Here is a 144,179-nt window from a genome sequence, read left to right on the forward strand (position 1 = left end):
ATCTACAAACTTACCAAAGCCCTCAGTGCTGATCTTGCTACTCAGCCTCAACATTTAGAGGCCCCACCAGCCACTGGCATGTTGTGAACATCTCTTCAAAGGGGCTGGAGCTTGCCCAGATAGGGATGGCCAACCAAGAAGAGTCAAAATCAGGGTCCCAGATGCCCAAAATTAAGATAGAGGAGGATACCTCTTTTCATCCGAAGTAGAGAGTCCAATCATTTGAGCCTCAAGAAGGAGAGAGCCATATGCCATGCCAGATGAGCAAGCATCAACCACCAAGTCCAAAGGAAGTAGGCAAGACCAGGAGTGAGAGATGAAACACAGGGTCAGGAGCCAGCCAAGACAAGAGAGGAAGAAGAATGGTCAGTCAGTATTAGGCATACATGGCTGTTGAATACATATTTGGTGAAGGGAGGATGGGCATGGTGAACAGAGAGATAGATGAATGGAGGGCAAGACTTGGGCAAGTGTCCCACATACACTGAAGGTATTGCCAACTCACTTTTCTTGTTGTCTGCTCCTTGGTAAAAGGGCACACTGTGCTGCCTTAAAGATGCACAGTCTGGACTGGCTTTCTTCCCAGAACTTAGTTAAACTTTCCAGTCTTCCGGAACAGGATAATTTGAGTATCACATCCATTTGAGAACTATTAAATAAATCCAGCTGAAATCATCAAATAGAGCTACTTCAGGTGGGCATGGAGAAAACTGGCATATGACATTTATGACACATCTATTTTCTTCCCAGGTACATAACTACATCACTTTGGGGACTTATAATATGCTTTAGTTAAACAATACAACCACCTAATCCAGTGGGTATTGTTATCCTCACCTAACAGATGACACGGAGGCTGAAGCTCAAGAGGAGATTCACATCTAACCCAAAGTCCCATAACTACAATGAGAAGGAATTTGGTTTGCTTGGAAAGGTAAAAAGCAGGCCCACTCACTGAAGGCATAAAAACAAGACTGAGTTATTTTCGATCTCTTGTCTTGGCAGAGGCAAGGGCAGCTTTCGGGAAGACCCAGGGCTTCCATTCCATCGTGCCAAGCCAACATTGCCCAAGGATGGGCCAACGTCCAGGACAGTCAGAACTGCCAGTATTCTGACTCACTGTCTGGCACTGGACACAGGAAGCTGGACTCAAGTGAGAATCTGGACTTGCATAGGAGGATGCCACAGACCATCTGACACACAGCACACTTCCCCAAAGAACATCTCTCAGGCCATTCTGAGAGAGGTCATCCTCAGAATGCATCCACTAAAGCATGTGTATTTTTAGTTATGCATTCATTCATTCAGCAACATATCACTGGGTGCTTACTAGGTTCAGGACTGGTGAGGCACTAGGGATACATGTAAGAATTTGACCTAGTTCCTGGCCCTGAGGGCACATCATTTTAGTGATGACATATAAATAAATGCCCATGGTGGAAGATGGGTATTCCAGTTGATCTATTTATACTGTGGTGTGAAGTTAGAGCACAGCTAGTCTCTCTGGAACAGTCAGGGCAAGGGTCCAGGGAGTTCATTCACTCATTGCCTCATGCATGAATCAACTGACTCATTTACTAATTTATTGATTCATTCACTTATTCACTCATTCATTCACAGAGCAGTTAATTTATTCCTTGATTGCATACTCATTCACTGACTCATTTACTCCCTAATTCATTATTTTATTCATTAACTATAATATATTCATTCATCCATCTAGTTGCCTATTCACTCAATAAATTATTGTTTCATTCATCAACCTATTTGTTTACTCAGTTAATGTATTCAACTTTTTCCTTATTCATTCACTCATTTCTTGAATTGACTCATTCTCACTGATTGATTCATACACTGACTCACTGATTCATTTATTTCTTCATCCCTAATTAACATTTCTTTGTCTATTAATTCATAGTCCCATTCAGGAATTTGCTGACTCATTCACTCATTCCTTCCTATAAGCACTCATCTTTCATTTATTGACTCATTGAACGAGTAGTCATTTATTCACTGTTTTTCATTTCTCTTTCACTTTTCACATTTCACTTAGGATAGACTCATCCAGTCACTGAACAATTATTCACTAATAATTGATTTAGTCACTCATTAACTCAATGCCAATCCATTCATTTATTTCTATACTTCTTTATATTTTCATCACTTCATTTATTCATTTCTTTATAGGCTAAAAGAGTCATTCATTCACTAACTCAGTGATTCAATCATTCATTCTTTTATTCATCGTTTATTCCTCTGCTGTATGTGCAAGGCTCAAGTGAACAAGAGGGGTGTGACCCACACACACACACACCTTTCAGTGAGCCTACAGTCTAGTGACTCCATCACTGGCTCAGGAGGCATCTCTTCCTTAGAGCACATGAAACTTAAGATTGAGCTGAGGACACAACTTCTATGATTCTACAAAGCCCGTCTACTTGCCCTATGGTGTTGAATTGTTGTGTTTATAAGTAAGTCTCCATCTAATTCCAGAGTTACTTGACGACCGGAACTAGACTGAATTCACATGTGAATGCTAATAAGGATTAAGGTCAGTATTTGTTGAATTAAAATTATTATATTAATATTATTAATATCTTCATATTGGTTATTTTAGCATTCTTCTAGATATCAAGTGACAGAAAATAAAAATACAAGGTATAGGGGCTCCTATCACCACCTCCAAATAAATTAATTAACTAGAATTTGTGACTTAGAAAAAAATTCTTGTAGCATGCAAAACTGTTCAAAATATTTCAGTAGTACATGCAGAGGATCCTACATACTATATATTATTAAAGAAAGCTATAAAAGATTAAGGGTTTTTTTAATAGTTTAAGGTTTTGTTTAAAAGATGTCAGTGGGCTGAACTATAATAATTATAATACTTGTTTCAGAGCACATTTTAATCAGTGGCCTATGTTTTCCTTCTCCTAATTTACTTTTTCATAGACTGATTTACTATGTAATAATAATAATAATGATAATCAACTCCATGAACTGATCAAAATAAAAGAATGAAAACATTGACAATTTTAACATCTGTTTCTGACCTCATTATATATAGTATCTTTTCCAATAAATGGATTTCAGAGAAACAGAATTAGCTTGATCATAATTTTTACTGCATGAGATTTAACCATTTGAATATTTTTGGTCATTTTATAATAAATTTATTTATGCATGACTATTTTCTTATTTATCAAGACAGTTACTCATTTTCAAAAATGAAGTAGACAACAAAGAATCTACTGCCAAACAAGAGGGGAAAAGTTAACTGTTACTTAAATCCTTCTATGGACTCTTTAAACAGAGTCGTAAAATAGTTGACCCAAATTAAACAAATCCTTGTTTGATGGCATAATCTCATGATTTCTCATGAGTGGACATTATAATTATACTAGCATATTTACTTTTTACATGTTTACCTATTTATTATTTTTAATAAATAATAATTAATAAAATAAAATCCTAGTGAATTAAAATCAATCCAAGAATAAGATATTTGATTAACACCATTATAGAATCTGTAATCGCAGCGATAGCAATCTAAACCTTTCTTTTGATGGATCTCATTTTTTCAAGATGAATTAAACATGACACTTGTCAAGACACATTTTTATCATTGGTCCAGGCATGCATTTTGATTTTATGATTGCATAAATTCGTTTATTCTCTTTAGAATAATAGTCATCATCTGTAACAAAAAGCCTGAATTAAGAATACGGTCTTAATCTATTACTTACCCTCAAATACACTCTCCATGTCCACGTGGATGACAGTTAAGATCATTTTAAATAATGATTATAACAGCCAAGGTACATCCATTCTGTGGAAATAAAAAGCACATACAAAAGAGAGTAAAATGTCTTCATCATTGGGTCATACTTTGCATGCATTCCTTTAGTTAACCACTTACTTATTTAATTTAACATTTTTTTAACTTTCTTGTCTTAATAAATCAAGCATCTAGGAACTCACAGCAAACTAAGAGCAAAACATCAACTTTTAAATGCCACCATTTAGCTGCTTCTTACACAAAGTGGTAGCAGCTTCTTTTTTTCCTTAATGGACCAATGTATTTCAAACTAAATTCATTATATCCCTTGCTTTATACCAGACCCCCCCAAAACTGATCCATGTTTTAACCTCTTTTTCTTTACTTATGAAGATATTTGCTTATTGGTCCATTTATTTATCTACTAATAGTATAAAATCAATATCCATGAAGCCTCTCAAGCTATAAAACTAGATTCTTCAACGTTCCTGAGATCGTTCCCACAAAGGTTATATACTAGTTCTTGTTTGTGCAATGGACCTCAGTGTTTCAAAAAAATGATTGATCATAATTTTTATTCAGATGCTTTCCATTCACATCACTGGCCCAGATGTGGTTCTTATCCATTTAATAAAAAAAATTTTAGATATTACAATGAACAGCCACAAATCCTTCACCCTATTTACCAACTAGTATATTGACTCCGTATATAAGTAACAGCTAGAACTTTATCAAGAGAAGAATGTTTAAATTATCAATCCATCAAACATACAATGGGACATTTAACTTTTGAAAATGAATATAAAAGCTAAGTTTTATTCTTATACTTCATTTGTGTTAAATTGGATTAATCTTGGTTCATAACACATTCTCATTATCATAGGCCTATTCATGGCTTTTTAAAAGTTAATTATCTTTTTCAGTGACACCATGGAAACTGTGAGCTAACAACCCAAACCAAGACCTTTATTACTTATATTGCATATCATTCTCCTTACTCAGAAGAATAGGTAAAGATCTGCATAACTGGGGAATAATTTAATTAGCTAGAGCACATCCATCCTGTGAAATGTAAAGAACTTAACAAATTAAGTTTTAAATTAATGAACATGAAGCAACCATCACAGAAATTAATCATAAACAATGATTTATGCCACATTTTTATCTCCGGCTTATGAATGAACTGCCATTTTATTGATTAATGTCTTCAGTTATCCATTTTAATAATATTATGAGCACCTTTAAATAAACCACCCAAAATTGAGAAGAACTATGAGAGTTACAGATGTCTAACTCCATGCCCCTTACCCACAGAGCAAGGAACACAGAGCTCCTTTTGAAAAGGAACTTCTGTCTTGTGCTAAATTGAATTCATCATAAACCTTGATTTACAATACAATCTTATCATTGGTCCTTATATGGTCTTCATTGATTAATATTCCATCCTTTCCATCATACCCTAAAGAGACCACCCCAACAATAACAAGAACTTGGATCATTACTCACATTGAACCATCATTATAGAGTGATTATCATCTTAATTGTGTCCAGTCAATGGAGCTGAAAACAGATGGAGGAAAAAAAAAAAAAGGAAAACTGAATACGGATTCTTGCATATCTTAAAGGTGGAGGGAGTATGTGAAATTCTCTCTAATAATCCATCTTTTCCCCTAGATTTACTTAGCTATTTATAAGTAGGTATTGATTAATTTATGAGATTACTTATTTCTGTTTTGCTTAGTAAACAAATTTGAACTTATCATTGTCCCTGAGCAAAAGCATTTGATTTTATTATTCGTTGTCTATGCTACCTTTACCTAAAAGCATCCCTGATTGATTTAATTTTTAATGAACCTCAATGTTTCAGGATATTAAAAATAATATAATATAATCAGTGGTACTGATCCTTGGTGTGCACCACATTCTCATCAGTGGTCTTGTTAAATTTTGGGTATAGACGTAGCCATGTATCCATTTTTTTAAATAATAAAATGAATACCTATAAACAACATAGCAGGGACATTAACTTTGTACATTGCTTATATAGGTCTATAGCCTTCTTCCTCAAGGACTTACCAGTCAAAGCCTTCATCAACGAGGATTCATTCTAGAGACTAGAAAGAAAATGTTACAAAGAATTAAATATCCTGGATTAGAATTTAGCTCTAATACCCTAATGAATACAAGGTGAGCAGGTTTAGACCAATTTTAAACTTTGGGTTGTGTCCTTCTTACAACTGGCAAAAAGATAGCCCCTTGTTTGTTGAATTAATTCAATTCTTAATTTTTCATTGAAATAGATACCTTTGAATCCACCACCTGAATCAAGAATAAGAGCTGTCTATAAGACACATCAGTTTCAATGCTCCATCCATAAATATAACCCAAGTTTTTGGCCTCACATGTGCAGAATTAGATTTATCCAAATGCTTGTTTCAAAGCAATCTCATACCAATGAACAATGCTTGATCCTACTTTATTTATTCATTCACTCATAAATTTGGTCAACTATTTCTTTTGGGTAAAGAATGAGAACAATGTGTAAATTCTCAGAAATCTTGAACATAAGTGCAATCATGCATCTCTGTACATCCCCCTTACCCAAAACCCTATAAGAGCCAACATTTTTGTCTTAAAGAATAACATAATCTCAGGAACCAGCTAAATCATAACCACTATTTCAAGACATGCTCATTACTGCCAGTGTTTTGTCTTTATTAGGTAATTGATTATTATTAGTTTATTCATGTATTCATTATGAAGATATAATCAGTATCCTTGTACACACACCCAAGACTGTGACATGGATAACAGTATCACATGCACAGTTGCTCAGTAGCAAAGTGATAACAGACGATGTAACTTTGTAATGAAATTTAGTGAGCACAATAGCTTATTATAGAGAAAACTTTTATCACTGTTCCTTTTTTAAATAGCGCTGAGGCTTTTATTTAATTACACAAATGACTTTCCTATTTAGCAATAAAACAGCCAGTAACCAAAGATAACATAGAACATAAACATTGACAATTCATACATCTGTCTACACGTGCCTCAGTATCAGAGATTAAAAAAACAAAACATGATTCCCAACTGCTCAAAAATAAATTAGTACTAGGATTTATTTCATTACATATGTCATAGCTGGTCCAGGCATGGCCATATTTTTATTCATTTACTAGTAATGCTTGAGCATTAGTTCACTTATAATGATAATAATTATTATCCATGAACCACAAAATTGTAAGAACAGAATAATTAACTATTTTAAACTACTGTCTATAGGATCATTTCCAATGGAGCAATAGACTAATTTCTTTTCTATTATAGCTTAAACTTTCTTACCCATTTATTTATTATCCTCAACCATCCATCACTAGACCACAATCATGCACCTTTGTCTTTATTTACACTTTGTCAATTCATTTATTCATTAATTCATTACACATAATAAACAAATATGCATTAATTAGGAAAAAAACAGAACAAGAACTATGATCCCCTTATTTTCTATCTGTAGAAATATATGTTTTCTTGAAATGACCTCATTGTTTTCAACACAGATTATGCAACATAATGTTTTTATCAATCCCATGTACGTTATGGGATCATGGTAGACTTCTTTAATTATGTTTCCTACTTCTTAATAATACATTGACTACTCTTAAATGGCCCAAACCAAAACAAGAACATTGACTATTACTCACATTAGTCTCTGTGCTCATGAGACAACCTAGAGCTAGAGGCCACCGCAGAACACTTAAATCAGCACAGGAGTATCTGTTCTGAGGAGTACATGGAAGAGCAGAAAATAAATTTGATACTTTCTATCCATTAGTCTTTGTATTTCATCTTTAATTTACTCATCATTTGGTATTTATTAACTTATGATAGTATTTGCTTATTTTTCTCTTAAGAAAACAAACTTACAATACACCCAGAGCAATAAAACTGATTATTAGTTGTTGCCAGGGTACATGACTTTTACCTAAAGTTAAAACCATTGGTCTATTTATTATCCATGACTTATTATATTAATACCATTTCTTTCCTTGCTGCAGATATTAACAATTACAATATGCCCCACTCTCTTCTTTAATCATTTAAATATTTCTTTATTTATATTTATATAGTTTATATAATATAAACTTCCATTTATATTAACATAATCATAATCAGTGAACCATAGAATCAGAAACACACAATCCTTGATACCGCTAACATCTATCTATAGTATTTCCCTATATAAAGTTAATCCCATATAGTAGACTAGATTTCTCTTAAATTGGACTTCAGAGTTCCAGATACTTAATAGTCGTCATCATCCATTACTCATATACCACCAGCTGTCATCAGTAGCTCAGACTTGGCCCTCATCTTCTTAATTTGTGTCTATACATTTTTATTGATTAACTGATCATTTCACTAACAATAATAAAATAATTACCTAAGAATCACAAAAACTTAAGAGTAATCTCTAACATTTGTCAATATAATTATTAGCTTGAATAGCTCTAATACCTGTTTATATAATCATTACAGCAATACAAGTCTTTAATTAATAAATCTAATATTATATATAGACATTATTCAACATAATACTTTATATTAATCCAATTTTTACAATCAGACCAAAATATACTTTCAATGATTATATATAACATTTTTTAATAGTACCATGAATAGCTGACTAGTATTTCATGGTATACATGTGCCACAATTTGTTGATCCATTCATGGGTTGATGAGTATGTAGATTGCTTCCATGACTTGGCAATTATGAATTGAGTTGCAATAAACTTTCTGGTGCAAATGTCTTTGTGGGAAAATGATTTTTGTTCTTCTGGGTATCTACTAGATACCTAGTAATGGGACTTTCCAACTTTCACATTTACCTGGATGAAGGTGAAATACATTCTTCTTAGTAAAGTATTGCAAGAATGGAAAAATAAATATGCAATGTACTTCATACTAATATTAAATCAATATTTAAACAATTACATGTTCATAAGAACAATAAAACACAAATATAGTCTAATACAGGTATACAGGGAAGTGGGAAAGGGGGCGGGAGAGGACAATTAGCAATAAAAAAAAAGAAAAACGAATCTTTGATGATTCCCAGGTTGATCCCTCAAATGATTATATTAAATGCCATGATTTTAAAAAATAATAATATCACGAATAGTTTAATAAAAAAACTACTGAAACCAAGAAAAATAACTTTGACTATTACTCACAAGGTCTCCATAAGTCATATAACACGCTGATGCAGCCACAGATCTTCTGACCATACAAAAAAAGAAGGTAAAATCAGCTAGTAAGTGTTCATTCTAAGGAGTACAGAGTACAAGAAATGTTTCAAAAAGATTAAGACATTAATTGCATTGGTCATTGCATTCTGTCTTTCATGTAGTCAGTGACATCGGTAATTTTTGATGACATTTATTTTATTCTCTCTTACATAAAAAAGCAATATCAATTATGCCACTGATACACAGCATGAACATTGATTATTACTTATCACCATCTATTTCATCCAAAGAAACAACCTTGTACCACTTATTGCCCACTTATATCAGTGTTTTCGATGTATATTATAGATTTTCTTTCCTCACAAAATATTTTTAATATATACAAATAAACAAAATTGATGATGTTCTTCATACATGCCTGCCATCATTTATAACACTTCATATTCATTCCATACTTATCCCCGAGCTACCCACAACCTTCATAATTATATTTCACACTTTTTGTTAGTGCAGTGTAAAATTACAAACAAACCACCCAAGATAGGACAAGAACTTTGACTATTACTCACTTGGTCTTCAGGCTTCTAACACAGAGATGGAACCATATAGCTTGTAAACAAGGAAAACTATCACAACAAAAGGAGCCCTTCTTGACATTGATCCTTACTTTTCAATTTTCATTTAGTTATTTGTCTATACATTCACTAATTTGGAGCATATTTATTTCATTTCCCATTAAGAAAATGAACAATTTTTAACTGGCCACTGATACAGAACTTGAATATGGTCAACAATTTATACTGCCTATATCATCACTAGTCAGAAGTAATAGGTATGCCAGATTTTCTTTGGACTTTACCAGTCTCAATATATACTAATAGTATTTCTTGCCCAACCACATATTTTTATAATTGGACAATTATAAAGAATGAATTTTTTACTAATCTTTGTGTATTTATTGATTCTTTTATTGATACAACTATAAATATAAAATTAAAATGCATAAACACGAAGACTAAAAATACTTCCTTCTATATTCCTGGCATATAGAATCATTTGAAATAGAAGGAACAGACCACTTATTTTTTTTGAAGGACCAGATACATATTCATTGTCTATGACTCATATGCACCAGTAGTCATCATCAATCCAGGATTGGCCCTCTTTTTTTCCATTTCTACTTTGTCCAATTAAATCATTAATTTGCTAATAATCATTTTAAATACTGTGATTCACAAAACTATACAAAGAGACTTGATATTCCTAATCTATATTTAGACTCATTCTAACACTGAGGTATGTTTCATTAATCACCCTTAGTTTCTATATATGCATTAGCAATATAACACTTCATATCAGTCCTCTATAACTAGACAGAGCTGACCATCTTCGATTACATTATATACTTATTTATATGTATTTATTCCTCCTAAGTAAACCACCCAAAGAAAAACAAGAAATTTGAATATTACTCACATTGATCTATATGTTTGTTCCTAGAGATGGTCCCAGCAGAGCACATAACCATGGAGGAATCCTCAAATCAGAACACATCGTCCATTCTAAGGCATATAGTCCAGAGATGAGAACAAAAGAGAGACATGCTCACTATTCATCTTTCCATTTTACCCATCATTGGTCACTTACTTACACAATCAGTATTTGGGGTATACTTATATAATTTTCTCTTAAAAAATGAACAATTTTGAACTTGTAACTGATGAAGAATTTTAACATAATCTGTAATTCTTCTGTTTATAACATTAGCCAAAGAGGTGACAGACACCATTTATGTCTCTTTGGATGTCATTGTTTTTATAAATATATATGTGTGTGTGTGTGTGTGTGCGTGTGTGTGTGTTTCTTGTCTCAGCACATATTTTTATAATTGGACAATGATTAACATTATTCATATATATATAAATTGGTTCTCATATTACCAACCATAAAAATCGAATAAAAGCATGTAAACACAAACACCAAATACAAACCTATTCTATATTCCTTATATCAAACTTAGAAAACAGCTAGATTTATTTTCTGATGGACCTCAGAGTTCCAGACACATATTTAATCATATAAGACTCATACGCCACCAGCAGTCATCATCTATCCAGGATTGATCTTTTTGTCCCATAGGTTTCTACCTTGTCTGTTGACAGATTCATTAATTCACTATGAATAACTTTTACCCCCTATGATTCAAAAACACCAAAGAAAGACTTTTTATTCCTAATCTGTATATGGAATCATTTTAACATTGATATATCTATGTAATTAATTATACTTATTTTGTTACATAAGTATAATGGATAACATTGAGTCCTCTTAAAAAAAAAAACCACCTGAAATAAGTCAAGTATTACTCACATTCGTTGGTGTGCACCTAACCATGATGCAAACACTGCACATGACCATGGGAGAATCTTTAAACCAGCAAATTCGTCCATTCTCAGGAGTACAGACAGGGCAGAGAAGATGATAACAAAATGAGATGTTTTCTAATAATCCTTGCTTTTCACTATCATTAAATGAGTGATTTATATAATCATTCTTTGAAGTTTCTTTTTTCATTTTTTTAAAGAAAGTGAACAGTTTTGAATTAGTTGCTGATATAGAACTTAAATATTTTCTATGATTTATACTATCTATACCATCATGATCCAAAGTCACAGACACATACCATTTCTTTCTCTATGTACTTCACTGTTTCAATACATATTAATAGTGTTTCTTGCCTTATCACATACTTTTATATATGGACAATGCTTAATCTTATTCATCTTTATTTACACATATTATGTATTTGTTTACCAAGTCTGTCACTAATGCAATTATAAAATAAAATTAAAAAATGTAAAAAAACACAAAGACCAAAAACAAATTCATTATACATTCCTGACATCTCCCTCTAGGATCATTTAAAACAGAGGGAATTGACGTTTGTAATGGACCTCAGAATCCCAGATGTATTCATCGTATAACTAATATGCCACATGGAGTCATCATCGATCCAGAATTTGCCTATTTTTCTCCATACATTTTACTTTCTCTATTGATTGATCCATTAATTCACTAATAATTTAAAAACCTTTGGTTTTCAAAAACCCAAGAACAGCCTTGGGTATTCAATACAATACTTCAAATCATTCCTATATCTATAACTAAGATACACTTGACCATCTTTTATTATATTATAGACCTTTTTAATAATACATTGAATCCTCTTAAACAAACCACCCAAACTAAGACAAGAATGCTGACTACTTACATTGTTCTGCATGCTCCTTCTGAAGCATTGTGCAAATAAAGCATGTGAACTTGGCAGAATCTTTAAGTCATCACAAATACGTCCATTCTGACAAGTACAGAGCATAGAATATGATAACAAAATTAAGATGGTATCATCATTGATCCTCCCTTTTTACCTATCATCAGTTAGATTAAGTAAGCATTATTGGAAGCATACTTATTTCATTTTTATCTTTAAGAAAATGAACAATTTTGAACTTGCCACTGAACTAAAACATGAACAATGTTAATAATCTAAACTATCTATTCATATTAGCCAAAAAAGTTAAGTATGTATGATTTTCTTTGGCCTTCACTTTTTAAATAGGTATTAATAATATTTCTTGCATCACCACATATTTTTATAATTGCACAATGCTTAGCTTTGTCTTTATTCATAACTTTTTATTGATTCTCTCATTGATAAAATTATAAAATGAAATAAGTATGCACATGAACAAAAAGCCAAAACCAAACATAGTCTATATTCTTTTCATCTCCTTATAGAATTGTTTGAAATAGAGGGAATTGACTTTTATCAAGGACCTCAGAGTTCCAGACACGTATTCACCGTGTATAACTCATACTCCACCAGTGGTCATCACCGATCCAAGATTGACCCTCTATTTCTCCATTCCTTTCTACATTGTCAGTAGATTAATTCATTAATTCACATCTAATAATTGTAAATCTTACATTTCACAAACTCCAAGAACAGACTTGATATTTCTAATTTGGATGATCATTCTAATATTAACATATCTGTTTTAATAACTGTTCTCGGGTTTTCATATGTGCATTATCAGTAAGTACTTCATATCACTGCCATAAGTATCAATGGGATACAGTTGGCTATCTCTGAACATATTACATTATGTACTTTTTTATAATGCATTGAGTCCTCTTAAACAAACCCACCTGCACAAAGTCAAGAACATTGACTATTACTCACATTTGTCTGCATACTTCTTCCTATGCATGGTTCAAACAGAGCACCTAGTCATAGAGAAGTCATCCGTTCTGAGGAGTATAGAGCAGAGAAGATGATAAAATTTACACATTTTAAATATTGATCCTGGATTTTCACCTATTATTAGCTAGTCATTATGCAATCATTATTGCAATCAGTATATTTAATTCATTTTCTCTAACGAAAAATAGAAATTTCAAATTTGCCACTGACCCAAAAATTGAACATTATTAGCCAAAGATGTCACAGGCATGAAATATTTATCTCTCTGTGGACTTCACTGTTTCAAAATGTATTAAGAGTATTCCTTGCATTTCAGAATGCATACATTTCAAAAATATATTTATTTTTATAATTGGACAATGTCTAACATTATTCTGTTTATTTAGTTACATATTTGTTTATTAATTCTCACATTGACCAATTATGAAAATAGAATAGAAATATGTAAATATGAATACCAAAATCAAACACAGTCTATGTTTTTGAATCTATATGTAGAATAATCTCAAACATACACAATGGGCTACATTTTCTTTGTGATGGACCTCAGAGTTTCAGAGGTATTCATCGTCTATAACTCATACACCCCCAGTGGTCATCATCGATCCAAAATTGGCCCTCTTTTCTTTGCTTTCTTTTCTAGCTTCTCTTTTGATTAATTTATTAATGCCATAATAATAATGTTAAGCCCTATAGTTTATAAACTGCGAGAACAGCCATAGCTATTTGTATACAGAATCATTCTAATATTGATATATTTATTTTATTTATTATCCTTAGTTCTTCACATATGCGTTTTCAATAATACCTCACATCACTCCTATGTTTATTCTTGAGTTTGCCATCTTTAATTATAATATGTGCCTTTTTGTAAGACACTGAATCCTCGCAAACAAAACAAAATAGACTATTACTCACGTAGGTCTGCATGCTCCTTCCTAAGCATGGGGAAAATACAATATTGACCTTGGAGGAACCCACAAATCAGCAAAGTACAGCCATTCTAAGGAATATAAAGCAGAGGAGATGATAACAAAAGTGAGATAATATATATCATCAATGATCCTTGCTTTCCACTTATCATTGGTAATCCATATTCAAAGTATATTTCATTTATTTTATCTAAAGAAATGATTTATTTAAAACTTGCAATTGCTCTAGAAATTCAACATTGTCTATACTTAATACTGTCTATGCCATCATTAGCCACAGAAATCACAATCATGTACCATGTTATCTCTCTGTGGACTTTCTTATTTCAATAAATATTTCTTACATCACTACATATTTTTATACTTGGACAATGCTTAAATTTTTTCATCTCTATTTACATACACATTTTCACTGACTTTCACATTGGCCAATGATAAAAATACATAAACACAAAAAATAAAAAAATACATTCTATATTTCTGAAACCTGTCTCTAGAATAATTTGAAACCGATGCAAAGGGCCAGATTACTTCTGTGAGGGACCTCAGACTTCAGACGTATTCATCGTACAAGACTAATACGCCACCAGTAGTCATCATCGATCCAAGACTGACCATCTTATTTTCCATTCAATGGTACTAATACCTCATCTGTTGATTAATTTATGAGTTTACTACCAATAATTTTAAATCCTATAAAGAGCTTCAATACTCCCGCTCTCTAAACAAAAATCATTCTAGCATAGGTATATATGTTGCATTGATTAGCCTCAGATTTTCATATATGCATTATTAATGTAGTACTTCATATTACTGCAATATTTGCAATTGGAATACAGTTCGCCATCTTCAATCAATGTCTTTTTATAAGACATTGAATCCTCTTAGATGAAACACCCAAAGCAAGATAAAGACTTTGTCTATTACTCACATAGTTATACATGCTAAGCATGGTGCGAGCACAGCAAATGACCACCGAGACATCCTTAAGTCAGCACAAGTATGTCCATTCTGGGGAGTATAAAGCAGAGAAGATGATAACAAAATTGAAGCTTTCCTCTTACTGATCCCTTTTTTCCACCTTGCCACAGACCCAGAATTTGAACTATATACCATTTGTCTCTGAACTTCTCTGTTTTTAATATATATTAATAGTATATCCTGCCTCATCAGATATTTTTATAACTGGACAATATTTCAACCACTTTCTCTTCATTTATTTATGTATTTGTTTACAGATTTCCATATTAATCCAATTACAAAAATAAATAAAAGGTTAATATATAATCGCTTAGAAAAAAACAAATACATTCTATGTTTCTAAAATCTTTCTATAACATCATGTGAAACACATAGAATAGGCCAGATTTCTTCTGTGATGGACCTCAGAGTTCCAGACGTATTCATCGTACAAGACTCATACGCCACCAGAAGTCATCAGCGATCCACAATGCATCCTACATTTCTCCATTAGTTTTTACTTCACCTAGTAAATACTTTATTACTTCACTAATGATAATTCTAAAACATTTGGTTCACAAAAGACCAAGAACAGCATTGATATTCCTAATCTGCCTGCAGAATCATTCTAATATTGATGCATTAGTATCTACTTCATTAAATAATCTTCAGTTTTTCACATATTACCAATATAGCACTTTCTATCTCTCATATCTCTCTCTCTGGGATGTGGTTGGCCATCTTTGATTTATATTATACCTTAAGAAAAAAAACACCCAAACTAAAACTAGAACTTGGACTACTACTCACATTAGGCTGCATACTCCCGTATGTGATGCAAATGGGCATATGACCATGAAATCCTCAATCAGCACGTATCATCTATTCTGAAGAGTACAGAGCTGAAAAGTTAATGACATTGAGACATTCTCACTAATGATCTTGGCTTTTGACTTTTCTTTAGGCCATCATTATGTGGACTAATATTCATTTCATTTTCTTAGGATCTTGATCTTATGAATGACTAAGAATTTGATCTATAATTTATATAATATCTCTTTGACTTCACTGATTTTAATATATATTAGTAGTACTTCTTTCCTCACCACATATTTTTATAATTGTAGAATGCTCATCCATTTTATCTTTATTCATTTATGTGTCTAAAGATGCTTGCCTTGCCCAAATTAGAAAAATAAAATGCAAATGCATGAACACCAACACCAAAAACAACTTCATTCTATGTTTCTGACCTTGGTCTATATAGGATCACTTGAAATAGAGGGAAAGGGGCAGTTATCTTCTGTGACAGACCCTAAAGCTCCAGACACATACTCATCATATTTGAAATAAATGGCACAAGTATTCATTATCCATCCAGACTGGTCCTTCTTTTCTCCATTCATTTAGATTGTCTATTAAGTCATTAATTTACTAAAAATAATTTTAAAGCCTAAGATTAAAGAAAACTTTAAGAGCCTTGATTATCCTAATCTGTACATGGACTCATTCTAACATTGATATATCTTTTTCATTATTTATCCTCAATTTCTCAAAAATGAATTATCAATATTATCCCAGGGATAATTTAATTTATTAATTCATCAATAACAAAAATGAATTATCAATATTATCCCAGGGATAATTTAATTTATTAATTCATCAATAACAATATTATCCCAGGGATAATATTGATAATTTTTGAACATTTTTGACTATATATATACTTTCACTTAACAGATTTGACAATATATATATATATATATACTTTTGACAATATATATATACTTTCAATAACATTTTTGACAATATATATATACTTTCAATAACAGATTTAATACTCTTAAATAAACCACCCAAATCAAGATAAGGACTTTGACTACTGCACACATTGGTCTGCATCTGTCTTCTAAAGTATGGTGCAATAAAAAAGCACATTACCCTGGATGAATCCTCAAGCCAGAACAAGTACATCCATTCTGAGGAGAATAAAGCAAAGAAGATAAAAATTTGAGATATTATCACCATTTATCCTTAATTATCATGTTTTTTTAATTAGTCATTTAGACTATCATTAAAGTATATTTCTTTCATCTTATTTTAAGTAAATGAACAATTTTGAAATTGCTACTGACCCAGATCATGAACATTATCTATAATTATACTGCCCATACTATCATTTGCAAAAGATGTGACAGGCATGGACCATTTATTTTTCTTTGGACTTCACTATTTTCAATACATGTAATATGTCTTGCCTCATCACATTTTAATAATTGGACAATGCTTCACTCAAACAAATATATTTATTTATTTTTATATTTGTTTATTGATTCTTACATTATAATGCAGTTATAAAAATGGAATGAAAATACATGAACACAAAAACCAAAACAAATACATTGTACTTCCTGACATTGGTCTACAGGATCTTCCCAAGAGAGAGAATGGGCCGGATTTCTTTTGTGATGGACCTCAGAGTTCCAGACACATATTCATCGTGTAACACTCATATGCCTGCCACCAGTAGTCATCATCGATCCAGGATGGCCCTCTTTTTCTCCATTCACTTATTGTTTATGTTTAATTTATTAATTCATCAATAACAATTTGAAAAACTGTTCCATAAGATCCAAAGAAGAGACTTAAGACTCCTAATCTCTACATAGAATCATTTTAACATTGATATACCTGTTTCATTAACTATCCTCAGTTTTTCATTTGTTCATTATTAAGATAAGCCTTTATATCACTCCCATATTCATTGCTAGAATACAGTACTTGTTCATCATTGAATATATTATACACTTTTGAGTAACACATTGAATAATTTTTAAATAACTGCCCAAACTAAGATAACAATTTTAACTATTACTCACATTGATCTCTATGCTGGTAACAAATAGGTTTAACCATAGAGCACGCACCTGTGGAGGAATACCTCAATCAGCTAGAATGCAAACATTCTGAGAAGAGAGCAGAGCAAGTGAGAAAAAAATTGGAAACCTCATCCTTTAGGATTCTTGCTTGCTATATTGCTTTTACTTACTCATTCAAGTACTTCATGTTTTTTTCATAAAGTGTATAGTCTCTCTCCTAACAAAGGGATAACCTCAAACTTGGAACTGATTCAGAACAATAAAAATGATTCTTACTATCGTGGTCTATATGATCCTAAGTCAGAGGATCTTTGATTCAATTATTTTCTTCATGGACATCAGTTTTCTCTATTTGTATTAACATTTCTTGCCTCTTTCATATGTTCACAGTTTGACAATATCTTTTTAAATAGTTCTTTAATAGTTTTGTCATTGATCCATTAATACTAATAAATCTAAATCCATGAACAAGATTTTTGTGGATTCCAAACATCTGTCTGTAGGATTCTTGCAAACAGAAGGAATAGTCTAACTATGTTGTGTTGCTGCTGTGAGCCCCACATATATTACTCATAGCTTATGACTCATATGCCACCAGTCGGAATCATTGGCTCATGTGAAATCATTGGCTGAGTTTTTCTTCATTCATTTTTACATTTGTAAAAGGCTGGATCATTACTTCACTGAAAGTAATAAAATAAACATGAGTCATAAAAATGCAAGAATAAAATCCTTGAATATCACTACTATCCATCAACACAATAATTTCCTGTATACATTATATCTTTGTCATTAAGCATTGTCAATGTTGTACAATATTGTTTGATCAACATAATTATTTCATATCAGTCTTATTATGGGGCCATAGATACACGTAACTATTTTATTAATAATTTTTAATGCTACCATGAATACCTTCCAACAAATGAATAAAACCAAGATAAGGACATTAGTCTCTTTCTGAACAAAGAAGTAACGTAAGAAACTTGATCATGACAAGGATGCTTAAATCACCTCAATGGCTCTGTTTTGAAGACTATCAAGCACAGGTGATGAGATATTTTGTTAATTGGCCCATAATTTCTATTTTTTATTTACCTATTCATTTGTATTTTCATTAATTTATGGTAATATTTACTTTTCTTCTTATAAAATAAACTTTCAAATTATAACTGACTTACAGCAATAGCTATTAATTAGGAATTATTATCTATATCACCTTTACTGATACATTTGGTCCATTTGGTATCCATACAAAAATGTACATTGGGGCGGCGCCTGTGGCTCAGTGAGTAGGGCGCCGGACCCAAATGCCGAGGGTGGCGGGTTCAAACCCAGCCCCGGCCAAACTGCAACAAAAAATAGCCGGGCATTGTGGTGGGTGCCTGTAGTCCCAGCTGCTTGGGAGGCTGAAGCAAGAGAATCGCGTAAGCCCAAGAGTTAGAGGTTGCTGTGAGCCGTGTGACGCCACAGCACTCTACCCGAGGGTGGTACAGTGAGACTCTGTCTCTACAAAAAAAAAAAAAATGTACATTGATATTTTTCCTTGCTACACACTTTAGTAATGAGAAATGCTTTACATGCTTCAGTTTTACTCAATTATATATTTATTTTGTTATCCTGCCATTGATACTTTTACAATATTATTATTTAATACATTTTTTAAATGTATGAACACAAGATTAGGAATAAGATCCTTATATATTCCTGATATCTGTCTACTATATCCCTTAAACATGGGAATACACTAGATTCTATTTGTGTTGGAGCTCAAAGACTGTACATGTACTATTCATCACACACAACAATAATAATATACACCAGTTGTCATCACTGGTCCAGAACTGAGCTTTTTTCTCTTCTTTCTTATCTATACTAAGTTTTTTTTTCAATTTTGCTTTCAATTGTTTTAGATTGAAGTTTTTTTTAAATTTTATTCATTTATTTATTGCGACAGAATCTCACTTTGTGGCCCTCGGTAGACTGCCATAGCATCATAGCTCACAGCAACCTCCAACTCCTGGGCTCAAGTGATTCTCTTGCCTCAGCCTCCCCAGTCACTGGAACTATCGGAGCCCACACAATGTCTGGCTTTTTTTTTTTTTTTTTAAAGAAACGTGGTCTTACTCTGACTCAGACTGGTCTCAAACTCCTGAGCTCAGGGCAATTCACACAGCTCGGCCTCCCACAGTGCTAGGATTACTGGCATGAGCCACCACACCTGGCCTATACTTCTTTATTGATTAATTCATTAATAAAACATACATAAACCACAAAAAACAAGATTTTCAATATCCCTAATATTCAATTACACTGCCATTTACAAAGAGCCTAAATACCTTTCTTTAATTGAATTTGTACTATTGTATTTATATTATGTATTAATCGACATAATACTTTATAGCTATTTAATATGATTGACACACTTTGAATCACCCAAACCAAGATAACTTTGACTATTGCTCACATTGGTCTCTATGCATCTAACACACAGATGCAAACTAATGAACATGGATTAAATCAGCATAAGCAGGTCCATGCTAAGGAGTGCATAGCATAGTAAATGATTAAAAAAATTGAGGCCTTCTGTCCACTGAGCCATAGATTTCTCTATCCCTTCATATAGTCATTCAGGTTTTTACGTGGGTCATTACAAAAACTTTAAGATATACAACCATCAAGAAATGTAAAATCCAAGTGGACAAAAACGAAGTCCTCCTTGCAATACCAATAAGCAGAGCAAGTTGAAACATGCACAGGTAAATCTTTTATTCTTGGAAGTGAAATAGTGGACCACAACACATTCTATCTCAAAACCTTTATAGTGGGGTGGCGCCTGTGGCTCAAAGGACTAGGGCGCTGGCCCCATATGCCGCAGGTGGCGGGTTCAAACCCAACCGTGGCCAAAAACTGCAAAAAAAAAAAAAAAAAAAAATCAGAACCTTTGTAGTGAACTACATATAACTTTTATGTTAATATTTGTTTATTTTCTCTTAATAAATAAAACGCAAAATATGAAACTTGTCAAAAACTATTATGTATTACATTTTATTATCACCTTAAACTAAGACAAAATAGATTTATTCCACTTATATTAATGAGTTTTCCTTACTGCATACTTGAACAATGACCATGCTTTAGTACTGATGTTTATTCATTATAAATTTATTTATTCTACCATTTATACTTTATAATGTCATTCTTCAGAATCCATGCACACAAAAGAATGAGATCCTTGCATATTCTTGACATTATTTATTGAACAGTTCAAACAGAGGAAATGGACATACTCACACTGGTCAGTGACCAATGACACTGATGTAACCCTAGAGCACATAGCCATGGAAGAGTGCTTCTAAAATCGGCTCAGGTGGGTCCATTCTGAGGAGTACAAAGCAAAACAGATGATAAAAAAATTGAGACATTGCCCTAATGATCCTCACTCTTCATCTAAATAATCATTATTTGAAATATATTTATTTCATATTCTAAGCAAACAGCTATGCATATGCCATGTACAGAATATTACTTATTATATCTGTAAGCATAACAACAAAGAATAAAAAAAAGATTTTTGCATACTTGGGACATCTGTAAATAGTATCCCTTCAAAGGCAGAAATGGACAAGATTCCTTTTGTTTTGTTTTCTTTTCGTTTTATTTATATATATATATATTTTTTTTTTTTTAAATTATTGGGGATTCATTGAGGATACTAGAAACCAGGTTTCACTGAAGATTCCTTTTTGTATTGGACCTCAGAGTTCAAGACACATATTATTTATCACCTTTTACTCATATGCCACCAGTCATCATCGGTCCAGGAATAGTCCACTTTTTCTTCATTCATTTCTATATTGTTAATTCATTCAGTAATTCACTAAGAATAAATTTAAAGTGTTATGATGCAAGAAACCTGAAAAAGAGACTTGATATCCTGAATAAGTATATAGAATCATTCTCAGATCATTCTCTCTCCTTTACTAAATATTCCTAATTTTTCATAAATTAGGAATTAATTTATTCTATTGAATTAGTCAATAGAATACTTCATATTGATCCCCATGTTTGTTTCTAAGCTGCAAATGGCCTTCTAAAATGACACAATTTTTAATACAGCAGCGAATACCCATATACAAACCACTTAAGCCAAGACAAAAATATTCCTCACCATGGTCTCCAGATGGAACCATGCAGCATGTGACCCTGGGAGAATGCTTAAGTCAACTTGAATGAGTCTATTCTGAGGTGTAGAAAGAAGGGTTGGGAATAAAAAAATTTGAGACCAATGAATATTGTTCCCTGCTACATCTATAATTTTAGTGGTCATTTAAGCAATCATAAATTTGTACTATAATGCTTCATTTTCTCTTAAGAAATTAAACCTCAACTTGCCATAGACCCAGAACAGGAACAGTGTCTATAATTTATACTATCTATATCATCATTAGCTAAAAAGGTAATGTGCCATTAATTCCTCATTGGATTTCACATTTATTATTATTTATATTATTATTATTTCACATTTATTATTATTTATATTAATAATATTTCTTGCCCTGCCACATATTTCTACTTTTAGAGAAAGCTTCACCTATTTTATCTGTATTTACTTATATATTGTCCATTGATTCTTTTACTGATCCGATTACAATAATGGAATGAAAGTACATGAAAAGAAAACCCAATTTTCTTTTGGGTTGGACCTCAGACTTCCAAACACATATTATTCATCAAAGAATCATACACTGGCAATGATCATCATTGGTCAAGAAAAGGCCTACTTTTCTTACATTCATTTCTAAATTTTTTTTGATTAATTCAGTAATTATACTTTAAAAGCTCCGTGATTCACAAAAACCCAAGAGATTTGATATCCATAATACGTACTTAGAATCATTCTCCATTAATATACCTCTTTCATTAATTACCTTTAGTATTTCCCATATATATTAAACAATATAATACTTCATATTAACTTCATGTTTGTTACTAGACTATAGTTCACTTTCTTTGATTTTATTTCACACTTTTTAATAATACAGTGACTATCCTTAAACAAACCACCCAGAACAAGATAAGAACTTAAGGTATTACTCACTTTGTTTGCTGGGCTCCTATCATAGAGATGAGAAAAAAAAGCTTGTGATGAAGGAAGAATTCAAAAATCATTTTGAGAGGATTCATTCTGAGAAATATAAAGCACAACAAATGATAAAAAAAAAAGTGAGATTTTCTATGCATAGAATGAAAATGGATAAACAAAGGGTAAAACCAAGATCCTTTTATATTCCTGACATCTGTTTATAAGACCATGTTGATGGAGGATATGGACTATGTACATTTCACATTGGACCTCAGAGTTTCAGACATATATTCATCGTCTGTGACTCATATGCCACGAGTCGTCATCACAGATCCAAGATTGTCACCTACATGTTTATTGATTAATTCATTAAATCACAAAATGCTAATTTTAAAATGCTATCATTTGCAATAGTTCAAAAAGAGCCTCTAAATCTTTGATCTGTATAGAGAATTATTCTTAGATCAATGTTTCATTTTCTTAATTATCCTCCATTTTTCACATATGCATTAATCAACATGTTATATATTCCACATGTACCACTGGGCTATGATTGAATTATTTAATTATATTTCGTACTTTTATTTTTTTTTGTAGAGACAAAGTCTCACTGTACCGCCCTGGGGTAGAGTGCCGTGGCGTCACACGGCTCACAGCAACCTCTAACTCTTGGGCTTACGTGATTCTCTTGCCTCAGCCTCCCCAGCAGCTGGGACTACAGGCACCCACCACAACGCCCAGCTATTTTTTTGTTGCAGTTTGGCCGGGGCTGGGTTTGAACCCGCCACCCTCAGCATATGGGGCCAGCGCCCTGCTCACTGAGCCACAGGCGCCGCCTATTTCATACTTTTTAATAATACAGTGAATGATATTAAGATAAAAGAATACTGAAACCAGGAAAAGAAATGAAATCATTACTTACTTTAATCTCAGTGCTCTTAACATATAGAGATAACCATAGGGTCCATGACAATGGAAGAATGCTTAAATCACCTGAAGTATGTCCACTCTAAGAGTACAAAGCAAAACAGATGATAAAAAAAATTAAAACGTTATTTCTATTATTCTTGCTTGTTACATTTCATTTACTCAACCAATTAGGTATGTATTGCTTGTTCACTGTGAGTAGGTGTATGCAAATATTTTTTATCTTAACAAAAGAAACACATCTACCTTGAGACTAACCTACAATAATAAAGTTGACTCTTACTTTTCAGTAAGAGTCTTACTATATGATTCTTACCCAAAGTGGTAAGATAAATTGTTCAAATCGGTAAATAAATATTTATTTCTTTTTTTTTTTTCTTTTTTTTTTTTTTTTGTAGAGACAGAGTCTCACTTTATGGCCCTTGGTAGAGTGCCATGGCATCGCACAGCTCACAGCAACCTCCAAATCCTGGGCGTAAGCAATTCTCTTGCCTCAGCCTCCCGAGTAACTGGGACTACAGGCACCCGCCACAACGCCCAGCTATTTTTTGGTTGCAGTTCAGCCGGGGCCGGGTTTGAACCCGCCACCCTTGGTATATGGGGCCGGCGCCTTACCGACTGAGCCACAGGCGCCGCCCATAAATATTTATTTCTAAATGGCCATTGGTGGTTTCAATTTTTATTAATATTTCTCACCCACACACATGTTTATAGGTAGTCAAAGGTTGGCCCTCTTCTTTATTTATTAATTTATATTAGTTTAGTGAATCTATCACTGATCTACTGATAATAATAAATCTAAATAAACTGAATCAATGCAAGATAATTGTCTTTATACATTCCTGACATTCATCCATAGAGTCAATTCAAAAAAAGGAAGAGACTAATTAGGTTTTGTGTTGGACCTCAGAGTTTCAGACACATATTATTCATCATCCATGACTCAAATGCCACCACTTGTCATCATTGGTCCATGACTGGGTCTCACTTTCTTCATTTGTTCCTACATTTTCAATTAAATGATTACTTTATTGATATTAATAAAAACAAATAGTTCAAAAAACTCAACAAAGTCCTAAAATATCTATAAGATCTGTCTATAGAATTGTTTTCGGTATAGATTGTATTTCTTTCATTAATTGACCTAAATGTCATATATAATAGAATGAATAATGCAATGTCTCATATCATACTTGTCAATAATCCATGGTTAAGTTTTTAATTTAATATGTTTACATTTTTATTTAAAATGACAGATTAAATTATATGTATTTTTCAGGTACAGCATGATATTTTGAAGTATACATATGGTAGAAAAACTAAATCTAGTTGGTTAACGTTAAGAATTACATCATATAGCTATTCTATGGTAAGAACACTTAAACATTCACTCAGCATTTTCTAAGAATACAATATACTATGATTATATAGTCACCATATTGCACAACACATCTCTTAAGCTTGTTTCTCCCATATTCCTGAGTAATTTAATACTTTTTATAATAATACACAAATGGCCTCAGACAAATGACCCGCACCACGACAAGAAGTTTGACTATAACTTATCTTGATCTCTTTCCTAACACAGAGGCAGCATATCGATCTTGATCACAGCAAAACGTTTAACTGAGCTTGGTGCATTCATTCTGAAGAGTATAAAGCAGAGTAGATGACAAAAACAGCAAGATCTTCTTTTCATTGATCCATATTTTCTACCATTCATTAACATGGTTTTTAATGCTTCCATTAATTAAAGGTAATATTTATATATTTTTCTCTTAATAAAGTAAATTTTAAATATGGAACAGAGAGCAATAATTGACTATTACCTATCTTAGCCTATGTCATACTTAGTTCAAGGCAGAATACATTTCTTTTTTTTTTTTTTTTTGTGATTTTTGGCCGGGGCTGGGTTTGAACCCACCACCTCCGGCATATGGGACCGGCGCCCTACTCCTTGAGCCACAGGCGCCACCCAAGGCAGAATACATTTCACCTATCTAGTATCCATTTACAATCTATATTAATAAATGTCCATTTTCCTTACAAAAATTTTTAGTAATTAAAAATGCATCAGACTCTTCTTGGCTATTAATTCATACATTTGGGTCAGCACCTGTAGCTCAGCTAGGGTGTCAGCCACATACACCGGAGCTGGCGGGTTAGAATCAAGCCCGGGCCTGCCAAACAACAATGACAAGTACAACCAAAAATTGCCTGGGCATTGTGGCAAGCGCCTGTAGTCCCAGCTACTTGAGAGGCTGAGGCAAGAGAATTGCTTAAGCCCAAGGGTTTGAGGTTGCTGTGAGCTGTGACACCATAGCACTCTACCCAGAGTGACAGCTTAAGACTCTGTCAAAAAAAAAAAAAAAAAAAAAAATCATACATTTGTTCATTCATCCTACCTTAGATTCTTTTAAAATAATACTTTCCTAAATTCATGAACACAAAAATCAAGAACAAGACCCTTTGTGTAGCTTAACATCTGTCCAAAAGATCCCTTCAAAGAGGAGAAATGGAATAAATCCTGTTTTTGGTGAACCTCAGAGTTCCAGACACATGGTATTCACTGTGCATGACTCATATGCTACCAGGTGTCACCGGTGGTCAGGACCTTCTCCACTTCATACTAATATAAATTTGTTTATAAATTTATTCATAATAATGAAATACACATATATCACAAAATACTAGAATAATTTCCATGAAGATCCCTAACATCTATCTGTAGATTCATTTCCAAAGAGACTCATTAAATCTCCTCATTACTTTCCTTGATAGTCCACACATGGACTAAGCACTATAATGCTTCCATCAATTTGATATTAAAATTAGCTTCTTGGAGGTTCAGCGCCCATAGTTCAGTGAGTAAGTAGGGTGCTGGCCACATTCACTGAGGCTGGTGGGTTCAAGTGCAGCGTGGGCCTGCTACACAACAATGACAACTACAACTAAACAAAAAAAAATAGGGCAGCGCCTGTGGCTCAAAGGAGTAGGGTACCAGCCCCATATGCTGGAGGTGGTGGGTTCAAACCCAGCCCCAGCCAAAAAGCACAAAAAAAAAAAAAAAAAAATTATCCAGGCCTTGTGGCCCAGCTACTTGGGAAACTGAGGCAAGAAAATAGCTTTAGCCCAAGAGTTTGAGGTTGCTGTGAGCTGTGATGCTACAGCACTCTACCAAGGGAAACCTAGTGAGACTCTGTCTCAAAAAAAAAAAAATTAGCTTCCTTGAGATTCTTTGATTATATTTAATACTTTTTACTGATTTACTAAATACCTTTTACAAAAAAAAGTTAAATACCAGAACCACTAACTCACATTGATCTTCACATTCTAACCCAGAGATGCAGCTAATGGGCTGGAAAGCATGAAGAGTGCTCGAACCACCTCGGAACTATCCATTCTGAGGAGTACAGAGCAGAATAGATGATTAAAGAACTGAGACATTCTTTCATCTAGCCTTGCTTATTATCATCTTTCACTTAGTCATTCATTTAAGGCAGGCGTCCTCAAACTGCAGACCGCAGGCCACATGAAGCAGTGTGAATTGTATTGTTCCCATTTTGTTTTTTACTTCAAAATAAGATATGTGCAGTGTGCATAGGAATTTGTTCATAGTTTTTTTTTTTTAAACTATAGTCCAGCCCTCCAACGGTCTGAGGGACAGTGAATTGGCCCTCTGTTTAAAAAGTTTGAGGACGCCTGATTTAAGGCAATCATTATTTGGAGTATATTTATTTTCTCCTCTCTTAAAATAAACTACTTTGAATTTGCCACAGACCCAAAATTAAAACAATGTCTATAATTTATACTGACTATCATCCTTAGCCAAAAAGAACTTTTTTGGATTTCAGTGTTTTCAACATACATAATAGACTTTCTTGCCTTGACACAAACTTTTATAATCAGACAAGGCTTCACATATTTTTTTGATTTATTTATATTTCTTTATTGATTCTTTCATTGATCCAATAATAATAATAGAATAAAAATGAATAAATAGAAGGACTGTATTCCTTTTATGATGGACATCAGAATTCCAAATATGTATTTATTGTATTTCACTCATAACATCACACAACCAGTAGTCATCACTGATCCAGGATTGGTCCTCCTTTTCTCCATTCATTTCTACATTGTCTATTGTTTTAATCACTAATTCACTAATAATAATTTAAAACCCTAGGATTCACAGAGCCCAACAAAAATAGGTTTGACATTCCTAATCTGCACATAGAATCATCTTTCATCAAAGTATCTTCTTCATTAATTATTTTGTTTTTACACATAAATTGGTCAATGTAATACTTGGTATAAATCCCTCTTTGTCATTGGTAACAGTGGACCTTATGTGATTATATTTCACAATTTTTAAAAATGCACCAAAACAAGCCACCTAAACCAAAACAAGAATGTTGGACTATTATTCACATTGGTCCCACACAGAGCTGCGACCACAGGGCTGGTGGCCATGGAAGAATTATTAAGTCACCTTGAAATCATTCATGCTAAGGAGTACAAAGCACAGAAAATAATTTTGAAAATTAGACACTCCTCTATTGATCTTTTCTTACTCAAGACTTTTTTGTGTTGGACCTCAGAGTTCCGGACACTTATTATTCATCATCCCCAACTCATACGCCGGCAGTTATCATCATTGGTCCAGGAAAGGCCCCTTTCTCTTCATTCATTTCTACATTGTTTATTAATTCATTAATTCACTGATAATATTTTTTAAAGCCTGTGCATGCAAAATTATGCTTAAGTTAGTATAAAACTTTTATTAGTCATCCTGTTTTTCATCTATGCATCTTAATTAATGAGTGGAACCATTCATATTAATCCCAAAGTACAATGGTAACATTTGGCCTTATGTGATGATATTTCAGTTTTTAGTAATATAGTGAATACCCTTAAACAAAGCACCCAAACAACTATTACTCACATTGATCTCCAGCTTCTTATTACAGATGCAACCATAGTGTTCACAATCAGGGCAGATTGTCTAATCAGCTCAGGCGGGTCTATTGTGAGGAAAACAGGACAGGGAAGATAAATAAACAACAACAAATCTGAGACAATGTCTCCATGTATCCTTACTTTTCACCTTTTAGTCAGTCATTTAAGCAATCATTAATTTCAAGTATTTATCAAAATTGGCACATACCCCAGAACAGGAACACTATCTAAAATTTACACTGTCTATATCATCCTTAGCCAAGGAAGTACCTTGGCTGAAATTTAATTCAAATTGGGCTTCGGTGATTTCATAATAAAACTTTCTTGGATAACTACATATTTTTAATGAATACTATTTAATTAATTTATTTACTTCTTTATTGATTCCTCCATTGATCCAGTTACAATAGAGTGAAAATGTGTGATTGCAAAGTTCAAGATGAAGAATCTTGGGCCGGCCATGGTGGTTCATACCTGTAATCCTAGCACTCTGGGAGCCCAAAGCAGATGGATTGCTTGTGCTCAGGAGATTGAGATCACCCTGAGAAAGAGCAAGACCCCATCTCTACCAAAAATAGACAAAATAGCCAGGCATTGTGGCCAGCACCTGTATGTAATACCCACAAGAGGCTGAGGCAAGAGGATTGCATGGGCCCACTAGTTTGAGGTTGTTGGGAGCTATGATGCCATGCATGGCACTCCACCCAGAGTGACAGAGTGAGACTCTGTCTCAAAAAAAAAAGAATCTTATATATTCATAACCTGTGTCTAGGGGATAGCTTATACCAAGAAAATGGACTACATGTCTTTCATGTTGGGCATCAAAGTCCAGAATTGCTTCGCTCAGTGTATATGGCTCATATGGCAACAGCCATCATGAATCCATGTTTTGCCCTCTTAATATTCGTCTCTCTCTACATTTGTTATGAATAAATCATTAATTCATGTATAAGAATAAAATAACATGGGCGGTGCCTGTAGCTCAGTGAGTAGGGCACCGGCCCCATATACTGAGGGTGGCAGGTTCAAACCCAACCCTGGCCAAACTGCAACAAAAAAAAAGCCTGGCATTGTGGTGGGTGCCTGCAGTCCCAGCTACTCAGGAGGCTGAGGCAAGAGAATCGCCTAAGCTCAGGAATTGGAGGTTGCTGTGAGCTGTGTGATGCCGCAGTACTACCGAGGGTGATAAAGTGAGACTCTGTCTCTACAAAAAAACAAACAAAAGAAAAAAACCTGCGACACAATGCCTAACATCTCCAATATCTGTCCACATTAGAGTATTCCTCCTCATTTGACTCCACATTAGACTATTCCTGTATTCATTAATCAACCCCTATGTGTCACATTAACAATTAATATACATAATGTTCTACATCATATTTATCATTGGGCCATGGTTAACTTTTGACTAATTTGAATTTTTTAACCATATTGTGAATACCTTAAATAAATTACCCAAAAGAAGACAAGAAATGTGGCTATTACTAACTTTGTTCTCTTTCCAAACACAACAGCAATACAAGTCTCCATCATAGCAGAATGCTTAAATCCACTTGGTGCATCCATTCTAAAGAGTACAAAGCAGAAAGATAATAAAAACATTGAGACATCCTCTCACTGACCCATATATCATATGATTAATCTGCATTGTCATTTTGGCTTTTATTAACTTATGGTAATATTTATAGTCTACTAAATAAAATAGACTTCAACTTTGAAACTGAGAGTAATAACTATTATCTATCACAGTCTATATTATTCTAGTTCAAGACATGATACATTTCTATCCAGATTATATATTCCAATTTATATTAAAATCCATCTTCCTTAAAACATATTTTATTAAAAAACAGTATCTATCTTTATTCATTTATATATTCATTTATTTTCCTTGCCCTTCATTCTTTCATAGTATAGTTTTTAAATTTATGAGCACAATGATCAATAACAAGACCCTTGTATATTCTGACATCTGACCATGGGACCCCTTAAAAGGGGTAATGGACTAAGACCTTGTTTTTCTTGGACCTCAGACTTCCAGACACAGTATTCACAGTGTATGACTCATACTCCACCTATCATCATCATTGGTCCAAGATAGGTAGGTCTACTTTCTATCTTAACCATCTGCATTTATTCCTAATTTCTATCTATAGAGACCAAATTTCTTTCATTAAATGAGTTAAGTATTATATATGCATTATTTGAAGTAATGCTTCATATCAACCTGATATTTAACATTGACAGGTATCCCTTTTTAAATTACATTCACTAATACTTAATAAAACAGTATCTATCTGTTTTAAAAAATACTCAATGTTAATTAATACAAGAACATTGACACCTACCCACATGGCTTGTCATAGTCCTAGAGTTTGTGACCATAGAGGAATGCTTGAATCAACTCCAGTGCATCCATTCTGAAGATTACAGAGCAAAGCAAAGACTTTAAAAGGTTGTAATATCATTACTATTGTTTCTTGAATATCTCCTTTTATTTATTTAGTTATATATAATTAGTAACTTGGTTAATGTTTATTTTCTCCTATGTAAACTAACAATATTAATCTTGCTATTGAACTATAATATGAATATTCATATTTACCTAAGTATGTCAACAGCATACTTAGCCAAAGAGATAACAATTATTTATATACACTATTTCCCTGTGGACTTCAGAGTTTTCCATATTTATCAATATTATTTCTTGCCTCACCACCTATTTTTACAATTAGACAATGCTTCAAAGAGTCATTTTTATTTGTATGTTTGTCTATTGATTCTTTTATTGATGCAATTAAAAGAATAAAATAAAACTGCATGAAAAGAAAGACCAGATTTCTTTTGTGTTGAACCTCAGAGTTCCAGACACATATTATTCATCATCCAAGACTCATATGCCTGCAATTCTCATCATTGGTCCAGGAAAGGCCCACTTTCTCTTCATGCAATGCTACTTTATTTTTTTAATCCACTAATACTCATAAAAAGCCTATAATTCACACAATTCAATTATAGCATTAGTAACTGCTTATAGGTATATATATATATAAAATCATTTTCACATTACTCATATATATCTTTAAATAATTAGTATCCATTTTTCACATATTTATTAATCCAAGAGATGCTTTATGTAATACTCCCACACTTGTTACTGAACTGCATTTGGCCCTATTTGACTATATTTTATATTTTGTTAATAATACAGTAAATACCCTTAAACAAACCACACTACAACTTTGACTATTACATTAGTCCGTTCAGTAACAATGATAAACAAGTCTTGATGAAAGCAAAATTCTTAAATTAGATCGATGCATCCATTCTGAAAAGTACAAAACATAGAAAAGATTAAAAACACTGAATATGATCCACATATTCCACCATTCATTGGCATTATCCTGTTGGCTTTTATTAAATTATGATAACTTTCTCTTAAGAAAATAGACCACTTCAAAGTTAAAACTGATTGAGAGCAATAACTATTAACTATCAGAGCCTATGTCACCCTGAGTCTAAGACATAAGCACATTCACTCATATATTATCCATTCTAATTTATATTAATGTTCCTTAAAACACATTTGAAAGTATTAAAAAATGATTTACCCTATTGATCTCTATTTATTTATACATTTTTTATCCTGTCCCTAATTTATAACAATATTTTTTAAATTCATGAACACAAAGATTGACATCTGTCCATAGGATCCCTTTGAAAAGGAGGAATGAGCTAGATCGCATTTTTGTTAGACCTCAAAGTTCCAGACATACAGTACATAACTCATATTCCACTGGTTGTCATCATTAGTTCAGGATAGGCCCACTTTCTCTATTACCATCTGCATTTATTAATTTACTAACAATAAGATTTTTGAATATCCTTAACATCCATCTATATAATAATTTCTACAATGACTCAAATTTCTTTCATTAACTGAGCTCTGTATTTCATACATGAGTTAATCAATCTAATGTTTCATATTAATCAATGGACATGTTTCATCTTCTTTGATTAAATTTAATACTTTTTAATACAGAAAATAATTTCTAGAAAAAGTTAAAACAAGAACTATGACTACTACTTACACCACTCATTATGCTCCTAACATGTAGATGCAACCATAGTTTGTGACCATAGAAGAGTGAGTAAATCACCTTGAATGCATCCATTCTGAGGATTACAGAACACAGCAGATCATTAAAAAAAAAAAGAAAAAAAGACATTCTTTCTTGATCTTTGCTTATTATTTTTTTCTTTAGTCAATCCTTTGAAAAGTCATTATTTGGAAGTCACATTTTATTTTCATTAAGAAAACAAACAACTTAGAATTTTCCTTGACCCAGATGTTCACTATTTTCTTTTAATCACACTGTATCATCCTTAGTCAAGGAATTTACAATGATGTAATATTTACTTCTCTTGGGGCTTAAACATGATCAATATGTAGTAATACATCTTATCTCACCACTTTGCCCCATTAATAAAATGTACATATATGTAGATAAATTATTTCATAGATCCAATTATAATAATGGAATGAAGTGAATGGATGCAAAAAACAAAACCAAACACATAATATCATTTGAAACAGAGGGAATGGGCCATATTCCATTTGTGCCGGACCTCAGAGTTCCAGATACGTATTCATCATATAAAACTCATACACCACCGGTAGTCATCATTGATCCGATATTAATCATCCCTTTTTTCATTCCTTTCTACATTTTTATTGATTAAATCATTTATTTATTATTAATAATTTTAAGCCCTATGAATCACAAAATCCCCAAGAATAAACTTGATATAGCTAGTCTATATCTAAAATTACTACATTAATATATGTTTCACTAATTATCCTCAGTTTATTAAGAAGCATTATAAATATAATCTTCACATCACTCCCAAATCTATGATTGGGATAACATTACCCTTCTTTGACTATACTTCACACTTCTTAATAATACACTGTGTATTCCTAAACAAACCACCCAAACCAAAATAAGGACTTTGACTGTTACATTGGTCTGCATCTTCCTTCTTAGGCATGGTATAAACAGCACGTGACCAATGAAGAATCCTCAAATCAGAACAAGTACAACCATTCTGAGGAGCAAACAACAGAGAAGACGATAACAAATTTGAGACACTATTACCACTAATCCTTGCTTTTCACCTTTCATTTAACTCATCATTCAGGCTATCATTATTTAAAGTATTTTTATTTCATTTTCCCTTAAGAAAATGAATAATTTCAAACTTGCCACTGACCCAAAACATGAAGATTATCTATAATTACACTTTCTTAATCATCATTAACCAAAGAGGTGATGGACATGTATCTCTTATTTCTCTTCGAACTTCATGTTTTCAACATACATTAATAGTGTTTCTTCCCTTGCCACATTTTTATAATGCTTAAATTTACTCATGTTTATTGGTTTACATATTTGTTTAATAATTCTCACACTGCCCAACTATGAAAACAAAGGGAAAATACGTAATCTCAAAGTCCAAAAACAAATAAATATTGTATTTCTGACACTTACATATCACCTATATATAGGATCATTTCAAACACAGAGAACCAGCTTGATTTGTTTTGTGACGGACCTCAGAGTTCTAGATACATATTCATCATGACTCACAAGCCACCACCAGTCATTATCAATCCAGGATTGATCATCTTTTTCTACCATTCATTTCCACCTTATCTATTAACTGATTAACTCACTAATAAGCTATGATTTAAAAAAAAAACAAAATAACCTTGATATTCACTATCATTCTAACATCAAGACAACTATTTTATTATTATCCTCAGTTTTCATATCATATGATAATTCATATAATTTCCAAATCTACCATTGGGATAATGGTGGCTACCTGAGGAGTATAGAACAGTGAAAATGACAACAAAATTGTATTAAAGATATTTATAATACATGAAATACTCTTCAACAAACCACCCAAATGAAGAAAAGGTCTTTGACTACTATTCACATTAGTCTGCATGCTCCTTTCGAAGCAGTGTAGGGGACCTAACCATGGAGGGAATCCTTAAAACAGCACAAATACGTCCATTCTGAGGAGTATAGAGCAGTGAAAATGATAACAAACTTGAGCTGTTCTTAGTATTGATGCTTGCTTTTCACTAATCATTAGTCATGTAGCCTATCATTATTGGTATTTATTTCACTTTCTTTTGAGAATATGAACCATTTTAAACACTGATCCAGAAATTAAAAATTATCTATAATTTAAACCATCTATATCACTATTATCCAAAGAAGTAACAGGTATATGCCATTTATTTCTCTTTGGACTTCACTGTGTTCAATGTATATTAATTGTATTTTGTACCTCACTACATATTTTTATAATTGGACTATGCTCCACCCATTATATCTTTATTCATTTATATATTTGTTTATTGATTTTTGCATTGGTCCAATTACAAAAAAAGAATAAAAATATATAACCACAAAGAAAAATAAATACATTCTACACTTCTGAAATCTGTCCATAACATCACTTAAAACAGAAACAATAGGCCAGCTGTCTTCTGTGAGGGACCTCAGACTTCAGACGTATTCATTGTATGTGACTCATACGCCACCAGTAGTCATCATCGATCCAAAGTTGGTATTCTTTTCTTCATTCATTTCTACATTGTTGATTAATCTGTTAATTCACTACTAAATTTCAAACCCTATTATTCAAAAAAAAAAAAAAACGCTAACCACAGCCTTAAAATTTCCATTTTGTATATAGAATAATCTCACATCAATGTATCTCCTTTTATTATCTTCAGTTTTTCATACAACTATTAATTCATAGAGTGCTTTATATAAATTCTGTATTTTTCACTTGGCTTTAATTATAATTCATTATTTTCAATAATATAGTGAACACCCTTAAGCAAACCACCCAAACTAAAATAAGAACGTTGATCATTACTCACAGTGGTCTCCATGCTCCTATTGCATAGAGGAAAACCATAGACTGGAGTAGGTGACCATGACAGATCTCTGAATAGCAGGAAGCCTCCACCTTAAGGAGTACAGAGCAGAACAGGGTAGAAAAGACTGACACATTCTCTTCATTGACCATTGCTTTCCACTTTCCATTTACTAAATCATTTAAATATTTAACAATTGGTGCTATTACTTGTCTCCTATCCTTTAAAATAAAGGACAACATAATACTCACCAGTGATTCTATTTATCACTGTCTATCTGATTGTTTTCCAAAGGGTAACATTCTTAATCCATTTGTTTACTTATGAACATTTGCACTTCCAGTTTTTTTTTTTTTTTTTGGTTTTTTTTTTTTTTTTGGCCGAGCCTGGGTTTGAACCCGCCACCTCTGGCATATGGGACCGGCACCCTACTCCTTAAGCCACAGGTGCCGCCCAGCACTTCCAGATTTTTATAATTAGGCAATGCTATACTCTCTTCATCTTTTTTATGCAATTATAGAAATTTTATCATGGATTTTTTTGTAATACAATCAAAATGCATGAACCACAAGTTTCAGAACATGATCTTTGTGTATATCTAAACGTTCTATAGGATTACTTTAAACAAAGACAATACACTAGATCTCTTTCTATGTAGTACCTCAAAGTTTCAGAAATGCATTCTTTATCTATCCATGATTTAATATGCAGCTAATTGTCATTATTAGGTTAATATTTGCCATCTTTTTCTACATTCATTTCACATTTATTAACTTTTGTTGTCCAATTGAATAAAAATAATACAATAAATTTACATAAATCACAAAAGCCATAGGACAAAATGCTTAAGTATCCATGATAACTGTAAATAGACTAATTCCCTTCAGCACCTATATCTTTCATTAATTAGTTTCAGTGTAGTATATATTCGCTAATAAACATATATTTCCTATCAATCCCATAGTGAGATATCCATGACTCCTTTCAATATAATCCATACCTTTTTTTAAATAATACAATGAATATTCTTAAATAAGTCATTCACATCAAGACAAGTGCTTAGACTGTTATTTACACTGCTTACGATGCTCATAGCTCACAAAGTTCATGGCCACAACAGAATTCTTAAATCAGCCAGATTCATTCATTCTAAGTAGTACAAGCAATGCAAATAATAAAATATTGAGACATCATTTCCACTAACAAACACCATTACCATTTTATTTTCTCAGTCATTTAAACATTTATCATTTTGTGGTATAAATTTTTTCCGTCTTAAGTAAACAACCACTTGAACTCACCACTGACTCAAAGCAAGAACCTATTACCTATCACTACACCTTTTTCCCACTTATCCTTACCAAAAAATGTAATCCCTTTGATCCACATATTCCTTAATAAACCCCAGTAGCTTTACATTATATTAACAGTAATTCTTGCCTCATCACATAATTTCATGATTGGATATGCTTCAACTTTTTCACTTTTATACATTAATGTATTTGTTCATTCTTTCATTTATTGACTAATAATAAAATCAGAATTCATGACACACATAAGACTGAGAAGATGATCCTTGAAAATTTATCTGTAGGCTCATTCCCACAAGTGTAAACACATCCCTGTTTGTAATGGATCTCAGTAAGTCACAGGTCTTTTGATCATAAAAAGCAATTCAGAATGCATTTCATTCACATCGCTGGTCCTTCCTTGGCCTTTATTCATACAATTCACATAATTTGCATATTCCTTCTATATATAACATGAATCCACCACTGTAACTAAAATGCTGGTAAATACTTAACAGTGCCTATGTGCCCCTTCATCACAATAAAAGCAATTTACATCTTTACCACTTAAGGAATTATTAGAGAAAACCCTACAATGGAATTTTAAAGAGCTATAACGATCAGTGACAAAGACTCGATATTTTTTAAAAATTATAATGAGTAACACTCGATCTAATTAATCATAATCTGTGGTTCCTCATCATTACTAAAGACTTGTCCTTGTTTGGTTGCATTCAGATGTGTAGTTATTCATTTCAAATACATACAGTGAAAACTCATGAAAACCCACTAGAAGAACAAAAAGAATGACTATTTTCATTGGTCTCTAGGAACCTAAACAGAGGTAATCAAGAGTACTTGGTCTTTTCAGAATGCTTAAATCACCTAAAGTGTAACCATTTTGTGTAATATAACAATTATGATAAAAGAATGAGACATTTTCTCCATTAAACTATGCTGTTCCCTTTTTATTTAGTTAAGACATTTATTTAAGTATTCAGTAATTAATGTATTTATTACATTATTTTTCTTTAAAAACCAAAAATTCAACACTGACCAAGAACAAGGGCATTAATTATTACATATATACGACTATATCAGTGATTAGGAACTATTAGAAATTAATTGATTGGAAATTCAGACTCTCAGACCCCACCCCAAGCAAACTGAATCAGAAATGCTGAGAGCACAGCTGCAATCCGTATTACAAACAGCCTTCCTTGTAATTCCAAGTCTTATGTTTGAGAACCACTGCTCTATATCACCCTAAACTAAAGAGGTAACACCCTTGACCTATTGGTTTCTTAATATATTTCAGTGTTTCAGATTATATGATCAAAAATTTGTTTGGCCAGACACAGTGGTTCTTGTCTGTAATCCTAGCCCCCTGGGAGGCCAAGACAGGCAGGATTACTTGAGCTCCAGAGACCTGCCTGAGTAAAAGCAGAACCCTGTCTCTACAAAAAAAAAAAAAAAGAAAAGAAAAAGAAAAATTGAATGGGCATTCAGGAATCTAAGGCCAGAGGATCACTTAAACCACAGCACTCCACCAATGGAGAATGAGTGAGACTCTGTCTCAAAATAATAATAATAATTTAAATAAATAAATTATTCTATCTGATAGCTTTTGTTCTTAATATTAGCTTCGCTCTCTTCATCTTTATTTATGTGTGTGTATTTTACTAATTCTTTCATTTATGCCCTCAGAAAAACCCAGTAACCATGATCCACCAAAATTCCATTTCTGGATCCTTGAAAATTACTGAAATCTACCGAAAAATAACACAATAAGTCCCTAAGACCCACAAAAACTACCTAATTGGATTCCTTGAAAATTACTGAAATCTAATCTTATTTAACAAATTTATCTATAACCATCCCATTATATTTATTAACTCACTGATAATAAGATTAATATGCATGAACAACCCACCAACGACAAGTTTTTTAATACTCCTAATATCTCTGTCAATGGGCTTATTTCCAAGAGAGATAATAGATTCTCTTTGTAATGAACTATAAAAATGGTGTGAAAATATAATTACACACCTTATTCCAGATTTGACTTTATTCATATTGTTGGCCCATGCTTGATCTTTTTTTATTTAAATTATACATTCTATTAACATGTAAAAATGAACTAGAAGAATGTACTACTCAACTCTATGATACTGGCAATTCTTTATTTCACATGTTCCTTCCTCAGGAAGCTAACACATTAGACTAGCAATACAGGAAAGTTTATGTAAACTATGAGAAACGCTAAAACAGAGTATTAAACAACTATAAAGTGACTAAAATGGCATTAATCTGTCTTTGTCCACAAAGTAACAAAGTAATCTGTCTTTGTCCACAACATTGTCCACAATTGTAACATTAAATATAATACTTTAATTCATAACTGATACACACTTTTTGTCTCCTTTCACTTTATTTAGGTATAGAACCACTTAACCACCTTGTAGAGTACTGTAAACATCAATGAACAAACCATCCAACCTAAATCTAGTATGTTCTCTATGTCTTACATGCTCCACATGCTCCTTATCCACTGGCTAATAGTCAATACTGCTGTCACTACAGGATAATTAAAAGCCAGCCTTGGGCGTCAACTCCATGGAAGAACAAAGTAGATGTTAAAGAGTACAAAGCAAAAATGATTCAGATTTTATTCAAATAAATATGAAAGGATTAGGATTAGATTAATCTTGAACCTTGGTTCATGACACTTCCTATTCTTAGGCTAACTCTCCTATTGTCCTATCATTCATTAAATTATTTCAATTATTAACTTATATAAAATAGTGAACATTCTTGAAGCCATCACCTGCATTAAGAAAAACAATTGGTTATTAATCACACAAATGGCCTGAGTCCCTTCACCAATACATGTCTCAGTATTCTCTACAAGTAAACATCACCTTACAGAATTGGATTCATCTCACTCCTAGTTCCATGGCACCATTATGAGTAGTCAGTTTTTGACCCTAATTTATTGACTTATCCATTTTAGTATGAATATATGAATTAATAATTTATAAACAAATGAATTAATTTCTCTGTCCATCTATTCTTTTTCAATAAACTGGACAAAGTTTACATTCTTAGTAATCTAGAACAGAAATTTATTCTGTTAATATGCCTATGTGATCTTAATAAAACTATTAAAATCCAAGAATTTATTTCTAAACAGAAGCATAGTTACTCCATGAGTGGTTCTATTTTGCTTCATGTATTCATACATTTGTTTAGTTATTTATGCACTAATTTACTAATGAAAAATCATCAATAGCCATGAAATACAGTGGATGTTCCTAATATATGTATACAGGCTCAATTCCAACACAGAGAATAAATTTTTCATGCCGGATCTCACAGCTCCAGAGAAGAGTTTTCATCATCTCTAACTCATACATCACCAGTTTTCATCATCTATTCAGATTTAACACTCTTTTTGTTCATTCTTGACTTCATTTGTTGATTGGCTGATATAGCAATCCACTAACAAGAATAAGTAAATATCAAAGTATCACAAAAACCCAAAAATAAGATTCTTTAAGTGCGGCGCCTATGGCTCAAGGAGCAGGGCGCTGGCCCCGTATACCAGAGGTGGCAGGTTTAAACCCAGCCCCAGCCAAAAAAAAAAGAATAAGATTCTTTAATATCTCTAACATCTGTCTATAAAACTATTTCCCACAAAACTAGGTATCTTTGATTGATTTACCTCCATGTTTCATATATGGATTAATCAATCAACACAACACAGTATATCAATCTTACTCTTAAGAATGGGCCATGTATGGGATCACACCTAATGGGCCCATTGTTGAGGGTATATAACATGCCCCTTGGGTGAGGGGTTTTTCTACAAATAGAACTTTACCCTGGAAGTGAGAATAATGTATTCTAAAAATTGTACACTCATATTAATTTGAATAAAGGTATAAAAAAAAAGAATGGGCTATATAGCCTTACCAATTATATTCCAAGCTTTTTAATTATACGGTGATAATTTCTAAAAAAAAAAAAAAAAAAAAAAAATAGTTAAACCAAGACAAGTACATTGCGTATTATATCAGTCTCCCATGTACCTACTTATAGAGGCAACCTTCAAGCTTGTGACTATGAAAGAATCCTCAAATTCACACTAGTGAACATTCTAAGAAGTACAAAGCAGAACAGCTGATTTTAAAACCTGAGACTTCCTCTCCACTTATCTTCGCTTTCTTTATTCCATTCATCCAATTATTAAATATTTATTAATTTTTCCTAAAGTGTATAATTTTTCTTAACAAAGCAAACCTTGAATTGACTGATCAAAAGCAATAAAACTGACTCTTACTTATCAGTGTCTATATGATTATTAATCAAAGAGGGTCACCTTTAGGTCTATTTATTTCTTTATGGGAATCAATGTTTTCATTTTATGTTACTAATAGGTCTATAAGATAATCATGGTCAAAGAATGAATATTTATTCATTTCAACCATCTTTCATGTATCAAAAATAAACAACTAGATCGTTATATATTCTTAACATCAATTCACGTACAAATAATCCCAGGAAATAAACTAGATATCATTTTCTGAAAATCTCACGTTTCAGACACTAGTATTTATCTATAATCAGTGGCTCACACACCTCTAATAGTTACCATTGGTCTGGATTTAGGTGTCATTTTCTTCATACTAATCTACATTTGTTTACTGATTCTCAATTCATCATTAATGATGAAATAATTATCTGTGAGTCACAAAATGTCAAGGAAAAGAAAGAACTTTAAGTATCTATAACATCTATCTATAGAATCACTTATGTCATTGAATAAATCTCTTTTATTAATCATTCTCATAGTTACAAAAACTGATTAATCAACATATGCTTCATGTCAAATCCATGTTTACCACTGAGCTATGGCTGGGTTTTATTAGTATATTTAACACTTTAAAAAATATTCAGTGAGGGCGGCGCCTGTGGCTCAGTCAGTAAGGCGCCGGCCCCATATACCGAGGGTGGCGGGTTCGAACCCAGCCCTGGCCAAACTGCAACTAAAAAATAGCCGGGCATTGTGGCGCGCCTGTAGTCCCAGCTACTCGAGGCTGAGGCAAGAGAATCGCTTAAGCCCAGGAGTTGGAGGTTGCTGTGAGCTGTGTGAGGCCACAGCACTCTACCGAGGGCCATAAAGTGAGACTCTATCTCTACAAAAAATATATATATATATTCAGTGAATATCCAAGACAAACCACCAAAACAAAGACAAAAAAAACACTATGTACAACTGGCATTGGACTCCATGCACCTGCACTAGGGGCAACTGTGGAGGTCATGAATACTTTGATCAGTTCAGGTGTGTTCCATCTGAAAGTACAAAGCAGGGCAGAGGAACCCAAAATTCAGACATTCTCCCTATTGGTCCTTGTATTTTCAAGTATAAATACAAAGGCCAACAGACATGTTACACTTAAACTTGATTAAGAAAACAAACATCAAACTGTGTGTTGATTTGGGCCAACACATGTTACACTTGAACTTAATTAAGAGAAACAAACATCAAACTATCCACTAGCCTTTAACAAAAATATGGCAATTATTTAATGTGTATTGTCTGTATGATTCTTAGTCAGAAAAACCAAAATAACCATTTGGTTTTTTAATGGGTTTCAGTGTTTTAAATAATATATGTATGTGTATTCTCTTGCTGCTACTTTACCATAATTCCTATCTGTACATTGATTTTTATTGATTAATTTATTACATAAGAATCAAAATCCATGAACAAAAAATAAAAAGCCAGAACAAGATTCTTATATTATCTCAAATCATCCCTCCAAAAGAGGCAATAACCTAAATTCTTTTCTTACCAGACCACAGAGTGTCAGAAACATATTCAAAATATATGACCTTACACCACCAGTGATCCTCATTGATCCAAATTTGGCTCACCTTTTCTTCATTACTGTCTTTACAACATCATTGATTAATATATCAATATACTACTACTAATAAAATATATATCAAGAGTTATGAAAACTAGGTAACAAAAACAGTCTTGATATTTCCAACATTTGCCTCTAGAATAATTGCCCATGGCAATAATCTTTAATTAATTGACCTCAATATTACACATATATTAATTATACTTTTATGATTTGGTAGTCACTAATTTTATTTTACACTTTTTTTTTTTTTTTTTGGTAGAGACAGAGTTTCACTTTATGGCCCTCGGTAGAGTGCCGTGGCCTCACACAGCTCACAGCAACCTCCAACTCCTGGGCTTAAGCGATTCTCTTGCCTCAGCCTCCTGAGTAGCTGGGACTACAGGCGCCCGCCACAACACCCAGCTATTTTTTGGTTGCAGTTTGGCCGGGGCTGGGTTTGAACCCGTCACCCTCGGTATATGGGTCCAGCGCCTTACTGACTGAGCCACAGGCGCCGCCCTATTTTACACTTTTTTAATAATATAGTAAATATCTTTAAGCAGAAAATCCAACTGAGACAAGGATCTGAACTGTTACTCACATTGGTCCTCAAACTTCTAACGTATAGAGTGAACTGTAGACTTCATGTCCAGAGAATAATGCAAAAATCAGCTTGGACATGTCCATCCTGAGGAGTGCAGAGAACAAAATAAAAACACAAAACACAAAAGTTATCTTTGTGTGTTTCAACAACCTGTCAAAAGGATCATTTCTGACAAAGACAATAACTGAGAGATTCTTTTCTTCTTGGACCTCAGAGCTCCAGACACGTATTCATCATCCATGACTCATACGCCACCAGTCGTCATCACTGATCCACAAATGAGTGTCTTTTTCATCCGTCATTTCTACAATTGTATTGTAGAAATGTACAATAGATATTGTACATTACTGAATAATGTACAATAGATCGTATTTATTGATAATTATAAAATACACAATTAGAAAACCCAAAAATAAGATGTTTGAGTATAAGTAATATAATTTATAGAATCATTTCCCACAGAAACAATATCTTTTTGATTAATTGCCTTTACTGTTGCACATTATCATTGGGCCATAGTTATATCTTTATGATATTAATAATACTGGAAATATCTTTGAACAAATGATGGAAATCAAGATAAGAAATTGACTTTTACTCACATTGGATTAACACAGAGGCAACATAATACTGATGCCAGTATATCCATTCTGAAGAATAAAAATCAGAAAAGATGATAAAAATATTGACAAATTCTGTGGATCCATACTTTCCACCATTCAGTGACATAGTCACTTAAGTATTTATTAATTCATAATGATATTAATGATTTATTCTCTTAATATAACAAATGACAAACTTGCAACCGACATGCAGCTTAACATTGTCCCTATGTAATCCTTGGTCAAAGATGTAATATACTGTATCCAATAATTATCTCTCCATTTCCATTTTCATTAATATTCTTTTTCCTTACTATACATTTCAACAACGTATAATAAGACAGATATCTCACACTCTTCTTAATTCATCTTTCTACATGTTTATTCTGCCACTATACTTAATAACAATATTTTTAAAATTCATGAACAGAAAAGAACAATATCCTTGTATTTCCTTGACATTTGCCTTTAGGAACTTTTCAAACAAAGGGTATAAGACTAGATTCTGATGGACCTCAGAGTTCCAAATGTATTCATTGTATTTCACTCATATGTAGTCACTGATCTGGTATTGGCCCTCTTTTTCTCCATCAACTTCTATACTGTTTTTCTAATAATTTGTTAATTCATTTAAGCAAATGTCTATGAATCACAAAAACTCGAGAACAAGATGTTTATATATCCTAATATATAAGTATATATGCATTTGCTTCATTAATAATCTTCATTGGTACAAATAGCTATTAATAGACATAATTTTTTATGTCAAGTCCATATTTATCCTTGGGACATGGCTGGCTTTGTTTGATAATATTCACATATAGAGTGAATCTCTTAAACAAAAAAGCCAAACAGAGGAAGACTTTGACTATTACTCATATTGATCAGCACACACTTACACACAGGAACAAACATGAAGCTTCAGAACACAGCCAAGTTTTCAGTCAGTTCAGGTGTGTCCATTCTGCTAAGTACAAAGAAGAGGACATGATGGCAAAGGTTGACTTATTTTCTCTTGATGCATTCATTCGAACTTTCTATTAGTTATTTAGTAATACATTAATTTGTGGTGATACATAGTAATGTTCTCTTTAAGAATGAACAATATTACCTTTACTCTGAGCCAGAATATGAACTTTAACTATCCAATCTATATCACCCTTAGTCAACAAAGGCGTTTAAACCATTTATTTTAATTGAATTAAGTATTTTCAATAAATTTTGATTAAGATTGGATACAATTCACACTCCTCAACTCTTCTCTTTTATATGTGTACCATGATTCTTGCATTGATGAATTTATAATAAAAATTCAAAATCCACAAAATTCCAAGAAGTGATTCTTTTGTATTTCCCAATCTATCTATAGGAACACTTCAGAAACAGTAGACTATATATTTCCTTCTCTTTTGGACTTCAGAGGTCCAGACACCATGACTCCTATGCCACCAGTTGTCATTGTTTTTCAAGGCTTGAGAATGTTCTCATCTACATTTGTTTATACTCTAATTTACTAATATTAATTTTATAGCCCATATAAATAAAATAACCAAAGAATAAGAACATTGACTGTTCCACAAAGTATGTAGAGTCATGGATCAGTCTGATACATCTTTCATGAATTTTCCTCAACTTATCGTAAATGGATTCATAAATTCAATGATTCATCTCAATATCAAATTTGTTATCAGCCATGGCTGGACTTTGGGATGAATTTCACACGTTAATGATATAATGAATACCCTTAAAATTTTCAAGCCAGGCAGGGTGCCCATAGCTCAGTGGTTAGGGCACCAGCCACATACACTGGGGCTGGTGGGTTGGATCCCAGCCTAGGCCTGCTAAGCAACAATAACAACAACAAAAAAAAATAGCCAGGACTTGTGGCAGGTGCCTATAGTTCCAGCTACTTGGGAGGCTAAGGCAAGAGACTTACTGAAGCCCAAGAGTATGAGCTGTGAGCTGTGACACCAGAGTACTCTACTGAGGGTGATATATTGAGACTCTAACTCAAAAAAAAAAAAAAAAAAAAAAAGTTTTAAGCCAACTGTTATTACAAATGAATTTATAAAGTAAAAAGGTTACAGGAAAGAAAGAAAAAAACCTTCTTAAATAAACACATGAACTTTATTACTCACATTGGTGTCTGTGCTCCTAACAAACAGAAACCACAGATCTCATGACCATAAATGCTTGAATCAGCTCAGTTGTGTCTGCTCTGCAGAATATAAAGCAGAGGAAATAATTTTCTTTAAAAATTTCTTCAAAAAAAAAGTATCTATCTACTGATCCTTCCTTACTGTATCTTTCTTATTTAGTCACTTATTAACTTTTTTATAAGGCAGGTTTTTTTTTCTTTTTGAGACAATCTCATTATGTCTCCCTCGGTAGAGTGCTGTAGCATCACAGCTCACAGCAACCTCCAACTCTTGGGCTTAGTGATTCTCTTGCCTCAGCCTCCCAAGTAGCTGGGACCACAGGCCTGCCACAACACCAAGCTATTTTTGTTGTTGTTGTTGTTGGTGGTGGTGGTGGTGGTGGTGCAGTTGTCATTGTTGGTTTTTTAGCTGTACTGGGCCGGGTTCGAACCCACCAGCATTGGTGGGTATAACCTCAAACTTCAGACTATAATAAAATTGACTCTAATTTATTAAGAGTCCATATAAATCATAGCCAAAGAGCTGATTGATACCCACAAAACATTTTTCTCAAGGGGCATTAGCATTTAAAATTTTTAGCAAAAATTTCTTGGATGATCACATATATTCAAAATTGAACAATGACTCACTCTCTTCTTTATGTATACTTATTTCATTGTCCTATCAATGATCCATTAATGATAAATCTAAATCTATAAATCCCAATCATGACCTTCATACATTTCTGATGTTTATCTATAAGATCACTTACTTTCAAAAGAAGGAATTGACTAATATTTGTGTTGGACCTCAGAGTTTCAGACACATATTATTCATTGTACACGCCTCAAATGCTACCAGTGGTCATCATAGGTCCACGTTTTGGTGTCTTTCTATTCATTTGTTTCTACAGTTGTTTGAATACATTATTAATTTATAAATAATATGTAAATAAACATATGATTCACAAAGCCCAAGAATAAGATCTTTGAAAATACTTAACATTAGTCGATGTTACATATAATAACACAGCCTCTCTCATTAATTGACCTCGATGTTGCAAGTTAGCAATTAATCAGCACATATTTCATATCATGTTTGTAACTAGGTCATAGGTTTTCATACATTTAACGCACTTTAATAATGCCATAAATATCCTCCAACAAATGGCCCAAAGCAAAACAAGAATTTTGACTATCATACTCACATTGGTTTCATTTCTACAAAGAGGCAACTTAATCTTGATCAAAGCAGAATGTTAAATTGCTCCGTTTATCCATTCTGAAGAGTGTAAAGCAGAGAAGATAATAAAAATACTAAGACGTTCTCTCTGTTGACCCATGCCTTCCTCACTCATTTACGTAGTCACTTAGGTATTTATTATTATAATTAATGGTGGTATTTATTAATGCTCTCTTAAATTTCAAACTGATTCGGAGCAATAACTCTTACTTATCATTGTCCTGTCAAAATCACCTTTAGTTAAAGATAGAATACACTAACTTACCTATCATTGATGTTAACTTATGTAACTATTATTTTTTCTTACTATACATTTTAAAATTATATCATACTTCCCCTCTCATCTTTATTCATTTATAGAAATGTTTATGGGTTCTCCTCAATGAATCCCCAACAATAAAAAAAAAAAAGAAATGTTTATGGGTTCTGCCATTGCTACCTGAATTAAAATATTTCTTAAAATTCATGAAAACAAAGACAAGAACAGGTCATTATATTCGCCTGACATCTTTCTATAAGATCATCCACAGGGGGTAGACTAGATTGCTTTCACTTTGGACCTCAGAGTTCCAGACACATATTATTCATCATCCAAGACTCAAACGCCGGCAGTTTTCATCATCAGTGGTCCAGACAAGGCCCCCTTTCTCTTCTTTCATTTCCTCATTGTTCATTGATTAATTCATTAATAATATTGGTTCAGGATTGAGACTACTTTTTTCATTATCATCTACTAATCAATGTATTAATTCACTAAAAAATAACAAAATATATGTGAATCAAAAACTCAAGGACAAGATCTTTAAGTATCCATAACATCTATATATAGAAGCATTTTCTACATTGAATGTACTTCTTTCTTTAATCACACTCATTGCTACAAATATTGATTAATCAACATAATGTTGGACATCAATTATATACTTATCAGTAAGCCATGGTTAACCTTTTATCAATATAGTAAATAAACTTTTTAAATATTACACTAAATACCCTAAATAAACCACCCAAACTAAGTCAAGAACTTTGATTATTACTCACCACAGACTTAATGCACCTAACAAGGAGGTAATCATGGAGATCATGAACATAACACACAAGTTCGTGTGTGTCCAGTCTAAAAAGTAAAAAGCGGAGTGGAGAGTAAGGTTAAGATGTTATTAGCATTGTTCTGCACATTCCACAATTCATTTAGTCAATCAGCTAAGTATAAATTTATTTAACTTGGAGAAATACTTAATAACTTTTAAAAAAATGAAAAATACTAAAATTACCATTAATGCTAAATATGAATTTTGACTATTTATGTTGTCTATATTAGTCTTAGTCAAAGTTAGATACTTGATCCATTTTATTAAAGCAATTCAGTATTTCTGATACATTTTAATAATTTGCATTGTCTCATTATATATGTTAAGAGTGGGCATGTTCCCAGCTACTTGGGAGGCTGAGGCAAGAGAATCGCCTAAGCCCAGGAGTTAGAGGTTGCTGTGAGCTGTGTGAGGCCACAGCACTCTACCGAGGGCCATAAAGTGAGACTCTGTCTCCACAAAAAAAAAAAAAGAGTGGGCATGTTTCACACTCCTTAATTTTACATGCTTATATTTCTACAATGATTAATACATTGTAATAGAATCCAATGTCATACAAAATTTGAGAAAATAATCCTTTTTTATAGGTAGTATTTACAGGATATGTATTAAATTTTAAATGGAAGCAATAGATTATATTTCATTTTGTTCTAGATTTCAGAGTTAATGACACACAGTATTCAGCATGTATAATTTATATAACACTATTTGTCATTATTTTCCCTGTGTTAGGTCTATTTTACTTATTTTCATCTATTTTTGTTAATGGGTTAATTCATAATTCTCTAGTAAAAATAAAATAAATATCTAAAAATCAGAAAATCTCAAAAAAGACTCTTAAATACTCTTAGTATTTTCCTATAAAATCATTTGCCTCAGTGACTATATCACTTTCTTTTTTCTTTTGGATTAATATAAGGATACATACAATTAGGTTAGATTGCTTACTTTTCTTTTGTTGCAAAAATCAATTGATCAACATGTTTCATGTCCACTCTATGATTGGGCAGTGATTTGACTTCTTTGATTATATTTAACATTTTCAATATCACAATGAATATACTAAACAAAACACTAAAACCACAACAAGAGTATTGACCATTATCCATATTGATTAATCCATGTTCTAATACACAGAAACAATCAGAAGCATGCTATTACTATAAGCTTCAATCAGCTTAGGTCTACCCACTATGAGACGTAGAATGCAAAGCAGATAATAACAAGGTTGGTCTCTGCATTCAACTTTTCATTTACTAAGTAATTATAAATATATTATTTTGAATTATTTGTAAATTTTTACCTAAGATAATGAAAAATATCAAACTTGCTACTGACCAGGAATAAAAACTTTGACTATACCATCTACAATAGTCTTAGTCAAAGAGATAAGACACTTAGACCATCTATACTTCATAAAGAACTTCAGTAGTTTCACAAATATTAATAATTGGTATGCCTCCCACATATGTTGAGTGAAAAATACTTCACCATCTTCATTTTTTATTTCTATTTGCACTTTAATTCTTTCATTAATCCACAAATTATAATAAAATCAAAATTCATAAACTCAGATCATGAAAATGATGCTTTTATATTCACAAAATCTGTCAGTGGGACGGATTTATCTGTCCAATAAAATATTCTTTAAATTTTTTTATTTTTAGTTGACAAATAATTATATATGCATGAGTTACAATGTGATGTTTTAATATATATTTATATTATGAATGATTAAATCAAGCAACTACACATTACTTTACATTATGGAATGATTAAATCAAGCAACATACACATCACTTCACATCCTTATCATTTTTATTTTTGTGATGAGAACCTTTAAAACTCTACTATTTTAGCAATTTTGAAATTTTCAATACACTAACTGTAGTATCAATGCTATTCAAGAGATCTCTGATACTGATTCCTCCTATCTAACTTAAACTTTGTACCCTTTGAACATCTCCCCATTCCCCACATCTCCTAGTAACCTCTGTTCTACCATCTACTTCTGTAATTTCAGACTTTTATAATCCACATATAATAGAGATCATGCAATATTTGCCTTTCTGAGTCTCACTATAATTTAATACATGTATTATTCATCAACTATGACTCACACGTCACCTGCTGTCATCATTAGTCCAGGTTTCAAGTCTTCTTCGTTCTTATTTACAATTATTCATGGATTAATTCACTACTACACTACTAATTTTAAATCCATATGATTGAAAAAATAACCAAAATAAGAGCCATAAATGACCACATCTGTCTTTTGATTTTTTTCCACAATGGTATATCTCTTTCATAAATCATATTCAATATTTAATACAAATTGATAAATTTAATGATTCAAATGCCTACAGAAATATCTACTGGGTACATTATAATTTGCTTTATTGAGTACACTTTCTTCATTAATCATCCTGATTGTTAGAAAATGATTAATCAACATAAGATTTCATGTCAATTCTATATCTCTATTGGACTATGGTTGGTCTTTTTTTCTTATATTCAATATTTCTTTTAATATTGCAGTGAATACTCTTAAGATGAGAACGCTATTACTCACACTGGTGTCCATTGTCCTACACAGAGAGCCAACCATAGAGAACATTGACAAAGCATTAAATTAGCTTGGGTTGTGTCCATTCTAAGGAGTGGAAACCACGGCAAATGGTAAGATGATTTAGATATTTTCTCTATTGATCTTTGCATCTACAATTCATTATTCAATCATTTAGCTATCTAGAATTTGACTTCATGTATATTTCACCTGCTCTTAACAACAAACAACATCAAATTCCCATTAATCTAGAATAAGAATATTGGCCATTATTGATATTATCAATATTACTATTAAGAAATAACACCTTTGAACCATTCACTTCTTTTTTTTTTTTTTTTTTTTTGGTTTTTGGCCAGGGCTATGTTTGAACCCGCCACCTCCGGCATATGGGACCGGCGCCCTACTCCTTGAGCCACAGGCACCACCCTTGAACCATTCACTTCTTAACTGATTTAGTATATTCAATATATATTATATTTTTCTAATTCACTCATTTCTTCATAATGGGATGCTTCACCTGTCTCATCTTTACTTATAGTTATGCGTTAATTTTTATTTTAAAATTGTTTTTAATAATAAAAGTTGTACATTTGAGGGGTACAACATGATCTCTTCATTGCACATAGATTCTTCTATTGATCCATTTCTTATAATAGAATCAAAATCCATGTAAATAAAGACCCCAAAATGATCCTTGAAAAACCTTAAAACTATAAGATCATTTTCCTTTACACAAATGTCAATAAGTGCAATTGATTTTTATGTTGGACCTCAGAGTTCCACACATGTGTATTCATTATCTATGACTCAAACCATCAGAAGTCATCACTGATCCAAGCTTGGAGTCTTGTTTTGTTTTTGTTTTATTCTTTTCATCAATCTTTGTTTATTAATCAATTCACCAATTTCCTAATAGTAATAAAATCAACACTTGTGAAGTTCAAATATCTAGAATATGAGTGATCCTTAAACAGTTCTCCACCTGTATATAAAATAATTTGGTACATCAAAATATCCCCTTCAGTAATCACCCTTAAGTTTTTATGTATGGATTAGCCAATATGTTACATATCAATTCCATATTTATCAATAAGTCACAATTGGCTTTCTTTGATTATATGTATTTTGTACTCTTCAAATAAGGAGGGTACTTCCACAAAAACTCACCTTGGCTTCTATACACCAAACACACAGCAGCAACCACCATCTTATAACTGGTAGAACAGTCAGCTCCAGTTTGTCCATTCTGAGGAATACAAAACAGAGCAGTTTATACAAAAAGAAAAAAATTAGGGCCATATTGCCATTGAATCTTGCTTTTACATTTAATCATAAATTAAAAGACTTTATAGTCATTTAGGTATTTTCTAATTTGTATAGCATATACATTTTCCGGACAAAACACAAACTCAACATGGACTGACCCAGAGTAATAAAGTTGACCATTACTTATCAGTGTGTCTAAGACCATTAAATGAGGTAACACCTTGATCTAATTATTTATTCATGGAAATCATTGTTTTCCATATATACACATATATATTACAGGTGAGGGGGATGCCACCATGTTGCTCGTGGTTAAAAGAGCCGCCCTTAGGGGTTTAGACGGCCCCAGTTATGCCCGAGCACATGCTCTGGCGCTACAGCCCGACCCCCGGCGCCATGCGAAGGTGCGGCGAGGAATCAAAGGCAGCGCACTCACTTTACATTAATAATATCTCTTGCGTGACCATATGTATTGATAATTGAACTATGCAGCATCATCAAAATTGTATAATAAATCATACGTATTGATTTATACATTCACTTTTGCTTTCATCATTAATCTATTTATAATAATACTATCAAATTCACAAATCCAAAAGTAAAAGACAAGATCTTTGTGTATTCTAACATCTGACCCACAGAGGCATTTTCTTTTTTTTTTTTTGAAGTAAAATTGTCTCTAATAAATGAATTCATTAAGGTTATAGGATACAAGGTTATATATGAAAGTTAGTCATATTTTTTGATATTAGAAATGAACAATTGAAAATTAAAATATTATTTACGGTAATATCAAAAAACAAGAAATACTTATAGAGTAAATTTGACAACAGTGTGCAAGAACTGCATACTAAAAACTATAAAACATTGCTGAGAGAAATTAGAAAAGACCTTAAATGGGGAAAATGTATCATGTTTATGTAACAAAAGATAATATAGTTAAGATGTCACTTCTCTCCAAATTTATCTATACATTCAACACACTTAAACTGAAATCTCTGGAGGCTTTTCTGTAGATATTGACAGATTGATTTTATTTTATTGTTTTTTATTTTATTTTATTTTTTTTTGGTTGCAGTTGCCATTTTTTTTCTTTTTTTATTGTTAAATCATAGCTGTGTACATTATGTACAGAGGCATTTTCCACACAAGTAGACTAAATTCTTTATTGTGTTTGACCTCAAAGTCTCAGACACATATTATTCACCTGTAATGACTCACACACCAGTGGTTCATTATCATTGGTCCAGAATTAGTCCTTTTTATTTCACTCCTCTCTATAGTTAATTACTAATTATCAGTAAATATTAAAGTGAATATCTGTGAATCAAAAACACTTATGAACAAGTTCTGAAAAGACTAGGGAACAAGATGCATACATATCCCTTACATCTGTCTATAGATTCATTTATCTAATTTTTTCATTAATCAAACCTCAGTGTTAGGACCACATTTACTAAGCAACATAAAGTTTTGCATCCAATCCATATTTATGACTGGGTTGTAAATAGCTTTCTTTGATTATTTTTAGTACTTTTAAAATTTTTTCAGTGAATATCCTAAAAAAGCTACCAAAATATGATAAGAACAGTGATTATTACTCACATTCTTCTCTTGGTCCCTACCCAGAGGCAACAGTGGAGAATGTGATCACTTCAGTTTGCTCACTCTAGCCTGGGCCAATCCATTCTAAGAAGTACAAAGCAGAGCAGACAACAAAAGTAAAAATACAAATACTATTTCCATTGATCCATGCATGTGACCTTTCATATAGTTAGTAATTTAGGTATTTATTATTTTAGGTTAATATTTACTAATTTTTTTTAGAAACTGAGAACATTAATCTTGCTATTGACACAAATCAAAAATATTGCTCAGTATAGTTACTGTTTTTTTCTCTGAATAGACTTCATTATTTTCAATATATACTAATCCTTTCTGAAATGGACAAATAATTTTCATAATGGACAATGCTTCACTTACTTGTAATTATTTATATTTACCATTTTTTCATTGACGAATTTGTAACAATGAAATCAAAATCAATGAAAACAAGACCAAGACCACGATTCTGTTTTATTCCTAACCTCTGAACAACCATGGCAATGAACTACACTTCTTACTGTTTTGACCTCAGACTTCCAGATACCTATCATTCAAGAATCATATGCCAACAATCATCATCATAGGTCCAACTTTGGCATACTCTCTTCATTCTCATCTGCATTTGTTTATGAATTAATTCACTAATTCCCCAGAAATAATGAAATAAACACCCATGAAAAATGAAAAAAACAAGGGCAAATAACCATGAATATCCCATATCTCTTGGCTAGGCATGGTGGCTCACACCTGTAATCCCAGCACTCTGGGAGGCTGAGGCGGGTGAATTACCTGAGCTCAAGAGTTTGAGACCAACCTGAAAAAGAGCAAGACCCACTCTCTAATATAAGTAGCAAAACCAGCCAGGCATTGTGGCAGGCTCCCGTACTCCCAGCTACTCGGGAAATTGAGGCAAGAGGATTGCTCAAGCCCAAGAGTTTGAGGTTGCTGTGAGCTATGATGCCATAGCACTCTACCCAGGAGACAAGTGAGAATCTGTCTCCAAACAAACAAACAACAACAACAAAAATCCTACATCTCTCTATAGACTAATTTGCCACATCTACCTACAATTCTATCAATTGCCCTCAAGGATTCTTTTATGGATTAGTCTATGTAATATTTCATATGAATTCTAAATATACCACTGTGCCATGGACAGACTTAATTGATTATATTTTACCCTACTTAAATATAGAATAAATACCCTTTATAAGACAGCATATTCAAAAAAAAAAAAAGAGAGAGAGAGAGACTTTAACTGTTACATTTATTTCAAAATGCCAGACACACAGAGGCAAACTTAATCACTTCAAATGCATCCATTCTGAGGAGTACAAAGCCAAAAGGTGATTAGTAAAAGAAGTAATATCCATGAACCATGTCATTCAGTGTTTTTAATATATATATCAATAGATTCTACTGCTTCACAACAGATTTTCATGATGGGACAATGCTTCCCTTATTCATATTTATTTATATTTGTTTATTGATTCTTTGTATAATTTTAATACATCCAATAAAATAAATTATTAACAATGAAATAATAAAATGAAGACCATGAAGACAAAAACTAAGATTATGAACTTTACATACACTTAACATCTAAGTATCATTTCCAATAGAGTCAGTAGGTGAGATTTTCTTTTGTTTTGGACCGCTCAATTTCAAACATATTATTCATCATCTGGGATTTCTTATTGATGGTGACCCGTCATCAATATTGGTCCAAGCTTGGGCCTCATACAATGTTTTGTATAATCACATATTTATCATTCAGTCATGGTTGGCTTTCTTGAAGTATACTAAGGCCATCTTGTTAATATATGTAATATCCTCTGAAAAACATTCAAACAAAAAGAATTATAACTATTACTCAAATTTCTCTGTATGTCAACAACTCAAGTGTGACCATTCTGCAGAGTACAGCAGAGATAAGACTGAGATCTTTTTTCCATTGATCTTTGCATTGCACCTTTCAATTAGTCCGTCATTTAGGTTTTTATTAATAAGGGATAATATAAATTTCATTTTCTCCTAAGAAAAGCAAAATTCAAATTTTCTAATAACTTACAGTAAGAATATTGGTTATTATTTCATTATCCATGTTATCCTTAGCTAAAGATGACATATTTGAACCAGGTATTTCTTTCTTTCTTTTTTTTTTTTTGAGACAGAGTCTTAGTCTGTCACCCTCAGTAGAGTGCTGTGGTGTCACAGCTCACAGCAACCTCCAACTCTTGGACTTAAGCAATTCTGTGGCCTCAGCCTCCCGAGTAGCTGGGACTACAGGTGCCTACCTTACCACCTGGCTATTTTTGTTGCAGTTGTGACTGCTGTTTTAACTGGCTAGGGCCAGGTTCAAATCCGCCACCCTTGGTATATTGGGCTGGCACCCTACTCACTGAGCCACAGGTACCACCCAACCATGTATTTCTTAGTGGACTTATGGTTTCAATATATACTAATGGTTCCTCTTGTCTCTCTTGTATTTTTATACTGAATGATGCTTAAATTATTCATATACAAGGTGTCCATAAAGTTTGTGAAATTTCAGCACATAAACTTTATGGATATCCTGTATTTATTTATAATTGTTTATTGATTCTTTCATTGATCTATTTGCAATAACAGAATCAAAATCCATTAACACAAAAATCAAAAACATGATCCTGTATATTCCTAAATCTGCCTATAAGATTATTTCCAACATAGGCAGGAGACTAGATCTCTTTTACATGGAACCTCAAAGTTGCAAACATAACAATATTTATTACCTATGATCATATGTCACCAGTTGTCATCATTAACATTGAAGATTGGTCATCTTCTTCTCATTGATTTCTACATTTGTTTATTGATTAATTCATCATTTCACTAATAAGAATAACTACATGTCACAAAAACATAAAGAACAAGATATAGCTATCTACAGAATCATTTGCCATATTGATTATGTCTCTTTAATTATTTTTAATTTTACAAATATTGATTAATCAACATACATTTCAAGGCAATGTCATATTTATCAATGGGCCACGGTTGACCACCTTGGATTATATGTAAAGTTTTTAATAATACAGTGAGCTCACACCCAAAGCAAGACAAGAACCTTACCTATAGTCACGTTGGTCTCTATGCTCACAGCACATAGACACAATCATAGAGTTCATCACTACACGGACGAGTGCTTAAATCAATTTGGGAACAGCCATTCTGAGAGTACAAAGCAGAAAAGATCATAAAAAGATTGAAATATTCTGTCCTTTCATCCTTGCATTCTTCTTTTCATTTTCTTAGTCATTTAGGTATTTATTTGTGGATTTCAGTACATCTAATATATATTAATAGTTTTATTGTTCCATCATATATTTTCATAACTGGACAATGCTTCATCCTCTTTACATATATTTGTTCATTGATTCATTGGTCCAATTATAAAAATAAAATGCAAGAACATGAAGCCCAAGAACACAATCCTTGTATTCCTAACATCTATCCGCAGGATCAGAACATATAGACCAGATTGTTTATTGTGTTGGACCTCAGACTTCCAGACCTGTATTCATCGTCCATGACTCATACGCCACCAGTCGTCATCATTAGTCCAAGACTGACTCTACCTTTCTTCATTCATTTCAACATTTATTTATTGAAATAATTCATTAATTGGTTAATAATTCTATAATAATAACTATATACGTAGGAAAAACTCAAGAATAAATTTATTCTTAAGTAATAATTATAAAGCAATGGGCTTATTTTATTATATTTTATACTTTTTAATAAAAATAAGAATACCTTTAAAGAACAAAAGAACAAGAATTTTTACTATTACTCACAGGAATCTTTGTCACAACCCTTAGAGACAGCCATAGGGCTCGAGGTCATGGCACAGTGCTCACAACAGATTGGAGCATACATTCTGAAGAGTATAAAGCAGACCAGATGTTAATAACTGGTAACTTATCTTCATTAGACCTTGTAATACCCTTTCATTTTCACTGTAATTTAGGTATTTCTTAATCTGTCTTAATAAACTTAACTGTACAAGAATACTAATTGACTATTTCTTATATTCAGTGCTTTTAAAACTCATAGACAAACAGACAATATATTCTTTATCCGCACGTTTTTTAAAACTACAGTCTTCTCTATTTCTTGACTAGCCACATATATTCATAGTAGAGCAATACTTTACCCTTTTAACAAAATTTATATATATTTATTTATTTATTGCTTCTGTCAATGATCCACTTACAATAATTAAATAAAAATTTATTAACACATACTTGTTATTAACTTAAGAATTACTTACCTCAGCTTATTCCATACCCATATAAGTAACCACCAAAATGATCATCAGTGGAAAGTGATTTAAATCAGCCCTGATACACATATATAATTCTGTAAATTACAAAGCAGATGTTGAAAACAACGAAGAATTTTTTGCTTTATATGGATACCCTGTGTTAGTGGATTAATTGAAATCTTTGGTAGCTTATGAATTTTAGAACTTGCTTATGATTGGCCTATAGTTAGCTTAAAGATAATTTTTAATACACTAATAAGTACAATAAATTCCATCACCCAGAGCAAGAAAAATAACTGTAACTAAAATGGATAATAGTCTCCATGCCCCCTCTTGATGTAGGAGACAATAATTTAGGTCAACTTTTAAATGGACTATGTTTAAATAGAATTAATCTACCATATTTTACTGTGCATAATATGCATCTACATTTCGGGCCCAAACATTCAAGAAAAAAATCCATTTTAATTTTTTAATTTGAATTTGTATTTGATTCTATTTAGATACTTGTTTATATTATAAAGGAATTCTAGTATTTATTTTTTAACATAAGATGGTACAAGAAAATTGATGTAACAATTACAAAGCACAGGTACAAGAAATTTTATGTACCAGTAAGGAACAAGTAGTGCTACCAATGTATAATGGACATCTTAATTTTTCCCTCAAAAATTTAGACAAAAAAGTGTACAATATTCGGGGCAAAATATACAAATGATTATTTCATAGAACAGTCTCATCAATGGTCTACAGTTTCCCTTGTTTATGATGTATAAGTATGTATACCTTTGTAGGTATATATGTCCTGATGGATTAATTAAATCATCTACCTGCATTTCTTTTTTTCTCTTTTTTTATTAATTTTAAATCATAGCTGTGTACATTAATGTGATTATGGGGCACTATACACTGGTTTTATAAACAGTTTGACACATTTTCATCACACTGGTTAATATAGCCTTCCTGGCATTTTCTTAGTTATTGTGTGAACAGGGTAAAAAGCCAGCAACTAAGAACTAAAATGTAACATTCATCTGTCTAAATATTTAATCCTCAAAGTGGACAGAGCCTGGATTTTATTTCCTATCAGGACAACAATTACATGGAACTGAAACATATGCTTCTTATTGGGCATTACTTTGGCCCTCTTTTGTTTAGTTAGCAGGTTAATCTTTTACTTATTTATTTAATATCTTTTTACTTATATATTATTAATATAAAAAACTACCAATTTACCCTATAATCAAACCAAGCACATAGACTATTACAAAAATCTGTCCACAGGCTCCTCATCCAAAACATAACATGCTTCATTTGTTAATATTTTCATGGGCCTCAGTCCATCAGAAATATTCATGATATTTGCCTATAATAGGTTCTTTGCTTCTTTCTTTTATACATTGTTGTATTGACTCAGTCACTTAAGGAGGAGTTGGGGGATGTAAAGTTTCATAATAAGATGTATATGTTTAATAATCATTGTTTCACACCAACAAAACCCCATCAGTGGTCCCCATTTAATATGTCATTCTTCGTTTATATATTTGCTTACGTTTCAATGATTGTATTAATAGTATAATCAATACTTAAGAATCATAAAAACCCAACAACAAGAAATTAGACTATACTAACACCTCTCCATAAATCATCTCTTAAAGAGGTGAAAACATAATTCCCATTGTGTAATACATTCAGTTTATCAGATTAATAGATTAATAATCATCTCCAATTCATACCAATCCCATACTCTTAATTGGTTATGGCTTCATCATCTTCCATTTACTTTGTCTGTATTTTAGAGATGACAATAAACAACTACAAACCCACCATTTTACTCCACACACAAAATATTGACAGTATTTTACATCTTGGCATGTCACTAAAGTATATCTTTATAAATAGAGGGAGACTTAACACAATTGTGACTAAAATAAAATTGAATGATCAATTTTTACATTAATCAATTAACTAATAATTAACTATAAAAGTGAACAAAATGGTCTTACGTTTTTGAAATTAATTGAATATAGATGTGCTGAATTAATCCACACATAACTTTTCTTCTTTTTATGTTTATGTGTAGCCATTTATTCCTTTGCAATAATAGATTTAACATGCATTAAAAAATCACCAATCCAGAAGCAATTACTTTGCTACTTACAGGTTTCTATATATTTTTTTCAAAAAGATAATAACCAAGATCTTTCTCACTAGAGAATGATTGGATTATTGTGCGTCCATTCTGTAGAGTACAAAGTAAATATAAAAATAGGTAGATTAGATAGACAGATAAGTCTAGATTCACATCTTTTAAATACAGTCCAAGTCAATAATAACTCACTAGGAATAAACCTTTGTGATTACCATATATTTAAACTATGGATGGCATACCTATGGATTAATTTACCATGTATTTAAACTATGGATGGCATACCTATGGCATACCTATGGATTAATTGACTCAGTATTAATTTCGCTACTACAATGCATACAAAACAAGAGAATAAAAACTATGACACAGATATTACACAGATCTGTCTGTTTATATGCCTTCTATCCAAAGAGGGAAGACTTAAATCTACTTTCCAAATGAATCCTGCTAAAAACAATTAGATTAGGGCAGCACCTGTGGCTCAGTCGGTAAGGCGCCAGCCCCATATACCAAGGGTGGCGGGTTCAAACCCGGCCCCGGCCTAACTGCAACCAAAAAATAACCAGGCGTTGTGGCGGGCGCCTGTAGTCCCAGCTAGTCGGGAGGCTGAGGCAAGAGAATCACTTAAGCCCAGGAGCTGGAGGTTGCTGTGAGCTGTGTGAGGCCACAGCACTCTATGGAGGGCCATAAAGTGAGACCCTGTCTCTACAAAAAAAAAAAACAAAAAACAATTAGATTAATTTAAATCTTAGATTCCAGCTCATTCTCAGCAATTGTGTATGTATGTATATAAATACATGGAGGTAAACAGTTATAAATAGTAAATAGTATTCCTTCATATACATAGATGGAGTGTAAAAAGTTACACATGGAGCCATTTCTATATTGCAGTTTTTTCTATACCAACAATACATAAAAGGAAACCCTATCTAAATATAATGTATTCATCATTACAAAAATGTATGAACCTATGTCTCTTTTCTTTACCTGGAGAGAAATTGTGTACAACTAAATTAATTACACTTTTTTCTATAAATATGTTCTTCATTGGTCCAAGCTTTAGCCTTATTTTAAATAGCTGATATATATTAACTTACTCTATTTTTACATTTATATTACCATTATTATCTATGACTCTACAGATATCAGAAAATATTAATGCCTTTCCACATGTTCACCAGACGCAGAGAAAAGAACAGATCATTTTTCTTATGTTTTTAATCAAACTTAGGAACTGAATTTAAACATAGTAAAGATTATTAGATTAATCATATCTGGTCAAGTGACATATTTTCTACATAGATCTATGAGTTAGCCCTCTCACAATTAGTTATTCAACCATAATTAATTTAACTATTTTGTCCTTTTCTTAATTAAAAAGCAAATAACCTAAGCTGGAACAACAACATGGACTATAACATCCATTTATCTAAATGCTCCTTACCCAAAAGGGTCAGCTTTCATCAATTTATTTTACTAGAACTTAATGCTTCAGAAATGTACTAGTAATTACTCTTATTGCATTACATACTTGCATATTTGGATCAAGAATAACTTATTTTATCTTTATTTACTCATACAGTAAATATAGTACTTTCCTTGATTTATTCATGCATTCCTATACAAAAAATATTACAATCCATACTCAAAAGCCCAAGAACAAAATAAGCTTACTTCCCATGATGATGACGAACAGGAATCGTTTTGCAATGGACCTCAGAGTTACAGGGTTTAATCAAAATCTTTGATTCAGACACCCCAGGGTACTCATCATAGATCCAAGATAAGCAAACGTTTTCTTCATTTATACTTTTGTTTATTGACCCATTCATTGACTCACTGGCAGTAATATCTGTGCAGTAATATCTATTCCCAGATCAATACCTGTGAATTCAAGAACAATAACCTTGAATAAAACCAAGATCAGTTTACAGGCTCTTTTTTCATAGACTCTATCTTTTTTTAATGAACCAGCTGTGTTTTTGTAGTGGCCCTCAGTGAAGCATGTATGGCTCAATTACCATTCTTGATTTCTAGTCATCTCATTCCAACTACCTTGCATTTTTCTTTGTACTGCTCCCTCAGTGAGGAGCTAATTGGACTTTGCATATAATGTAAATGTACAATAACTGCATTCTCCAATACAGTCACTCAGTACTAGAAATGTGCAACTAAGAATTGAATTTAAAAATTCATTTCCTGGCTCGGCGCCTGTAGCTCTAGCAGCTAAGGTGCAAGCCACATACACTGGAGCTGGTGGGTTCGAATCCAGCCGAGGCCTGCCGAACAATGACAACTACAACCAAAAAATAGCCGGGCGTTGTGGCAGGCACCTGTAGTCCCAGCTACTTGGGAGGCTGAGGCAAGAGAATCGCTGAAGCCCAAGAGTTTGAGGTTGCTGTGAGCTGTGATGCCACAGCACCCTACCCAGGGAGATAGATTGAGGCTCTTTCTCAAAAAAAATAAATAAATAAAAAATAATAATACAAATTCACTAGCTTAAAAAAATTCATTTTCTATAATTATTTTAAATATGAATAAGTACATGTGGATATGGAACCATATGGGATAGTACAGTATACACTTTATTACTAAATAAATCTTAAATGCAGTGTAAAAAATAAGATGAATTATTAATCATTCTGAAAATGAATGTCTACCATCTTTTTAACAACACTTGTACTTAATTGGATACTCACAATTTTTGTTTCATAACACATTCATATCATTACTCTATATATGGCTTAATATAAATAATTCAAAGAACACTAAAGAAGAATTGACCCAAACTGATAAGACTGTCTACTGTTTTGTAGTAAATAAAGTCGTTAGATTCCTTACCCACAAAGGATAACAGCCAAGTAGAGACTGATTAAAAATCAGCCATGGTGTTCATTCTGTGCAGTCAGATACAAACTTTCAAAAGCATGAAAAATACACATTGAGACTGATTTAAAAAAAAGAAAAAAAAACATTAGTTCTGTGGTATTCAATTAATGACAAAGTTGATTCAAGTACCCCAAAACATCATTTATTATTTTTTGTTTTAACTATTAATTTAAATTATACAATAAACACTTAAATTCATCATGCAAAACAAGAACTATTAATATCACACACATCTGTCTATAGACCCTGTCCACATAGTAAGAACTTAGATAATCTTTTATTTGATAGAATCAACTTTTATATAAATGTATAAATTTAAATTCATGATTCATGGCATTTTTTTAACAATGGTCTAAGCTTGATCCTAAGTATTATATTAATTCAGTCATTCATCATTTCATTTATTCACTTACAGAATGACCCATGGAATATTTGATTACACATTCACATAAACACACACACACAAGTCTATGAAAATCCAGTGCCAGTGCAGAGGGGCGGCGCCTGTGGCTCAGTGAGTAGGGCGCCGGCCCCATATGCCGAGGGTGGCGGGTTCAAACCTAGCCCTGGCGCAAAACTGCAACAAAAAATAGCCGGGCGCTGTGGCAGGCGCCTGTAGTCCCAGCTACTCGGGAGGCTGAGACAAGAGAATCACGTAAGCCCAAGAGTTAAAGGTTGCTGTGAGCCGTGTGACGCCACGGCACTCTACCGAGGGCGGTACAGTGAGACTCTGTCTCTACAAAAAAAAAAAAAAAAAAAAAAAGAAAATCCAGTGCAGAAATGTTTCTGTTTATGTTTAAGCAACTATATTCCCATACCAAAACTAGGAACAGGGAATAACTAGAATAGACAATGACTAATCATTATGTTTACTTCTTCGTGGCCTATCTTTAGCCTTCTATCAAAATATTAACTCTGATAACATATTCTGTTCACATGTAACAACTCATCAACATATGGGAATTTACTAACATTAGATATAAGTCTTAACACTGCTATATTTCCAAGTATCTATTACATTACTCACAGAGATTTAAAAACTAGAATTTTTGTTGTTTTAGATAAAATTCAGTGAATAATACTTCATTAATAACAATTTAATTAATAATGAGATAAAATGTGCTCATTCTTATTTCCTAATTAAATAGCCATTTAATCTATTTTTTATGTAATTTTTCCCTACTTTAAATATAACCAATCAGTAAACAGCCACATACATTAAACATTAATATTGAGCTTTCCATACACCTACCTACATACTTCCAAGAAAGTTAAACAGACTTTATTAATAAGTATCACTGGAATTCAGTGCTATAAAAATGTATAATAATAATCCATGTGTCATTATGTATTCTCATAATGGGTCTATGCCAAGATTTCATTATAATTACCCATTTATAGATTTTTTATTTATGCATTGATTTACTTATAAAAGTTCAGTCTATGTGCATGAACTGTGAACACCCACGATCAAGATACCTGTATATTCTGAAATTCTTCTAAAAGCTCATTTCCAACTTGGTGCCTACAGCACAGTGGTTATGGTGCCAGCCACATGCACTGAGGCTGGCGGGTTTGACCCCAGCCCAGGCCTGCTTAACAACAATGAAAACTGCAACAAGGAAATAGCCAGGCATTGTGGTGGTGCCTCTAGTCCCAGCTACTTGGGAGGCTGAGGCAAGAGAATCGCTTAAGCCCAAGAGTTTGAGGTTGCTGTGAGCTGTGACACCACAGCATTCTACCCAGGGTGAAGTAATGAGACTGTCTCAAAAATAAAATAAAATAAAACATAAAAAACTCATTTCCAGAGAAGGTAAAAGGAAGGCCATTTTATATAATGGACCTCAGAGTTACAGATGGCTTTAATCAAAGTTTTTGATTCAGACACCCTCCAATCTCATCATAGGTCCAGGTTTGCAGTCTTTCTCCATTTACTTACACCTTCATTTTCCCATGAATTATAAGTTTCCAAAAATAATCCTTGAGGACTACAATATATCTGTAGGTGCAAAATCCACAATGCTGGGCTCGGCGCCTGTAGCTCAAGCATCTAAGGCGCCAGCCACAAACACCAGAACTGGCGGGTTCGGATCCAGCCAGAGCCTGCCAAACAATGACAACTACAGCCAAAAAAAAATAGGCGGGTGTTATGGCGGGTGCTTGTAGTCCCAGCTACTTGGGAGGCTGAGGCAAAAGAATCACTTAAGCCCAAGAGTTGGAGGTTTCTGTGAGCTGTGATGTCACAGCACTCTACCCAGAGCGACAGCTTGAGGACCTGTCTCAAAAAAAAAAAAAAAAAAATCTCCACACAACTTGCAGACTAGATCTTAGTGCTATGCATGTGAAATAATCAGTAAACCTTGCTTTATGTCAGTATGATCAACATAAAGTTTCCAAGCTCCATGTTCATTAAATCTATCCAATGTTAAAGATGGTATAATGCACAATCAAAATCCACAAAGGTATCCTACCAATTACAACACAGGCAATATGTTCCACTTTCTAAGAGCTTTTCCTAAATGGTTAACAGCTTAAATGTCAACCAATATGGAAATGCTTAAATCACTTATGGTGCAGAAACATTATGGAATATCAAATAGTTCTGAAAATTAAATTCCTTCCACCTATTTTCAAAATAAATCCTAGTTATGCTAAAAGCGGTAATCTTACCTGTTGGCCTATAACATATTCCTACGACTGATCCTTACATGGTGTTCTTTTATTTCCTTTTTGTATATGTGCCCTTTTCTTCCATTTTTCTAACATCACACATGAAAAATCCATACAAATCAAGAACAGAAGCTCTGGTACTATCATTGCTTCTTACCCAGTGAAGCATTAGCCATATTCTTCATCACAGGGGAGTGACAAATCCAATCTAGTATGCCCATTCTAGAGGAAAAGACAGATTTCAAAAAATAAAAATAAAAAGTGTAAATGTATAATAGATTTTAAATAGAGATTAGCTCTGCATTATTAGATTAATCATAAATAGTAGTATGTGTTACATTTTGTTCGTCAACTCAATAGTGGCATCCTGTTCATGTACTGATTTAATTTTTAATATGAAATATTAATCCTATCAATGGATCAAACTGTACTTTATTCATATATTTACTGATTCTTTCATTTATTCATTTAATAATTCTACAGATAATTTAATTATCTACTCTTTTTCCTAAAGAAAACACAAAACAGTAGCACTACGTGCTACCTAAAACACAATACTATTACCTGCAATTATCCATATTGGCTCTGTCTGCACTGATTGATGTAACTTTTCACAGTGATACAAATGTTCTCTACCAGTGCTGTCCAATACGGCAGACACCGGCCACATGTGGCTTGGCATGTGCCTAGTGTGTCTGAGGAACTGAATTTTTATCTTTATTTAATTTGAATTTACAAGTTCACAGCAAAGTGTGTCTAAAGAGTGGGTCTATATAGCCCTTCCATAAAGAAGAGAATAGGCAGGATTAATCTTGCTCCTTCATACATTACATATACTTCTCACTAGTATATGGTTTGCTGTCTTTTAATAATAAATTGAGAAATGAAATTATTATTTTACTTACACTAAGTGATAGCACCAATATTCATGAACCCTAAGGATACTGGAGGAAAACTCTTAGTGACACTAACATCTGCCTGTTCATTTATCACTAGCAAAATAATCAAAAATAATTTGCATTTTTCTTTTTAAATAAAAATCAGTGAGAACAACAGCATTTGTAATTATTATATTCACATTTCCAACGCTCATGTTTAGATGTTTTCTATAACTATCTAGACATGAGTATATGAATTTTGTTTGTTAAAATAATTATATATTAATGTTTAGCATTATTTGTAACATTAAGTAATTTTGAATATAAATATTTATATAGGCTATTATTAATTATAGTAAATGTTATTATACTAAAGACAGCATTTAGTTATATAATTTTTTTATCTCTTTCTAGAAGTAAGACATGCAAATTCACTGCAAGCCTAGACCATAGTACATCTATTTATATTCTCTCAGAGGGGGAAAAGCCTTAGTCTAATTTATTTGAACTCAAAATTTCAGAAATCTGTTAACAATAAATAACCTTTAATTCATTGATTTATTTCATAATTGAAAAAGGTATAGTAATCCTTGTCTTAATTTATACTTTATTGATTCATTGATTTTCTTCTATTTATATACTCTATACCCATGAAGAAGAAAGGACCAAGAACACATTCTGTGACTGTGTCTAATCTCCTCTACAAGCACATTTCCCATAAATGCAATGGACCTCAGAGTTACAGCAGGGTTTAATCAGAGTAGTTGATTCAGATGCCCCACGCATACTCATCATTGATCCAGACTTGGTATTTTGTGCTTTCATTCAGTTATATTGTTCTTGATTTACTCACTGATTATACTAATAATACAATCACCATCCATTGATTAAAAGGAAAAAAGATCCCTAAAAGATGCAGATATAGCGATGAAATTCACATCTCACAGGACTGGAGGACTGGATCTCTGTATAACAAGCATCAGTGTTGCAGAGATGAATTAATCCATTTCCTTGCACATCATCAATTCCATATTAGCCACTGATCTGTGCTTGGACCTCTTTCATTTAATGCCCATATTTTAAATATGGTGCAATAAAATCATTATCTTATATCATAGTTAAAAAGATTTTCTATTTTCATATGTCATCCCCTCAACAGGTTAACAGTCTGAAACAATTTAAATAAATAAACAAATTTCAATTGCCACCAAAATAAAAGAGCATATTAAAACATGCTAAAATGGATAGATAAGCCTTTCATCTTTTGTCCTAATGAATTCAGTTGTGCTGAAATGGATTAATCATGATTCTTAATTCACAACACATAGCCATCATTGGTCAATACATGACCACCTTTGAACTGTTTAGATATGTAACGATTTATTCTTTTGAAATAATTTAATGAATTTACATGATCCAGTCCCCCAAGCCACAGAATAAAACTTTGATTATCACCTACGTGGATCTCTTCTCTTCTAATTCATAGAAGTACAAGGCAGGATCTTCACCAGAAGATAATAACTCAATTGAGAAGAACATGTTCATTCTGAAGTGTAAAAATCAAAATTTAAAAAGAATTAAATAGTCTACATTTAGCTGTTTTGAATGAACCATACTTGTATTATAATCAATTGCTCACAAACTACGATTTGTGTCCTATTTATTTATTAAGTACACTTTCTTTTGTTTTAAATAATATAATGAACACCGTTGAATCCAGTACCCACATGGTTTTATTTACTGTTTCTTTGCCTAGATATAATTGTATGAAAAGATGACATTAATCATAAGTATGGTTGTATGAAAGTCCATCATTACTCCATGTTCTCTCTCAATTACATAATTATTCAATCAAGCATTGATTTAGGTAAACGTATTTCCTTTTCCTTAATTAAATGGTCTCTATGCAGGGAGAACTGGATGTCTACATGTAAAAGACTGAAACTGGACCCACACCTTTTCTCACTCACAAAAATTGATTCAAGATGGATAAAGGACTTAAACTTAAGGCATGAAACAATAAAAATCCTCCAAGAAAGCATAGGAAAAACACTGGAAGATATTGGGCTGGGGAAAGACTTCATGAAGAAGACTGCCATGGCAATTGCAACAACAACAAAAATAAACAAATGGGACTTCATTAAACTGAAAAGCTTCTGTACAGCTAAGGAGACAATAACCAAAGCAAAGAGACAACCTACACAATGGGAAAGGATATTTGCATATTTTCAATCAGACAAAAGCTTGATAACTAGGATCTATAGAGAACTCAAATTAATCCACATGAAAAAAGCCAACAATCCCTTATATCAATGGGCAAGAGACATGAATAGAACTTTCTCTGAAGACGACAGACGAATCGCTAACAAACACATGAAAAAATGTTCATCATCTCTATATATTAGAGAAATGCAAATCAAAACAACCCTGAGATATCATCTAACCCCAGTAGAATGGCCCACATCACAAAATCTCAAAACTGCAGATGCTGGCGTGGATGTGGAGAGAAGGGAACACTTTTACACTGCTGGTGGGACTGCAAACTAGTACAACCTTTCTGGAAGGAAGTATGGAGAAACCTCAAAGCACTCAACCTAGACCTCCCATTTGATCCTGCAATCCCATTACTGGGTATCTACCCAGAAGGAAAGAAATCCTTTTATCACAAGGACACTTGTACTAGACTGTTTATTGCAGCTCAATTTACAATCGCCAAAATGTGGAAACAGCCTAAATGCCCACCAACCCAGGAATGGATTAACAAGCTGTGGTATATGTATACCATGGAATACTATTCAGCCATTAAAAAAAATGGAGACTACATCCTTCGTATTAACCTGGATGGACGTGGAAGACATTATTCTTAGTAAAGCATCACAAGAATGGAGAAGCATGAATCCTATGTACTCAATTTTGATATGAGGACAATTAATGACAATTATGGTTATGGGGGGGAAACAGAAAGAGGGAAGGAGGGAGGTGGGTGGGGCCTTGGTGTGTGTCACACTTTATGGGGGCAACACATGATTGCAAGAGGGACTTTACCTAACAATTACAATCAGTGTAACCTGGCTTACTGTACCCTCAATGAATCCCCAACAATAAAAAAAATAAAATAAAATAAAAAAAGAAAAAAGAAAAAAATTAAAAAATGGTCTCTATGCAACCTGCCTAAATAAAGATTAAAAAAATTCAGTTTTTTGTACAGATTACCATACGTTCCTTATAAGTGATAAGAACCTTAACTACTAATTTATCAGGACTACGAATCTCAAGATTGTTTTTATAATTGTCCATATTTTATTAAAAAAATAAGTTCATTAGCCGGGCGTTGTGGCGGGCGCCTGTAGTCCCAGCTACTCGGGAGGCTGAGGCAAGAGAATCGCTTAAGCCCAGGAGTTGGAGGTTGCTGTGAGCTGTGTGAGGCCACGGCACTCTACCGAGGGCCATAAAATGAGACTCTGTCTCTACAAAAAAAAAAAAAAAAAAATAAGTTCATGCATATCATTCTTATTCTTCATTCATTGATATAATTATTTATTCATAGGCTAATTTTATTATAATAATGTAATTCATACCTTCAAATCACAAAGGCATATGAACAAGGGTCTTATATTCATTTCCCTCAAAGAATAATAAGGTATCTTTTTTTTTCGAATAATGGACCTCAGAGTTCCAGATAGGCTTAATCAGAATCTTTTGTTCAGAAGCTGCATGATATTCATCACTTTCCATGATAGACATTTTTGTTTCACTTATTGATTAATTTATCAATTCACACATAACATAATCAAAAATCTCAAACACGAGAGCACTGAACTTCATAGTCTTGTCAAAATGGTTAAATGAAAAATAATGAAACCAGCATCTTCTCTCACCTCCAAAACACTCACCATGCAATTCATAGTCTTACAGGCTACCATGAAGGAACTATCAGCTAGTATCTCCACCCAAAGGGAAATCAACCATGGCATAAAATAAAGAATAATAATAAACTCCTCTGAGAGTAAGTTAAATAACTTCTATCTTCTTAAAAAATGCTTCAGTTATGCTAATTTAGATTAAACATAGTTTGTGATTAACAACACATACTTGGAGTATTATACTTACTTCATACATGGAATATTTTATTTATTTCATGTAAATAAACATTTATTACTTTGAAATCCTTCAGCAAGCCATTCAAAACAAGAACATAAAATCAGGTACTTATTACTTACATTAGTCTATATGCCCCTTACTCAGGATAAATTCCTTCACTGAATGGTTAAGTCAGCTATCTTATGTTCACTCTAGGGAGGAAAAAGTAAGTTTAAAATAGATTTAGATATTTTTGAATACATCTCAGTCAAACAGATATTGAGTAATAAAAAAGTTGCTCAAGAATATAATTTTTATTAGCCCTATATTGAACTTTCAGTTTTAAATAATACAGTGTTACTTAACTTATAATACAATAAGTATATATACCACCTAACCCAAGAATAAGATCTATGATTACAAATATCTGCTATATAAACAACTATTAAGTGGACAGTTACATAATAATTATTGGCTTATGCAAACACTTTTCTTAATTTAAAAAGAATTGTCTCTCAACGAAGATACTAATAGCGTCCATGCAAAACAATTTTACTTCAGATTAATAATTACACTTGTTTTGTTGTATTAATATTAATAAAATATTAATAATAATATTAATAAAACATTAATAATACTTATTGTACTCCATTCAAAAAATTCCTCCTTGAATAGGTCTGTTCATCTTCTTTCATATATATACTTCTCTATTAATTTATGCATGCGTGATTCATTTAAAATAATACATTCCATATCTTATAACCACGAAAGTCCAAGAAAAGTTTACTGAATTTTCCTAACTTCTATTACATGGAATATTGGCTGTTTCTCATTCAGTAACAGATCTCAGAGTAAACAGAGGGCTTAATCAAAGGTATTGATTCAGACGCCTCCATCAATACTCATCACTGATCCAGGCTTGACTTTCTATTTCTTCATTCATTTATACCTTCTTGAATTGACTCAGCCATTCATGGTTTCATAAATGATAATTATAGGATCAATACCCTGTAATGACACAAAACTGAGAACAAAAGGCTTTAATAGAACCAAGATCTGTTCATTACTCCCTTTCATGCACAGAAAATAGACTGGGTCACTTTTTTTTTATGAACCTCAGGTTTACACATATGGATTAATCAGCATCCTTCCTACATGTCAATCCCAAGCTTATGATTGGTGTCTATTTGCACCACTTTCACTAGAGTTGTCTATTTATTAATGCTGGTGTAATCAACAACCAAAGCCTCCCACCTTAGCCCACAATTGAGAAAATTGACATATGCTAACTGCCTCAAAAAACTAGCAATTCAGATATTTGTCACTGAAAAAATATATTAAACAACTGTAGCAAAAACATGCAATGAGAATTTAAATTACTCTGACAATATGTGAAATGCCTTCCATCTCTTAACATTCTCCGCTGGATTGGGTTCAAATAAGCATAAATTTTTCTTCATGACCCATTCTAATTATAGGCCATGACTGGCCTTCCCTAACTTTATGTCTTATTCAACCATTTTTTTTATTGAAATAATTTAGTGGGCTACAGTGAATGAACACCATCGAAGCCCAGAAGATCAACATTGATGTTTATGTACATTGTTGATATTTACTTACATCAGTGTTTATGTTCCTTAAGTCCAGAACTACTTACGGGCTTCAAGATTAGAGAATAATAAAATCAGCTATGTGGGTTTTCATTCTATGGAGGAAAAAAAAGCCTGTTTTTAAAAACATGTTCTCCTTTTTCTAAGAAACCAAATGACTACAACTTTGAAAGGCCAAGGTATGTCTTTCAAACAAAATGGAATAGCCTGTAATTTTTCTTAGAATAGCTATAATGGAAAAAAAATTAATCAATGTTCTCATATCACAACATTTCTTCCTAATTGGTCCATGGTCTGCTGGCTTTAAAAAATAGAGACATAAAAGTATGTCTTCTATCTCATATAAGCAGACATCAATGTCTGTGTTCTCACAGGACAGGACAAGAACATTGAAAAATATTTGTCCATAGTCATTGCCCTCAGGAATAACAGACTTTTATTGTTTTAATAAAAATCAGTAAAATTAAAAAATAAGATTGCATTAATGTTCTTATCATTGGTCTCTGCTGGGCTTTCAATTTCATGGCTATTTAACCAACTATTTATGTAAGTAAATATGTTTCATTTTATTAATAAAACAATCAGCAAACCACCACCAAAACAGAACAAAAACCTTGATTTTTATGAACAAATGACCTTACACCCCTAATTAGATTAGTAAGACCCTTGACAAATAATTTACTGAGTCTCGAATAAGTTTTAATATAATCCATGTTTTATTACATTCCTTAATATATAATTTATCATTTTTGTTTTACTCATTGATACTTTTTTATTCATATTTTGATTTTATGATAAAAATACAACTAATTCCCAAGAACAAGAAAAACCAATGACAAGATACTCTGGGCTCATTTTCCAAAAAGGAAATAATTACATGTCTCTCTGTAATGGACCTCAGAGTTACATAAGGGTTTAATCAAAGATCCCATTCAGATACCCCATGGCACTCATCATTGGTCCAAGCGCGTTTTTCTTCCTTTTTATCTTCATTCATTTATTATTCACTGGTCAGTAGTAACAATACAATCGCAAAATTCTAGAAGCAAGATCTCACTTTTAGTGATTCGTTCTCTATTGACTAGATCTCTTTCTATCATGGACCTTAGAGAACATGTATGACTAGTTAACATCCACACTTCATACCACATCCACATTCACCTTTAGTTCTTCTGTGGTTTTCTTTTACTCAGTTTTCCAATGTTTTACAAATGGTTCAATGAAAAGTGAGAAAACCACCATATTCCAACAATGACAATGTCTTCCATATTTTCCCAGGCTGCTACAGAAATAGTTATTGGGGGCCATACCAATATGGAAAAGTTTAATTCATTTGTGGTGGAAAGTAAAGCAAAATGTTAAATAGTTGTGAAAATAAGTGAACTATTATCTGTTTTTTAATCACTTTAATTGTGCCAAATTACAATAAACATATTTTTTGGTTCGTAACACATTCCCATCACTGGTCCATTCTTGGTGATTTTTATTTCTGTTATAGACATTGATTACTTTGACATACCACTAACCACTCATAAACAAAGCATTTCAACCAAAGACATGAATTTAAGATGTTACTTACATTAGTCTATGTATCTTTACTCACAAAGCTAACAGCCAAAATTTTGTTTCTTTGAAAATGAATATCAGCTATTCTATGGCCATTCTGTGGAGAAAAGGCAGACTTAGCCTAGGAGAAAAAGAAACAATAAAAGGCATTTTAACAGGAAACATAGAAGTAAAATTGTTTCTATTTACTGATGAAATAATATTACATTTAGAAAATACAAATATTCTATCCCCAAAATTTAGAACTGATAACAAATGCAGTAAAGTTGCAAGATACAAAATCAACAACAGAGAAAAATCAATAGATTCCATACTAATAAAGATATTACAAAAATAATCACATTTACAATAGCAACAAAAAACAATAAAAACACTTTGATGTAATTTGACCAAGGAAGTTCAAGAACCTGTATAGTGAAACATATAAAACAATATTGCAATAAAACAAGTCGCATGAAAAAAAGAAAAATATAAAACACTGATGAAAGAAATTAAAGAAAACACAAATAAATGGAAAAGTATCTTGTGTTCATAGGTTGAAAGAATTAATATCATTAAAAAGTCTAAACTACACAAATCCAGTGACAGAGTCAATACAATCCCTGTCAAAATTCTAAAGTCATTGTTCACAGTAATAAACAATCCTTAAATTCATATGGAATAACTAAATACACCAATAGCAACTCCCAACAAAAAATCTTGAACAAAAAGAACTTGAGAGCATTACGCTACCTGATTTCAAAACATATTATCAAACATTTATAATCAAAGCAACATGGTATTGCCATAAAAACAGAAGAATTCACTAAAGAAATAGCATTTAAAAAGCACAAAAATAAAACTCACACATTTATCGGCATTTTACCTTTGGACAAAGGTACCAAGAGCATACAATAGGAAAAGGACAGTCTTTGCAACAAATAGTATTAGGAAAACTGGTTATCCACATACATACAGAAGAATGAAACTGGATCCTTATCATACACCATATATAAAAGCCAACTCAAAATGGATTAAAAACTTCAATATACAACCTGATGCTGTAAAACTACTAAAAGAAAATAGAGAGGAAAATCTGTATGACATTGGCCTAAACAATGATTTTTTGGATATAACCCCCAAAACGGAAACAACAAAATATTCTATGCACTGAAAGACAAATACCACAAGATGTCATTTACACATGTAATCTAAGAACATTGAACTCAAACAAGTAGAGAATGAAGTGATGGTTACCAGAGGCTCAGGTGAGGTTAACGGAGGGATTGGGGAGTTATTACATTGGTCAAACAGTACAAAGTTTCAGATATACAGGAAGAATGAGTTTTGAGGTCTAACAGGGTGACTATAGTCAATGATAATGTGTTATATATTTCAAAGCAACCGAGAGTAAATTTCAAATGTCTCACAATGAAAATGATAGGTAAATGAGCTGATACATATTAATTATCCTGACTTAATCAATATACATTGTCTATCCATATATCAAAACATCACATTGTACTCCGTAGATATATACAATTATGATTTGACAATTTTGAATAATATTAACTTTAAGAAACAAATAAGGAAAGATATAAAATCAGTAATTTAAGCTTACATCTTAGGAAACAAAATAAAAAGAACAAATCAAGTCCAAAGTAAGCAGAAGAGAAAAATAAAAAAAATTAGAACAGAAATAAATGAGATTGGAAACAGTAAATCAGTAGGGAAAATTACCCAAAAAAAATTGGTTCTTTGAAAAGCTCAATAAAAATAAAAAAAACTATAGGTAGCTAATAAAGAAAAAAAGAGAGAGGATATAAACTACTAATATCAGAAATGAAAAAAGCAATATCATTATAGATCCCATGGACATTAACTGTGTAACAGAAATCAGACAGACCTTGTGGTTTCATTAGTCAGTCTACATGTTGTACAAATGCCACATTTTTCTATTATTGGTTCTTAAGCCCCCCAATAGTATCATATATTAACCAGAAATTTTAACTCCCTGTAACCCCAAACCTTAGTGAAAACATGGGAAATAGTAAGAGATCTTGACTTGCTTGTCATATGTCAACATTTTATAAATAAAAGCCATATTTACAAGTTTTAAGCCCATGTTTCCCTCCAATATAATTTTTTCTTAACTGGAAGTGACATTTAATGAGTATCTATTATTTCATTTAACAAAATTTTAACATTGCAAATTATATAAAGATTTTATTTCTAAGCATTTCTCTCACATTTCCCTAATTTATTTATCTTAGCAGTTTACTTACATCCCAGTTACTAAGTTATTTTCTGTTAACCATTTTTACAGCCTGTGAATATCAGATATGCAACGCAGACAAAAAAACAATCAAAATATAGTTGTAATGACTACTTTTAAACTTTAAAAAAACCTACCAAGAAAATGAACATAGGCATTTTAGTAAGACTTGCTATTCTAAACAATATATGATCTTTCCTCAACTATTATGAATATAGTTGAAGGTTTAGAACACATCTTGCTTAAATATGTTAACCAATTACACCTTTCCATAATACCAACATTCCAGAATAAAATTTATCAACACTTTAACATTTTCACATCAATTCTTCACAACATAAACCATGAGATGATATCATAAGGTGTTTTCTTTACATGAAGATAAAGATAAGTTATATTTAAAAACAATCTAAATGGTATCAAAACTTTTCTAATTTGAATATAAATTTGCATACATATAATACTTTCAAAGGGTAAGACTTCTTTTGAGATTCTTTTTGGATTCTAATAATTGTTTTGTTTACCTTTAAATAAATTACTATACAATAACGTCTAAGTTTTTGAAAATAATATATAACAAGGGAATACTATGAACAATTCTATATGCACAAAACTGATAACCTAGAAGAAATGGTTATGATTTCTTGAATTTCAAGGTTATGAAAGACATGATCTGCCAAAACTTACACAATAAGAAAAACAATCTAAATTGGCCTACATCTATTTAAAAACATTAAATCAATAATTAATTACCTTTCAAAACAGAAGGAATCTGCAAAGACAGGTTTACTGATAAATTCTCCCAAACATTTAAAAAAGAAATTAAACCAATTCTGCATTCTCTTTCAGAAGATGAAAACAGACTAAATACTTTCTAATTCTTTCTAAAAGGAGAGCATTCCCTAATACCAAAACCAGAAAAGGACATTACAAGAAACAAGAAGAACTATAAACCAATATTTTTCATGAATATATGAAGCAAAAGTCCTCAAATCTTAACAGCAAACCAAATCCAACAATATATAAACAGAAACAGACACCACAATCAAGTAGAATTTGTCCTAGATACACTAGCCTGGTTCAAGATTTGAAAACGAATTAATTTAATTCCATCACATCAGCAACCTAAGGAAGAAAAAAAATCACATGGTCATATCAGTAATTGCAGAAAAAGTTATTTTGACAAAGTACAATATTGATTAATAATATAAAAAAACTTAAGAAGAAATAGAAGTGAACCTCAACTTGATAAAGAATATCTATTAAAAATATGCAGCTAACATTATATTTAATGGTAAGAAACTCAAAAGTTTTTCCATTAAGATCAAAAACACAGCAAGGATAGTCCTTCTCAACTGCTTTTCAACATTATACTGGAAGTTTAAGCAAATGCTATAAAACAAGAAAATGAAATAAAAAGTATACTGATAACAAAAAAAGAAAAAGAAATAAACTGTCTTTGTTTTCAGATAACATGGTTATTTATGTAGAAAATCTGAAAGCATTAATAAAAATTCATTTATAAAAATTTAATAAAAACATTCATGCCACAAATAAGTAATTATATCAAGTTAGCAGAATACAAAAAAGTCAATTGCTTCAGGATTGAGCAAGTGGAATCTGAAATTAAAAACAATATTTATATTAGCATCACCAAAAATGACTGTAGGTATAAATCTAACATATAATAATATACAATAAAATAGAAATAAATAAAATATAACACATATAAATAATATATTAAAAGCATACTATATAATAAATATATATTAAAAATAAATCAAACATAATACAATATAAATTATTAGGTAATACGTTCAGTCTAAGTTAGGTGTAAATATAATAAAATATGTACAAGATCTACATGGGTAAAACTATAAAAATCTGATGAAAGTAATCAAAGAAGACCTAAACAAGTGAAGAGATATTCCATGTTCATAGATAGGAAGATTCAATATTTCCATGATGACAGTTTTTACCAACTTGATCTATAGATTTAATAGCATATTGTTTTGTAATGTCAATAAAATCAGCCTAAAGTTTACAGGGAGAGGCCAGGCCCAGAACAGCCCACACAACACTGAAAGAGAACAAAGCTGGTCTTATCTATATTAACAATATTAAGCACAGTAACTGAAAGTATGATATTGGCAAAAGAATAAATAAATAAATAAATCAGTAGAACAGAATAGAGAGCCCAGAAGTAGACCCACATAAATACATAATCAAGTGATCTATGAGAAAGGAGCAAAGGCAATGCAATGGAGCAAATGGTACTAGAACAACTGAACATTCACATGCAAACAAATGAATACAGACACAGCCTTTACACATTTTACAAAAGTTAACATCTTTTATACATATAATTTATAAATTTTGTAATTACAAGAAGGAACATAGACCTCAGTGTAAAACACAAAGCTATATAACACTCACAGAAGAAACATAGAAAGTTTAGATGTTGGATGCCTTGGATTTGGCAATGGATTTTTTAGCTGCAACGTCAAAAGGATAATCTGTACAGGAAAGAATTAATAAACTGGACATTATTGCAATTAAAAGTTTCTGCTCTGTTAAGAAAGTATGAAAAGCCACAGATTGGGAAAAAATATTTACAAAAGACACATCCAATAAAGTGCTATTATACAAAATATACAAAGTACTCTTAAAACTCAACAATAAGAAAACAACCATACATATTAAAAAATAGGCCAGTGATTTTAACAGACACTTCACCAACAAAGGTACACAGAAAATAATCATAATCATATAGGCTGGGCCCAGTGGCCCACGCCTGCATCCTAGCACTCTGGGAAGCTAACTTGGGTGGATTGCTTGAGTTCAGGAGTTCAAAACCAACCTGAGCAAGGGTGAGACTCTATCTCTACTAAAAATAAAAAAACTAGCTGGGCATAGTAGGGATGCATGCCTTTAATCCAGGCTACTTGGGAGGATTGCTCTAACCCAGGAGAGTTTGAGGTTGCTATAAGCTATGGCACCACGGCACTATAGCTGGAGCAACAGAGAGAAACTCTGTCCCAAAAAAAAAAAAAAAAAAAGGAAATGATTATATAAAAAGATGCTCCATTTATAACTTTGAATTAAAATGTACAAAAGCATATTATATAACCAAAACCTGAGAACCCCCGTAATATTCTGAAATTTTTTTAAATAAATAAGTAAATAATGTTTAAACTACCACAGTGAAAATAAAAGAGGCTCCACATCATGTTATCAGTGAAATGCAAATTTAAACAATGAGATACACACCTATTAGAATGACCAAAATCTGTAACACTGAGAATACCAAACAATAGCAAGGATATGGAGCAAATGGAATTCTCATTCCTTGCTAATGGAAATTGAAAATGATCCAGCCACTTCAATAGTTTTCTCAAAAACTAAACAATTCTTGCCAAACAATCCAGCAATAGTACTCCTTGGTATTTACTGTAAGGAGTTGAAAACTTACATCCACACAAAAACCTGCAAACACATGTTTACAGAAGCTTTACCCAAAATTGCCAAAACTTGGAAGAAACCAAGATGTTCTTCAGTAGGTGAATGGATAAATCAACTATGGCATATCCAGACAATGGAATATTATTTTGCACTGAAAGAAATAGCTATCAACCCATGAAAAAACATGGAAGAAACTTAAATGCATATTACTTGTAACGTAGTAGGATTACAAGAGCAAAACACTCTGGAAAGGCAAAATGACAAAGATATTAAAAAGACCAATGGTTGCCAGGATAAAAGTCACCACAGAGGATTTCTAGACCAGTGAAATATTCTATATGATACTATAATGTGGCTACATGTCATTATACATTTACCCAAATCCATAGAATGTACAATCCAAGGGCAAAGTCCATTGTAAACTACAGACTTCGGGTGATAAGGATATGTCAGTGTAGATTCAACGACTGTAATAAATGTACTACTATTCAGAAGTGAGAGGAATGTTGATAATGGGAGTGGCTATATACACATGGGAACAAGAGATATATGGGAATTCTTTGTAGTTTCTGCTCAATTTTGCTGTGAACCTAAAATTGCATAAAAAAAAAATCTTAAAAAGGAGCAACATTTTTAAAAACAACACCCAGTTACCAATGAACAACATTGATTCATATACATAGTTATGTTCTTATGTTCCTTACTCAAAAGTCTAAGAGCCTTGAACCGTTTATTTTACTGGAACTCTGCACTTTAAATTTTTTTTTTTTTTGGAGACAGAGTCTCAAGCTGTCGCCCTGGGTAGAGCGTCATAGCAACACAGCTCACAGCAACCTCCAACTCTCAGGCTAAAGAGATTCTCTTGCCTCAGCCTCCCAAGTAGCTGGGACTACGGGCGCCTACCACAAAGTCAGGCTATTTTTAAAGACAGGGTCTCACTCTAGCTCAGGCTGGTCTAAAACTCAAGAGTTTAGGCAATCTGCCCACCTTGGCCTCCCAGAGTGCTGGGATTACAGGCATGAGCCACCACACCCAGCCAGTATTTCCAAATTGTATAAATCCTGCTCCTTATTTCATGACATGCTCTCATATTTGATCTGATCATATATCTCTGTCATCATTAATATATTTTATTCTTCTACTTACGTAAGGATTTACTTATACAAAATATAATCTATACTCAGTACTCAGGAGATCAAGAACAAAATCTGACTTTTCCTAACTTCTGATATATGCTTATTACCCACAGAGAAAATATGCCATTTTTCTTTTTCTAATGAACTTCAAAGCTATAGGGTTTAATCAAAATTTTGATTCAAACATCTCAGAATATTCATCATTGGTCTTGGTTTAGAATTCTTAATTCACTCATTTGTATGTTTGTTTATTGATATATTTATACTCATTGATTCCCTAACAATGTTAAAACAACACAAAAAATTTCCCAAATCCCCCAGGTAAGAATCACAAAACTGCTAAGATCAACAAATCTGTTAGAATACTGCTTTTTACAATGAATCTAATATTGAACATATGGGTTATTAAACTCTTTCTCAGCAATCCTATACTTATCACTGTTCCATGCTTACTCTTCATTTAGTTTGTCCATATTTAACTTAATGTAGTCTAATTTATTTATTTATTTATTCTTTTAATTTTAAGAGACAGAGTCTCACTTTGTAGCCTGGCTGAAATGGGGCTACAAAGTGGCACAGTCATAGCTCATTGCAGCTTTTTACTCCTGGGCTCAAGCAATCCTTCTGCCTCTTCCTTCGAGATAGCTAGGACTACAAGTGTGTGCCAACACTTCAAAACTTTTTTTAATTTTTGGTAGAATCATGTCTCTCTATGTTGCCCAGGATACTCTTAAATTCCTAGCTTCAAGCAATCCAAAATTCTGGGAAGAACAATAAACGAACATGAACAAGAACATACTTTCTTATCCCACAACATGAACACTAACAATATCCACTGTTTTTTTACATGTTACCCTTAAAGATTCAGCAAACCAAATCAGGCAAAGAAATTTAAATAAGCTGTGGTACAAAAATAAAAGGGAATAATATTCTGTTCTGAAGATGATTGAAATGACCTTATTTTAATTAATGGTTTTAGTTATGCTGAAATAAAATAGTATCATTTCATCTTTTTTTTTTTTGAGACAGAGTCTCACTTGTCCCCATTGGTACAGTGCCATGGTGTCATAGCTCACAGCAAACTCAGACTCACTTAAGCGATTCTCTTGCCTTAGCCTCCCAAGTAGCTGAGACTACTGTCTTTTTTCTTAAAACATTCCAATCATCCATCAATGCATGGTACTTTCTTTTTTTTTTTTGTAGACAGAGTTTCACTTTGTAGCCCTCGGTAGAGTGCCATTGCATCACAGCTCACAGCAACCTCAAACTCCTGGGCTTAAGCAATTCTCTTGCCTCAGCCTCCCAAAGTATTTTCTAATATAACTTAAATATGTACCCATTTATTTCTCTGAAATAACAAAAAACATGAACAAAACGTCCAAATCAAGAACATAAACATTAACTAAGATCTGTTCCTACACTTTTTAGCCACAGAACAAAAAGCCAGGATTTTCACCATTAGGGAATAATTAGCTCAGGTGTAGCACACACATTATGTGGGGTAAAGGCAGATGGAAGAAAGAAAAGCCCAAATTTAATCTTTCTAGGGACATTTGTAGAACTGTATTAGATTAACCATAAACCTTCATTTATTCCAAATTTTAATCAGTGGCGCACGCATGGCCCAGCATTTTATTAATTGATTTATCTAGCACCCAGCAGAAGAATCTAGAACATTTTTCCTAATAATGGAGCTTGCTTATACAGAATTAGATAACACATCAACCATACAAAATTGCAATACAATTAAATATACATTTTTTCGTGATACGTTTTTTGCCAATAATCCATACTAGACCCTCCTTCATGTATTTATTCATTCAGTTTTATTTATTCATCAGTATGTCTTCATCACGAACCTTTTTTTTCTAGAGAAAATGCAGTATTAGAAAAAAGAGAAAAAAAAAAGAAAATGCCGTATTATCAACACAATAACCATGCAAATTTGTAATACAATTAAATGCAACTGTACATATGAAAGTGATCCAAGATGGGAAGAGCCTGGGTTATGAGGGTTTTTTTAATCTGAATACCAGCAAGGTACAACAGGATAAATAATTTATATTTTACAACACACGCTCCTCATTGGTCTGTGTTTTATCAAAGTAGTTCTGAATTGGGGTCAATGTTGTTCCCACCCAGATGATATTTGCTAATGTGTGGAGAAATGTCTATCATAACCCACAACATACAGGAGAAACCCCAATAACAGAGAACTACAAGCCCAGGATATTAATAAAGCTGAAACTGAAAAATTTTGCTCTATCCTCTTCAGAGCTATAGGGCCTAAGTTGAGAGATAAGAGATGAACATACTCATACATTCACTCATAATATCATCAATATCTCTGAATGTACAAAGTACACTAGAAATTTGAACATTAACAGTGGTATACGTGCTTATTAATGTAAGACATAACCAACTAGATTATATTTCCTTTTTTTAATAAGCAACAAGTACCACCTAAATAATGCAAGACAGCAACATTGATTTCTATGTACTTACCTGTATACATTACTTACACAAAGGAGTCTCAGATGTAATCAATTTGTGTTGGAGCTGGCTGCTTCAGAAATGTCTCAAGAAACATAAATATGTTACACACTCTCATAATTAAGTCACATATGGTTCTCCATGCCTTCATTCATTTATGTATTTGTTTTGTTATTCATACATTAATTCATTTATAGAAATACAATGCAGACTTATGAATGTCAATAGTCTGACTTCTGCTTCTGCTGTAATATTACTTACCTTACAAGCATTAAATACATCTCTTCCTGTAGTAGACCTCAGAGTTATAGGGTTTAATCAGAATCATTGATTCAAATACCCCAGAACACTCATCATTGGTCTAGGCTTGGAACTCTTTTTTTTCCATTCATTCATATCTTTATTGCTTTATTCATTGAGTCATTAGTAATAACAAACTCAGTATACATGAACCAAAAAACACAAGAACAAGACCTTTGAATATTACCAAGATCTATCCATAGGCTTATTTTCCATAGAACTGAGACTATATCTTTTTGCAATTGAAGTCAGCATTACATAGATTACTCAACTTCTTGGCTTCATCTTAATACCATAGTTATATTTTGTTCATGCTCACCTTTCTTGTTTAATTTGTCCATATTATAAAGATATTACATGTGGTAGCCTCCAAGATGGCTCCAAATAATCTATGTCTCCTGGTATGAATGATGTTTTGTGGTCTCTTCCCATATTAAATCTTGACTGCCTGTATTACCAATAAAACACTGTGGAAGTTATGGTGTATAACTTCTGAAACTAGATTATAAAATAGACTGAGAGTTCCACCTTTCTCTGTCTTGGATTGGTTGCTCTGGAGGAAATCAGCTGCCATGTTGTGAGGATACTCAGGCAGTCCTAAGAAATGGTTCATGTGGGAAGGAACTATAGCTACCTACTGACAACCAACACCACTTTCCAGCCATAAGAGTAAGTCATGGAAGCAGATCCTCCAGCGCAGTCAAGCTTTCAGATGTCTGCAACTGCACATGACATCTGGCCTGCAACCTCACAAGAAATGCTAAGCCAAAACCACCCAGTAAACCTCTCCTGGATTCCTACCACATAGAAACTATGAGAGGTAAGAAATGTGTATTATTGTTTTAAGCCATTAAATTTCTGGGTAATCTGTTATACAGCCATAGATAACTAATAGAATATAGTGAACAAACATGACCCACCATCTTAACTAATAATGATGACAATGACAGTATCTTCCCTCTTCCTCTGTGCTACTCCCTGGACCTTTATCAATAAAGAAATGTGTCAGTCAACCATGAAACAAAAAAAAAAAAATACAATATTAAAAACTTTTGAAAATGACTAAAATCCTTCACTGATTTTTAATGGACCTGAGTTGCACTGAATTGGATTAACAGTAAACTTTGATCCAGCTCCATTATTGGTTCCTGCAGAGCAAATAACCTAAAATCAAGGACATGATTTTAATTGTTATGAACAACAATCTCTAACCTCCTTACACAAGGAGGTTAAAAAAAAAAAAACCGACATGTTTATTGTCCTTGAACAATTAAATGAGCTATGGTATATTCATTGTGAAGCAAAATGCACATTTTATAAAGTATGAATCAGTAAAGATTTAATTTATTGTAATGGACTTGAGTCATGAGGGATTAGACTAATCATAAATCTTGTTTCCTATCCTACACTCATTATTGACTCAAAAATAACTGTTCTTTTCATGTATAGATTTATTTAATGCTTAATTTTTAATATAATAAACACTTAAATCCACCACCCAACATAAAAGTCATAAATTTAACTATTACATCTATATACTCCATCTATATACTCCCTAACCACACATCACCCTAATCTCATTCATGTTTTTTTAAGGGACCATATTTATGCATTGCTGAGAATAAGCCGTGAGCAGTATACCAAGATTTACCCTAATTTATGCATTTACTGACTCACTCATATTTTTCTCTTTTATTTTATAAATCAAAGAATAATTTGATAATTTATTCATTTTTTAAAGATAAAGAATAAAACTCACCAGCAATCCAGAACTGAAATACCATTTCACATAACTGCTGACATATGCTTGATCCAAAGTGGGATATGGGATGGGATATGGGATGAGTCTAGATTTCTTTTCTTCATCTGTAAAAATGGGCTAATCATTGTCTTTGTTTGATGACACTTAACAGTCCAATACCAATGGTAGGGTCAGGGACCCATTTGTTCTCCCATATTCCTGAGGCCCCACACACACACTGGTATGCAACTGTCCTCATTGGCCAATGCTCTGCATTCTTTTAAATAATTGAAATGTGAACTCATTCATTCAGTTACATTTAACAGTATATAAAATTAAATAGAAGCTAAGACATTGAACATGAGGTTGGACTAATACTAGTAATATCTGTGTTCTCATTGCCCACAGATATAAACAACTAGGTCATTTTTTGTTTATGAATAATATTCAGTGAATGAAAGTAAATTAATAATACCGAATATAATATTCTCAATATGGTCCATGCTTGGCTTTATTTCAACTAGGCAATTATTTAAATTGTTATTTTTAATGTGAATGATGTGTTTCTTTACTAAATAAAACCAACTACCCACAACAAAAGCCAACATGAACTCTCAATGAATAGGGTCTGACCTTTATGAAGACAGTAAGAGATATTATTTAAGTTATAAAACTCAGTGCTTCAGAATACAATAAAATTAACAATCCCCATTTTATTACAAACTTAACTAATTGACCATTATTCATTCATACATCTTTATTTTTGCATTAGTTTGCTTACAATATAATTAATTCACAGACATGAACAACTTAGAACTAGATCTTTGTTCTATACTTTTTCTATAAGCCCCTCGCCTATGCGAGAAATAACTAAGCTTTTTTACAGAGTTCAATCAAAATTTTGATGCACACATTTCAGAATACTTATCAATGGTCTATACTTGTCCTATTTTTGTTATTTTATTTCTGCATTGTTTATTTCTTTATTCATAGATTCACTAACAATAATATGATTATTTCCTCATGAATGAAAAAGCCTGAGAACAATATACTTGAATGTTAGTAATAATCTACATGTCCATTTCCCATGGAAGTAATAGATAATTGCTTTTTACAATATATATGCATTTTTTCTACATGTAAGTTGATGGACATTTTTGTTTCATATCAGTTCCATGCTTAGTCCTTTTGCATTTAAAAATTGTGCAGGGGGCGGCGCCTGTGGCTCAAGGAGTAGGGCGCCGTCCCATATGCCAGAGGTGGTGGGTTCCAACCTAGCCCTGGCCAAAAAATAAAAAAATAAAAATTGTGCAACAAGTAAACTTACTCCACAACTAGAACACCAGCATCTTTCTACGTGCTTCTCCCTCCAGGAATGAATAGCATCCTATATCTTGATCAGTGGAGAGCTATTAAATGACCACAAAGCAAAAATAAGACAGAATGTGAAGCATCACTGAAAACACATGAAACACTCCACATCTTTTTACTGGATTTTACTAGTGTTGAATCAGATTAATTACAAATCCCCATTCTGGGCACATGCTCATCACTAGTCTATGCTGGAATTGTCTGGTTTTATTTATGAATATATGTATTTACTACTTTTTAAAAATCAGGTAACACTCAAAAATCACCATCCCAACTCAAGAAAATTAAACTTTACCTGTTACTGGGGCGGCGCCTGTGGCTCAGTGAGTAGGGCGCCGGCCCCATATGCCTAGGGTGACGGGTTCAAACCCAGCTCCGGCCAAACTGCAACAAAAAAATAGCCGGGCGTTGTGGCGGGCGCCTGTAGTCCCAGCTGCTCGGGAGGCTGAGGCAGGAGAATCGCTTAAGCCCGGGAGTTGGAGGTTGCTGTGAGCTGTGTGACGCCACGGCACTCTACCGAGGGCCATAAAGTGAGACTCTGTCTCTAAAAAAAAACTTTACCTGTTACTAACATTGATCTCTTTCTCTCCTCACTCACAGAGGTAAAAGCCAAGATCTTTAGCATTAAAGAATGATTAAGTCATCTAGGATGTGTTCATTCAGTAAAGTAAAATACAAACTTTCAAAAGAAAGTTAGATAATTTTTGATGGAAATTCATCTTGAAGTATTAAATTAATCATAAATTTGAGTCAGCTAATAATCTTGTCATTGCTCAAAATGGCACTTCTTACTCACTTATGTAGTTTTTACTTTTAAAAAATATGATGAATACCAACATTAGAATAAAAGATACATCTATCATTAATACATCTCTACCTACTCACTATCCATAAACTTAAGAGCTAGGTGATTGCTTTTAGTGAATCTTACTTATGCAGAATTAGATAAACATAGTCTTGTTTTATGGCATATTCTCACTCGATGACACATAAATTTTTGTGACTGATAAGACTAGTGATTCATTTATTTATTCATGTATATAATTAGCATAGAACAAATTATCTACCCATTTTTTTAAAGAATTGCTCCATGTAAATTTCAATATGTACTTTACCCAAAATGGGAAGAACCTAGAGCTCAATCTTTTTTATCTGAGTAGCATTTGGGTACACCAGGAGTAATAATTATCTTTGGTTCAAAACACAGGTTCCTCATTGGCCTATAATTGATCTTCTTTTAAATAATTTCTTTTTTTTTTTTTTTTTTTGGAGACAGAGTCTCACTCTCTGTCCCCCTGAGTAAAGGGCCATAGCATTATCATAACTTGCAGCAACCTCAAACTCTTGGGCTCAAATGATCCTACTGCCTCCGTTTTTCTGGGGTTTTTTGTTGCTATTTTGTTTGTTTGTTTTAGCAGAGACGGGGGTGGGGGGGGGTGGGGAGGTCTTCCTCTTGCTTAGGCTGGTCCTGAATTCCTGAGCTCAAGCAATCCACCTGCTTCAGCGTCCCAATAGTGCTAGTATTACAGGTGTGAGCCACCATGCAAAGCCTTCTTTTGAATAAAATTGATCTAGTTATAAATGGCCTCCTTCCTTCCCTGATAACATGTCAGTAACAATGAAAGCCAAGACAAAGTACAGGAACAGTCAATATTTCTATTCATGCTCATGGGCCATAGACATAACCCATAAAATCTTTTGATTTTTTTAAAAAATAAAACTCAGTAAATAGAGTTGGATTAATCATAACCTTAATAATAAGATATATTCTCAATATTGGTTCATATTTGGTCCCCTCTTAATAAAAAACAGTAAACCCAGTAACACCCGTTACTGAAATATCTTTATTACATGACCTGTCTCCATGACCTTAACCCAAGTTAAAAGAATCTAGATCTGATTTTCTCCACATGGACGGGAGTATAGTAGAGCAGGATTACTCATTAGCTTTGTTCCTCACACTCCATATTGTCCATAGCTGGCACTTGAGATATTATCATATATGTTCAAAAGCTTAAAACAATATATGTGAGTGCCTAAAAACCTAGACTCTATACTTGATCACCAAAAATACTAACAACTACCCACCCACTCATTAATCACAGAAATGAATGACTGTATTCCTTGTCTCTTTCTTGTTTTTTATAAAATACAGTGAACATAATTAGATTAACCATGATTTGTGTCCTTCATTTAATTTCTTTAAGAGGACTGCCTACCATCCTACTTCACAACTGGAACACTAGAAAACCTTCCTTAACAATTTAAAAGCCTTGATCTTCATCAGTAAAGAAGCATTATTAAGATGTGGTAGAAAAATAGAATGGAATATTAAGTAACTGTGAAAATAAATGCAATGTCCTCCAACTTTGTTTTCAATGAACCTCAGTTGTACTGAAATAGATTAATTTTAATCTGTGGTCCATTACATATTCACAACATTGGTCCGTACATGGCATTCTTTGATTTTATTTTGGTTTTGTTATTCGATTTTAAATTGGCAGACAAAATTGTGTGCATTTATCATGTATAGCATGATATACTGAAGTATACATGTATATAATACTTTGTGGAATGGGACTAAATTGAGCTAATTAACATATAAACTAACTTTCAGTTACCATTTTTGTGGTGAGAAAATGGAATGTCCACACTGTTAGCATTTTTTTGTTCTATTTATATTTGTGGTAACCACTCATTCCTTTGAAATAATTCCATGAATAACATAAATAAGCCCCTTCAAACCACCAACATGAATGTTATTACTTACATGCATCCCTCTCCTCATCCACAGAAGTGACAGCCAAGATCTCCTTCAATGGATAATGAATAAATCATATTTCATATATTGAATTCTGTGGAGCAAAAAGCAGATTTTGGAAAATTTGAAAAGCCGAGATTTAGATTTTTTTAAGGAGTCTTAGGCTTGCTAAATCAAAACTCAGTTTTCATCACATTCCCATTATCACCCCAAGAATGGCCCTAATTTTATTTGACTTTGTTCATTACTAATTTATGTAATATAATGAAAACTGCAGAAACTATGCCCTAGTAAAGGAATAAGAATTCTGCCTATTCCACATTATCAATCAAGCCCCACTCATATAGCTAAGAACCTAGATTATCTTTTTATGCATCTTCCTTGATCAGAATTGGGTAAACTTATCTTCCTGTTTCTTGACACATTCTCACTGATGTTAAATGTTTGAACCTACTATGTGAATTTATAAATTTATTCATTTATTTTTAATTTGTTCCTGGGATACTTTGAATTTTCTTTTTTTTTCAAAGAAAATGCAGAGTAGTCTAAACTATTATAATTTGCCACTGTCTCTCTGGTCTTTATCCAGAGTGGATAGAATTCCAGGGCCCTTTTATTTATAAAATCTGTAGAGTAGAGCAAGATTAATAGTTAACTTTCTAAATTACAAATTCTGCTTATTGGTTTATGTTACTCTCGTTTAAAAATCCCTTCCTTCACTTATAATGACACCATTAATATTTGGGTTCTAAATAACACTAACATCTGCCCAAAAGCTCCCTGGACAAAGGTTCTAAATAACACTAACATCTGCCCAAAAGCTCCCTGGACAAGGGTTCTAAATAACACAAACATGTGCCCAAGGGTTCTCAAAAATACTAACATCTGCCCAAAAACTCAACACTTGTCACCGGCTTGATCTCATTTCAATTAAGTAGTTCTGTAATCAATTATTTGTTACATTTCCCTTTTTTTCTATTCTTAATAAAATTAACAGCTACTAACCCAGAAACAACAATAATAGACTTGAATTATTATGTAATGGAACTTGGCTCCTCAGAAATATTTTAATAATAATTTGTATTCCATGCCATACTCTTGTAACTGGTGAAGATCTAGCCCTCTTTGTCTTCATTCATTGGTACATTTACTTACTCATGCACTGATTCACTAATAATAATTCATACCTCATACCTACAAAAATCAAAAAACAAGATAACCCATATTCCTCATTGCAACTATAAGCTCATGTCCCACTGAGGCAATAAATTAAGTTTGTTTTTATAACAGACCTTGACATAATATGGTTTAATCAAAATCTTTGATTTGGACACCCCAGGGTTTGATTTATTCATTGATTGACTAAATATTACTTACTCAATATTCATGAATCACAACAAAGCGAGAATAAGATGCATGAAAATATGAATATTATCACTAATTTATTTAGGGTAATTTCTCACAGAACTAATACACTAAATCTCTTTCTACAGTGGACCTCACCATTTCGTATGTGGCTCAGTAATAAACATCCTCATTGCAATCCCACATTCATCGTGCCCCATGCTGAGCTTTCATTCTTTAGTCTTTCTTTAATATGTCCAGATTTTAAATATTTAACAAAGAACCTCCTATTTTATATCATTGACACTATTTCCCATTTTTCCTTATGTTTTCTCTCCCAATAGGTTAGAAACCTAAATTTTTAATCAATGGCAGAATGTGTAAATCAACCCATTGGTTAAAAAAATATATATTAACCAACCAAACAAATGAATGAAGCATGCTTTTAAATCATGCTCTTAAATGTTAAATTTTGTTTCATGGCATATTTTCACCAACACTGATTCTTTTTTTTACATTTTATTTTTAATTAACAAACCATTCTTGAACCTCTTTATGTACTTATCTATTTATTTATTATTTAATTTAATTAGTAATGGATTAATTTAATCCAAGTCATTTCTATATTCCTGATTTAATACTCAGGATGTAAAGTCTAGGCTCCCAATTGTTATGTTCACAGAAATATTCATGTTACATTGCTTCACAATTTAAGTACATCTGTGGTCCAACATTTGCTGACTTTTAACTGTGACATAAAATTATTTATTCATTCTCTTACAATTTATAGCTGAGAAACTAAAGAAGTTAATTAAAATCCCTGAATAAAACTAACACCTGTCAATCTGTCCATTACCCACAGAGATAATCAACTAGATTACCTTTGTTATCTTTGTTGTTTAATGAACTCAATGAATAGAACAAAATTAACTATAATTCTTATTACATGTGACACATCCTCAACATTGGTCCTCTTCCATTTGCTTATTTGTGTAAAAATCTTTCCTTTTATAGAAACAGGAGCAAATATCTACCCCTATATATTTGTGTGTGTGCATTTTATTGATTTCACTACTTCGAAAACATATTAATAATCATGCATTGCTCCATGCTTGGCCCTCTTTCTTATGTTCATCTATACATATGTTAATAATAAATCCTTGTACACCTATTCAATTTGTTTAAGATTTGCCATTGATCTCCTTATACAATACAAATATAATCAATATTAACGAGCCACAGTTGATTGGCTGATAATAATAATACAATCAAGTGCTCAATAATCACACTTGGCTAGTAGCTACCATATCGTTTTTAGAACAGATTAGAGAACATTTCTATCACTGCATAATGTTCTATTGAACAGTATTAGAATTTGCTCTTTACCCTTATGTAAGTCTAGAACTTTTTCTAATGAATCTAATTGGATTAATCATAATCTATGATTCAGAAAATATTATCATTCTTGGTTCATGTTGCCTCTCTTTTATTCTAAATAAGTTTAAATGAGCCACCATAAATCGAATTCTTACTTCACAAGTAGAACACTGACATTATTTTTCATCTGTGATCTCCTTTTGTGGTCCTTGCTCAAACACCAAATAGCCTACATCTTTATTTATGAATAGATGTTTAAATAAACTATGTACATATACACAATGAAATACAAAACAGATGTTAAAAGAATAAAACAAACTAGGTTATTTTTTGTGGCAGTCAGGAGCACAGAACTAAATTAACCATAATCAACTACAATCTTTTCATCCTTGGACCGATCTCATCTGAAGTCCATGTTTTGTTTTTTGTTGTTGTGTCATTGTTGTTTATTTTATACATTTATGTAACTATTCATTTATTTTTAGCATAAAATTGACATCCAACATACCACCATGCAAAAGAAAGAGAACTGACGAATACTATATAACCAACACATTTTTTAAATGGATCTTGTATGGAAAGAATTGAAATAATTGTAATTCTAGGATAATGAGTAGTTATTTTTCTCTAATTTGACCTTGAGGTCTCTCACAAAAGAGTGGCTATAAACTCTAGCCATGACCTGATGGGGCTCCAAGGAAGGTGGTTATAAATATTTACAGTGTGTCTTTCAAGTGGTATTTCTTTATCTTGGTGACAGTCTAAGACCTAGGAGGTGTCCCTCTCACAGGAAAATTATTTTTACTGATAATTCCCTGTGGGTCTTGTCTGACCTGTGTCCAGTTTATTTCTACCAACTCTCCAGGAGTGCTCTGACTAGGAAAGAAGTTAGACGCAAGTGTGTCAGACAGGTGAGACACAGAGGAGGCAAGTCAAGAAAACACATGAAATAACAAGAGTAGTGTATTACAGATCCAGCGTGCCTCATAACACCAACAGGAAGGAAAAAGGTTCTGTTATGCTCCAGGGAGTTATCAAAGCATATTTTCTACAGAGATTTCTAATTGTAGTTTAGAGTAAGCCAGTATATCTGTGCAGTCCATGTGAGAAGTGGGGGTCAGTGGAGCAAGTCAAGTAGGTTGTACAGAGCTGTCCCATAGGGAGAAAGGTAGTCACCAGGAGTTAGCAGTTGTATAAGGCAGATGTCTGGATCTATCACATTAAGGAAAGGGTTGGAGAACTGGAAACTGCACCAAGGTGACTAAGGCTGCTTCTTACATGAAAAAGGTAAACTGTAAACTTATGTTAAAAATGTAATACCAAAGTAACATAAAATTAAAAGATTTTACTACAGGTGGATCCCATAGCTCAGTGGGCAGGGTGCTGGCAACATACACCAAAGCTGGTGGGTCCAAACCCAGCCTGGGTCTGCTAAAGAACAATAACAACTGCAACAAAAAAGATAGCCAGGCATTCTGGCAGGCGCCTGTAGTCCCAGCTATTTGGGAGGCTGAGGCAAGAGAATCAGTTGAGCCCAAGAGTTTGAGGTTGCTGTGAGCTGTGACACCATGGCATTCTACCCAGGTCGCTATAATGAGACTCTGTCTCAAAAAAAACAAACAAAAACAAAAAAAACAAGACTTTACTACAGTGAGACATGATCACCTTTGTCTCATATTTGCCCTCTCTTGTTTTACTCATTTATTTGTTCATTCATTCATTTACATGAACACCCTTAAATAACTCTCATACCAAAGATCTATGAACATCAACTATTACTTACATTTTCTTTGTATACTGTATCAACCCAAATAAAAGTCAAAATTATCATAAATATTGTATGATTAAATGAACTATGGTGCGTCCATTTTGTGCAACAGAAAGCAACTATTAGAGAAATAAATAGCCTGGATCATTTTTAATGGCTCTCATTTACATAGCGATGAATAAGCCTTAGTTTATGAAATATTATCTTCATTAGTCCATACTTGGTCCTTTGAAATATTATTTATCACTTTTAAGAAATCATGAAAGAATGCCCTTGATTCTTACCCAACAAATAGAAAACTACCAATACCTTACTTCTCCATGTGACTCTCTCTCACCAAGTTCACATCCCAAATTTCATCAATAGGGAAATGCTAATCCAAACAATAGTATATGAATTTAATGGTAGAATGCTATTAAAATAAATTAAAAAGCACAAATATTTATGTTGTAATTTCTCCCAAATTTGCAAGACTATGTAATCATAAATCTTAGATCATAAGGCATTGTCTCCTTTAGTCTATGTTTGTCTGCCTTTGATTTTTTTTACATATGCAGCCAACTTATATTTAATAAATCCATACTAAATAATAATCCATACATAATAAATTTCATACTAAAAAGTATGAAAAAGAAATATAACATATATAATGTGATATATATCGTATATGTTATTTTTTCTTTGCTCAGTTGCTATACCGAGATCAACCTAGTGTGCTCTTTCTCTCTCTCTCTCTCTCTCTCTCTCTCTCTCTCTCTCTCTCTCTATATATATATATATATATATATATATTTGAGACACAGTTTCACTTTGTCGCCCTCAGTAGAGTGCCATAGCATCAAAGCACACAGCAACCTCAAACTCTTGGGCTCAAGTGATTCTCCTGCTTCAGCCTCCCAAGTAGCTGGGACTACAGGCACCCATAACACCTGCCTATTTTTTTGAGAGGGGGTCTGTCTCTAGCTCAGGCTGGTCTCCAACTTGTGAGCTCAAGTGATCCACCCACCTTGGCCTCCCAGAGTGCTGGGATTACAGGTGTCAGCCACCGTGCCCAGCCATAATATTATTTTTTAATTTGGTGCCAGTTATGCCAGATAGAATTAATCACCCTTGGTTCATGGTAATGCTCATCATTGATTTGTGCTTGGTCATCTTTGACTTTATTTATTTGTCCATTCATGTTTATTCTTTTTTTTTTTTTTTTTTTTTGTAGAGGCAGAGTCTCACTTTACTGCCCTGGGTAGAGTGCCATGGCGTCACACGGCTCACAGCAACCTCCAGCTCTTGGGCTTACGTGATTCTCTTGCCTCAGCCTCCCGAGCAGCTGGGACCACAGGCGCCCGCCACAACGCCCAGCTATTTTTTGGTTGCAGTTTGGCCAGGGCTGGGTTTGAACCCGCCACCCTCGGTATATGGGGCCGGCGCCTTACTCGCTGAGCCACAGGCGCCGCCCATATTTGTCCATTCATGTTTAATAATACAATCAACACCCAACTTCACAACAGCAATACTATTACTCACATTGGTTCACGGTTCATTTCCCACAAAGTTCACAACCAAGATCTTCAACAAGACAGTGTCACTACATTCATTTTGGGGACTTCACTCTGTGGAACACAAGGCAGACAATGAAAAATCCTAGATACTCGTTAATGGCCATCCAGGTGAGAAGCACAGGATTAACCATAATCTTTGGGTCATTACACAGTCTCACCACTGGCCAAAGCATATCTCTCATTGCATATATTTATACATTTATTAATTTTTATTATTACAATAATTTGCATTAATTCACCACTCTAATCACAAACAACAATGACTATTACACAAGCATTTGTTCCTATGCTTCTTATACATAAAGGAACCACCCACACATTCTTCCTACTTCCAAATACACAGAAGTAGAGCAATAATAATCTTTGATTCCAGATATAATCATCATTATTTTCCACTCATTCATTTTAATGTTTTTACTTATTTTTAATATAATAAACACAGATGAACCCAATACTAATCTAGAACAAAAATATTGATTAGTACATTCAAAACACATATATAGAGGTAAAAGTCTTACTTTGTTTTAGATAGTCCACAATTGTACACAAATGTTGTTAATCTGTAATTCATAAAGCATTATTTTCATGGTCCATTCTTGGCTCTCGTTCATTTTGTCATTTTTTTTTTTCACTCATCTAATTCAACTATACAGAGAATACAATTGAAGCCACCATTCAGCCTAGGACCAAAGACTATTCCATACGCCTATTGATATACTTTCAAAACAGAGCCTCAATGGCCTAGAACTTTTTAACAATTTTATACATAATGAAATACAGTGGATTTGGGGGGAAAAAAGACCCAAAAAAGGGGGGAAAAGAAGAAAAATAGAGAGCAAAAAGTTGGTTACCAAGGGTTGAAGTTGGGGATGAAGAAACTGGGTGAAGATATCCTTCAAAGAGAGCAAATTTTCAGTTATATAGATAAGTTCTAAAACCTAACGTAGAGCATGATGACTGTTGGTAAAAATAATATATTGTACCCTTAAAATTTGCTAAGAGAGTGGGACCTATGGCTCAGTGGGTAGGATGCCGGCCCCATGTACCCAAGGTGGAGGGTTCAAACCTGGCCCCAGCCAAAAAAGAAAAAGAAAAAACTACAACAAAAAGAAAAAAAATGTAGCCAGGCACTGTGGCAGGTGCCTTTAGTCCCAGCTACTCGGCAGGAGATGGAGGTTGCCTAAGCCCAGGAGATGGAGGTTGCTGTGAGCTGTGATGCCACAGCACTCTGCAGAGGGAGATAAAGTGCGACTCTGTCTCCAAAAAAAAATTTTTTTTGCTAAGAGAGCAAAAATATCTTAAGGATTGTCACCACACATTCAAAAAAAAAAACCCAACTGTATGAGGTGATGGCTATGTTAATTAGCTTGATTGAGATAATCATTTCACAATGTATATTTATATCAAAACATCACATTATACCTCTTAAATATATATAATATTTGTTTCTCAATTATATCTCTATAAAGCTGTGGGGGGAACACATCATCATCACTGCTCCGTGCTTGGCTCTCTTTACTTTTATTTACACATTCACTCATTTTTAACTGTTCAGTGAACACCCATGAAGCCCAATTTTATTGTCTGCAGTCCCTGGTCTGGCAGAGAAGCCCCAGTGTGCCCATTCTGTGCAACACAAAACCCATTACAAGGGATAAAATAGCCTAGGAGGGCTTTTTTGTTTCTTAATATCAGGTTACCAGACCTGGGTTAGTCATAATCCCTGGTCCAGAAAACATTCTCAGAATTGTACCATTCACAGAGTTTATTACATTATTTCTACATTCTTTTATTATTTTTAATATAAAATTAACAGCCACAAACAGCTCTGATCTCTCTTTTTATGCCCCTCAGTTGTGGAGAATTAATTGCTCTCCTTGGTTTACGACCCACTCTTGTCCTTTTTCCTGGCGTGCTTCTCTCTTATTTTACTGATTGTTAAAACCGCCCATGACAATAACTACTAGGAGCCCCACCTCCATTTATCCCCCTCTTGTTTCCCCCACCAACCTTAAATAATCACTCCAGAATCTTGTGGATATATTTGCCTTCACCTTACGTCTATATAAGATTTTAACACATACATGTACTCTTTATTAAAAATATTTCGTATGAGCCACTGGCTAGGTGGGCTTCTGCAGGGGTTTTCAGCTGAGAGTTGAAAACGGGGTCAAGGGAAAGGATGAAACAAAAGCTTGACTTAAAAGCACACCTGCCAGGGGCAGGACACAAACTCGAACCCAGATCAAGGTGCCAGCCCAACCTGTGCTCACAGTCATGCACAGGTGATCTCACAATGCCTCCCTCCAAATCCAGCCTCGGCCCTGACTAGCTGGGTGGCATCAGGAAAGCTAACTAACCTCTCTGTGCTTGTTTCTCCATTTACAAAATAGTCCAGAACTAACTCCCAAGCAGAGGTACTTGTTATCTTCATGCCAATGACAACCAGATAAATCAGTGCGCCCCAATCCCATCACTGAATCCACTCCTCACTCAGACCCGTGCTCCCTCTGCAGCGACGCCAGAGCTGTGGTGCTAGACAGACAGACAGACCAGGTTCCACCCCAGCAGGCACTCATGAGCTGTGTAACTGCAGAGACGTGACCTGGCTTCTCTGTCTTGTGCCCCGACTTGTGCGATTTGTAGAATGAGGACTGGAACACCCTCGGGGGTCCAACGTGAGTGAGGAAGAACTGAACTACTGGCCACTCCTCCACACCGATCGACCACCCTGTGCGCCTCCTCTGCCCCCACGGGTCAAACATTCCCCAGCTTGATTAAAAAAAAAAAAAAAAAAAAAAGAATTATCTTGATGCTCAGGCCAAGCCAAGGGCTTCAGGAAGGATGGGCCTATGGCAGGAAATTGTTCAGATCTGCTTTTTAGGACACAGCATCAATGCTTAAACAAATGCTCTGGAAAATAGAAGCCCAACTAAGGGATGTATTTTGGAAATGAAAATTTATTTCATGAAATGGGGCTTCTCTCCAGGGAATCTATGCCATGAAATTCTCAATGTTGAAACTGTTTCCTAGAAACCAAAAGAGGCTCACTATGACAATTTACAGCCCATTTCCTTCCTATCCTCCCAGACTGGCCTGGGCAAGTTCACAGCACAACATCCTCAGAACAACCCAGAGACATTAATATAATGCCATATATCATGTGTACACATATACTGTCATATGGACATAAACATATTCATTTGGGAACTTTCTTAAAGGAATCATGGAGACACGACTAGGCTGCAGTACAACTCCTGCCTTTGCCTTATTACACAGCCCCAGTACACCTTGGACAGGGCTCTTCCCCTCACTGAGCCTCAGGTGGCAATAACCCTACAAGCTTTCCCTCCCTCCCAGGTGGTGTGAAAATGGAAAGCATAACATTTAAGTGTAAGTTCCCACCCAGCAGCAGGGATCATTAATATTGTACCTCCTATACACAGCACGTAGTGTTCACAGCATGCTTTAGCATACATTATCTTGTTTGATTCTCACAACAGTCCTGTGAATTAGACATAATAATCATAATTAGCCAATATTTATTGAATGCATACTCTGTTCCAAGCACCATGCTGCCTACTTTGCATATGTTGACACTCCTCAAGTGACGACAATTCAACAGCATTTCTTCCCCACTCCACCTCCACCCCGCCAAAAAACGTGTTGAGCGTGCACTTTGTACCAGGCTTTGGGTCTGGGTGCTGGAGATGCAGCAGTGGACAAAACAGACAAATCTCCGTCCTCTGAGAATCAACATCCCTGTAGGTGAAGAAAGGAACAGACAATATTCAAAATAAGTAAGTATAATATATGGGATAGGAGATGATAATGACAAGTACAGAGAAAGGGGATGGAAGTGATAAGAAGGGGAAAGCCTTAGGGAGATGATGATATTTGAGTAAAGATATTATTAGTCTTATTTTGCATGCAAGGAAACTTAATGTCAGAGAAGTAAGGTAACTTTCAAGTGGCCACACAATAAGGAAGATATTGGACAGGAAACAAACATGGGCAGTCTGACTCCAGAATCTGCCACACCTACTTAATCCCAAGGCCTCATTTATGTAGTAGTGTCCTTCTGCCAGCCCACAGTGAGAGTGTGAGAACGCACATGCATGTGGGAAGCAAAGGCATTTCTGAACTCCCCTACAGGCGGCCCCAGGAGCAGAGAAAATCTCCAGGGTGCACCATTAGTCCTGGGTGAAAAACAAACTGTCCTTCATGGAGAAGCTGCAGTAACATTTCCAAGAATTTGTGCAGCCTCTGGGTTCAGCCCATACTGTGATTGCAGCTTACATGCAACACAACCCAGCAAGTCAGCACCAGTGCTAAACCCATCTCCTTCTGCTTGCCTGTTTGCACAACCCAGGACCACTACCACATGCAAACCACATGCCACCTAAGCTCAACTTACAAATGTTCTACCCTAGAAATGGGAAGAGGTCACCCAGTCTTTATGTCCCACAAGGTGTGAGAACCAGAATTGTTCTAACTGGTCACCCTCAAAAGATTTAACAAAGAAACATTTCTAAAGTGGCCATTTTCTCCACACTAAAAACAGGTAGAGAATGAATTTTGGTGAGATCTTATATGAGAACTGGGGAACTTTCCCCACTACCTCTAGAAACCATGAAATTTAACCCCCATCAACTTTAGAAACTTCACTTAAGACAATCTTAATTATTCATCTTGTTCTTTACCTACTCAGCTTCCCATATGTTGCAGCTCCCATTCAACATATGCATAACTCTCTATACTCCAAGGAAATTCCTAGAGGGAGTTTTACTATTCCAGCGCTTAATCTTTCCTTAGATCGGAGTTTTTCAATCTTTTATATCTCACGGCACACTTCAACCTATAGTTAAACTTGCGCAGCACACTTAAATTATGTTGATTAAAAAAAAAGAATATTCTTACTGTGCTTTGAACTTCTTTCAAAAATAATTCCATAAATGATCTTTAAAAATTTTTGCCGCACTCCTAAGCTCCTCTCATGGTATACCAGTATACCGTTGGACAATAGTTGAAAATCACTGCCCTAGAGGAATCATGTCCATTTGCTGTGTTTAATTCCTACTTCCATAACTAGAACTAAAATATTCTGGTTTTTTACTTGTATTTGTTTTTCTATTTTACTTGTTCACTCTCCAAAGTCAAACTCATATGTTTCTCTGAGCACCTGTTTAGCTATCTGTGAAATGTAGTTCTTTTTTTGTTGTTGTTTGTTTGTTTGTTGAGACAGCATCTCACTTTGTCACCCTTGGTAGAGTGTCATGGCATCATAGCTCACAGCAACCTCAAACTCCTGGGCTCAAGTGATTCTCTTGCCTCAGCTTCCCAAGTAACTGGGACTGTAAGGGCCGTCACAATGTCTGGCTATTTTTAGAGATGGGGTCTCGCTCTTGCTCAGGCTGGTCTCGAACTCCTAAGCTCAATCAATCCACCTCCCTTGGCCTCCCATAGTGTTAGGATTACAGGCATGGGCCACTAGCCAAAGATGTATCTAAATGAAAATAGTTAGAACAATCATATTTTTAATGATAATTATTTATTGCATGCTGACTATATGGAAAGCACCATTTTAAGCACTTTATATATTTGCCTCATTTAATTTTAGCAAGATATTCTTGGTTTTTTCATACTACAATTGAAGAAACTGAGGCACTGAGGTTAAGTACCTTGTCCAAACTCACAAAACTAGCAGATGGCAGAGCTGTGATTGAAATTTCAGCATTTGGAGCATATGGAACAGGGCTTAGTCCCTGAGTGCATTCTCAAAACATATCTGCTAAATTCAAGCCAGGTCCGCAAGGAGGCTTATTGATTTGCCATTTAGCCCTCTGTCTCATCCTCGCCCTCCTTGTTTTGGATGCTTTCAGACTCTGGGGTAATTTTTGCATCTACTTTCATTGGCATTCAGTCAGAACATAAAATATCATAAATTTATTTGTAATTGGTTAATTGTACTGCAGGATGTCACTGATACCTGTGGCCCTTGTTTGATAATTACAAATAGGATGGGATAGAGAAGATGTTACTTGAGAAATAAACTTAAATTTGATTGGACAACAAGGTTAGCCCACTGACAGATCAGGAGGGTGAGTCTGATGTGAGTGAACTCTAAAAAGTACAGATTTTTTTCAGAAAAAATCATAAAGAAGGAAATTAATATGTTGAGGATATGGGTTTGGGAGGAAAGAAGACTAGAGTTCAAATCCTGTATCTATATTTGCTTCCTATATGATTTGGGGCAAGTCACTTACAATTCCTAAACCTCAGTTTCCTTTTCTCTAAATTGAGGACGGCAACTGCTATCATGGAGAGTGGCTATGATGATTTAGAGGAGATAAAATTATGCCAAGTACTAGCAAAGGGCTGAGCATGCAGTTGGGGCTCAGGGCTTAGTCATCCAGGAGAGCCAGTAGAAAGGGAGCTGCCTGCTGTTCCTCAGCACTGTGTGAAAGCAGCAGAGGCTGAGAGCTTCCACTGAGCAGCTCCAGCAACACTGCTAGGGCTTGGTCCCGGTGAGCTGGCAGCCCACCTGTTGTCCCAGAGCCACCTCTGAGCCAGTCAGTACGTTGAGAGGCAGAACAGAAGGCAGGAGCTTCACCAGCAAGCTCCATTCAGAGGAAATCTCTCTTCGCATATCAAGTAAGCCTTTGATCTTGGTGAGAAACTGACTATTTTCTCTCATTCATCTATCCATCCACCATCTGCACTTTAATTAATTCGCCCATCTGACAAGCATTCATCAGCCAGTCAGCCATCCACCATCCACTCATGCACCTTGATGCAGGCATTCATTCTTCTATCAGACTTAACATCTATCCTTCCACCTCTCAATTTTGCAGAAGAATCAGACAAACCTGGGTTGGAATCCTGGGTTCTGCTTTTTAGCCAATCTTGGGCAAGTCCCTAACCTCTTAAAGTCCTTTCATCTGTAAAATAATGGAAAATCAATTGTAGCTGGGCCGAGAATTTAAAGAGAGAGTGGACATATCAGTGCCTAGCCTCAGCAAATAGTCATTAAACGTTTACTCCCTCTGCTTCTGCAATCTGGTTAAGATTTACACAGGGAAAAAAAGGCTGCATTTTGCATGACACGTTGAGAAATGCTTTTTAGAAATTATCTGCACTGTTTTAGTGGTGTGCATCCCTCTGTGGCACCCAGGGCTAGGTTGTGGCCAGAGCAGCTTAGGGTAGTGGTCCCTCCTGGGGTGCCATCTAGTGGGTAGGCACTTTGTGGGGTCCCCTGTCAGCCCCAGGTCACAATAGACCTGCTATCAGGCAGCTGAGTTACAAGCCAGGAGGTCTAAGCCGACCCAGCCCCCAGACTATAGGCTGCCCTTATTGGGATGTAGCGCATGTACTGTCTTAATCACTCAGGGGGGGCTGCACTGCCAGGAGCCTTTTTTTTTTTCTGGACGACAGCCAGCTCTGTTTTGCCCAACACCCCCTTAGAGATTTCCCGGAAAAAGAAAAATTCTACCAGCTACTGTTGCCTGAATGACTATGATGTATTAGACATGGGGCTAGGGGCTTCATGGGCTAATGCTCTAACCCTCTCAGTGACCCTAGGAGAAACCCAGAACTTGCCCCATTTTCTGTGAAAACACTAAGGTTTACTGAGGTTGGGTTGCTCATGTAAGGTCAGGGCAGATAATCAAACTACTGAATTTGTAGTTGTGCTTACCTTTGAGAATCCCAGTGGCCCTTGAAAGTGCAAGAGATAGTTTGAACACTGACTTGAATAAGCCAACTGTAAAAGAAATTTATGAGTCAATCAGGGATATTTGAATGCTAAATGAATGTTGGATGACATTAAGGAAATGCTGCTAAATTTTTAACTGTGATAATAGTGTTGTGGTTATATTTTGAAGAAAGAAAAGCTTCTTTTATAAAGATACAAACTAAAAAAATGCTCAAGGGGAAACAATATGGTGTTGGGAATTTGCTTCAAAATAGCTCCGGGGGTAGGGGTTTGGGGAGTGGTAGTAGAGGGACAGTTTGCATTTTAGGCTAAACAAGAGAGGACAGGATTTGATGATGACTGTATCTGGGTGATGGCAATACGAAAATTGTGTAAATTGTGGTAAAAGAATGTACTATTTTCTCCACTTTTGTGTTGTTTGAATTTTTCCTGTAAAGAAAGACTTTTTAAATCAACAAGTAAAAATAAACTATATGAGAAGAGGATGCAGGGTGCCATTTGAAAGAGCAGAGGTCTAGGCCACAGCTGAATCTCCTCTGAGAGTATCTGAGAGCTGATCACAGTGACAAATGAGGGGGCGGGAGGGTCCATCCCCCGGAAGCAACTTATTCAAAATTGGGTGAACTGAAGAGAATGTGTAGGGCATGTGGTGCTGCAAAACCAACCCACCAGCCGTCCCCTGAGCCCTCCTGTCCCCCCAGGCTCTCTGGTCCCTATCCCCCAGTCCCCTTTCCGGGCTCTGAAAAGGCTTGAGGGCCTCTGTCTTTAGGGCAGGGTCGGCCACCTGAGGAGTCCTTCCTGTAGCCCTCCTGTGTGTGATTTCTGAGACAACTCTGTCTTCACTTAGATTGAAGGAAGACCGTAGAGGGGCCCACTCAGTCAAGCTGAGAAGAATTCAGCTGTCTAGCTTTCAAATATTTTTTTAATCTCTTTTTTTTCTTTTTGAAGGACAAAGAATTGATGCTTTTATCCAAAAACTGTGTTGCCAAGCTGCCTAGGCTGTCCTCTTCCTCTCTCTCTCCCATATCTCTACCGACCTCTTTTCTGCGCAGCACAGCGCTGCAAACCGAACTCCGGGCTCAGGGCGAGCCCAGGTCCACACCTATCTTCCTTGCTCCCCTGGACCACCACATCCAGGTCTGGCTACCTCCCTCTACTTTTCCGGCTACCTCAGCCACTTTTCGCTTGGCCCTCCTACAGCGGCCACAGCCTGCGGCCCCACAGCTTCCTGGGCGCCCAGCCACTGCACACCGCCTGCAAGGGCTCCCTCCCTCCCTCTCAGTCCCCACTTTGGAAAGCCAGCGCGCCAGACAGCTCCTGCAGCCTGCTGCATTGCAGCGCGGCATCTGTCGGGAGGGGCTTACCCTGCAACCCCCTGCCCCACCAACGTCCTGCACGGCAGCCCCCAGCCCTGCTCAGCTGGTACCCCCACCGCCAGCATCTGGTGCTTTTCGTAATTAAAAGCGCTGCTACAAAAGGAAAAGTGCTAGTCCCTGTTGATTGTACCCCTCCTCACTTTATGGGCTCAAAAATGTAGCCCAGGCAGCCCCCTTGTGGCACTTGGGGGCGCCACAGACTCTTGGCTGGTGTCTGAAGAATTCAGACTGTGATTCCACCGCACCATGAGTTGGCACAAATCTTCAGTGGCCCAAGTCCTACCCAATGCAGAACTCTACTCAGCTGTCTCTCTGGGTGGGGGGCACCTCTTCCCTCCCCTCTCCCCATCTACAGCTCTCCTTCCTCCCTCCCAGAAAAGAACAGGAACAGCATCTATCCTGTTGAGTAGTGCTCTATCTAGCAGACAGGTGTCTGGCAACAGTGATAGTGGTGGTGGGGAGAAGGTGGGGTGGGTCATGAGAACAGGGACTTTTCTTGCCATGACGTTTGGTTTCCATCCCTGGCTCACAGGCAGGAAACTGAGGTGCACCAAGGCTCACTGTCCCCCCTCTATCAGAGCAAGGGCTAGGGACCCTCTCTCAGGAAGAGTATAGCTTGGGGAATTTCCCTGAGTGAGGGGGCTACCCTGAAAATGTGTCACCTCTTTCCCCTCCCAGTTGTCAAGCCCCAGCCCCTCTAGATCTAGTTCTCCCCACCCAGAAGCCCTGGAGGGCCCCTGGATGTTCTCCATCCTCTCTAACTCACTGTCCACACAAACAAACCCCAGCCCCCTCCGTCTCTCTCTGCAATCTGCTTGCAGACAGGCAGAGCCCTCTCCGCATCAGGTTAATAATGCCATTTTCATAAGTCTTTGCCCATAGGTGCTACCACCTAATTTTGAATCTGCCCTTCAAACGGATTGGGCCACAGAGGAGCTAGAATCTCAAGCACCGCTGGGAGGTGCTTATAACTAATCAATCCATCCCCTGCCCACCCACACCCCCCCAGCACTCGGCACAGCCTCACTGAGCAGTCTTCAGCAGCAGGGTGTGGTGGGGAGCCTCGGAGAGCCTGGGGTTCCATCCCGGGCCAACCTCACACCAGCTGAGAAACGGTGAGTGTGGGACTTCTCCTTCCTGTGCCTCAGTTTCCTCATCAATCAAATGGGGATCATAAGACTAGTGCTCAGGGTTATTGCTCAGATGAGTCCTATGCAGGCAGCCCAGTTCAGGACTTGGCTTTTAGATGGGGCTCCCTAAATCTCAACTGTCTTTGTGCCCCCCATCACCTTTATGTATAGTAACTTATTCCCTATTTGTTTCCCCCACCAGACTGACTAAGCCTCGAGGAAGCCAACCGGCATCCCTTCATCCCCAGCCTCACAATTGAGACTGGGCCCAGGGAAGGTAGGTGCACTGCAGTGGTTTGGGAAATGAGTGCATGAATGGTTGGTTATCTTTATCTGACAGTCTACGAGATGCCTGGACCCCACTGGGTTTCTCTTTCCCAGACCCATCCCTGTCTAAGCTGGCCCTTCAAGGCAGCGGCAGGGAAAAAAATGTTCCTTCATGCCTTTATGCTGTACCCCTCATGCTGTTATTATATACAATGCAAATTCTTATTCTATTAAATGCAGATGTGGGCTCTGCATGTCATTTCTGCCGCCTGCTGCATCTACTGTGAGTTCCCCAGGCCAGGGGCTGCCTCGGGCTGACTTGATTTGTGTGATTAAGCTGGCAGAAGGGACTCTGCCAAGAGAGGTTCCCGTTTGTATTCAGAGCAGGGTCTTGAAAGGCCAGACTGTTTTCTCTCTTGAGACACTTGTTACATTCATCCCTCCCTCCCTAGGTCCCACTGTCTCCTCCATAGCATTTATGAAGTATCTGATGTGTGCTAGGCTACTCTTATCTTATTTAGTCTTCACTTCAAGCCAGTGATGGGGAAACTCTCATCTTCATTTCACAGGGAAACGCTTCGACTCAGAAAAGTAAAGGGAATTGCCATGGTCTCACAGCTACAGAGTGGGAGTCAAACTAGTCTATGTGGCTCAGGAGCCCTCTGGCCCCCAGCCCTGCTGTGGCTGTCTGCTGCTGCTGCTGCTGTGAAGTTGATCAGGGATGGCAGGGAGGCCAACAGCTCCTGCAGAAAAAGCAGGGGGGGTCACATAAAGAGCATTTTCCCTGGCAACTGAAAAAGGGGCTATAAAAAAACCGAGAAGGCTTAGAAACTGTTTAGCAGATAGACACAGAACAGCTGGCCCAGAGGGGGAACACTGCACCCTCCCCTGGGCTTTTGGCAGAATAACAAAGCAAAGGGTTCCACCCCAGGTACAAAGGATAGATGTAGATGGTCTCCAAGCTGGTTCCCATAGGAGTTTTACACTTTAGCATAGAAAATAGAGGACTGAAAAAAAAAAATGAACTTGTGGCCTACAAAGATCTGAAGGCAGAGGGCTGCCATGGAATGGCAGAGGCAGATGCAGAAGGTTAAAAAAGGGCTAAGAAAAGCAGCTCAGTGTGTGAATTTCAAGGAGGATGCTTGGAGGGAGAGGGAGCTCCCTGTCACAGAAGGCATCCAAGCAGTGAAAGGTTGCCCAATACTTGGCTGAGGACGCAGCAGCACAGCTCCCTGCCCAGGCTGGGAGCCCACATCTAGGCCTTTGAGAAGTTCCTACAGTGCTAAGTCCCATGCAAGCAAGTGGGCTGGCCATAAATGTGCAAGGCCAGGGTCAGTGCAAGGATATAAAGGTTTCCCCAGGTACTTTGACCTTGGTGAAATGGCAAAGGCACAGAGATGGTTGGCGGAGCACTGCTATCATGGTAAGACAATTAAGGAAAGGAGCAGAGAAAGGGCGTGAGTGCTGGGGGCCAGTAGGGGAAGGTTGGTGCAACCAACTCTCCTCTCAGAGGCCCGAACATCTAGTGTGGCCTAGAGTCCACCCTAGCTCCCAGGCCCAGAAAGGCTGACTTGTGTCCTCTCTGGGGCAATAGTCTAGCAAAGTGGTAGAAATAGTAAAGAGAGGGGGGTCTGACAAGTCAAGGAGCCAACCAGGCATGGGAAATGCAAGGCCCTGTTTTGGAGACTGGGCAGCAGCCATTGGATTTATCCAGCTGCTGGCCTGTGATTTGGATGCTCTACACACTTGTGAAGTCCTCCTTATCCAGCAATGAGGCTGAGGGGCCTGTATAATGATGAATAGAGCCATACTTGAGGCAGGTGCTGCCTCTCCTGGCCCATTGATGGGGGTTCAGTTCCCAGGGACTATGGATGGATAAGGCCTTTATCAAGGGCCCTCTTCTAGACAAGGCTCTGTTCCATGGTTCCTAAAGGAGTTGTTTTGTTTTGTTTTTGTCTCAGAGCAGGCACTCGTCATATGTGTGTGAGTGCATGCATATGCACATGTGAACACATGCACAGGATGGCTGCAAGGCCAGCTGGGATTCCTGGTGATCCTCAAGGGCAAAAATACACCTATATGGAGCAGAAGGATTTTAGGAAAGGCAGTCATTCTTTGGGAATGAGCCCTGGCCACTGCTGCTTAATTGCCCTGCTCCTGACAAACCCATTTGTCAGCCTGGGGTAGCCACAGCTACTCCGACCCGCCGTGCGGGGGCAGCATCGTGTTGTAGGTGGAGAGCCCAGGCTGGCTTGTTGTCTCCCAGGCTGACAGACAGACAGACTGCCCTGGCTGCATGATTAGTCACTGAGAGCCTTTTGGGGAAAACTGTTTGCTTTCTCAGAGCCTTGCGTTTTGCTGGGTATTGTTGCTGTTGTTTTAACTGGTTAAAGGAGTGATTTGAAAATGTTTGGTAAAGTGACATTTATATGCATGTTGCTCTCCCTGTAGCATTTCTTGAAGGGGAAGGGGGAGCAATGCAGGATGCAAAACAAGAAGGCATCCGCGTCTGAGATTTTATGAATAAAAATTTCTTATTGAGCGTAGCTGGTAGTGCAGAAGGGGCTCTGAAGAGCTCTGGTGCAGATGTGAAGAGGGCAATCTCCCATTCCCACTAATATTTCCTTTGGCTTCTGGCACAAATAGAGCCCACTCCCTTGCCCATGCACAAGGAAGTTGGCAGGGGGGCGATTCAGCATCAAGCACGGGGTTAAATTGCAGAGACCTGGGCAGCTTTACAAATAGCTGCAGAGAAATATCTCTGGTGCAAGACATGTGCCCAACCAAGCTTATGCGCCAAAGTAAATAAACCAAAAATTTAGGAGAGAGGAGCCTTTGTGCAGGACAGCCAAAGAGGTTCACTTTTGTGTAAAAGGCAACATGCAAGTCATACTTACACTAGGTAAGATTGTGCCGACACACAAAAAGCTCATTTAGATTGGGCCTGGCCCAGAGAGAATTTTTTGTGAAATTTAGGAGAAGTTAGGCTTAGCCAGAAGTTTTTCCAGGAATTATTAACCTCTGGAGACTGTAACCACTGTTCCTTCCGAGCCGCCTTTGCCAAACCCTATAAAATATGAGCCTAAAAAATCTGCCTGAAGAGTAGTCTGATTTTTTATATATATTTATATAAAAAAAATAAACTCTCACCAAATTTTTCGAGAGAACCCAATGAATACTGTCAGGGACAGCCCCTTCCCCAGCCCTTAGGTGTTGTAGAAGGCACATGTTTCCCCTGGGGGGCGTATCTGATGAGCAGGGGAGCCCAGCATTGTCAGCTGCATCACCCACCCCCCTCACATTCTCTCTGGCCATTTTGTTTTCCTCTGTTTGGTCTCCCTGAAAAGGAGCCGCTGTCTGTCTCAGAGAGGGGGGCTTAAGCATTTCATGGGGATGAGATGGGAATACTACAGATTTTTGCTGTGTTCTACGTTCTGGCTACTGTGCTGGCTGATTTATTTGTGTTATTTTCTCATTGAGATCTCAATAGCCCTGTGTGAGAGAGATTATGATTCTTTTTTCTTTTAATATCAGGAAACCAAGGCACAGAAATATTTGGGGATTTGCCAAGGACACACAGCTCTATCTCTGTTCTGTGTGTGGCTGGTTTCTTGTAATTCCTACTTCTCCAGCCCCCGTGGGGTGGAGTGTGGAGGACTAAGACCCCAAACAGTGCCAGTGACTCCTGTTTCTCCTAATAAGCAAATAGTCTTCTGCTCCCAAGGGGGATTCTCACCTGGTCTCAGAGCCTCTCTCAATCATAGCCTATGCTCTTTCTAGAATGTGACACCGTCCCAAGGTAGAAGCACCCATTCTGAGCCCTGTTTCCTCCTCAGAGCCCCCCCACATCACTTCAGCCATCACATGCCTTGTCCTCCTTCTCCTGTCCTGGGACCAGACCCGACTGCCTCAGGCAAGGAGCAAGCCATAAAAAACACACTTTGCCATTTCCAGGCTGTAATTATGCCCAAAATTTATCACTGAAACTCCGTCACTGTGACCCCTGAGAGCACTTTGGGACAGTGGTAGGGGGTATTAGCCAGGCCCCACCCAGGTGAGTGTTTGTGGTTTCACGGCACTCTGCAGACTCACCCAGTGCCACAGAGCAGACAGCACAACCCTCAGACGCCATCCATCAGTGCAGGAAATAACACAAAGTGGTTTTCAGATCCAGGCTGCACAGAGAAGCCGGGGGCTTCTGGAAAGGGACAAAGGAAAGGCGGCAATTAACATTCAGCCAGTTTTATCAATTCTACAAAAGTACAAAACATTCTCTTACTAGAAAAAAAAATACTCAATGAGCATCACAATTCCAGGGACAAGGCTTTAGTGGACTTTTGAATGAGGTACATGTGGGAGGGGGGGACGCACATATATCTAACTTTGAGTTCCCCATTAGGAATATTTTAAGCCTGACTTTGAAGGCTGAAGGGAAGCTGCCAAAAAGGCACAGGCAGGCACCAAAGTGTAAAAAGCAGGGAGCCCCTACCAAGAGAAGCAGTAGCTTTGCTGTGGGGGAGCAGGGGGAGGCACTGAAGGTTGGTGAGTTATATGCCAGGCTAAAGGTTTGCGGGGGGGGGCGGGGGGGGGAGTTGTGTGTTTTGTTTTTCGGACCATGTCCCCGAAGCTTCAAGAAGTCAGATGCAGGATTTTAACTAAGACAGCAACAAGGTCGAAATGTCATTTTAGAAAGATCACTCAAGGAAAATAAACTTTTGCAAAGCATTTAAACCACTCTCCCACCTCTGTGAAGCTTGGGAAGACAAAGCTGTTTACAGACTTAGCTACAAGAACGCTCACTGCAGTGTCATTAGGAGTAACAAGAAACTGAAACAGCTTAGATGGTTTTTAATTGGGCATTTGCTAAGCAAAATCATATTAATTAAAACCTCTATTTGTGATATAAAACCACTTTGATTTTATGTGTTCATTTTTATTTATTTTTTTAAATAATATAATGAGCACTCATAAACCTATGACCCTCCCTGACAACTAGGACATTGACCAAAGCTAATATCTGCACACATTCTCCCTTCTTAGAGCACTTTCAGCTGGGATTTTCAACAACAGAGGAGGGTACAATCAACACTGGTGCATACATACCCCGGAATATTAAATAGCTCTTAAAAAGAATGAAACAGCCGAGACCTATTGTCTTTTAATGGACCTCAGTATTTTGTGCAGAACTGGATTAATCATGATCCTTTGTTCATAAACACTGTCTCATCATTGGTCCAGAAATGCTCCTTTTCTTTTGATAATTTATGCACTCATATATTCATTTGTAATAATGTCATAAACACTCATGCGCCCACTCCCCAAAACCAGATCTCAGCAATTACTTACACCTGCCTCCACTATTCGCCTCCCTCAGGGTAGAGGACCTGGGGCTTTCATGCCGCACCGAAGTGGTTAAATAAATGCTGGGGTGTGCAGATTACAGGATACTGAAGTGTTGTTACAAGGAATGGCGTTGATCTTTATTATTTCCAAGCAGATTCTTAAAGGAAGAAAAACAAGCTGCAAAAAAGGAACTGTACACTGTGGTACAGTTTATGTAAAAAGTAAACAAAGTAATATAATATTTTAGAGATATATTTACATACATATGCAAATGCATAGTAAAATACTGAGATCCACACACCTGAAAATTATAACTGCAGTTAATTTTGGGGGCGAGGGGAGGCTGAGGTTGATGGAAGGGTTAAAGATGGCTTTAGCTTTATCTGCAACGTCATATAATTTTTACTAATGACCATGTTATTTATCAATACATTTTATGCATAATTAAAATAAACATTTTACATGGAATTTTGTTTATTTGCTTATGGGGTTTTGTTTTTGGTTTGGTTTTGTTTTACAAATGCCAAGAAAAAAAGCATGTTAGCTGACGCTTTGAGAGTGGGCACATATGCCTAAAGCAAGCTCTGCAGACACAGGGGCTTTATTTTACAGCAAAGATCTTTTTTAAAAATATTTATATATTATATGCTGTAAAGTAGGAGCCCTGAGCCTTCAAGCTGCCTGTCAGTGACATGGGGCCAGCAGGTGTGTGCCCGAAGCTGTGATTTTCACCACCCACAGCCCCAAATCCCTTCCAAGCCACCCAGTGGGTATCTGCAATGAACCAAGAGGTGGGGGGGTTGCTTTCCTTTTTGGTCTTTAAGAGGACCCGAAAGCTAATGCCCTGGCCCATGTTCTTGGGGATTAGCCGACTGGAATGAGAACTCTGGGGGAATGTGACATGGGATATGTCCAGCCAAAGGGGACACAGGGCTCCAGAGAGCAGCCAGCGGCCCTGGCAGCTTGCGTGCATGGACAGCCGAACAGGCTTACCGGCAAAGAGCCGGGGCCTTGTTGCATCCCCTGACAGCCTGATCCCCTGTAATACGTGCAATTGCTGTACTTCCTCCACGATTCTAACCCAGCAGACCTGTGGCTAAACAGCACTGGTATTTTTAAACTGCAAACTCCATGAGAACGGGAAGCAACCTTGCTGGGAAGCAACCTTGCTGGTCTTTGCCCTTTCCTAGCCCACCCCCAGGTCCAGGGCAGCACACTTCAGCATGACTCCCCAACGAAAGCCCCTCCCTCCCCAAGGTGCCCCAAACTCCTGCTTGCACATGAAGCTTCAGGCCCCCTGCACCTGTCGCAGGCTGTCAGAATCCCCGAGCAGGCACAGAACTAAGCATGTGACACAGACGTGATGATCATACTCCTGTCTACACAGAAAAGACACCAAGACTCAGTCAGACACTCCAAAAACACAAAACTAAACCAACTTTAAACCCCAATGGGTCTGCACCCGCCTCCTGCTCTGTCCTGGCCTCCATATGCAAAGGCCATTAACTGGTTAACTGCTTAACTGCCTCTCTTCTCACTGAGCTAAGGCAGATGAGGCCGGTCTTTTCTCTCTGCCAGGAAGAGACCTATTTTCAACCATGACTTTGTGCAGAAGAAATGTGAGACAGGTTGACCAGTCCTCAGCCGCGTGCCCAGCTTTTAATTGCCTTTCCCACACGCGAGGCTCTGCTGTTTATTACATAGCGCTTTATTTTGGACTGGGTTTTGGTCCTTGTGAATGTGACTGATACAGTTTTGCAAATACAGAATATTTTTATGCTAAAGAAAAATAAAATGGAGTACACAGACTGAGATTACTTCTAAGTTGGGTAACTCCACATGGAGATATATACTCCTCTCCTACAAAAGCCTGCATAAATCCAGGCATTGCCAACAAAAGATATGTATTAACAATTTCCTTAAAAAATGCCCTCTAGGCTTGGCACCCGTAGCCCAGTGGTTACAGCACCAGCCACATACATCAAGAGTGGCAAGTTCGAACCCGGCGCAGACCAGCTAAAAAACAATGACAACTGCAACAGAAAATAACCGGGCATTGAGGCGGGCTCTTGTAGTCCCAGCTTGCTATTTGGGAGGCTGAGACAAGAGAATTGCTTAAGCTCAAGAGTTTGAGCTTGCTATGAGCTGTAACACCACAGCACTCTACCAAGGGTGACAAAATGAGACTCTGTCTCAAAAAAAAAAAAAAATGCCCTCTGGACCTGAACATCTTTCCTCTGAATTCTAAACAATGTGAAGAACTTCCAAAAGGATGGTTGGGAGACAGAGGCACCTAAAATAGGAGCTGTTTTTACATATGCAGAGTACCCATCATGTGCCAGCATTTTATATTTTATTTCATTTCATTTAAGGCATCAAGGCAACCCTTGAAAAATGCTGTCCCCATCCACAGAAAAGGGGGTGATTTATATTCATGTGTACATCTCCTCGAATGACAGCCTGCCCTCTCTACCTCACAAGTACACACCTCATGATAGATTTTAATGCCTCCATTGGGTACATTTAGCAGATAGACAAGAATCACAGTATTATTCCAGATTTTAAAATTATATTACCATATTAAGCTTATACCCACCATCCCTCCTCTTGGGCCCTACCTTCCTAAAGGGGCTATCAGGTATAAGAGAAAAAGGTGTACCAACCTGGCTGGGACCCAAGTGAATCCTCAAGGTCAGCTTATGAAGGCCCCTCACCCCTCTGGCCCATGTGCCATCCTGGGGGGAACAAGGCTGGGCCATGCCCTGGCCTCAGGAACCCAAAGACTCACTGCCCATCCAGGGGGCAGTGAGCCTCAGCTGCAGAAAGAAGGGCTAGAGTTAATTCCATTCTAAGGAATTTACAAATTTGCAAATTGTCTAAATTTATATATTAAAAAAAAAAAAAAACAAAAACAATTTTTCAGACCTTTTGATTTGATCCTGGGCCAGGCCTCTGCCTCCTTCCCAGAAGAAAGGTGCCATCTCTCTTCTACATTACCTGTGAGAAAATGAGAGACCACTCACTGGGTTTAATGGCCAATGTGCATCTTGCCTCCCTCAGCCCTTGACCTGGGCCTCCCTCTGTCAGCAGCCCTACTGTGTGCTGAGGGAAGATAGGATAGAGGAATCACAAGTGCAGACTGACACAAGGACACAGAGCAAGGGCCCAGGATAAGGGGGGATGGCCAGCCTGGCGTCATGCGACAGAATTACTGGTGGAAGCAGCGGAGTCAAGTGATGGAGGTTCACAGAGCTAAGACACTTGTTTTCCTCAGGGTCCAACAAAGGCTGAGCCTGAGACTCACATCAAATCGCATTCATTTTCTGGGGAGCAAAATGGGAGTCACCTAGAACAGGGGGCTAACCAAGAGCTTGGGAGCAGGGATTGAGAGGAAAAGCTGGCCACAAGTCCCTGAGCAGAGATCACTTAGGTCGGTGCACCAGCTGAGGACAGCAGGACATTAGGCCTTGCTCAGTCCCAGGTATCAAAGTGAACTTGACATAATTAAAAGGTTGTTGTAAGGATTAAAAGAATTAAAATATGTAAACTACTGAAAAGAGCGCCTAACACATAGAAAGTATTCAAGCCAGATCATGGAAGTACCCATGGGTAACAGCAACATGGAAAACAAAAGTTCACAGCAGAGTCAGGTGTAGACTGTGTGCGTGATGTGATTGTTCCTATGGAAAGAAAATGTAACCATGATTAAAGAAATAAATGTATTCAATAACTTTTTAGAAAGAAGCAAGGCTGCAGTCTAACGGAAGAGATCTCCTTGGACACTTTTAGCCAAGGTAAGACTGGGGTAGGGGGTCCCATGCTGGCCTCACCTTGGGGGGCATCTGGTAGGTAGGGTCCAGTGTCTGGTAGGTAGGGACAGGGGCTCAGCAAGAAAGGTTAAAGAACTAGTTTGTCTGTAAGAACATGACGTGGAGCGGGGTACTCAATGCCTGTATCAGAGTACTTGAGCAGCTATAATTGGTAGGGCCTGGGCCGCTCGCTGTCTTATCCCTTCCCTGGCACCAAATAAACCAAAATGAGTTGGGAATGACAGCATGAGCCTTTTGGGGAGATGGAGGCAGACATGGAGGCCCCCACTCCTGTGGCTGGCTGCCTGTCCAGCTAATCACATCAACACCATGGAATGAAGGTCCCTCCAGATCTCAAAATGGCAACTGCCCACCCCACCCTGGACAGTAGCCCCTGCCCTCCCTGGGTCTACCAGGGGAGGGTAGAGAAATCTGGCTTAGAACCCTACTTCTCTTGCCTCTCTCCTCCTGTGGGGCCTTGTGTCTGCACCAAGCCCTGGAAATTGCAGTTTCACTCTGTAAAACAGGAGAACATTCCTCATCTCATAAGAAGTAAAGTCAGTTTTAGGGGTTAGTGGCTAGAATTATACCTGACACAGAGGAAGCACTCAGAAGATGACAATTTTAATAAAATAAGTTCTAATTGCCCCTGTCTGAGCCATGTGCACACCTACCCTTTCCCTAGTTCAAGTCGTCAACGGAGCTTCCCCTGGGGAGGTCCAGTGGCCTGGGTCCACACACCATTGCCACTGACAATTACAGCCCAAGAGCAGCAGTTTCACCCTTCTAGACTCCAGTTAACTCACTTTCAAAGCAGGGCATTGTCCCTGCACAGGGTTAATGGGAAAATTAAAGTTGACACCATGCATGAAATGCTGTCTGGATCTTGACCATTACAATTATAGTGGGTGTTCTAGAAGTAATAATCACAGTCCTAATGACAAGAACAATCCCTTACTTGTTCATAACATTTTATAGTTGACAAAGGGCTTGATGCATCATTTCTCCTGAGAAGTAAGTGCTCTTTTCATCCTGTAAGTGAGGAAACTGAGGCTCTCGGGGGTCAGCCAGCCTCTGCCTCTCACTACCTCCCTCACTCTACAGGCCCCTAGGCATAGTCCTCCTCGTTTGCCTTGAAGCTCCAGCTCCCACCTTCCTACTCCAAGATAGACTCAGTCCTAGGCCGATAGCCCCCAGGGCTTGTCCAAGCAGCCAGCAGAACTGCAGGCAAGAGCAAGGAGCCCCCTAGAGACAGGAATGAATTCCCCACTGAGACCCCTCCCAGCCCAGACCGTAAAATCAAGACAAACACACACAGAAGAACTCATGGACTCTGGCTTTTAACCATTGCTTAGATGGGGACAACTGTTTTTAAAAATAATAAGGACTCCAATTTATAGGAACAGCTGGTGGAATTGAGGCGGGGTGGCAGTCCGTGAGTGCCACCTGCCCAGCTAGGCCCTCCCTTCTCACTATTCCCCAGGGGCACCCCTCAGGCACCTCTTAAGAATCCCAGAGCTATAGAAGCAAAGTGAGAAGACCACCACACAATCCCTCCTTGCCGACATGGGGAAACTGAGGGCTGGGAGAGGACGGCCACACTGAAGGTTAGTGCCCATCCAGGCCTAAAAACTGCCACAGACTCCGCACCTACCAGCTTGCCTTGAAAGGCAAGAGCAGCCTCACAAGCAGCTGATTGGCTCTACTTATTTGGGCGGTCCAAAGAAGGACATGCTGGCCCATGACCCCACTCACAGGCCCTCCCACATGCGGCACACTCCCCCTCCCAGGGTTATTCTGGGCAGCACAGGCCAGCTGCCCCCTAGAGCTGCCAGTCAAGAGGAGGAGGCAGGAACGCAGCAGAGGAATACTGCTGGGCCAGGGTGCTGTCTTCCACTTGAGTAGATTAGGGAGGTGAGGGCATGGGGGTCCCTCACCAGGAGGCCTGCCACCCTGCTAGGTGTTTTCTGATTAGAGGAGAAGCCCTAGGGACAGCCCAGCTCTACTGTAACTTGATGTTCCTGCTTCCAAAGACTCAGTTTCCCCATCACCACAATGACATCCAAGACCCCTGGGGACTGACAATCTAGGACCTCTATCTGGGACACAGGAGAAAAGCAGAAAGTGACTCATACTGGGCTGCTCCTGGCCAGGATGAAGAACGTCTCCCATCTGTGAGGCCAAGGTTGTCCTTAGCCACCATCAGGGGGCTGAGTGGGCAAAGCAGGATCCCAATGGAGGGACCCTGGCCAGCAGCCCCTGCAGACCCTGCAGACCCCTTGGCCTACTGGGACCCTGGGACCCAACTCAAGCTCCTCACAGGGCCTTTAGGAAGCCCCTGAGAGGCCTACTAACTCCCTCATCCTCTCCCTACCTGTCCGTACCACTTGTCCATGCCAGGGAAGCCAAGAAGCATCCCAAGTCTTAGACTCCCAAGGACACATCTTGAACTTGACAAGAATCCAACAAAATAAATAAATAACCACAAACTATGGTCCTCCCATGGTTCTTGCATGCCCACCCCACCATAACGCCCTCAGTCATAGCCATGTTCCTGCAGGCCAGGCGGCAAAGGAGCCCATGGGAGTTTATTCATCTTGAGGCCTCTTTGCCCCTAAGACCTGGCACTGTGTCCTTCAATCCCAAGGGGCTCCGAGTATCGCTGACAGGAAGGCCAAGGTGTGCGGTTTGAAATGAAACCTTCCTCTGACACCCACCCTGGCAGATGGGAGAGCCAGGGGCTCCGGGTGTCACAGGGCTCATTCCCTCTCCATCCTTACTTCCCCCTTTCTCATTTCTTCACCTTCCTCTTTAGCTCTTTATGCCTCTCACCCCCTTACCCTGACCTCACCTCTCCCAGAATTCATCCACCCACCTCCCTGCCCCCCTCCCTAGGCTCAACTCCGCTCCTAAATATCCTCTCATCTCTTCTTCCAAGCTCTATTTTTAAAATCAGATTTCCTTTACTGTACAGGCAAGCTGACAGGGAGAGGTATTTGCTGAGGGATCTGGCCCCCCCAACCCCCCCTACACCCAACCCTTCATAGATAGACACACGTTGGCAGCCCTGACCCAATGGGCCACTTGCTCAGAGGCAAGCAAGGAGTTGACCTGGCGGAGTCTCTGGGCACGGAAGGTGGTGAGGCCGGGGTATCTGTCTCTGAGTCTTGGGAGGAAGAGGGTCCCTCTCAAAACCCTCAAGGGCAGTTCTGACCCCAAAACCAGGTGTGCTACATCCTGGGTTATTTATTCTTTCTTTCTTTTTATTTCTTTATTTGTTATTTTCATAAGATAGGAATTTCCAAAGAACACCATTTACAGGACTGAGAATATTACTATTGCAGAGCCCAAAGAAGAGGCAGGGTCCAGACTGTAGCAGGCAGACTGGCAGAGGAATGAGGTTAGAGGAAAAGCTTGTAGTGACCACCTAGAGGGAGTAGCGAGAGGACCTGACAGAGGCTGCAGCGATGCCCAAAGCCTTGCCAGAGGGACAGACATCTGAGCTGAGCCTCCAACGAGAGGCTCAAATGGTGCAGAGGGAACCCCTACCAGTTCTCCAAGATCCCTCATGCACCTTCACAGTGGGGGAGCATTACCTCCAGGGCTGGGCCTCATCCCCTTGCTGTTGAAGGCCTGCAAGGCAGATCTAACTTCGTTTCTTTCCATCGGTGATCCAGCACAGTGCCTGGCCCAGAAAAAAAAGAGTCAGAACACACTGCCGTAGGAATTAATGAATTATGGGTAAAGAGACTTGATTTAAAAAAAAATAGAACTATCTGTGGACAACAAAATTGAGATGTGTTTGGGATCAGGGAAACTGAGAAACTCAGTGTTTCTAGAGAAAAGAATAAGAAAGAAAAGGGAACTGAACCTAGAAACTATAGATGGTTAAAAATTTTGGTCTCATACAAAGAACTTAAGTTTTATATCCTAATGAAGATACTCAGCATAAGAAATACTTGGTTTAAATTTCATTTCAAACTTATGCATTTGGACTTTATGTCACAGATATGAAATTTTAAAGATTTGAAGCTAAGAATGTCATGATTAAATTTGGGTGCCTTGCTAAGATGTTGAAACTTTTTGTTAGAGACAAAACTCTGTTAAAAGATTTTAAGCGGGAATTTCATGACTAGATTTGTGTTTCATGGGAAGAAATCTGGACTTTATTTTGAAGGTGACAGAACAAAATTTTATATCATGCTAAGGAGTTTGGATTTTTGCCAAAGGGTTTTAAGAAATGTGATGGGGAGATTTTTGCTTGTGGGAGATAAATCTGCAGATAAACATACTGAAATATATTTTACGGCCAACATAAAATAAACTTCATATTACAAGCAACAAGGAAACATTGAAAATTGTAAATAGGAAAATAACGGCCACAAATATGAGGGTGATACTCAAACATTTTTATTTCATGTTGTGGGTGTGCCAAAGTTCAACTTGCAGAGCATGCCAAGGAAATCTGATTGATATCGACAACAAAGTTGACAAACTTTAATCAAAGAAACTACATGATCAACATTGTGAATATGCAGAGAAATTCAGAATTTATTGAGGTTCTGACATAATTAAATTTTCACATGTGCCTAAGAATTTGTTTACCCAATAAAAAGGTCTAACAGAGTAACCTGGTGAGTTTTTTTGCATGTTTGATAAATACTATGCCGTATAATTACAAGATAAAATTCATATTTTATGACAAGAATTTGGACTTTAATTCTATACCTAATTAAAAGACATTGTAAGATTTTAAGGTGGAGTTACAAGATCAAATTTTATATATTGTGCTAGGAAGTGTGAATTTTATTTTAAGGTATGACATGATCAAATTTTTATGTCATGCTAAAAAGTTTGGATTTAAGCCAATAAAGGACTTAAAGCAGTGACAGAGTGAGATTTAGAGTTTTTTATAGACCAGGCTGAAGATAAATCACATGGTAAAATGCTATATTTTATGTTAAGTAGTTGAGACTTTACATTATAAGCAATGAAGAAAATGAAAAGTTTTAAGTTGAGAAGTTATATGGTCAAATTTATACATTTCAGCATAGTTTAAAAAGTGGATCTTTATGGAAAGACAATATGATCAGATTTTTATAACATACTAAGGAGAGGTGATTTTATTTGAGAACTGAAGGCATTTGAGTGTTCTTGAATGTTCCATTTGGAGGAGGGAGATGATCTCATTTTTGAGTCCTCATGCAGAGGCGTTTGGATTTTAGCCAGTAAAGGGTTTTAAGGAGTGAATTGATGAGAGTTTTGTCTCTAGAGGAATTAGATAGTAAAACATATTTTATGTTAAGATGCCTGGATTTGATGAACCAGATAATGAATAAGCATTGACCACATCTCAGCAGGGCACCCCACTGGAATTAGAGCCCCCAATCTGCACTTGTTGCTGAGGAGTTGAATCATTTATAGACAGGGCAGGTCTTACAATAAGAAATTATAGGATTAAATTTACATAGCATACTAAAAAGTTTGGATATTATTTTGAGGAATGACAGGATCTCATTTTTATGCTATGCTAAGGAATTTGGATTTCAGCCATTAAGAGATGTTAAGAGAGTGACATGTTGGAATTTTTGCATTGGGTAGAACAGTTGGCATAGATATCATATGATGGAATGTATTCTTTTATGCTAAAATTTACACCTTATCTCATAGGTGATCAAAAGATATTATAAAGCTTTAAGTAGAATTTATAAGAACAAATTCATGTACCTTTTCAGAGGGGAGGGACCGAGTCTCACTTTGTCACTCTTGGTAGAGGGCCATGGCATCAGAGCTCATAGCATCCTCACACTCTTGGGCTCAAATGATCCTCTTGCCTCAGCCTCCCAAGTAGGTGGGACTACAGGCACAAACCACAATGCCTGGCTATTTTTAGAAGGTCTCACTCCTGAGCTCAGACAATCCACTTTCCTCACCCTTGCAGAGTGCTAGGATTACAGGTGTGAGCCATCACACTCAGTCTTCAAATTCATGTATCTTGCAAGGAAATATGACCTTTGATTTTGAAGAGTGACATGGTCAAAATCTTTATATCATACTAAAACGTTTGTTATTAAGCCAATAAAGGGTTTAGGAGTGACCTGGTGAGATTTGGGTTTTATGTTTATCAGTTGGAAAATAAATTACATGGTAAAAATTTCTATTTTTTGCTAAGTGCTTGAAACTTCCTATTATAGGCAATAAAAAGAAAACTTTTTGCATTTTAAATAGAGAAATTATGGGATAACATTTATTCATATTGCTATAAATTTAATCTACCATGTTAATGAAAATTAAGATTTTTATAACATGACAAAGATATAAGATTTTAGGTTAAAGGCAGGAAGTCAAAGGATTTAATTGTTTGCATGATCAAATTTGTAAAATATGCTAAGAAGTGTAGACTTTATATTAAGAAGATACATAATCTAGTTTTTAAATCATCTTACTAAGAAACTTAAATTTTAGCCAGTAAAGGGCTATGAGAGACATGCTGAGATTTTTACTGCTGATAGATGAGTCTGCAAATGAATTAGTTAGATTTTGTATTTCAATTAGAATTTTATATTAGAGATTTCTAATTTTGCAATAATAATACATACCCTAGAGGACTTTTATGAAGAAGAAATCAGTTAATTTATGCATGTGCTATGGATATGTTGCTATGATGATGATGATGATGATGATAATTTTACCTAATTTGTATACCATTCTAAAATTATTCCTCTACCTCGAGGAATGACAAAATAAGAGTTTTAAATTATGCTAAAGCCATTATATTTTAGCCAGAGAATGGTTTTAGCGAGTTTACATGTCAGATGTTTATGCTAAAAAGTTTGGATTTAATACTGCAGACAGTAAATAAACAGTGAAAGGCTTTAATCAGAGGGACTGTGGCGATCAAATTTAAGTGTCACGCTAACAAGGGTGTGCTTAATTTTGAGAAACAGCAGATCCGAATTTTGTATCCTATTGGAAAGTTTGGATTTTAGCCAATGAGGAGAAGGAGGGAATGCATGTTTTTTTCATAGAGCAGCCCAGGCTAAGAAGAAAACTAAGAAGTAACAAAAGAGGTGTTAAATTTATAAAGACCAGTAACTACACAACTGATCTAATGATAATTAAAGCTCAGTTTGCTCTCCCCCAGCTTTCTGCAATGTGCAAATAACTCCATTGAAGCTATTTCTTTAAATTCAGTCTCAGTCGACTAAAACCATCCATCACTAGGTTTTCAAAAATCCAATCCAGGACAATCAGATTTCAAAGATATCTCATGCCCTCCTCTCACCCCAACCCCCATTCAATGTTCCAACTCTACTAGAGACATCTCTGTGTTGTGGGGGAAGCAACCCCGGTCAGAAAGAAGGGATATTTGCTAGAATAAAGAGACCAGTCCCCGGGTGGCGCCTGTGGCTCAGTCGGTAAGGCGCCGGCCCCATATACCGAGGGTGGTGGGTTCAAACCCGGCCCCGGCCAAACTGCAACCAAAAAATAGCCGGGCGTTGTGGCAGGCGCCTGTAGTCCCAGCTACTTGGGAGGCTGAGGCAAGAGAATCGCTTAAGCCCAGGAGTTGGAGGTTGCTGTGAGCTGTGTGATGCCACGGCACTCTACCAAGAGCCATAAAGTGAGACTGTCTCTACCAAAAAAAAAAAAAAAAGAGAGACCAGTCCCATTTGAATAGCAAAGAAGTCTTAGGAAGGCAAGATTGCAGAGGCAGGTAAATCCATTTGCACTGCTAGAATTGAGGCCAGAGAGAGGTGTGAAGTTCCAGAAGCTTCACAAAGAGGGCAATCCAGGAATAGTGGAGGTTTTAGGAGGAGCAGGAGGTTCACTGAAGATCATCTCCTCAATAGCATGGAGCGAGGGAGAACACAGCAGTCATTGGAAGGTTATCAAATTGAGAAAGAAATCCACAAAAAGTCTGAGTTGGAATCAAGTAACAAATGTGCAAGTATTTGGCACATAGTAAGCATTTTATAAACTTTATGAAAAAAACTAAAAACTCAATACCAGACTCAGACCTCTACACACACCCCTGAAATCTCAGTATTAAACCTGGGGAAGGAAATGAGAGCTATTTGGAGCTGCTGACGCAACTGACAGGATAGTGGCCACATGTCCAATTTCTCCTCTTCCACTGACCTTCTGAAACAGTGGGCATGTTTGCTGGAGATTCCCGCCTCCTCAACCACAGAGGCTTGGCTGGCTCCAGGGTACCAAGCCTGCCAGGGGTGGCTTTGGATGATGCTGGGATGTGACCTCCGTGATTTTTAAGTGACCAAAGCAGGGAAGGACAATTAAGCAGCCACGAGTGCCAGGGTAAAATGGGGTAGCATGCGCTCCCCTGCCAGGTGCCTGCTGCCACAGAGGCCGCTCTGGGATGGTCACTCCACAAAATTTATGGGCTGTGAATTTCTCACATCATAGAGAGAGTAGACAGGCCAAGCAGACAGGCTAAGCCTGGGAGTCATGTCTAGGTGAAAAGATATTCTCTCCCTGGGGGCACCCCGAGTGTCCAGCTGAGGAGGCTGGTTTAGACACAAAAAGGTTTTCCTCTGTTCTAGTTAGCTGGGCATCTGATTTGAGTTCCTTGAGAACTTGACCCTGACATCTCTTCAGACCCTAAACTTTCACCTTTACTCCCTGTCACCTCCCACTACCACCAGGTTCTGATCACCACCGTCCCAGTTGCTGACTGGACGCATCACAACCTTGCCAATCTTCAGAAAACACTCCTTTCCATCCGACGAAATGATAGAACCCTCTGAAGACTCATTTGAGACGATGATGGAGCATAAGAATCCATCATCAAAACAAATGGAGTCCTCCGAGGGCTCATCCAACACCACCGTGGAGACATCTGGCAGTGGAGTGCAGGAAGCAGCGGGGCCAGCCAGGCACCCGGCCCAGGAAAGAGAGGAGCCGCCCAGTGGCTCAGTGCAGGAAGAGGAAGAGCTGCCCACTGATCTACTCCAAGACATGGAGGAGCCATCCAGTGGCCCACATAGGGAAATAGAGGATCCACCCAATGACCTACTCCAAGACATGGAGGAGTCATGCAATGGTTCACACCAGGCAGTGGAGGATCCACTAAGTGAAGCATATGATAAGATGAAAGAAGCGTCAGTAAACCCATCTGGAGCCCAGCAGGTACAAGAAGCTAACACTGACCTGAACAAATCGAGAAGAGAGGAGAATCCTGAAGAAGAGCACAGCCAAACCGAGTCCCCTACCACGGAAGTCATGGCCACGATGAGGTCCATCATCTCCCTGTACTTCCGCATGCAAGACCTCAAAGAGCAACAAAGGGTGGCAGAAGAGATCTTGGTGAGAGGGATCAATGCAGGCCGACTTCCTGCACCCAAAAATTTCTCTGGCGATCGCAGAGAATTCCATGAGTTTATCGTGCTCTGCCAGCTGACCTTACAAAGCTACCCGAGAATGTTCTATAGTGACCACCTGAGAGTTGGGTATGTCATCAGCCACCTGTCTGGCTTGGCCTTAGAATGGGCTAAAGCACTGCTACAGAAAAACAGCCCCCTGATGGGAGACTTCCCAGCCTTTCTGGAGGCCATGTCAGAGGTGTTCGAATACCGGCAGACTCTGCGTGTGGCAGAAGAGGCCATGTTAAATATCAGGCAGGGGAATCGCTCTGCCACTGAGTACATCAATGAGTTTCAGAGCCTGGTACCCACCCTGCGCTGGCCAGACGAAGTCCTGCAAGCACATCTCTGTCAAGGGCTCAATGAGGAGATCAGGCATTATCTATTTCGGGTCCCTCAGCCAGATTCCCTGGAGAGTCTGACTGTGCTCGTCCTGCAAATAGAAGAAAAAGTGGCAGAGAGAAGAGCAATGCTTAGGCTGCCCCCTGAGGCCCGCCCACGGAACCTGACCTGGATTGACTCACCTGCTCCAGAGAGGTGGATGGTCAGCAGCTGGCTGCCCAGCGAAGTCCACCCAGGCATCAATCGAGCCCATCTCTTCCTGCTGCTCATGGTGAGGGTGAACCCCTACCACAGTGTAGCAGTCCAGGCCCTGGTTGATTCAGGAGCAGATGGCAACTTCATGGATGAGAAGTTTGCCCAAGAGCACTATGTCGAACTTTATGAGAAGCCTTACCCACAGTCAATCCAGACTGTGGATGGCTCCCTGATAGGTGATGAGCCTGTCTGGCTCTACACCGAGCCCCTGGTGTGCATTCACCAGAACCACCAAGAGTCCATCGAATTTGACATCGTACCTTCACCTAACTTCTCCGTGGTCCTAGGCATCCGCTGGCTCCGAGTCCACGCCCCTGAAGTTGACTGGATCAAAGGCCGCTGCACCTTCCACTCTCCCTACTGCCTGAAGAACTGCTTCCGCCCGCCGCCCCCATGCATTGCCCTAGAGAGACACGGCATGAGCCTGCTGCCCGGACTGCCACACCCATATTCAGACCTGGCCGACGTGTTTAACCCGAAGGAAGCAGATGATGAGACTTCCGACCAGCCAAGCTCAGACGGATCCGATGATCTTTCTGAATCAGAGCCCTCTGAGCTTCAGCAGGCTGGAGACAGTGATCACAGCGAGACCTTTTACGAATGTTCCTCTACTGCACCTTGGGAACCTGTGCGTGCCAGGGTGCAAGAAAGAGCCAAACCACAGGAAGAATGCTGGGATCTGCAAGACATGCTGACTGACAAACAGGACTACATACAAATGATTCCAGAACTATTTGACCAGTTACACGGAGCTACATGGTTCACAAAACTGGTACTGCGAGGGACCATTGTGGAGGAAAGCATGAACATACATGGAACAGAAGATGTATGGAAAGCAGCATTTGGTTTGGAGCTTCAAGATATGAAGAGTTACCAGCCCTTTGCCCTATCTCCAGACCCTATAATCCCCCAGAACGTGATTCACTTTGTCCTCAAGGACATTCTAGGTTTCTGTGTGATCTCCTATGCTCAGGAAGTCCTGATCTACTCAATGTCTCAGGAGGAACACCTGCAACATGTCCGCCAGGTCCTGGTCCGCTTTCGGCATCACCGCATCTACTGCTCCCTGGACAAGAGCCAGTTCCACCGGCAGACCGCGGAATTCCTGGGGTTCGTCATAACCCCCAAAGGGGTGAAAATGAACAAGAGCATCATGGATGTCATAACGGCATACCCCATCCCTGGCTCCAAGAAGACCCTGCAAAACCTCATGGAGCTCGTCCTCCCCTACCGGCACTTCGTTGAACGTTTCGCTATCATCGCAGAGCCCCTGGTGAGGCAGGTGCTGAGCACCCAGCAGTTCCACTGGGGAGACGAGGAGCAGGAGGCCTTCGAGTGCCTGAAGCGGGCTTTCCGCAAGGCACCCCTTCTCTGTCACCCCAAGCCCCAGAACCCATTCTACTTGGAAATAGGTATCACTGGAACGGCTCTGTACACCTCCCTAATTCAAATAGATGACCAGACTGGCAAGAGAGTCTCCTGTGCTTTCTACTCCCGAAGCTTCTCCCCAATTGAGGTCGAATACTCTCAAGTGGAGATGAAGATTCTTCCAATACGGGCTGCCTTCATGGTGTGGTGCCGCTACCTGGAGAACACCGAGGAGCCCATCATGATCCTTCTCAACACGGAGGATCTAGCCTCTCTGAATAATGACAGGCTCACCGTACTTCTCCCGGGGCATTGGGTCTTCTTCTTCTCGCACTTCAACTTTGACGTCATGGAGCTGCCAGAACAGGATGGCGGCCGACCTCTGCCACCAGGAAGAAACCGCGGGCAGAGAGCTTTTCGGAGGAACACTAGACCACACCTACTCTTGGCCATGAGGGGATCCCCTGGGGACCAGTCAACAGAATACGGGGAAGAAGAGAATGAGGACCAGGATGAGCCAGATGAGCAGAGCCTTGTGCAGGAACTACTGGCTATGATACCCATCGACCAAATACTCAACAGCATTCTTGCCCACTTCAGCATGGCCCAGATCAGAGCAGTCATCCTGCACTTCTTCCGGGGCCTCCTATACTGGAAGAATGTGCTAGCGCTGGCAGCCCTTCTCGTGTTGCTGAGAGCACGGCAGTGCCTCTCCCTGCCACGAGCCCCCACCATGCAGGTGGCTCAGCCCCAACCACGGCGCTCCCTGCGACTCATCCTGGATTCATCCCTCCTCTCGGGTAGCAGCATCACAACAGCCATAGCTCAGTTGCTCACCCAGATGCCCCCTCTTGTGGGCGTGAACAGCATCCCTGCCCGGGAGCTGGCAGAGCTATTCCTAGGCCCTGACCGCTGGCAGCGAAACGCACTTAGTTCCCCAACAGCTCGAGGCCTGCAATTCACCACAGGGTTCTGGCTGACGCTGTGTGAGTTCTTCGGTGTTAGAGTCACCCCCCGAGCAGGCAGCCATGCTGCCCCACGTGAGAACAGGTACTTGGAGCTGCACGTCGTTGGTGATGAGGATGTCGTCTTGCGAGAAGCCCTGCAAGACGACCTGCAACGTTACCGTCAGTGTGGCCTGCATGACGGCCTGCAAGACACCTCGCAGGACGAGCAGGACAACGACGTGCAGGAGGCCCTGTCAAGCGACAATGCTGTCGCCCTTCCATTCCGCCCACGCCACCTAATGGACCCTGAAGTTCTCGACTTCCTCAACAATCGCCTACTTTACATTCGCAGTGCTGATGGCCAGCTGCACCTGCTCAGCCGGGAGCAGGCCGCCAGGGCCCTGAGGCGCTTCCTGACCGTGATCTGCTCACAGGCCCTGCCACTGGCCCAGCCCAGGGAAGAGGCACAGCTGGAAGAGCTGCCCCACCAGGACGAAGATGCTGAAGACACTGACCTTGACTGAAAATGCCTCCTCCTCTCCAGCCAGGAGGTCCCTCCTTCTCTGACCCCCAGCATTCCTGTGCCTCAGCCTGCTTCGCTCAGACTTTGCACCCCCAGTCCTGCCACTCCTGACCCAAGGGGAACCCACTTGTGAAGGGCAAAATTTCTTCAATTCATCAACCAGCAACATCATCTGTGCTAATCTGTGCTAACTAATGGACAATCCAGTCATCAGAGACCCAGAGCCAGCTCAGGGCTACACAATCCCGTCTTAATTCTCCAGGTCCCAGGTCCAAAACCAGGAGTGACATCAATGAGAGGAGAAAGCAGTGACGAGCAGGAAATGACCCCATGACCCAAGGCCAGATGAAGAAGCAGCCACAGCAGAAGCAGCCAAGCAAGCAGGTGCCAGGGACCCCCCTCCCTGGAATGGGGTGCAGCCCCCTGTACCATCCTGGGACACTGACCTCGGGTGCTCCACTGACTTCTTCTACCTCCAGCGCTGGTGCTCCTGGCTCCCCTGGGCCCAGACGCCACCCACCCCCACGTCTTGTGGGGTCTCCAGCCCCCAGCCCCCACCCACCCCCACGTCTGTGGGGCCTCCCTCAGCCCTCCCCACTCGCAAGCAAGCCCTCCCACTCCATCTGGTCCAGCTCTGTGGACACTGACTTCATCTGTCCCTGAGTTCTGGTCTCACCTGGACAAAGCCACTCCACAGAGCGTTCGATGTACTAGCACCACTTACCAGACCAGCTCATTCTGATGGCTCCCAAGACTCAGAGGACATGGGAGGTGGCACCTGCATCTAGTGGGGCCCCTCACCTCCCAACATTGACTGTGGATGTGCAGGGGCCCAGAGGCTATAAGGGAGGGCCCAAGAGAACTGACTTTGGGAAGTCACCAAGAGGGCTCCAACCCAGCCAACGCTTCACATAGTAAAGAGATGCTTTTTCCCTCCCATGGACTTTCTCACACCCTAACAATTTTCCACCCCAAAATAAAGCAAAATAAAAGATTATCTTACTTTGTGGTTTGTTCCAAAAGGTGGGGCTGGGTGGGGGGACGATAGGGGAGCCAAGCACTATGAGGGGTGGGCCAGGAAGAGGGGACGAGCACACCTCTTGCCTTCCTTCTCAGAGGATCCTCTTCAGTACTCTGGTCCTTCTTTCTGCCTTGGGAAGGCCCCCTCTCAGTCTGACAGCCATGCCATTCCCCACAGACTCATTTAAAGGAGAAAGGAGGTTCTTCTGACTACCTGGGGTGGGGTAGGGTACTGGTAGCTGCCTCTTCCTGAGGGTTCCAGAAAAGCGAGCCCAGAAATAGGAATCCCACTCTGGCCTGGGCCTTCTTGTCACCTGAGAAGTGAGGGGTGGGCAGATGTGGTTCCTACCCCCTGTCTAGACAGTGTCCAGCATTCCATATCACCCACTCCCAGTGGAAAAAACCTGAGCCCCACCTCAAAGGGTCGTACTGTCCCCAAAATGGCAAAATGGCTTTCCTGAGGGTACATGGTCCTGGGGAGGGAGGAGTGCCCAAGGGAAGGCCATACTCACTCATTCTGGCTTCCAGTATTCCACAATCAGCACACACTGGCCCCTCTATCCCTCCACACATGGGAACTCTGCAAAGAGGTAGAAGGTGGATGGCTCTGGGCATGACCATAAAATTCAGCTGAGGGGACTCAATACTGAGCCTCCATATATATGGGCCTTCACATACCAGGGGAAACCCAGACCTTCCCTCTCTGGCCTACTGGAAATCTGCCCCTTGTGAGACCATCCAAAAGATCTCAGGTTCAAAGGTCAGGGTCTGCAAAGGCCTGACTACCCTGGACAGGAGAGACCCCCATCTCCCTCCCAACACCACCCCTCCCAGGTGGTCCTTATCTTACCTCTCACATGAAAGGGAGCACCCAGACAGCTTCCTGCTCCACCCTCCTACTAACACTTGGGACCATTGGGCACAGAGTAGGGATGCCTACCCAGAGACACGCCCCATAGGAGCCCAAGGCTACGTGCTCTTCATGCCCTCCTTAGCCCCAAACCAGGCTCAAGATGCCCCACAGTCCTCAGAGGAACCTGGACGTTGCCACTACCCACTTGTCCAAGGACTCTACCCCTGCTGGCAGCACCCAGAGATCATGGTCAGGATCCCGGGTTCAAAGGCAGGGGCTTGGGTCCAGCACCTCTGGGCTTCTTCCTGCCTTCTAAGGATGTTACAGACGGCCCCATCCTGCTAACTGGCTGCAGGAAGACCCTTCCCAGCCTCAGTTTCCTCATCTATCATTCATACCCATCAGGGCTGCTATGAGTTATGGACGAAGTGCTGGGCAAGCTTATACACAGAGTTCCCATCCTCCACTGGCCATCTGTGGACTTCCTATATCACCCTATTCAAGATAACTTGAGAAGTCAAAGTCAGAAAGGGCTGAAGAGAAGTTGGGAACAGAGCCAGGACTATAGCCCCTCCCCTGTGGTCTTTGCCTTCTCACCCCAGTTCACTTACCCAGTGAACTGCCTTCTCACCCCAGTCTCACCCCAGTTCGCCTCCCATGTCTTTCTATCTGTTCACCCAGCAATGACTGTGACAGCAGCCACAAGATCAAGGTCAGGCCAGCACTTCAAGAACCCCAGGGTTCCCCTTAGTGACCTGGTCACAGCTGTGTGACCCCTACGTCAATGTCCATCTTCCTATTATCAAATAAGGAGTTTCCAGAATAACAAGATACAATCTCCAAGGGCCCTAAAATTCCTTTTGTTCCCAGATGACATTCTTCTTGAGGCTCTGAAATTGCCTCAAATGAGCAACCCTGGGTTTGAGCCTGGATGTAATAAAAATGCTCTTGATTATGTCACCTGGACACTGCCCCTGGGGGCCCCAAGGCAGGGCATTAAGGGCAGACCTCTGTTCCTGCTTGGTAGTGGCTCCCCCTGAGTAGATGTGGTATGGATGAACAACCTCTGTGTCGCTACAACCCAGGACTTTCGAGGACTGCCATCCTTTTTTGCTGAGCCATCGAAGGTAAAGAGGCAAATAGGATGACCTTATAGGCTAAAGCTAAACAGAAAATTTACTACCAATCAGCCCTGCCCTGCATGGGGGGAATCCAGACACACACTAAGGTGAGCATGTTTATCTACAGTGCACACACACATACATACGCACACATGTATTGACCAGTGGGGCCTGCCAGCAGAGCAGTGGCCACTGCCTCCTGCAGCAGCAATGGTATCCTCACTGGATCTCGGGCTTCACCCTATTTACAGGGAAAGAGGTCAGCCCCTAGGACCAGAAAAAAATTGCTGATGAAGAGTTTTAAAAACACAATACAAACCTTTATTCTCCTGGGGGAGATGGGGAAAGAAAGGTTAGCAATAAATGACAAGCTGGGTATGGCATCATGGCCAACACAGGAAAAGGTGAAAACTCAAAACAAGCATCTTGATTACTCTGAACAAACATCTTGAGTAATCTGCCCAGCCTGGGTGCTCCCTAGCATACATACCCACACTGGCCATGACCAGGTTCACCCATTTCCCACCTTCCCCCACCCACCCCAAAGTCAGCAAGCTTTCTCTCCCCCTGGTGAGAACTATTCATCAATCTCCCTCCCACTTCTCCTCCCCCTCCCAACCCTCTACAAGACACCCATACTCCAGCCGTGGTGCCCTCTGGGCCTGTTTCTGGAACAGCACACACTCCCCAGGCAGCTGGGGGCTACTCACCACTCAGGTCCAGATTTGCTCATCCCTCTTGCAGGTGGCTGAGGGTCTGATTGGCCCTGACGGAGACTCCTGTGCTAAGAGCTTTGCTGGCTTCTAACAATCTGGCCAGAGAAGAGGCATGAGGGCACCTCTCCACCTACCTGGGTGGCCAGTCTGCTACCAAAGTGAGAAATAAAAAGATAACAGACAGAGAGCAGCACCTCCACCCTCAAAGACCACCCAGCACCCAGAGCCCTGTTGCTGGGCCAACAGGTACTCTTGTCACACACCAAGCCCATCAAGGTGATCTCGAACCCAAACAATAACTCTCATCCGGACTCCTGTCCACTTTCTTGAGCTAAACAAAAGTAAGCATGCTCCATGAAAGGTATAAGGTGAAAAGTTAGGGAGAGAGAGAGTGTCTGGAGGAATGGATGAAGAGGAGAGAGAGCTGACTCTCCCCCTTGTTGTTTCTGATGTCTTCATGCTAAGGACAAGGCTCCTCCTGGCCCTGCCACACTGATGCATGTGCCTGGGCTGGCTGTCGTGGCTTGCTAAAAGGGTTAATCACACAAGTATCACAAGGGTTTGGCACAAGTCACCTCTGCCATGTCATGCATGGGACCTGAGTTAATAGGGGTGCAAAAGACAGAGATCCATGGCCCAGGGGCCATCTCTATGCCAGCTGTTATCATGCCCTCAGGTCCCCAGTTTGGGCAGGGCTAGCATGAGAAGGATGGGATGCCTGGTGACAGCTTCCAGGAGACACAGAATTAGAAACCCTTAGGAAGATGGGAAATGTCTCCAGAATGGGTTTAAGGAGAGAGTAAGAAGCCGCCTACGAGGGGCCTCAGCCTCCTGGTCATGAAAAAATCCTGAATAGAGGCAGAGACCCCTCAAGGAGACCCTCCTCCTGGGGCACTGGGAAGGGTCATCCCTGCTCTGTTCAAGCCCTGCCCCCTCTGTCCTGGGACCAAAGAGCACCATCTCTCTACCATCGGTATGTCTGGCCTGTGAGCCATGTCCCCTCAGAGAGGTATGGCCCCAGCCCCTTGGTGGGAAAAACTCCAGGGTAGGCCAGATGACACCTGTGGCCTGACTGCCTTGCCTGCCAAGGCAGAGGGTGACCCTGAACCCAGCACTGGGGAGTGTCCCACTAGGGGCATAGCCTCCCCTACCAAGGAGGGACCCTCAGAGATGGCCCAGTTCCAGGCTCTCCCCTCCAGGAACTCAGAGAGTTGTGGAAAAGAGAGAGAAGAGCACATAGAGCATGCCAGGAAGAGGCTGGCGGGGCAGCAGCAAGCATGAGGACACATCCCCGTGCAGCCAAGGATGCAGAGGAGGGTCCGGAGGCTGCGTGTGGTTGAAGGGGATGAAGAAAGGCATCATATAGGAGCTGAATAACTGTGCCATCAACTCCTGTATGAAGCCGTTCCCACCCCCCAACTACTGACTACGGCCGCAACCCTCCTCCCAGAAATGCAGTGCAAGCGCTTAGATGGCAGGTGGGATATCTGCTGCTAGTGGTTAGAGCAGTGACAGCAAGGGACAGCCAGCCCAGGAAGCACCATCTGCTGCAGGCACCTCTGAGAACCAAGGGAGGACTCAGAGAGTCCTGTAGGAACTTAAAGAGTTTCCAAGAGAAAGAAAGTAGATTTTGAGTTGCTTAGGGCTACAGTGGCACGTAGAATGAGGATGACAGCTAAATGCTATGGGGTTTCTTGGGGGGTGATAACAATGTTCTAAAATTGTCTGTACATATCTGTGAATAAACTAAAAATCATTGAATTGAGCACTTTAACGGATGAACTGTGTGTATATGGATTATATCTCAATAAAACTGTGCAAAAAAGAACTTCCTTTGTTTTTTCGCATCTTTCTCAAGCAACACATCTGCCTTTGCCCCTCTGCCAGTCTCACCTTACACTCCCCAATCATCCACACCACCAATATGCTTTGGTCAAACAATATTTGAGAATAAATGACTCAATAATATAAAATTCCCTGAAAGAGCAGATGGAGGAAAACCTAGGTATAGCATTAAGGCCTTAAGGAGAAATAGGGGTGGGAGAATGGAGGGTATAGGGGTGGGGAAAGGACTCAGCATTGGGGAGGGGCTCAGTGACATGAGGGAAGGGCTCCATGTGACCCAGGAATACAGGAGGGGTTTGGTGTGACAAATAGGTGGGGATCCAGTGTCATACACAAGCTGGGGAGTAGCTTGATATATGATACATGGGTAAAAGGAGGTGCTTCATGTGACACAAAAAGAGGACAGCTCAATGCAATGCATGATGAGGGGCTGGGCATGAAACAGGAGTGGTGAGAAGCTCCAAGTAGCACTAAGTTAGAAAAGTGTCAACATGAATTGTGGGTGGAGAGTGTGACAAGGTATAACCATGGGAGGTGGTAGAGGCTCCAAATGACTCACAGGTGTGGGAGGAGCTTCATGAGACACATGGGTGGAGGAGCTCTGTCAGACACAAGATACATGCATGTGGGAGGAGCTCCATGAGTGTGGGAGGAGCTCCATGAGTGGTGAGGAACCCTATGAGTGGGGGAGAAACTATGAGACACATGGGTGTGGGGGAGGAGCTCTATGAGACACATGGATATGAAGAAGCTCTATGAGACACATGGTATGCATAGGAGGAACTCCTTGAGACACAGATAGGTAGGGAAGGAGCTCCATGTGACATGAGTGTGGGAGGAGCTCAGTATGAGATATGAGGGAGAATCTGTGTGACATATATGTGAAGGGAGGACTCAGCATGACACCCAAATGGGGTGCTAGGTATGACACATGAGTGGAGGAAGGGCTCAGTGTAACACATGAGAGGGGCTCAGTGTTTAAAATCAGTGGGCAAGAGCTCAGTGTGATACATGGTTGGGCAGGGACTTCAAGTCACAAGTGGGTGAGGGTCAGAGCGTGACACACGGATTAGGAGTAGAGATACTCCATGTGACACGAGTGGAAGAGGGCTTCAAAGTGACACATGGGTGGGGATGGAACTCAGTGAGACAATGAGAGGGACTCCGTAAGACACATAGATGGAAGAGGGCTCAGTGTGACACATGTGAAAAGGGAGGGGTTCCAAGTGACATGTGAATGGAGGAATGATCAATACGGCACAGGATTAGATAACTCAGTGTGACAGGTGAATGAGGGAAGGCATGTTATGAAACAGGGGTGGAAGGGAATTCCCAAGTGACACAAAAATGGGGCAAGGACACAGTATGACACAGGAGTGAGAAGCTCTGTGTGACACACGAGTAGGATGTTGGATTTTGTGCAAGGGACATGGGTGTGGAAAGGGCTCTGTGTGGTACACAGGTGGACAGGGTCCATGGGACACATGATCTTCAGTGTAATACATGCATGGGGGTAAAGCATATGTGTAACATATCGGGGGCTCAGTGTGAAACATTGATGGAAATGAAACATGACAGGGGAGGGATTCTGTGTACCAAATAAGTGGGGAAGGACTCAGAGTGACAGATGCATAGGGAAAGGCTATTTAGAGTGACATTAGCAGGGACTTTAGTGACACAATAGGTGAGGATGTCCTTGTGACTCATGAATGGAGGAGTTACATGTGATACATGAAAGAGGTTCAGCGTGACATAAGGGTGTAAGGAGATGCTCCATGTCACCTAAGGGGGAAAGGAGATCAACATAACTCCTGGGTAGGAAGAGGGTCTCTCTGTGATAAATGGGAGGAGAGGGACTTGGAGCAAAGAGAAAGGAGTTGGTTTGACACATGGGTAGAGGCTCTTGAATGACACATTTGAATGGAAGGGGTCTGGGTGACATGTGACTGGAGGGGGAAGGGCTCATTGTTACATGGTGGGGAGAGGGCTCCATGTATGTAACACATGCAAGGATTTGGTGTGACACACAGGTAGAAGGGGCACTATGTGTGATAGGTAGGTAAGAAGAGTGGCTCTATGTGACACATTAGGTACTCTTGGGGAAAGAAGCGAGTCACAAAGACATTAGAGAGGATGAGAATCTCAGTGTGACACAGTAAAGAGATCCTCTGTGTGTCCTCTGGCTAAGGAAAGCATTCCATGTAACAAATGTGTGTTTAGGGGCTCAGTGTGACACATAGGAGAGGGGACTCTAAGACACAAAAGGGGAAGGACTCAGTGGGAAACAGAAGGGGGGCTCAGTGGGACACAAGAGGGGAAAGGATTCAGCATAACATGAAAACGAAAGAGGTGCTTAGTGTGACACCAGAGAGAAGAGGGCTCAGTGTGACACAGGAGGGGGGCTCCATGTGACACAGGAGGGGAAGAGGCTCAGTGTGACACAGGAGGGGGACTCCGTGTGACACAGGAGGGGAAGAGGCTCAGTGTGACACAGGAGGGGAAGAGGCTCAAAATGGACCATAGGAGTAAGAGGGGCTCTGTAGGACAAAGAAGGGAAGGACTTCGTGTGACACATAGGACATGAAGGGCTTAGGGCTCAGTGTGACACATAGGAGGAGGGGCTCAGTGTGACACATCATTGAGGGAGGGGCTCAATGTGCCATGGGTGGAAGAGGGGTTAGAGTGTCATGAGCCTAAGAGTGGCTTTCACTTTGGTGAACACATAAGAGGAAAATCTGGGGTGTCCTGGTTGAAGGTGGGAGACCCAGGGGGCCACCTCATCCAATAGACCCCCAGGCATATCCATGTGCCACCCAACCCTGATTCAGAATGAATTAAAACATGCAACTAAACAATCCAGAAAGTTTACATTCATCCAAATGCTAAAAGTAGCATTTCCTTACCAAACATGGAATATCTTTTGAGGACCTCCAAGGTCCTCTAATACTGAATATACTCCAATCGTAAAGGGGGATGACCCTGAAGACATCTGAATACATGTCTCTTCCCCCTAGAACATCCACAGGGTCTTCACAAACACTAAAGAGTCCTAGACTCTGGCTCTCCAAGACCTTAAAACTTCCAAATCAGATATTTGAAAATCAACACTTGGCCAAAATGAGATATTAAAATCAGCAGGCAAAAGAATTCCCCCATCCACGACCAACATCATTTTATAACACAAAAGTACAGTTAACAGTTCAATGACACCCAACAAAGTGGGTATCTAGGAGGCTGGCCAGGAGACCCGGGTGCAAAGTGCCAGGGAGCAGGGCTCCTGGAAGGGCAAGAATCTCACCAAGGGCATGGGAATGATCTATGAAGCCTCAGCCATCAGTGCACTGTTGAGAAAGAAGTGGCTGATCTGACTGGGCCAGCACCTCCAACCCGAACTCCCATCTCCATCCCTTGCCCCCAGGTTCAGCTCCCCTTGCATTTGCACCCAAGTCCCCAGGCAGCCCTGGCCCAGGCTCTCCTGTGTCCACCGGAGCGTGTATGTCTCCCTGAGGCGTGCACTCCCAAGGGCAACGTCCATCTACACGATGCCTGGCACAGAGCCTGGCACACAGTAGACCTTCACCGAATGTGCAAACGAATGAATGAAAGCCTACTATGTACAAAGCCCTGGAGGCCAGAATGATCCCCGAAGCGTGGATGATGGAGGTGAGGCGAGTGATGGAGGCTGGGATGGCCAGAGATGAGATGCTGTGCCCAGGATGAAAGGCCAGATGGAGGTGATGGGAGCCGTGATGATGGAGTCCATGGTAACAGACATGCATGAGATGGACCCCCGCCCCCAAGATGAGGAGGAAGAGGAAGCCAGGGCCCAGGAGCTGGGCCTGGAAACCTCCAAGGGTTGAGGTAGGACATGAAGGAGGAGCCCCTACAGTCCAGCCCAGCATTCAATTTGACTCCCCCACCCACTCCTTGCCCCCACTTCTTGCTTGCATTAACAAAAAATCAACCGTGTGTGATGCTTGGAAAACAATTACTGAGCCTGAGAACCTTGCCAGTGAAGAAGAGTGGATGCCCTAGAACGGGTGTAAGCATTTTTGCTTGCAGACTGCATAAAGCAATTTTGGAAAGCCATATATCCCTACCTCATACTGTGAGTCGCAATGATGTAGCCTCTAGTATATCACTTGATACGTATGGGACAAATGCTATATATATAGCAGAATAAGCTCATTTGATTTGTCCACTCCAAATTTCACTGGCAAACCTATCAGGCAAAACAGACCTTTTTCAGAAGGAGCCTGGTATTTTTGACACTCTTCAAATCTAAGTGTACATATGCACCACAAACATTTCACCTCTAGAATCGAAACCTCAGGTAGATACATCACCTGGATGATGAGGGTGGGATATGCCTGAACTGACCTGGAGGCTGGGTGGCTGGTAGATTGCATGGCGGCCACAGTCGTCGTTCAGCTCCGAGGCCCTTTCAAAAGTGTGGTGCAGCAGCCAAGGTCTGGGAGGCCCCATCTGTTCCTGAGGTTCCCCAGGCCAGCACTGCAGGGCATCAGATACCCCAGGTGGTGTCTAGGGAGGTTGGGAGAGCTGGGAGGCTGGGCAGGCTGAGCACAGGACCCAGCCTGCACCCTCCTCGATCCATTTTCTTGGAACCTGCCTTGGAAACTTGGGGGGAGGGGGCCTTGAATAAGGGCAGGTCAGAACCCCAAGCAAGGGGATAGGAGCTGGGTGTGGGTTGTAGGGGAAAAGTCCCCACTCTAGGACACATGAGAAAGAAGTTGGCCGGGAAGAGCTGGTGAAGAGGAGCTGGCAGCTCATGGAGGTGAGGTGCCCCCACCATGGCAGTGGCCCAGCTATGATTCTGCCTATTTTCCCAAGAAAAGGCAGTGGGGGAGGTGGGAGAGAAGATGGGTGGGACAGCAAAGGGTCTAGAGTCGAGGCCCAAGTCTCTCACTCTTCTGCCCTCTGTGGCAGAACTGGACACACAGATGAGCTAAGGGGCAAAGCCACAGTGGGGAGAGGCCAGGGGGCATAGGTGACTCTGTGAAGTGGGTCTGGCAGGGAGAAACGAATATGGAATCTGCACTCTGGAATTTGGGGTCAGGGAAAAACCCACTCTGTCTCTCACTCCCAGTCACTCTCCACCATATATGTCTCTCACATGTACACAGATCCTCTCATGCACGCATATAAAAGTACACACAGCTACCTGTATGCACACACATGTGGGCACAGCCATGCAGGCTCCCACACACACAGACACATGCATTCATGAGTAGGCACACACATCTACTCACCTCCAGGCCAGGGCCCCCTATGTGCCAAGACCTCCCTGAACAGGAGCCAACACAGATCTCTGAGCCTAATCTAGCGAACATGGACACAGAAACCTGAGCAAGAAGCTGGGTAAAGGGGAAACTAACCCTGAAACCAGGAGTCCCAAGTTGCAGAAAGCCTTTGGAAACAGCACTTTTGCTGGTGGTTTGAGTACAGGGCTGCGTAGAGGCCTTTTGCCTAAGGCCTCGCCATTTGGGGGTCACAGTCAATTCTAAGCGAAAGCGGGGAAAGCCCTAACCAGCCCAGGTCCTAGGAGGTCATGTCTGGAGTACACTAGGGGCTTACTTCCTAGCAGGGTGGTCCCTGATTCCTGCGTACTGAGGGCCCCAGACATTGCATCTCAGAACAGGAAACCCCAGAATGGCCTTTGCCCTTCTCTGAGCCTAGGGTCTAGACCTGTAACATGGGATACTAATCAGCATTCAGACCACGGACAGGCACCATCCATTCATTCCTTTCACCATCAGCCAACACCAAGCAAACAGATAAAGTGCTTTGTAAAGTGCAGGTATATAGGTAATGTTCCAAAATACCCTGCCAGCTCCCACCCCCCAACCTTGGCCAGCCCAAGCATTGGTCCTCCTCTGCTTGAAAGGCATGGGCCCCCATGCACCCCTGCAGAGTGCAGCCTGCACCCTACCCCATGTATCTGCCTTGCTGCCCACATAACCCACAACAGCATCACCCCACTGTGTCAGCACACCATAGGTGCTCAATTAATGCCTAGCAAGCTGAACTATGCTGACACTAAGAACCTACCTCCTAGAGCAATTTGGGAACCAAAGGGCTCTTCCCAAAGAGGGTTGTGGTCTACAGGAAAGCAGATATGGGGCTGTGGGTTGTCTGGGAAGCCACAGCTATCAAATGAACTTAATCAATGTCTCCATGGGGTGCAGATAGGGGCTCCCTCTCTTTGCTGATTAATCGAATAGCACCTGGCTTTAATTTGGCCCACTTTTCCAGACCAGTCACTTTCCTGCCCTCCACTGCCCTGCCTATCAGACTATCTGACTCACCTCCACCCACCCAGGCCATCCATGAGCCCAGACTCTGCCAGTGGGCATCTGCTGCTGTCTACACTGGCTTCCCTGCAGGCCCTCGAGGCCTGGGCTGAACTCTGCTTCAGCCATATAAAATGCTCTACAAGATTATTGGGTGCAGAGGTAGGTATAGAGTCCAAAGTGTCTTCTGAAAAGTAAGGAGTCCCAGTTAGAAGCGATACCTCCTAGCTAGGGCACCAGGCACGTACACTAGAGCTGGCAGGTTTGAACCCAGCCCAGGCCTGCCAAACAATGACAACTAAAACCAAAAAATAGCCAGGTGCTGTGGCAGGCACCTGTAGCCCCAGCTACTTGGGAGGCTGAGGCAAGAGAATTGCTTAAGCCCAAGAGTTTGAGGTTGCTGTGAGCTGTGATGCCATGGCTCTCTACCAAAGGCAACATGGTGAGACTCTGTCTCAAAAAAAAAAAAAAGAAGAAGTGCTACCTCCTGCCAGTTGGCAGGCATGTGAGAACAGCCCTCCGTTTAAGGGGAGCTTGAGAAAAAGCTTTCAGAGTGCACGCCTGCCCGTCTCCTTGCAGGCCCCAGCTCTGAAATGTCAGCAACTAGTAAAATTAAGAGAGGAAAATTACAGTCATCTGAAAGAAAATTGCAGCACAAGGCACCTCCAGTCCCCAAGTCTTCTATAAGCTGAGCTGGGGTGTCAGGCAAACATGAGGCCCAGACCCTCCTGAGAAGGAAGGCCATGGTCTCCCTCTCTCTTGCTAATTGTCTATCTTCCTACTACTGTTCCGTGGTGCCACGTGCAGCTACTCAGGAAGCTCACCATGCCCCAGGGCTAGCCGCCAAAATGAGGCCTGCCACCTATGGCCCACAGAGGCCAAGTGAGCAGGACAGAAAGGTGACCTCACATCTACTGGAGAAAGACATAGGGAAGAAAGAGAATATGAGGCTCTGGAGGCAAAAAGCTGAACTGCACTGCACCAGAGCTCACAAGAGAAGGGGCTGCCCAGGGATCATTACCCTGTCCTAGGTCAAGGGGTCTGCTGATGATCTGACTCTCCATCCTGTTCTTGTTTCCCTTACTGTCCTTCTGCTATTTCATCTTGCTCCCTGAGGCCAGTGAGTTTATAGAGCAGGTTTCACTCTTTCTTTACAAACTAGGCTCCCTGGGTTTTGCATTTGGCTTCAGAATCTGTGGTGGGGACGTCTAGGAAATCGTCAAGTGATTCTAATAATTGCTTGTTTTTGGAAATCTCCTAAAATAACCTCGCCAAATGAGGGTGGGGCTCGGGTGGGGCAGTCCTCTATGATGACATTTCTCCTTCATTCCAAACCAGGTCTCGAGTTCCAGTTACTCATAAAAGAAGTTCTTCTGTGCATAGTTCCAAATTCTAATGAATTTCCAGGAAATATCGCCAAATGATTTTGGCATGGTTAGGGTGTGTTTTTCAAGAATGCTTGCTAGCTGCTCCCTTTTCCTCCAGACTTCAGCTTAATAAAATAAGTCATTTTCTAGGACATATTGAGCTGTGTCTTAATGGCATAGCTGATGAGATTGGATTCTCCCCCATCTGGAGATTTCAGAGAAAAGTACCGCCCCATTCTGTTGACTTCAGAGATCACAACACCTCAGTCTGAAGATTTTAGAGTTTACATATTCAAAAGAATTCTCAGCACTCTCTCCTCCCAAAGTCTACATTTTTCATCACTTTGACTCTGTCTACCCATGACATTCTTATGGTTTCTGAGCAAGTCAATATTTTTGGCCATATTTCTTCCACTGTCATCCTCTCTTCAGCTTAGTAGATGGTGCAGTGTCAACTGAGTTCCTAGAGGATGAGGTACCATCAAAGTGCTCAGGGTAGGGCTCTAGTCCCAAACACGTTTCCATCTGGGACATTAGTATCCACAACCCTATGTATTTGGGGGACTTTCTTTGCCTTTCATGCTGCCTCCATGCCCATCATAATCACCAGGCCCTGTCCCAGTTCTATCCCCAATGCACTTTAATTGTTAAAAAGAGGCAACCAGATCTGACCAGCTCCAAGGTCACAGCTTCCCGCTGGGCTGAAGAGTGGGCTTTTAGCACCTTCCATTGGGAAAGGAGCTAAGCCGCAGAAAGTAGCTTGGGTTACATTCCAGGATCCAGCCAATTTGGCAGCCCCATGGGTCAAGGCTGCTGTGTGGTCAGCCATGAGTCCAGCACAACTAAAAGGCATAAAATGGTACTTGACTATATAATCTTGGGCACGCTTCATCAAAGACTCCCCATCTACAATCCATGATTACTGCTGGTATGTTCTTCCTAATACTTCTACCAGGAGTACCACATCTCTCCTGATGCAACTTGAACCCATCTTTCATGCTAGTGTTGCTAATGAGAAATGCTGCAGGACCAAAGGTAGACAGCACAGTACCGTCTGCCCTCTCCAATCTTAGATCAAACCTTGGCCACACCCAGCCCTGCCCAGGAAAGCTCACAAACTAGAGGTTTCTCATCAGTTTTGGGCATATGAGCTTTTTCAGATAATGGAACTTGAGTCCAGGCTCTAGAACATCAATAAGGTCCCTCTTTGTGGACATCTGAACTTTATCACAGGCCGCAGCTGAGTTCTGGGTCTAGAACATGGATAAAGTTCCTCTTTCTGGACATCTAAACTTAATCAAAGGCTGAAGATGGAGTCCTGGCTCTAGAACACCAAAAAGGTCCATTTTTGTGGACATCTGAGCTTTGTCACAAGTTAGAGCTGGCTCTAGAACATCAAAAAAAATCCCTCTTTCTGAACATCTGCACTTCATCAGAAACTGGAGCTGGGTCCTGGCTCCAGGAAAATCAAATAAGTCCTTCTTTGTAGACATCTGAGCTTCAGAGACTAGAGCTGGGTCCTGGCTCTAGAACGTCAAGGCAGCCCCTCTTTGTGGACACCTGAGCTTCATCAGAGGTGGGTTCTGGCTCTAGAACATCAAATCAGTCTGTCTTCATGGACATCTGAGCTTCATCAGAGTCTAGAGCTTGGTTTTGGTTCTAGAACATTAAGGCAGTCTTCTTTGTGAACATCTGAGCTTCATCAGAGTCTAGAGCGTGGTTCTGGCTGTAGGACATCAAGGTAGTCCCTCTTGGTGGACATCTGAGCTTCCTCAGAGACTAGAACTGGGTCATGGCTCTAGTACATCAAAGAAGTCCTGCTTTGTGGACAGCTGAGCATCATCAGAGTCTAGAGCTAGGTCCTGGCTTTAGAACATCGAGGCAGTCTCTCTTTGTGGACATCTGAGCTTCATCAGAGACTAGAGCTCAGTTCCAGCTCTAGGACATCAAAGCAGTCCCTCTTTGTGGACATCTGAGCTTCATCAGAGACTAGAGCTGAGTTCTGGCTCCAGGACACCAAAGAAGTCCCTCTTTATGGGCATCTGAGCTTCATCAGAGGCTAGAACATCAAGAAGTCCCTCTTTGTGGACAGCTATACTTCATCCGAAGCTGGAGCTGAGTTATAGCTCTAGAACATCAATGCAGTCTCTCTTTGTGGACATCTGAGCTTCATCAGAGATTAGAGTTGGATCCTGGCTCAAGAACATCAAGGCAGGGCAGTGCCTGTGGCTCAGTGAGTAGGGTGCCAATCCCATATACCAAGGGTGGAGGGTTCGAACCCAGCCCCAGCCAAACTGCAACGAAAAAACAGCTGGGCATTGTGGCGAGGCTGAGGCAAGAGAATAGCCTAAGCCTAAGAGCTGGAAGTTGTTGTGAGCTGTGACACCATAGCACTCTACAGAGGGCGACAAAGTGAGACTGTCTCAAAAAAAAAAGAAAAGAACATCA

General features: G+C 37.7%; 1 protein-coding gene, 3 long non-coding RNA genes, 32 other non-coding genes and 13 pseudogenes across 64 annotated transcripts; 1 reads left to right on the forward strand and 48 right to left on the reverse strand.

Moving 5' to 3' along the window:
- Positions 1-4,312: 4,312 nt before the first annotated feature.
- On the reverse strand, positions 4,313-4,387 carry LOC128595195 (small nucleolar RNA SNORD113/SNORD114 family). Its single transcript, XR_008382845.1, has one exon. It is a non-coding gene; the product is annotated as a small nucleolar RNA SNORD113/SNORD114 family (small nucleolar RNA).
- A 2,066-nt stretch (positions 4,388-6,453) lies between these two features.
- On the reverse strand, positions 6,454-21,449 carry LOC128594013 (uncharacterized). 4 transcript variants are annotated; one of them, XR_008382469.1, is made up of 12 exons: positions 21,362-21,449; positions 18,344-18,750; positions 18,068-18,154; positions 17,130-17,167; positions 15,999-16,090; positions 15,160-15,239; positions 14,215-14,299; positions 13,276-13,343; positions 11,403-12,390; positions 10,509-10,594; positions 9,018-9,063; positions 6,454-8,672 (listed from the first exon to the last, which is right to left on the reverse strand). It is a non-coding gene; the product is annotated as an uncharacterized LOC128594013 (long non-coding RNA). The 4 variants fall into 4 exon arrangements; XR_008382471.1 differs by having other exon boundaries at positions 11,403-11,483; positions 12,304-12,390; positions 18,068-18,750; XR_008382470.1 differs by having other exon boundaries at positions 11,403-11,596; positions 12,304-12,390; positions 18,068-18,750.
- Positions 8,064-8,141, reverse strand: LOC128595171 (small nucleolar RNA SNORD113/SNORD114 family). The gene has a single exon (XR_008382831.1). It is a non-coding gene; the product is annotated as a small nucleolar RNA SNORD113/SNORD114 family (small nucleolar RNA).
- On the reverse strand, positions 10,124-10,184 carry LOC128595186 (uncharacterized; annotated as a pseudogene).
- LOC128595168 (small nucleolar RNA SNORD113/SNORD114 family) lies at positions 11,076-11,148 on the reverse strand. The gene has a single exon (XR_008382829.1). It is a non-coding gene; the product is annotated as a small nucleolar RNA SNORD113/SNORD114 family (small nucleolar RNA).
- On the reverse strand, positions 11,981-12,048 carry LOC128595174 (uncharacterized; annotated as a pseudogene).
- Positions 12,864-12,935, reverse strand: LOC128595160 (small nucleolar RNA SNORD113/SNORD114 family). The gene has a single exon (XR_008382822.1). It is a non-coding gene; the product is annotated as a small nucleolar RNA SNORD113/SNORD114 family (small nucleolar RNA).
- LOC128595157 (uncharacterized) lies at positions 13,836-13,905 on the reverse strand (annotated as a pseudogene).
- Positions 14,767-14,835, reverse strand: LOC128595173 (uncharacterized; annotated as a pseudogene).
- On the reverse strand, positions 15,607-15,676 carry LOC128595158 (uncharacterized; annotated as a pseudogene).
- Positions 17,657-17,732, reverse strand: LOC128595163 (small nucleolar RNA SNORD113/SNORD114 family). The gene has a single exon (XR_008382825.1). It is a non-coding gene; the product is annotated as a small nucleolar RNA SNORD113/SNORD114 family (small nucleolar RNA).
- Positions 18,618-18,682, reverse strand: LOC128595192 (uncharacterized; annotated as a pseudogene).
- Positions 21,450-21,818: 369 nt separating the features above from the next.
- Positions 21,819-21,890, reverse strand: LOC128595172 (small nucleolar RNA SNORD113/SNORD114 family). Its single transcript, XR_008382832.1, has one exon. It is a non-coding gene; the product is annotated as a small nucleolar RNA SNORD113/SNORD114 family (small nucleolar RNA).
- A 357-nt stretch (positions 21,891-22,247) lies between these two features.
- LOC128594012 (uncharacterized) lies at positions 22,248-75,208 on the reverse strand. 24 transcript variants are annotated; one of them, XR_008382456.1, is made up of 29 exons: positions 74,495-75,208; positions 70,804-73,010; positions 68,685-68,771; positions 66,505-66,569; positions 63,630-63,735; positions 62,463-62,672; positions 58,167-60,878; positions 57,442-57,540; positions 55,921-56,162; positions 54,328-54,411; positions 52,624-52,702; positions 48,838-48,913; positions 47,762-47,835; positions 46,555-46,634; positions 45,316-45,380; positions 44,417-44,464; positions 43,812-43,898; positions 41,268-41,307; positions 36,007-36,095; positions 33,131-33,215; positions 31,388-32,367; positions 30,529-30,606; positions 29,026-29,104; positions 28,512-28,588; positions 27,399-27,483; positions 25,619-25,726; positions 24,076-24,162; positions 23,169-23,184; positions 22,248-22,310 (listed from the first exon to the last, which is right to left on the reverse strand). It is a non-coding gene; the product is annotated as an uncharacterized LOC128594012 (long non-coding RNA). The 24 variants fall into 24 exon arrangements; XR_008382449.1 differs by having other exon boundaries at positions 23,169-23,209; XR_008382455.1 differs by having other exon boundaries at positions 23,169-23,255.
- Positions 22,768-22,839, reverse strand: LOC128595175 (small nucleolar RNA SNORD113/SNORD114 family). Its single transcript, XR_008382833.1, has one exon. It is a non-coding gene; the product is annotated as a small nucleolar RNA SNORD113/SNORD114 family (small nucleolar RNA).
- LOC128595159 (small nucleolar RNA SNORD113/SNORD114 family) lies at positions 23,418-23,489 on the reverse strand. Its single transcript, XR_008382821.1, has one exon. It is a non-coding gene; the product is annotated as a small nucleolar RNA SNORD113/SNORD114 family (small nucleolar RNA).
- Positions 24,980-25,054, reverse strand: LOC128595152 (small nucleolar RNA SNORD113/SNORD114 family). The gene has a single exon (XR_008382816.1). It is a non-coding gene; the product is annotated as a small nucleolar RNA SNORD113/SNORD114 family (small nucleolar RNA).
- On the reverse strand, positions 26,617-26,691 carry LOC128595170 (small nucleolar RNA SNORD113/SNORD114 family). The gene has a single exon (XR_008382830.1). It is a non-coding gene; the product is annotated as a small nucleolar RNA SNORD113/SNORD114 family (small nucleolar RNA).
- Positions 28,105-28,182, reverse strand: LOC128595183 (small nucleolar RNA SNORD113/SNORD114 family). The gene has a single exon (XR_008382839.1). It is a non-coding gene; the product is annotated as a small nucleolar RNA SNORD113/SNORD114 family (small nucleolar RNA).
- On the reverse strand, positions 28,671-28,745 carry LOC128595162 (small nucleolar RNA SNORD113/SNORD114 family). The gene has a single exon (XR_008382824.1). It is a non-coding gene; the product is annotated as a small nucleolar RNA SNORD113/SNORD114 family (small nucleolar RNA).
- LOC128595166 (small nucleolar RNA SNORD113/SNORD114 family) lies at positions 31,062-31,134 on the reverse strand. Its single transcript, XR_008382827.1, has one exon. It is a non-coding gene; the product is annotated as a small nucleolar RNA SNORD113/SNORD114 family (small nucleolar RNA).
- LOC128595155 (small nucleolar RNA SNORD113/SNORD114 family) lies at positions 31,889-31,963 on the reverse strand. The gene has a single exon (XR_008382819.1). It is a non-coding gene; the product is annotated as a small nucleolar RNA SNORD113/SNORD114 family (small nucleolar RNA).
- Positions 32,791-32,856, reverse strand: LOC128595184 (uncharacterized; annotated as a pseudogene).
- Positions 33,663-33,734, reverse strand: LOC128595161 (small nucleolar RNA SNORD113/SNORD114 family). Its single transcript, XR_008382823.1, has one exon. It is a non-coding gene; the product is annotated as a small nucleolar RNA SNORD113/SNORD114 family (small nucleolar RNA).
- LOC128595176 (uncharacterized) lies at positions 34,650-34,717 on the reverse strand (annotated as a pseudogene).
- On the reverse strand, positions 35,613-35,681 carry LOC128595169 (uncharacterized; annotated as a pseudogene).
- Positions 40,658-40,731, reverse strand: LOC128595185 (small nucleolar RNA SNORD113/SNORD114 family). Its single transcript, XR_008382840.1, has one exon. It is a non-coding gene; the product is annotated as a small nucleolar RNA SNORD113/SNORD114 family (small nucleolar RNA).
- Positions 43,153-43,223, reverse strand: LOC128595189 (uncharacterized; annotated as a pseudogene).
- On the reverse strand, positions 44,018-44,089 carry LOC128595154 (small nucleolar RNA SNORD113/SNORD114 family). The gene has a single exon (XR_008382818.1). It is a non-coding gene; the product is annotated as a small nucleolar RNA SNORD113/SNORD114 family (small nucleolar RNA).
- Positions 44,925-44,984, reverse strand: LOC128595196 (uncharacterized; annotated as a pseudogene).
- LOC128595156 (small nucleolar RNA SNORD113/SNORD114 family) lies at positions 47,358-47,432 on the reverse strand. The gene has a single exon (XR_008382820.1). It is a non-coding gene; the product is annotated as a small nucleolar RNA SNORD113/SNORD114 family (small nucleolar RNA).
- LOC128595165 (small nucleolar RNA SNORD113/SNORD114 family) lies at positions 48,351-48,428 on the reverse strand. Its single transcript, XR_008382826.1, has one exon. It is a non-coding gene; the product is annotated as a small nucleolar RNA SNORD113/SNORD114 family (small nucleolar RNA).
- On the reverse strand, positions 49,538-49,612 carry LOC128595193 (small nucleolar RNA SNORD113/SNORD114 family). Its single transcript, XR_008382843.1, has one exon. It is a non-coding gene; the product is annotated as a small nucleolar RNA SNORD113/SNORD114 family (small nucleolar RNA).
- LOC128595190 (uncharacterized) lies at positions 50,907-51,034 on the reverse strand (annotated as a pseudogene).
- On the reverse strand, positions 52,221-52,292 carry LOC128595167 (small nucleolar RNA SNORD113/SNORD114 family). Its single transcript, XR_008382828.1, has one exon. It is a non-coding gene; the product is annotated as a small nucleolar RNA SNORD113/SNORD114 family (small nucleolar RNA).
- LOC128595237 (small nucleolar RNA SNORA76) lies at positions 53,020-53,152 on the reverse strand. Its single transcript, XR_008382882.1, has one exon. It is a non-coding gene; the product is annotated as a small nucleolar RNA SNORA76 (small nucleolar RNA).
- LOC128595181 (small nucleolar RNA SNORD113/SNORD114 family) lies at positions 53,896-53,971 on the reverse strand. The gene has a single exon (XR_008382837.1). It is a non-coding gene; the product is annotated as a small nucleolar RNA SNORD113/SNORD114 family (small nucleolar RNA).
- On the reverse strand, positions 54,849-54,916 carry LOC128595178 (uncharacterized; annotated as a pseudogene).
- Positions 57,863-57,934, reverse strand: LOC128595153 (small nucleolar RNA SNORD113/SNORD114 family). Its single transcript, XR_008382817.1, has one exon. It is a non-coding gene; the product is annotated as a small nucleolar RNA SNORD113/SNORD114 family (small nucleolar RNA).
- On the reverse strand, positions 62,498-62,569 carry LOC128595179 (small nucleolar RNA SNORD113/SNORD114 family). Its single transcript, XR_008382835.1, has one exon. It is a non-coding gene; the product is annotated as a small nucleolar RNA SNORD113/SNORD114 family (small nucleolar RNA).
- On the reverse strand, positions 65,515-65,588 carry LOC128595177 (small nucleolar RNA SNORD113/SNORD114 family). Its single transcript, XR_008382834.1, has one exon. It is a non-coding gene; the product is annotated as a small nucleolar RNA SNORD113/SNORD114 family (small nucleolar RNA).
- On the reverse strand, positions 67,952-68,027 carry LOC128595180 (small nucleolar RNA SNORD113/SNORD114 family). The gene has a single exon (XR_008382836.1). It is a non-coding gene; the product is annotated as a small nucleolar RNA SNORD113/SNORD114 family (small nucleolar RNA).
- On the reverse strand, positions 70,886-70,959 carry LOC128595194 (small nucleolar RNA SNORD113/SNORD114 family). The gene has a single exon (XR_008382844.1). It is a non-coding gene; the product is annotated as a small nucleolar RNA SNORD113/SNORD114 family (small nucleolar RNA).
- On the reverse strand, positions 72,145-72,221 carry LOC128595191 (small nucleolar RNA SNORD113/SNORD114 family). Its single transcript, XR_008382842.1, has one exon. It is a non-coding gene; the product is annotated as a small nucleolar RNA SNORD113/SNORD114 family (small nucleolar RNA).
- Positions 73,806-73,879, reverse strand: LOC128595188 (small nucleolar RNA SNORD113/SNORD114 family). Its single transcript, XR_008382841.1, has one exon. It is a non-coding gene; the product is annotated as a small nucleolar RNA SNORD113/SNORD114 family (small nucleolar RNA).
- A 56-nt stretch (positions 75,209-75,264) lies between the features above and the next one.
- On the reverse strand, positions 75,265-114,873 carry LOC128594015 (uncharacterized). 3 transcript variants are annotated; one of them, XR_008382472.1, is made up of 14 exons: positions 114,800-114,873; positions 114,538-114,690; positions 112,176-113,253; positions 111,878-112,031; positions 110,624-110,729; positions 103,741-103,806; positions 102,914-102,985; positions 99,730-99,806; positions 99,478-99,549; positions 96,010-96,095; positions 90,009-90,093; positions 85,886-85,992; positions 85,047-85,110; positions 75,265-84,574 (listed from the first exon to the last, which is right to left on the reverse strand). It is a non-coding gene; the product is annotated as an uncharacterized LOC128594015 (long non-coding RNA). The 3 variants fall into 3 exon arrangements; XR_008382473.1 differs by lacking the exon at positions 112,176-113,253; XR_008382474.1 differs by lacking the exons at positions 75,265-84,574; positions 85,047-85,110 and adding an exon at positions 85,227-85,290.
- On the reverse strand, positions 84,119-84,190 carry LOC128595182 (small nucleolar RNA SNORD113/SNORD114 family). Its single transcript, XR_008382838.1, has one exon. It is a non-coding gene; the product is annotated as a small nucleolar RNA SNORD113/SNORD114 family (small nucleolar RNA).
- Positions 111,692-111,768, reverse strand: LOC128595258 (small nucleolar RNA SNORD112). The gene has a single exon (XR_008382896.1). It is a non-coding gene; the product is annotated as a small nucleolar RNA SNORD112 (small nucleolar RNA).
- Positions 114,874-124,379: 9,506 nt separating the features above from the next.
- Positions 124,380-128,749, forward strand: RTL1 (retrotransposon Gag like 1). The gene has a single exon (XM_053602510.1). The coding sequence runs from the start codon at positions 124,432-124,434 to the stop codon at positions 128,497-128,499; it is 4,068 nt and encodes a 1,355-aa protein (XP_053458485.1). The 5' UTR covers positions 124,380-124,431; the 3' UTR covers positions 128,500-128,749.
- The last annotated feature ends 15,430 nt before the right edge of the window (positions 128,750-144,179 follow it).

Source organism: Nycticebus coucang, chromosome 9 (assembly GCF_027406575.1).
Source record: "Nycticebus coucang isolate mNycCou1 chromosome 9, mNycCou1.pri, whole genome shotgun sequence".
Lineage (NCBI taxonomy): Eukaryota > Metazoa > Chordata > Mammalia > Primates > Lorisidae > Nycticebus > Nycticebus coucang.

What these genes read in the sequence shown, in the direction of transcription:
- RTL1 (XM_053602510.1), top strand. Translation starts at nt 124,432, where the DNA reads ATGATAGAACCCTCTGAAGACTCATTTGAGACGATGATGGAGCATAAG.